General features: G+C 34.3%; 6 protein-coding genes, 2 long non-coding RNA genes and 1 pseudogene across 12 annotated transcripts; 3 read left to right on the top strand and 6 right to left on the bottom strand.

The window, feature by feature from the left end:
• Window positions 1-13029: 13029 nt before the first annotated feature.
• Window positions 13030-22231, top strand: LOC114316121 (transcription factor GTE10). The gene is made up of 10 exons (XM_028262780.2): window positions 13030-15203; window positions 15315-15363; window positions 15482-15628; window positions 19407-19480; window positions 19639-19708; window positions 20184-20264; window positions 20344-20459; window positions 20570-20636; window positions 21273-21403; window positions 21707-22231. The coding sequence occupies exons 1-10, from the start codon at window positions 13986-13988 to the stop codon at window positions 21983-21985; spliced, it is 2232 nt and encodes a 743-aa protein (XP_028118581.2). The 5' UTR covers window positions 13030-13985; the 3' UTR covers window positions 21986-22231.
• Window positions 22232-24119: 1888 nt separating this feature from the next.
• LOC114316110 (3-oxoacyl-[acyl-carrier-protein] reductase 4) lies at window positions 24120-36589 on the top strand. The gene is made up of 11 exons (XM_028262772.2): window positions 24120-24558; window positions 30908-31050; window positions 32307-32360; window positions 34114-34194; window positions 34296-34341; window positions 34420-34514; window positions 34666-34698; window positions 34993-35127; window positions 35315-35408; window positions 35907-35989; window positions 36101-36589. Exons 1-11 carry the CDS (start codon window positions 24360-24362, stop codon window positions 36131-36133), a joined length of 996 nt encoding a protein of 331 aa, XP_028118573.1. The 5' UTR covers window positions 24120-24359; the 3' UTR covers window positions 36134-36589.
• A 1010-nt stretch (window positions 36590-37599) lies between these two features.
• Window positions 37600-51235, bottom strand: PDE312 (Nucleic acid-binding, OB-fold-like protein). The gene is made up of 12 exons (XM_028262759.2): window positions 50339-51235; window positions 49659-49718; window positions 49529-49558; window positions 48275-48348; window positions 47025-47106; window positions 44456-44529; window positions 44235-44301; window positions 43529-43621; window positions 40901-41077; window positions 40771-40821; window positions 39044-39195; window positions 37600-38227 (listed from the first exon to the last, which is right to left on the bottom strand). The coding sequence occupies exons 1-12, from the start codon at window positions 51065-51067 to the stop codon at window positions 37807-37809; spliced, it is 2010 nt and encodes a 669-aa protein (XP_028118560.2). The 5' UTR covers window positions 51068-51235; the 3' UTR covers window positions 37600-37806.
• LOC145789532 (uncharacterized) lies at window positions 39260-39588 on the top strand. Its single transcript, XR_014327556.1, has 2 exons — window positions 39260-39396; window positions 39510-39588. It is a non-coding gene; the product is annotated as an uncharacterized LOC145789532 (long non-coding RNA).
• A 2945-nt stretch (window positions 51236-54180) lies between the features above and the next one.
• On the bottom strand, window positions 54181-61050 carry LOC114316210 (lysine histidine transporter 1). Its single transcript, XM_082866287.1, has 7 exons — window positions 60904-61050; window positions 59440-59826; window positions 56968-57361; window positions 56113-56218; window positions 55401-55492; window positions 55232-55300; window positions 54181-54449 (listed from the first exon to the last, which is right to left on the bottom strand). The coding sequence occupies exons 1-7, from the start codon at window positions 60954-60956 to the stop codon at window positions 54351-54353; spliced, it is 1200 nt and encodes a 399-aa protein (XP_082722413.1). The 5' UTR covers window positions 60957-61050; the 3' UTR covers window positions 54181-54350.
• A 1916-nt stretch (window positions 61051-62966) lies between these two features.
• Window positions 62967-86686, bottom strand: LOC114316064 (uncharacterized). 5 transcript variants are annotated; one of them, XM_028262720.2, is made up of 9 exons: window positions 85930-86686; window positions 68275-68412; window positions 67885-67983; window positions 67694-67795; window positions 67455-67571; window positions 65269-65409; window positions 64801-65154; window positions 63391-63487; window positions 62967-63313 (listed from the first exon to the last, which is right to left on the bottom strand). In XM_028262720.2, the coding sequence occupies exons 1-9, from the start codon at window positions 86434-86436 to the stop codon at window positions 63144-63146; spliced, it is 1725 nt and encodes a 574-aa protein (XP_028118521.2). In that variant the 5' UTR covers window positions 86437-86686; the 3' UTR covers window positions 62967-63143. The 5 variants fall into 5 exon arrangements, with proteins under 5 accessions (XP_028118521.2, XP_028118535.2, XP_028118529.2 ...); XM_028262734.2 differs by lacking the exon at window positions 68275-68412 and having other exon boundaries at window positions 85930-86566; XM_028262728.2 differs by lacking the exon at window positions 67694-67795 and having other exon boundaries at window positions 85930-86566.
• A 24580-nt stretch (window positions 86687-111266) lies between these two features.
• LOC114316055 (trihelix transcription factor GT-4) lies at window positions 111267-119501 on the bottom strand. The gene is made up of 5 exons (XM_028262715.2): window positions 118793-119501; window positions 117201-117239; window positions 114388-114501; window positions 111945-112169; window positions 111267-111655 (listed from the first exon to the last, which is right to left on the bottom strand). Exons 1-5 carry the CDS (start codon window positions 119295-119297, stop codon window positions 111438-111440), a joined length of 1101 nt encoding a protein of 366 aa, XP_028118516.2. The 5' UTR covers window positions 119298-119501; the 3' UTR covers window positions 111267-111437.
• Window positions 119502-130489: 10988 nt separating this feature from the next.
• Window positions 130490-133133, bottom strand: LOC114316040 (uncharacterized). The gene is made up of 3 exons (XR_003648044.2): window positions 132935-133133; window positions 131294-131362; window positions 130490-130755 (listed from the first exon to the last, which is right to left on the bottom strand). It is a non-coding gene; the product is annotated as an uncharacterized LOC114316040 (long non-coding RNA).
• Window positions 133134-142665: 9532 nt separating this feature from the next.
• Window positions 142666-144179, bottom strand: part of LOC145824070 (uncharacterized) — a 4102-nt pseudogene continuing 2588 nt past the window's right edge.

The raw sequence follows: 144179 nt of genomic DNA on the forward strand, positions 1-144179 counted from the left end.
TTGAGTGCTATTATTGCCATGAGAAAGGGCACATAAAGCGAGAATGCCGAAAGCTCAAGAATTAGGAGAAAAGGCATGACAAAAGTGTGGATAAGAAATAAGAAGACACAACAGCAGTTACTACTGATGATCTCATGGTCGTTTGTGAAGATGATTGTATCAATTTTGTGGGCCAAGAGAGCAATTGGGTGATTGATTCCGGTGCTTCTTTTCATGTGACTTCTCAAGTTGATTTCTTCATTACCTACACCAAAGGAGATTATGGTTCTGTTCGAATGGGTAATGAAGGTTTGTCCAAGATTATCTGCATGGGTGATGTTTGCTTGGAAATAAATTTGGGCTGCAAGTTGTTGCTTAAAGATGTGAGGCATGTTCCCGACATTCGCCTCAATTTGATCTCTACTGGGAAGCTAGATGATGAAGACTTCAACAACAAATTTAGTGATGGAATATGGAAGCTCACAAAAGGTTCTTTAGTGGTGGTTAAGTGCAAGAAGACTCATACACTTTATTCAATACAAGGAAAAATTTGTAAAGGTGTTGTCAATGCACTTGAAGATGATACTTCTACTGAATTGTGGCATAAGCGACTTGGGCACATGAGTGAAAAGGGCTACAAGTTTTGTTCAAGAAAGAGCTTCTACCCGGTTTGAAAGGTACACATCTTAAAACTTGTGTTCATTGTTTGGCGGGTAAACAACATAGAGTTTCTTTTCAGAAAAATGTTACTTCTAGAAAAGAAAATGTTTTGGAGTTGATTCATTCAGATGTTTGTGGTCCTTTGAAAGTTAGAACACATAGTGGTGCACTTTATTTTGTTACTTTCATTGATGATTATTCAAAGAAAGTTTGAGCTTTTCTATTAAAAACTAAAGATCAAGTTCTAGAAGTATTTAAGCATTTTCAGGCCATGGTTGAAAGAGAAACATGGCAGAAATTGAAGTGCATCCGATCAGATAATGGTGGTGAATACATTGGGCCATTTGATGAGTGTTGTCGCAGCCAAGGTATTCGACACCAAAAGACAGTTAAGAAGACTCCTCAACAAAATGGCGTTGCCGAAAGGATGAACCGCACCATTGTGGAAAGAACAAGGTGTTTGCTTTCACAAGCTAAATTGCCAAGATCCTTTTGGGGTGAGGCAATGAAAACAGCGGTTGACGTGATCAATTTGTCTCATTCCTATCCTTTGAATGGTGATGTTCCAGAAAGAGTTTGGACCGATAAAGATGTATCTTATGAGCACTTGAGAGTATTTAGTTGCCGAGCTTTTGTTCACATTCCAAAGGATGAGAGCTCCAAGCTTGATAGTAAGTCAAGACAATGTATTTTTCTTAGCTATGGACATGATGAATTTGGGTATAGATTGTGGAATCCGGTCGACAAGAAAGTCATTCGAAGCCGTGATGTTGTATTTCTTGAAGACCAAACAATTGAAGACTTTGGCAAAGGTGATCAACCGGAGCCAAAAACTAGTGATCTCATTGACATAGATCCATCTCCTTCATCTTCTGTTGATGACGAAAACGAGATGTGCAGCCACCTATTAAAGACGTGGAGGATGATGCTAATCCTAATGAAGTTGTGCCAGAAATTGAGGAAGAGCATCCAACTCAAGAACTGCCACCACAACTTGAGTTGAGAAAATCTACAAGGGACCGACAACCTTCAAGAAAGTATCCTCCCAATGAATTTGTGTTGATTTCCGATCAAGGGGAGCCGAGAGCTACCAAGAAGCAATTAAGCATGCAAAGAAAGGTGATTGGAAAAAGGCCATGGACGAGGAGATGAATTCCTTGCTTGAAAACCAGACTTATGATTTAGTGAAGTTGCCTAAAGGGAGGAAAATTCTGAAAAATAAGTGAGTTTTCAAATTGAAGAATGATGGCAAGAATTTGAGGTACAATGCACGCCTTATTGTAAAAGGCTTTGGGCAAAAGAAAGACATTGACTTTGACGAGATTTTCTCACCGGTTGTAAAGATGTCTTCTATTCGGGTTGTACTTGGCATGGCTGCAAGTATGAACCTTGAAGTTGAGCAACTTGATGTGAAGACCGCATTTCTTCATGGTGACCTTGAAGAAGAAATTTACATAGAGTAACCAGAAGGTTTTGTGGAAAAAGGGAAAGAGAAATTTGTTTACAAATTGAAGAAAAGTTTGTATGGTCTTAAGCAAGCCCCGTGGCAATGGTACAAAAAATTTGACTCTTTCATGATGAATAATGGTTTTTCTAAAACCACTTCGGGCCAATGTGTGTTTGTGAAAAAATTTCGGATGGCAAATTTATTATTCTTTTGCTTTATGTTGATGACATGTTAATTGTGGGTCAAGATTTTACCATGATAAACAGGTTGAAATTGGAGTTGAGCAAGTCTTTTGCTATGAAAGATTTGGGACCGACAAAGCAAATACTTGGTATGAAAATTGTTCGTGATCGCAAAGAGGGATTGATTTGGTTGTCTCAAGAAAGCTACATTGAGAAGGTTCTTGAGAGATTCAACATGGATAAAGCAAAGCCAGTTGGTTGTCCACTTGCGGGTCACTTCAAGTTTAGTTCGAATCAATGTCCTACAAGTGAGAAAGATAAGGAAGAGATGCTGAAAGTTCCTTATGCTTCAGCAGTTGGTTCTTTAATGTACGCCATGGTTTGTACAAGGCCGGATATTGCTCACGCCGTTGGTGTAGTGAGTCGATTTCTCTCTAATCCGGGTAAAGAACATTGGGTAGCGGTAAAATGGATTTTAAGATATCTTCGAGGGACTTCGAAGGTGTGTTTGTGTTTTGGAGATGGTAAGCCGATGCTTGATGGGTTCACAGATTCTGACATGGCTGGTGATGTTGATTCTAGGAAATCTACTTCGGGGTATTTGATGACTTTTGCAGGAGGAGTCGTGGCATGGCAATCTAAATTACAAAAATGTGTTGCTCTCTCAACTACCAAAGCTGAATTTATTGCCATTACGGAAGCTTGTAAAGAAGAGTTATGGTTGAAGAAATTTTTGCAAGAGTTGGGTTTGAAGCAAGAAAAGTATGTGCTTTACTGTGATAGTCAAAGTGCTATTCACTTGAGTAAAAATTTTACTTTTCATTCGAGATCGAAACACATTGATTGGAGATACCATTAGATTAGTGATGTGTTAGAGTCGAAATTGTTACAACTCGAAAAGGTTCACACAAATGATAATATTTTAGATATGTTGACTAAGACTTTGTCGAGAGACAAACATTTAAAGTGTCGAACTTTGGCAGGTATGGTTGATGTCTCCACCAAAGTCGATAGGGGGAGAATTGTTGGGGTATATCTCCTTATTGGAGTTTGAGACCCAATTAGTTTATTAAAAGAGTTTAATTTGGTTTGGTATTAGTTATAATATATTTTTATATATTATATCTAATTTGTGGAGACCCAATTCAGTTTGGCAACAACTAGGATTTTAGTAAAACAAAGCCAAGATTTAACAATATATAAATATTGTTTATGTGTGCTGTAGATAGCAGCAGCAGTGGCTTGAATACATATTGTTTTCACCAAAAAGCAAAGCACTAGTAGCTACATGATTTGTTTCAGCCTCGGTAACCGTGTGGGTTGATTTGCTTAGTTCATTAGGAGCTTTGGAATTTTTCAGTGCATCTTCGGCTAGGTGCTTTGGTGATGTTGATTTGGGTTATTATTTGGGGACTTCTTCAACTCTGATTCTAAAGATTTTTGTTCATCTATTTGGTGAGGTCTTTCCTCTTGTTTATTTGTGATTATTTGGAATTCACCTAAGGGTGGTTTTGTGAGACCATTGGTATCTCGTTTGTAATCGTTTGAATACTTTTTGGTTGATAGTGGAATCGGATTTCGATCCCGTGGACGTACCTCACATTGAAGGAACCACGTAAAAATTCTTGTGTTGCTTTTGATTTAATTTTTCCACATTAGTTTTTATTCTTATTAATTGATTTACTTGTGGGGAATCACATATTTTCCCTAACAGAAAGCAATTAAAGTTTATCTTGTGTTTAATATTCTTTTTTGGATGAATATGTTGCTTTGAGTTCCCATTAAGAAAACAAACCAGTTGGAAACATTGTTAATTATAAAGGTTAAAAAATACAAAATAACTATAAATGATAGACAAAAAATATATATATAATATTTTGATTCAGATCCAAAAATATACATGATCCCCTAGCCAGAAAATTCAAATCATATTAAATAAAACCTCCAACGAAGCTCAATAATTAAATCATGAATTTACCTTTATAACTATAACTCATGCCTCAATTTGGAAGAGTTCACACTGGTAAATAAAAAAATTACAAACTTCAATCAATGTGAATTTTTCCAAAGAAAATGAGCATCAAAACTAACATCCTAAAAACCTATATATAAAGGACATAGAAAGAATTTCAAAACAACAAATACGAAGGTCAAAAGAGCTTAACAATTCAATAAATCCTAGTTCTGCTACATCAATGGAAAGAGTGTCTCAACTCCATACGATATAATATTAACACCTAAGCTCAATCCCGTTCAGTCAATCAATTTTATTTATTTTATTTACTTTTAACAAAAAAATAAAAAAATTAAAACAAAGAAGACCATGAATTACTCTACTCAAGAAAATAACATAACATCCACACAAAGATAAAGAATTACATGCCTAGAATCAAACCATGACAAAATTGGACTTTCAGCATGTTTAACTAATAAAGATAAAAACACATTAGCATGTTTTGTATACCAAAAGAGAAATAGTTGTATAACCTAATCAACATAATCCACAAATCTAAAAGTAAATATTTGAAATCCAATACACAAACTGAAGGAAAAAAGAAAAAGAAAAAAAAGAAATCTCCCTTAAATTAGCAAAAACTTTAGTCTTCCCTGGGGATTGGTTAGTGCCCTGTTGATTTCTTATAATTTATTTTTTCAAACTCTTGCCAGACCTTTTAATTCCACAAAAAAAAAAAAAATAGGAGTATGATGCTTCATCGATCATGACTCACATCAACTTATAACTTCTGCGTATATCACTTGCATAAGATAATGAAATTTTACAATGTTTTCTTGCCTACATAATACTGCTATTGAGGGAAATTATCTCTAGCAATCTCAATTTGGAGTTCAGCCTCCATGTCATGTACTTCTCAAAGCAGTTTTTAGTTTTTCTACACAGAAACAATTTACAAAGTATATGGAGCTCAACTGTTCATAAACTTCAGGGGTGTGAAAAATTAGGGCTTTCTGCTATATGAGAACAATAGTTAGATTAAGTAAAATCATGCGAATGCAGTTAAAAATCTTGATCAAATTGAAGCATGTATATATATAAATGTGTTTACCCTTCACAATGTTGCATGAGACTAAGGTGGTTGCTGTGCGATGGGTGAGATGGGGAGTGGGGCTGCTACAGTTGTTGCGATTAAGATGTCGACAAAGGATCGCTAAGGAGGGAGGAGTAGAGATGGTTGTGAGGAGTGCGGGTGTCTACGAAAAGGAAGAGGCAAATCTGCTACTGTGGTCGTGGTGGAGAAATCTGTGTACATCAGCATGTTTTGTAGACCAAAAGAGAAATATTTGTATAACCTAATCAGCATAATCCACAAATGTAAAAGTAAATATTTGTAATCCACTACACAAATTGAAGGAAAAAAGAAAAAGAAGAAAAGAAATCTCTCTAGGAAAAAAGAAAAATAAAAAAAAAGAAATCTCTCTAAGAAAAAGAAAGCCCTAATTTAAGTGTAGAAGATAAGGCGAAAATGGCCAAATAATGTTTCATAGTAGCAGAAGCAAAACAATTCCAAACCAAAAATTAGTATATGAACACAGTTTACAAACCAAACCAATATGAAGGACTCATATAATTTTGATGCTCATATAATTTCCTAAAATGAGAATAAAATTCCAAACCAATACGAAGGACTCACAGATGTCAATGAAATGCCACTGCAAAAATAACAGATGTCAATGGACATCCACCTAAACTACAAAACCATGGAGAATTGGACAAAAATTCCAAACTAATATGATATGCCACCACCGTAAACTACAAAACCATGGAGAATGTAAACAACAAATCCAAACAACTCCTTCAATTTCTCAAAAAAAAAAGGGAAAAACACAACAGTGACCAAGAGGGAGCCGAAGGATATTCAACCTAAAACATAACCAGACAAAGAACTGATTGAAGACAGAGAAAGGGAAAATTGGAAACCACAACCAGAAAATTGGAAACCAGTTCATATATATAGACTGATTCAAAAATTGGCCCTAAAACTGAAGCCTCAAAGAACTGAAGAACTGAAGAAATAAAATACTCTCATATTGGGAGGGTGGGGGTCGAGGGAGGGTGGACAGTCACGGAGCTTGATGTTGATCAATGGCGAGATCACCGTTTCTGTTGCAGAGAAAGGGAAAATTGGAAACCACAACCAGAAAATTAGAAACCGGTTCATAGATATGGACTGATTCAAAAATTCACCCTAAAACTGAAGCCTCAAAGAACTGAAGAAACAAAATACCTCTGATGTTGGGAGGGTGGGAGTCGATGGAGGGTGGGTGTCGATGCTGATGTTGGGAGGGTGGGAGCCGAGGGAAGGTAGACAGTCGCGGAGCTTGATATTGATCAATGGCGAGGGTATTTCTTCCCTGTTGAGACCACCGTCGCTGTTGGAAGATTATCTTCAGTTTCTCTGGTCTGCTACCTCTGGATTTCGAACGTGAGAGAGAGATCCACCATAGAGGGAGTCGAGGAGAGAACGTGGGAGTTAAAGACAAGGTGTTTGGGCAGACGTGGGAGAGAAAGAGAGAGTGAGAGCAGAGAGTGTTTGGGCAGGGATAAAAATGATCTCAAGCGTTAGATAGTATATAGGAATCATCTCAGTCATTGATACAAAATGTATCTCTGATACATTTTATACATTTTCAAAAACCTTTCTCCCTTATTATATAGATATTACCATTTTTCTTACAAATTAATAAATCATACAATTTTTAGATATGCCACATTACCCCAACCTAGCAAAGGGTGCAAATGAGTAGAAATCTATGTAGTAGCAAAGGGTGGAAATATATGCTTATGAACCTAAAGTGGACAAATAGATAGAAAAGCAAACAAAAAGTATATATTTCATAAATTCAACCGCTAAAGTCAAAAAGCCAACAAATAATTTCATAAAAAATAATTCATCCACCGGGTGGTCAACCACTAAAACGTCTCCAAGATATAACTAAGCTAACCTTTTTTTCATAAAAGATAGATATGATAAAGAAATATTTCAATGTACAAAAGAAAATATCTAACCTTAAAGAAATATTATGAGAATTGAATTATTAACCTTAAAAGATCTAAGAATTGACTTTCCAAGATTGTTTCATTTTTTGGGGGAAAAAAATAAGGGGAAAAGATAAAAAAAAAAAAAAAAATTGGTTTGCTTAATTTACTTTTTTCTTCTATAAATTGGTTTTGCTTCCTCAATTTAAGAAAAGTTATGATACACTGCTTTAGGCATTGATAAATTGCAAATAATGTCGTGCTCATTATGATCTTGTGCGAGAAACTAAACACCAACAATTTAATTCTTTTAAACTGTGTTTGGATCATGAACTTGAATATAGATTTAAAAAACAAAATAAAAATGAAAAAGAAGAAAAAATTTAAATTATATTTCATTCATATTTTACTCACTTTTTTTCTTTTATCTTTCCAAATCTCTAGCTAAAACCCTTAATAGATTACATTTTCTTAAACAAAGCCAAGAAAATCTTGAGTAGGGATGAGGTTGCTAATTAAAATTTTATTCAAGTCTAAGCATATGAAAAAAAAAAAACAAACAAACAAACAAAACAAAACAAAAAAAAAAAAAAAAGAAAAAGAAAAAAAGGAGAAGTTGATCATACTGCAAGGTTTTATTATGAGTTGAAAAATGATGACAGGTTATCTAACAAAAACGCAAGAGCGATAATTCTTAAATTTTCTAAATTTATTTAGCTGGGTTTATAATGGGCAATAAATTATAAATAACACCTCATTACACAGGTTATCTACTCAGTGCTCTATCTAATCATCCCTTCAAGAAGATGGCAAATATATTTGCTCCTGTTTCCATTGGCCTTCTGGCCAAAGCAAAGGAGAAGAATGTTGTTATGTTCATACAATTTTAAATAATGCTTTGCCATGTTCATACAATTTTATAGGTGAAAAGAAGTAAAGATTTTCATTACTCTATAAGTTCACCAACTAAACAAACCCATGCGTAACATGATTTGTAAGGGAGAAGAGACAAGAGAGAGAGAGAGAGAGAGAGGGAGAGAGAGAGAGAGAGAGAAATCTAAGAAACATATAACTGCATGCAAAGGAAGACAAAGATGAAGCAATTGAAACCAAATAAATCCCCAAAGATATCTTATGTTTACCATAGGAAAACGTCTTAACCATAAACAACAATATATAAAGCCAATCCCCAAAGATATATCTTATATTTACCAAAGGTTTTAACGGCACTTCCAAACACAATCAGACTCAAATCAAAATTGAGTGAATTTCAGTAACGAAGCTAATTAATTCTAGAACTTGACACATTTCAATCAAGCTAATTGAGATACAACTCACATTATCTAAGACCCGGAACACATCTTATAGAAAATGTAAGACCTAGAACACATCTAAGACATGAGATAAACAATAGAAACCAATACGGTGGATACAAACCAAACTGCATAAAAAAAAAAATTGTAGTGAAACTATCCGATTTCTTGCACTGATAAATAAAATAAAATAAAAGATTTCCTAGGTTTCTTACAAAACAGGATAGAATTTTTTTCAAACCCATAGAAACACAAACACAAACACATATGAAGGCCATTACTGGCCAAAAATAGCCCTTTATTGGCAAAAAACTGTCTGATTTCATGATTAATCTCGAAAAACTGTTTGACCCAAAAAAAGGTCCGATTTATTGATTAATCCATTTGTTGAGATGAGAGAAAATAACAAAGAAAATCAATCAATTTATAAATGATTAAACAACAAAGAAAATTTCCATAAATGATTTAAAAAACATGAAGACATTGAGAGTGGGGAGTTTCAGGTGGGGTTGGGAAGGGGTTTGGGGTGGGGTTGGGAAGATGGAGGGACTGAGACCTTGAGGGGAAGAGAGAAGTGTTACCTGGAGGTGAGCAATATTGTTGCTACCGACGACAACCACCGAAGCAACGAAGAGCTAGTGAAGCAACGAAGAACCACCGAAGCATTGATGATGAATGGGTTTGAATACAACCACAGTAGCAATGGAAGAGAGAGAAACAGTGATGATGAAATTTTGGGAGGTGAAGGGAGAGTAACATTGAGATGGGTATGAAATGTTTTCAACTTTCAAGCTTATATCCAACGGTGAATATAAAAAGACACTAAATCTGAAATTAATCTCAGCCTTTAAATCTATTGCCACCTAACTCACATGTCTAATCAGGATTGAAAAGCAGAGTTGTCTTATCAATTTTCATCTCTCTAACCCATTTTCGTCAAATCTATAAATTATGACCCACTTCAATTGAAAATATCAAATTTAATAAATAATAATTTGAATCCGAATACATAAAGATATCCAGTTAAACTAATCTAGAACAACGAATCTGTCAACAACCAATCAGAGAACAATGAAAATATGAAGACTTTTGCTAATGAGATTAATTAAAGCTTGAACAGTATATAACACCACAAATTCAAACCAAAGTATGAATTTAAGAAACCAAACAGTATGATACCACAATATGAATTTAAAAATCAATTAATTTAAAAAATTAACTCATGAATTCTATAATTCTGTTAAGGGCCTATTTGTTGAAATAGAAAAATGAAATGTGCTTTATATTTAATTGAGACAAAATGTTTTAAATATATATATATATATATATATATATAATATAGTTGATTTCTTGCTCCCCTACCTCACCCACCCCAATTTGATTTAATAAACCCAAATAATGATAATTGTAAGAAAAAAAAAAGAAGAAAAAAAACAGACTTACATCAATTTCTTACACAACGAACTAAAGAAATAATCACAGAATAACAATGATCAAATCAAAGCCCAGGTTTCCATACTTACCACATCTCTACCTTGTTTCGATAAAAAGGTCTTAAGGAAGTCCACAATGCTTCAGACACAATGTTTCAATCATAAACGGTAAACATCAATAAAGCAATTAAATTGGACAAACCTATTGTCAATATTATTGAAACAAAAGATTATTGAAACAAAAGATTATTGAAACATGCTGGAAATTAAAGATTATTGAAGCAAAAGATATCCAAAAATTAGAGTAAAGATTATTGAAAAATTATTGAAATACTCAATAAAAATCAAAGCCCAGGTTTCCATTTTCCCCATTGTTTGCTCACCTAAATAGTATTTCTATCAGATTCTTCCTTTGTGAAATAAAAGAGTAATTAATGATTGGTTGGTTGTGTAATTAATGACATTTAATAGCATGTTATTTGTAGAAGTTATTTGTAAATCAAATTCGAATGTTACCAATGTTACCAATTTTACAAACTAATAAATCTTACCAATATTTTATGAATGGGTGTTTTATGCAATAAATAAAACTCAAAATCTGAAATAGTACCTTTAATAACGTAATAAGGCCTATTAATAATAAAATGATTAATAATCCCATGAATTAGTGAAGGATTCGTTATCCAATCAAATTCATGACGTAACCATTTATTATGTATTCATTGAATTTTGTTTTATTTTATTTTCTTTTATATTTGAAATTATGATCCCAAACCCCTCTCAATATTCGCCAATTTCGTTAGATTAGATCCGGTTAATAAAATTTGCAATCAAACATAGGATTGTGAGTCCATGAACTAATAATCCCAATCCTATCCTATAATACTACTAATCAAACATGCCCTCAGTGTCATATCAATAAGTAAACAAAATAGATTACTTTATCAACCTATTAAGTTAAATTTGTTGCCAAATAGGAAAATTAGCTAAAAAGCCAAAAACTAACACAAAAAATAAATCCATTTTCTCTATTTTATATAAGTTTTTTCGTAAATAATTAAAAAGCCACAAAAATAAAACAAAATAAACAATTTCCAAGCAAACCTTTGGAAGACAGAAAAGAAACAATATCATCAAAATAAATTTTTTTAAGTGTCAGTGTTTTTTATTTTTTCTCCAAAATTCAAAATGAGGGTTTTAGAGGAAACCAATGTCTTCCATATTCACTAATCCAAACAGATGATATGAACTAAGAGAAACACTTTTCTTTTGTTTCTGACTTTTCATGTAAGATTCTATGTAAGTTTTTTTGGCCTAATTGAAAAAAAACCATGGAGCCATCCCTATACATCCATAAAATACACACAAATACACACGCACACACACACACACATATATATATATATATATATGTATATATAAATGCATAAAATACACACAAATCCATAATTTCCCTGCATATATATATAATACACACAAATGCATATAGATAAACATTTAGAATGCCTTCAGTCCCCATTGTATAGATAAACATTATTGAATCAAAGCCCACACAAATGCATATATATATATATATATATATCAGTCCCCATTGCATAGATAAACATTATTGAATCAAAGCCCAGGTTCCATTTGAAAAATCAGTACCCATTGCTCACCTGAAAAATCAAAGCCCAGATTCTTTAATAGATATCAGTCTCATCTCCAATTAAAAAATACCCTTGCGCAGTGGCTCCATTTGTCAATATTGAAGCGGGTTTAGGGCTACCACTGTTGATGACGATTGGGATGGCGGAAGAGGGAGGGAGGGAGAGAGGGAGTAATAGGGGTTTGGGGTTCGGTCGCCGGCAAGGGTTGGGCTCCGACAGGGAAGCACCGGAATGGGCTCCGATAGAGAGAGAGAGAAAGAGACGTGTGTTCAAATTTTGAAATCAGAAAGAGATGACAGGGGTGTGGGTGAGGGAGAGAATGAGAGGGTGATTACAGCCTTTGGATTGAATTTTGAATTTTCAGCCTTTGGATTGAATCAATCTAACGGTCTATATTTTGATAAAGGGACAAAAGTCCAAATAAGAGTGAGACATTTTCAACCATTGGATTGAATCAATTTAATGGTGCATATTTTGACACATAGATGAAAGTGCCATCAAGATTCAAAAACCTTTCTTCCTTATTATATAGTTGTATATATGTTTCGTGTAGAGACAGACAGAGAGACAGCGATAGAGGAACAAGTGGATTTTTTTTTGATGATGTTGCGATGATGTTTGATGTTCATAATGTTGATGATTAATGTTTGATGAATAATGTTGAAGATGTAGTTGATATTGATGTTGATGATGTTTGATGATCAATGTTGATGATGTTTGATGTTCACAATGTTTGATGAATAATGTTGATGATGTTTGATGTTCACGATGTTGGTGATATAGTAAGCTTGATGATGGTGATGATGTTTTGATGATGATTGATGATGATGATGATGGTGTAGTTGATATTGATGTTGTTGATGTTTGATGGTGTAGTTGATGTTTGGTGATGTTGATGATGTTCACAATGTTTGATGATGTAGTTGATGTTTTGATGATGCTTGATAATGTTGATGATGTTTGATGATGTTGCTGATGTTGTTGATGTAGTTAATATTGTTGATGTTTAGAAAGGAGGGAAATCATAAAAAGGCCTATAGTAAGTTTTTTGGATATTTTTGTCATTACAACATTAGTAAAAACCTACATTTGCTCTCCATCAAAAAAATATTACGTGTTAAATAAATGGGTATATACATAATTAACATTAAAATAAGACTAATTAGTTCACAAAACAGAACTAAATGATTTAACAAATTAAAATTTAAAATTTATTAGTATTTTGCTCCTAATTTAACCAAAAAATAAAAAAAAAAACCCACATCCCAAACCACGCATTAAAATTAAACTAGAGATCTCTAACAAACGTTTTAAAAAATTTTAAGTTAAAATAATTATTATATAAATAAATAAATGACCAAGGGCCGGACGAGGATCGTCACTCGTTACCATAGATCCAGATCTGATCCGAGGGCGAAAAACTAAATGGATACTACCCGTTGGATTGCGCCAGACTTAAAATCCGACGGGTGAGATCTCTGAAGGAGCGGCGGGCTAGGAAGCAAAGTCGCTTTAAGTAGGGGAGCAAACACGAGAAGCGATCGCAACTCGCTACTTCTCTCTCTCTTTCTCAATCGGAGGAGATTACGAAGAAGGGTTTGTTTCTAGGGTTTCAAACGCCCCCGCCAATCCCCAACGGCTCTGTTGTTCAGAGATCCAGGTTTTGAAATTGGACTCTCTTTGTCAAGTATCTCTAGGGTTTCCCCACTCTCAACCCATTCAATCTCTCTTTTCTTTTCGCTTTGATTTCTCTTTTTAGCTTTGTTTTTCTTGGGTCACTCAATCTTTCGATCTAGGGTTTTGTTTTAATCGATTCAATTCGTTATTTTTGCTTCTAGTTTAGTTTCATTGAACTCGTTTCTTTATTGTTTCGATCTGAGTCGTGGTCGAAGGGGTGTTGAGTTTTTGAGCCAGAAAGCGAACATTTTAGGGTTTTGATTGTCTTTGTATATGGTTGAGGCTGTGATCCGATGTCATTAAATTTTGGTAGCTTGGATTGAATCAGGGAATGATTCGAGGTTAGGTTATAGTTACCCCATTTTTTTTTAATGAATTTGTGTCAATTGTAAAAATTAAAAAAAAAAAAAATTCTATAATTTGACCTTAGTTTGAAGATTTTCTTTTTGGAAGAGAAGGAAAACCATATTGCTTATTGATGGGATAATGTTTCACGACCTATAAATTGAAGAATTGGGTATTCTAGTAACTATGAAATTTGTCTGATTCCACACTAAATCCACCAACCGGAATTGAAGGAAACATTTTTGAAGATAGGCATCTGACTATAAATAAGAATTAAAATGTGCAGAAATTGGGGGTTGATCTTATGGCACCAACTGTTCCCATAGAGAACATTGGCCAGCAGGAATCAAAAAATTGGTTGCGGATAAGTTGTGCTGTAATTATGGGGAAAACTAGGAAGTTTTCCAAGGGACATTCCTCTGGTTTTGTTCCCGATAATGTACATCGCGTAGATACTGTTGTTGACACAGAGATGACTGTTTCAGAGAATTCATGTGCCCCTAGACGGAAATGTATTAGTCTGAATGTGGATTCTTATGATCGAAATGATATTCCCTTACAAGTTCTATCACTGTCAAAGATGTCAGTGTCTGAGAGGAAGGCTTTAGAACTGAGGTTGAAAAGTGAACTTGAACAAGTTAGGCTTCTTCAGAAGAAAATTGCTTCTCTGAATTTAAATGGTGTAGCTTTGTCGCCCCATGTATCCACCTCACAGGGAAAGAAACAGGCTCCTCCTGATCGAAATGGGCCACGGACAAAACGAGGGCATAATGAGTCGGTGAAGCAGGCTGTGCCACCAAGTACTTCAAATGCTATGTTGATGAAACAGTGCGAGACCTTACTGAATCGGTTGATGTCACATCAGTATGGGTGGGTTTTCAACACTCCTGTTGATGTAGTTAAGTTGAATATTCCAGATTACTTCAATGTTATAAAGCACCCCATGGACTTGGGGACAGTGAAAAGTAAGTTATTACCAGGTGAGTATTCGAGTCTACTGGGATTTGCTGCAGATGTGAGGCTCACTTTCTCAAATGCCATGACCTACAACCCACCTGGAAATCATGTCCATTTCATGGCTGAGACACTCAGTAAATATTTTGAAGTGAGATGGAAATCGATTGAGAAGAAGGTTCCTGTTACCATTGATGCACCGGTACTTTCAACATCAAGTGTTTGTATAGAAACTGTAACTCCTAAACCAATGCCTCCCTCTAAAAAGAAGAAAATCACACCAGTAGACAATAAGGTCAAACAAGAATCTGTGAAGCGTGTCATTACCAATGAAGAGAAGCATAAACTTAGCACAGAATTGGAGGCTCTATTAGCAGAATTGCCTGAAAGCATTATTGACTTCCTAAAAAGGCAAAGTTATAATGCAAGTCAAATTGATGAAGATGAGATTGAGATTGATATTGATGCTCTAAGTGATGATACTTTGTTAACATTGCGGAAGCTTGTAGATGACTATTTGCTGGATAAACAGAAAAAGCAGGGAAGAGCTGAACCTTGTGAAATGGAGGTCTCTCTCTCTCTCTCTCTCTCATGTGTGAGTGTTGTTGAGCGTGTTAACATCTTCCTTGTAAAATAAGTGGAACTCAGACTGTGTTGCTTTCCCCCCCTTTTGCTGCAGCTTCTTAATCACTCAGGTTTCAGCAATTCATCAGGGCAACCATGCAAAGGTAATTTTCTATCCCACTTGCTGCTACTTAGGCCAATTGTTGAACTGATGAACATATTTGTCACCTAAGGCTTGAGTTTAAAATTGTTTATTTAAAACCTTTTCTCATTTATTTTCAGGCAATGATCCTGTTGACGAGGATGTTGACATTGGTGGGAATGATCCTCCTATCACAAGCTACCCTCCAGTAGAGATTGAAAAAGATACAGCCCTTAGAAACAGTAAATGCGGTAGTTCAAGTAGTGAATCGGGTTCTTCTTCCAGTGGTTCGTGTTACTATGAATTTTCTATACATTTCCTTAACCTTTGGAGCATGTGAAATGCCAATGTTTATCGTAGTTAATTTATATTTTCATCTTTTATCACCAAACAGGAGAAAAGTGAAAATTGTCTGGAGTCTTTTGGTGGAACATAGGGTTTGATGCCAAACAAACTTGAGAGTTGAATTCTACCACCTTGTCAAACTTGGAATATTTCTTCCTTTACGTTTTCATTTATTTAATTTTTATTTTGTACTGTGTCGAACGTGATATCTTGACCTATGTAAATTTTTTGCTGCTACAACATAGGAACCTTAGAAAACTTCTTTGAATCTCAATACTTCGTCTTTTACTTATCCTAAAAAAAGCTCAATATTCTTCAATGCTTTACCATATTAGTATCATATACTATGATATACACTCAAAAAGTAAATTCAAAGAAACTCTTGCAAAAGATATCTAATAGTTCTTTCAGTCTCTGAAATATTTGAATTTTGCTTTTAGTATAAAATTTTGTGTCTTTGAAAATTGTGGTTGTGGATTTAAAAGTATTAGGCTTGCGTTTGGAAGTGAAGAAAACCAAATTGAGCTTGGAACTATTTGATTTATTTGATAAAATATCTTCGATAACACCGTAAATAGTTATAGGAAAATGTCATAAGTTGAATTTCCTGAAAATAAAAAAGAATAATTCAATGACAGTGACACATATTATAAATATTATATCTTTCTTAAGATGTAGTTTGGATGATATTCATATATACCTGATGCTTTTTTTAGAGGCACCCATATAGTTCAAGTATAACAATCAGTGTTGTTATACATGAATTGCAAGCATTTAGATATGTGTCATGTAGTGTATCGTTTGGAACATGATTTGTACGATACAGAGTCGTATCATAAGATTTCACACTGTATCGTGGATTCGCGATACATATTGTTTTGCACGATAAAATACTGCAATATATCTGACCTCAAAGTTTCTACTAATTGTTCCTCTTCGGTTGAACTTCAGCCCCAAAGTCGTAAATAGCCACTGCATAGTTACTAATCCAAAGATGCAAACTAGTTGTCTCTTGAACAGGAAAAAAAAAACAAATATTACCAGCACAATTGAAGAGAAAATAAAATAGAATAAGAGTCGGCCGCACTGCCGTTCTCGTTTCCTTTCGCCAGAGCTTCCCCAATCAAAATGCCAGTGTGGATGCAAAATTCCATCTTCCCTAATCGAATAGAGAGATTAAGAGTTTTAAAATATTTTAGGCCTGTTCTGTTTGAAAACAAGCATATAGTATTGTATCGTATGTGCGCCTAGTGCATGTTTATCATGACAACATTTGATGTTGAAACAAGTTTTGGAGTGGATGGAAGTTGATTCCGTTTCGGATTGCATAATCAAATAATCTTGTTTTAAAGTTAGTGAATTATACTTTGTAGGGAATTCTAATGTACATCGGCTGAAATTAAAATTGGAAAAGGTTGATTGGTAATTCTGTGAATGTTTGAACTTTGAGGCCCCTAAAGAATTGTATTTAACTCAATTCTGAAGTTTGTTATTGTTAAACTAATCAATCAGCCTTTAGGGGGGCTACTAGGCAGTGTCGGATGCACAAAGGGACTAGGAGGGGCATGTGCCCCTTCTCAAATTTTATAAGACTACACTAGTACCCACATATTTGTAAAGTGTTTTTTTAACCTCTGAAATATTATAATTATGCCCACCCTAAATCATTTAAGATCCCTGAAAAATTATATTTTTTGAAGGCCCTGCTTATTTTTCTATCAATAAAATAAGAACTCTGAATATAAAAATGACTCTCTCTTCCCTTTGTTCTCTCTCTTTTTTTTTTTCTTTGCAAAATTAATTTCTCTTCTGGCACTTCTTGTTTAATTTTTCTTAAAGGTCCTCCTTATTTTCTTATTAGGAAAATTACATTTGTGGTCACTGTAATTTGCCTATTGTGTGAATTTGATCCTATAGTTCTAATTGCATCAATGTTGCACTGTAAATTTTTACATTATGTCAATTTAAACCAATTGGTATCGCCCACTAATAAATTGAACGAAAATTAAGGAAAAAATGGTCCATTCACTCTCTTCAAAGTGATTGAGGAGTTGACATACTATTTTACCCTTGATTTTAGTCTAATTTTTAAAGGGGTGTTGTCGAGTTTATTAAATTGAGACAATGTGAAAAATTTTAAAGTTAAATTGATACACTTAAGAGTAGTGCTACAATGACTATCTATAAAAAACAAAGAGTAATGCTACGATGACTATCTCCTTATTATGACATTTCATCAACCATCCAATGTGGCACATATACATTAGTTAGATATTAATGACATTCATGTGGGGTCTGTTATTATGTGTGTGCGCCGCATCAGATGGACTCCACATGAATGTCATTAATATCCAACTAATGTGCGTATACCACATCAGATGGTAGATGAAATGTGGTAAAAGAAGATGGTAGATGAAATGTGGTAAAAGAAGATGGTCAAATAGTGACCAAAATGACACGAGACAAACTATACACCATGGGTGTCATTTGAACTTTCATATTTTTTGCATAGTATTTTTCTTTTTCAATGAATATTTATGTTTTGTGCTTAATATTAAATAAAAAAGGTCACATTATATTATTGTTGCCGATTACGGGAAATTTGTTTTGAGTTTGTGATTAGTAAGTGCCCCTCTTAAAGTAATTTCCTGTCTCTGCCACTGCTACTAGGCAATCATGGTGGCAAAATTCTTTACCTTTATGTGCAATACCATAGGAGAATTGATTAGTTAGAAGTTTGGCATTTTTTGTTTAGGTTGAAGAATGTCAACATGATGTCAGTTGTAAAACTCCCTGTGGAAGCTGGGTAACTATTACAATGTCATTTAGACATCTAGGTAGGACAAGTGTGGGGGATATTCTTCTAGCAGTAGTGAGCCCAACTTAATATGATGCAGTGATGGAAAGGGCTATATAGGGTTAATTTTAATTGGTTTTAAAAGCCTGAAAGGATTGTAAAATATGGGGATCTTAAGGTTTTAAAATGGGTAACAAAAGAATAAGGATTTGAAAATGAAAACAAAATATTTTATTACTGTTTTGGGCACTATGAACAGTACCTGTGAATATCTAGCTTCTAGTTTTATGTTTCTTTAGGCAATAGGGTTGATGAATTGAAATGAAGATAGCTTAGGCATGTGGAATAATGTTTAATGGTACAGAAAAATAGCAAAATAGGTATGGTTTTGCAGCTTAAAGGCTTAAACGTAGAAATTTACGAATAAAGAGAAGAGAAGAGAAAAAAGTTGTTGGTATCTATGTTTAGAATTGAATGACACAATTCTTCATAAAACTTCAAGAGCTTCACAAAATTTTCTGAAACATATTCTCTATTGAAGAATCTTTGAGGATTTGATTGAAGAGGTGGATTCTTTACGGATAATGTCTGTTACCCGCTGTATCTTTTTGGGTTTAGTCTCCAAACCCTTCGGAGGAATTCCTCTCTCTCTCTCTCTCTCTCTCTCTCTCTTTTTCTTATTTATTTATTTATTTTCTTAATCTCTAGAGATATGAGAGCAGTGTGTGATTTGTAGCGCAAGTATTTGATTGTCTTTGTTTTTGTTTTTGCTTTTCTTTTCTTAGAGGACTTTTATGCTCTCCTGTTTCTCTTGTACTATCATTTAATTCAGTACTATCATGGTTGTTTACCCTATGTTTAGTCAGCGATTGTGTTAGTAAGATTACTATAATTTTTTAATCTTTCTTGGAACTCTATTCCAGATTCAGACTCAGGTAGTTCTTCTGGCAATGAATCAGACGGTGCTAGAGCTTCAGTTCCTGCAATTAGTACAAAGGTACATGTTGATAGGATTGAATCTGGATGGAAAATTCAATGCCTATTTGTTAGGTGTTGTGTTGCAGGCTAAAAATTAGTCACTTTTTGTTCTCTTCCTCTTTATGTGTGGCAATGTTGCAAAGTAATTACGTCATCTCCATTTTATCCCTTTGGTAGGATAACTTAGGATCTGGAGCAAATATAGAGCAGAAAAGCAATGATCTCAGTGATCCTGACATTGGAAATTGTGAGTACCTTTAATATGTGATTCTTGTACTCATGTACCATTGTTTTCAAATAGTGAATTGAATTGTGAATCAGTTTACTAAAATAGTGAATGAATCCAATCAAATATTGAATTCTAAGACCTAAAAGAAATATTGAATTCTAAGATTCACTTTATTGAACATAATATGTAATTTTATATATGTATATACATATAAAAATACACATATAGTGTTTAAAATGAAATAAATATTATTATAACTAAACTGTATATATGTATATACAAATTCAATACAAATAGAATTGAATCGCTTGAATTGTAGTGAATCATAATTGAATATTTAAGATCCAACTACATGAATCTAACTATTTTGCTTGAAACTTGTATTGAATTGTGAATTGTAAGATTCTAACAACCATGATTTGGAAAATATATGATAGTTTTTTGTTTCTTCAACCCTGTGTTTTCTGAGGGTCTGCTACTCCGTGTTTCACAGATTCCTTAAATGGGTTGAACCAAGTTAAGCAGAATTCCCAGCCAAAAGAGGTTGCCATTGAGACCGAAGGCTGCCAAGAGGGTAAGCAATGGTATTTTGAAGAAATCCTGTGCTGTTAGTTTTGCAGCATCATCTTAACCATCATGCTGTAACATTTTAGGGGAGAGTGCTCCACCTGGGAGGCAAGTCTCCCCCGACAAGCTCTACCGTGCAGCTTTGTTGATAGGTCGTTTTGCAGACACCATTCTTAAAGCTCAAGAAAAGACGCTTGATAAGGTTGGTTAAAATTTTGGTGTACTTTGTGTTACATAGCCAGTTTACTGAGTTCATGTGGACAATATTTGTGATGTGGTCATTGATGTATGTAAGTGATGTGTTGAGTCCAGGGTGAAAAGCAGGATCCTGAGAAGCTGCGTCTTGAGAGAGAGGAGCTTGAAAGGCGTAGAAAAGAAGGTAGGAATCTGCAGTTTAAAACTTAAAAAAATTACAGTTTACCCTGTTCAACTATGGGCCATTTTCACTTTACCCTCTTTAATTAAAAATTGCTACATCTTATTCCCTAATCTTCTGATTTGTTTCAATCTCAACCTTCTGTTAACATTTTGTTATGAAAAAGAGGATAGAAACGTGCATGTGAGCAGTGCTTACCAATTTCACGATTAAAATGCTTATTGAAAAGCCAGTTTATATACATATAAGTGAGAAATATGTACTATGTATTTTTCTTTCTAATCATAAAATTGACATTTGCATATATTTTCTCTCACATATTTCTTCATAGGATAGGAGATTATAAATACATGCTTCAAAAATATGTAAATAAATTAGTTCTTGAATGAGTATTTTGGTCAATTTGGCATGTATGCCATTTTTTCATTCTCTTTTCATACCAGAATGTTGAGATTAAAACAATCTTTACAACAATTTTTAGTTGAGAGGGGGTAAAGTGAAAATGGCCCATAGTTGATGGGGGTAAACCGTAATTCGCCTATTAATAATGCAAATTTATGTCCATGAAGTTGAAGGATTTCATACTTGTAATTGTTAGTCTCCTTTACATAATGCTTTTGTGCCTTTCTGTTGCTGTAGAAAAAGCTCGATTAGAAGCAGAGGCGAAGGCTGCCGAAGAAGCTCAAATGAAAGCGGAAGCAGAAGCTGCCGCTGAAGCCAAAAGGAAAAGAGAACTCGAGAGAGAAGCAGCACGCCAGGCTCTGCAAAAGGTAAACTAAACTAATTGTATAAGAGTTATTTACACCTAGACCTCTTTAACTATTAGTAAATATCACTTTACATCCTTAGCTATGAACCAGTTCATTTCGACCATGTCAACTATAAAAATGCATCAATTCCACATCCCTCCACAATTGGGGGCATTTGTAAGGTTTTTATAGTTGAGGGTGAAAATGTAGTGGTAAAGTGATTTTTTTACTAATAGTTGAGCTGGTCTTGGTGTAATGCAAGAGCTATAAAGCTAATTGGAAATTTCAACCTTTCTTGTAGCTGAAAATTTGTGCTATCTGCAGATGGAAAAGACTGTTGAAATTAACGAGAACTGTCAGTTTATGGAGGATCTGGAAATGCTTAGGACTGCTGCCGCTACAGAACATTTACCGAGCTTCGAAGATGATGCAAGCCCAGATAAAACCCTAAATGTTCTTGATAGATTCAAATTCCGGGGAAATAGTAATCCCTTGGAGCAACTTGGTCTGTACATGAAGGTGGACGATGAGGACGAAGAAGAAGGTGAGCCCCACAATGTTCTGGATGAAGTAAATGATGCAGAGGAAGGAGAGATTGATTGATTGGTTTTTGCTCATGAATTCAGATTGTTGAACTCAAATGCTTGGCATGCCCATGGCTCTAGCATGTTCTCCCTCCCTGTATTTGTCAGGGAGACGAGTTTTCTTTGGAAGCTTCTATTTACCAATGAAAAATCTCATCACACCTTTTATGCGTTTTTAATACTTGTACTTTATGGAAAAAAAGGTATTGTACATACGAGTGTAAAGAGATATTAATGTCGTGTAATTGGAAGCTCCCGTTTCTTCTTTCTCGAGTCTAACAAACTTTTGAACTTGAAAAGACCAAAAAGGACATTATGTTGGAAGCTTGTGCCTGTGTTTCGGACTGGGTATGGGGTTTTGTTTTGGAGAACAAAAGTGAACCTAGGGTTAATAGGAGTTATTATCGAAGAATATTTGATCATATAGACTTGTTGATTGATGTTTTGGTGTGGAGAACATAGGGTTGCTTGTGGATATTTTCGTGGTGCCGAGAATTGTATTGATTGGGATTTTGTTTTGCTTTGTTTTTTCCTTTTCCTCTGGGTGTGGAGGGACAAAAAAATATTTTGCAACCTGTCATTTGATCATAGATGCAGTTGGAAACTACATTTGATGATCTGAAAGCGATACGTGTCTGCAAAGTCTCGGGTAGATCATTGTGGAAAATTACACTAATTGTTCCCTTTGGTACTGTTTATGGAAGTGGTTTTGTGTTCTTTTACATCTATAATTAATTAAGAAAAGTAACTAAAACAAGTCCAAAAAAAATTAAGGGTGTGTTTGGTTTGTATTTTGAGATAAATTTTTTAAATTTTTTTGAAGGAGAGAGTTAAGAAATTCTTTTGGTTTGTTTGGTTGTATATTTTGAAAAGAGTTTTGGAGTTTTGGTGTTTTGGATGATTTGATATTTTGGTCAAGTTTGGCATGATTGAAAAAAGACAAAAAGTCAAAAAGTCACTATCTTATTTAAGTCACGTCATTTTATTTAAGTCACATCACCTCTCTAACACATCACTTCAAACCCAAACCCAACTCATATTTCATAAACTCATATTTCATAAAAAATCAAAAAATGCACTTATTTAGTCTTTTCAAACTAGGCCTTTGTTATAGTTGATTAAATGTGTGTGAGAAAAAAAATGATTGAGAAGGAGAGAGAAGAGAGAAAAAGTGATTGATTAATGTATAGGAGAGAGAGTGATTTTGAATTTTTTTTTTTATTTGGTTTTGTTTGAAATTTTGTTTCAAAAATTATATACAAACCAAACAAATTCTAATTATTTAAAAGTTAAGAGGAGAACATATGTTTTTGAATTATATATTTAAATTAAGGATTGAATAATCCCCAGTTTAGAAGTACCTCTCCAATCCAGATTTGGATCGGAGAGAATTCAGTCCCTTTAAATTATTGATTTTAGAATACAATGAAATAGGGATCGTGCGGGTTGTATGTTATGTGCCACTTGATTGATTGGGATTCGAGTTGAGATAATTTCATCTGCATTTGATCACGCATGATTTTGAAATTAATTGAGTGGGTTGGTGGGTGAATGTGGATTAGGTTCACAGATTGAACAAATTATAATTTTATAATAAAAAAAACATAGGTTGTGTTTAGAGAAACTCTCCAAATACATTTTCACTCATTATTTTGAGTGTGTTGTTTGTTTATAGTTTTTAAAAATTAATTTCACATTCACTTTTGAAAACTCTTTCCAAAGCGAAAAAATTTGGATTAATCGGTCGTTCTCTCGGACGTCCGGCCGGTTGTCCGGAACAGTGCTATTTTTTTTTACAATTGTCACCTATTATTTTTTATATTTTATATAAAAAAATTCGAAGTTTTTAAATTTTTTTTATGAGCTTTAAATAAAATTTTGAGTTGTGTGTTTCGTTATGAGTGGTAAGTTTTTGTATCAAATATCATATGTCACATCAAAAAATTTCCACTCAATTCAAAACTCATTCACCAAATAAATTTTTTACACCCAAATCATAATTTCAAAACTCACAAATTCAAAATACAAACTTATTCTCAAATTATAGGGAACTCTATCAAATATTACTTTAAATTTTTTAATGAACAAATCTTATTTTATAAAAAAAAATCTTAATTTTTAGTTCAACAATTATTTTATATCTGTTTTTGAATGCTACAACTATTGCATGTGAATGGTGTAAATTAAAATAAAATAATTTCATTTGTAATGCAATTATTTTATGTCCCCCTCAACAGATTTGATTGATGCCAAACACCTGCGTTATTTAGGTTTCATCGCCACACTCACTTGCCTTCGATTAATCAAATTTTCTCTCTCTGGCGACGTTTCTTCGTTCTCTCTCTTCCTGCTCCATATCCCTCACTATTCGGAGGTTCCCCAACGCTTCTTCAATGGCTGCTGCTGCTGCTATATCCTTCAACTCCGTCGGAGTTCCGGACAAAGTCGCTCCTTCCGGCTGCCCAATTACTCGCCAAATCTCTCATTTTCGCTCTCCTTCTCTGCTCTCTTCCGGCCTTCGATCTTCTCCCTTCAATCCATGCCCTGCCTTGCAATGCCGGTGGTCTTCTTCCTCTGCTTCTTCTTCTTCAGGTATCACAAAACACTTTTAGTCTTAGCTTAATGTTTGTTTGTGTTCCTTGTTTGTTGAATCTGAATTGTGTGAACCTAGTTCTATAAATGTTATCGATTGGGGGAATCGATTAATGTTCGATGATCTGTTGTATGTTTTGGTGATGATCTTCTTCTTATCAAAATTTAATTGTATGTATTTCTATGGTTACAAATTTGTGGTACCAATAACATTTAATGTTGGCGTCCATGTGAGGTGATTTTTGAAGTTTGATTATGTAATATTTATGGAAATTGAGCTGAAAACTAACAATGTGTATGTGAAGTACAATTGTGGAGAACTTGGGTGTAGGTCAAGTGATTTTTAGGGAAGATTAGGGTTCTTGCTTATGGGAAAGTGTTGTCGAATGACCAGTTGTGCCAAAGCATTTCCGATGGAGAAAAAATTGTGTGTTAGCTTTTTATGGTAAATTACAAATATATCTCCTGAGGTTTGTCTAAAATACAATTTTCCTTGGTTTGAGAAATTATAAATATCCTCGTCAGTGTTTGACTTTTATTGTCAGTATTAAAGATTAATTTACTTGATTACCCCCCAATACCGAAAGAAAATGACTCTACTACCTTCATCTTCTTCATCCTTACTCTCTTATTCTTTTTCCTTGCTTTTTTCTTCATTTTTTTTCTTTTTTTTTTTCATTCTTCCTCACTGAAACCAACACAGTGGTCACCACTCCCCCCTCTCCCACCCTTCCACAGTGACTAGGAATGGCGATGGGGCGGAGCGGGGTGGGGCGGGGCCGGGGACTACACTTCCCTTTCCCGATCCCCGAAAGTGATAAATTCCTCGTCCCCAGCAGGGAGCCCGTCCCCCCACCCCCCCGCCCCCGACCCCGATCGGGGATCGGTATCCCCGACCTCGAAAAATCTCCAAATTACAATAGCATACCATTTTTTTTTTGATTCAAAGGAAAGATTAATAGTGATCTGTAAATAGCTTCAAATTCAAATTCAAATTCAAAAATAACATATCTTCAAATTCACAATGATTTGTAAATAGCATATCTTCAAATTAAAAAAAAAAACATATCTGTCAATATATCCTATTCAAGTTCCACCCAAAAGATATTCAAATAGCATATTCAAGCTCCACTCAATAGCATATCTGTCAACATATTTTCAAAGAGCATGTCCACATATTTTCAAATAGCATATCTGTAAACATATTTACAACATATTCAAATAGCATATTTGTCAATAGGGATGGCAATCTGTCAATAGCATATCTGTCAACATATTTTCAATATATTCAAATAGCATATTCCATCCAGCAGCTCACACAAAGAAAAATTAAGCAAGTTGCAAAGAGAATAATTAGTCCCAAGCACAGCTCGCAAGGGATAGGCTATCCAAAAAAAAAAAAAAATTAAAAAAAAAAAATCCATTACAATATAAAAAACCAAATCCATTGTGAAAAAAAAAAAGCAACATTGTTTCTCCAGTACTCTGATACAACCACACCACAACTTTCATCATCTCCTTCAACTTGAATTTCTATTAAATAACAAAAGGAAAAAAATAAATAATCAATACTAATAATAAGATGTAAAAAATGTTAACAATTAAAACAAAAAAGATGACAACTAACACAAAAATAGCACACGACTCATCCGAGTCGATCTCATCATCATCATATTTAGTCACATAGCCCATTGATTCCAATGTTGAATTTCCTAAAAAATAAAGAATATAAATTCAGTATTGAAATTATTCCATGGTAATATAAAAGTGAAATAATAATATGAGTATCTTTCATCTCTGCACTCCACAACCAACTTTGTGCACACATTAATGCTTCTAATGTGTTTGGATGAAGTCTACTACGATGTGGACTCACCAACCTTCCACTAGTATTAAATGCTGACTTAGAAGTAACAGTGGATATAGGAACAGCTAAAATATCCCTAGCTATTGCCTGTAAGGTCGGATACTTTGGTCCATTGGCTTTCCACCATTTTAAAACATCAAAACTTGAAGTTCTTGGCAAAACATCATCTTCTAGATAGTGGTCCAACTCTAATCTTATATTCTTTATTTTTTTACTTCTCTTTCTATTAATAAACAAATCATACTCTGAAAGGGTCTCTGTAACAATTTCTGGATGAATAAAAGAGTCTCCAACAACATCGGTCTCCATACCAACTTGGTGCTAATACTCTTGCAACAAATCATAACAAATCTGACGAACCCTATCAACTTCATCTTCAGCTTTAACTCCATAAGGTTTTTCAAAATAAAACTCCAATACACTCATCTTATACTTAGGATCAAGTACAACAGCAACTCCAATAACACCATGTATCACTAATCAATATTTATCAAATTTTTCCATCATTTTTGATGTCATTGTTCTAATCACTTCAATTTCACAAGAGAGTCATTGAGACAGTGTCATCCTAATCTCACATAAAACTGGGAAACAAACATTGGCTGTGGGATACTTAGTACCAAAAAATAACTCTGTGATAGAAAAAATATCTTAAACCTCCCACTAATTTCTCTAGCAAACTCCCATTCTTCCTCACTTGGCACGGTCTTATATTGGGGCTTTCTATTTTTTAACCGAGAAAAGACATCCTTATACAATAAGGCATTCTGAAGCATTAAGTAGGTTGAATTCCACCTAGTTGCACAATCAAGTTCTAATTTCTTAGTATGTGGATTATGCAATTGATTGACTGTTTTTTCAAATTTTTCTTGTCTTTTTGGTGTTGCTGTCCAATAAGCTACACTCCCCAGAATTTTCTCCACACCCACTCGTATGACCTCTAGTCCATCTTTCACAATCAAATTCAAAATATGCATACAACAACGCATATGAAATAAAGTACCATCCAACAAAAGTGATGTATTACTCAACTTATCCATCAATATGGTAATCATGGCATCATTTGTGGAGCAATTATCAACAGTAATAGTAGAGATTTCTCTATCAATATTCCAGTCCATCATACACTCAAGCAAAGTATCGCAAAGAACTTCTTTTGTGTGTGGACATGGAACATAAATAAACCTAAAATATAATATTCATGAACAAGTATTAATAACATGCAAATTGAACTGAATAAGATAGAACTTTTAAATGATTTGCAAATTTACAAATATATTCCTCAAAATGCGACTTTGCAATGTCCATGAATCATCAATAAAGTATGCGATGACAGCCATGAATCATTTCTTTTGATTGCTAGCAGTCTACATATCAGTTGTGATTGCTACCCTACTTTTATTATGTTCCACCAAACTCAATGTCTTCACCCTCTCATAATTATAAATTTTTAAAATCACTCTTTGTATTTCGAGAAAGTACTTTAAACAATGGTTGAAGTGCTGCTGAATATCGTTTAAAACCAACATGATCTACGATAAAGAGGGGATATTCATGAAGTATTATGGCATGTGACAACTCTTTCCTAACAAAATCTTGATAAAAAATATAAGAATTTATTTTTGGACTCTCTTTATTAAAGTTGTTAGTTAAAACTTTTTGTCTCATATCCATTACTTTTTTCCTAGTACAACTCTTATAGTGATCATGCAAATGCTTAGTTCCATTTTTTGAATCAGCACCAAGATGCTTATTACAATAATTACATATTGTCTTTCACACCCCCGTTGACTTGTTGTTTCTTAAAGTGTTCCTACACAACACTAGGTTTTCTTTTAGTTCCTCCACAAATATTAGACTCGTCTTCTAAATCAATAACATTTTGATTAGAGAGGGGAGACGGTGAGTTGGTAACTGGCAATGATTGTTCTGAGGCCTCGCTCTCAACTGGTACTTGAGAGTTAACATCTGACATTTTTTACCTTTATAAAAATAAAATGAAATACATAAACAAAGGCAACATTGTGTAATTCTAGAATTATGTAGTAGTACTAAAATGATAAGTAAACAGATGCAGCATTGTCATTGTGTAATTCTAGAATTATTAATCCTAAGCCTAATAATCTCTCATGTAATCTAGTCCAATGAAACAAACACAACTTGAAAGCTAGTAGTACTAAAATGATAAGTAACAACATTAGAACAAAACAATGCGGGTAGGAATCCAACCATAGTACAGTCAGTGATGAAGAATAGAGTAGGCAGAACCATGGGATTGAAATAGTTGCTCCAAAAAATAGTGAAATAGAAAAGCAAGAAAAACATAAAATGGAGTTCTTCCTTCTGCATTCATGATGTTTTTGTGTAGAAATTAAATGAGTTTCAATTATCTAACTGGTTGTTGTAAGAGCATCTTTCCAACAAAAACAAAGCTTGAAAAAGCTTTGGAAGAAGCATCTGCTGAACAACAAGGTGAAGGACAGTCCAATCATTTGATTTGTTGATATAATAGAACTATTTGGTATAATTTCAAGTTGAGAAGTAAACTGCGGATGTTATTTGAGGAGGTCAATCAATGAAATGGAACTGTTGTTTGGTTGGTGCAATTCATGAGTAGATTAAAAAAAAAAAAAAAAGAAGACAATTTAGAACTTCATCTTATGTTTTTCACATTTACATGGTTGTGTTAATTTTGTGTTTGGAAATAAATTTGTTAGCAGATTGAAACATTTGGAGTTAGCTTGGTAAGTTGTTATTGAAGTCAGTCAATTTTTTTGGCTAGACTCTCTCACCCTCCCTTTCTCTTAGCTAGACTCTCTCACCCTCCCTTTCTTCTTCCCCTTCTCTTAACTAATTTTTCCTACCTGTTTCTCTTAGCTAATTGGGTATAATTTCAAGCAGCAATCAGCATAACACAACAATTTATATCTTTAAATCCACTAGAAATAAGACTCATATTCAACACACATCCATGCCCTAGATTATCAACACACATTTTGGTACTCAGTTTATTTGTATCCATGACAAAACTAAAAAACACAAAAAACAAAAACAGAGGTCAGTAACAGAACATATATATATACACTCAGATACTCTGATCTGATACATACTCTGAGGTCCAATACTTTGATACAAACATATATATATATACATGTATACACTCAGATATATATATATACACTCAGTATCCATGAAAAAAAAAAAAAAGACAAAGGTCGAAATCGAGAACAGTAATACATACACTCAGATACTCCAATACATACTCTAAGGTCCAATACTCTGATACATACATACATATTTATACACATATATACACTCAAATCTGAAATCCCTAGATCAAGTTTAATGCAAGAGACAGATAAAGAGATACCCTTTGAAGATCGGTGGTGAGGGAGGAGCGGCGGTGAGGGAGGGAGAGAGAGAGAGAGAGAGAGAGGGTGAGCTTGTTTGTGTTTATGTTGTGATTGATTCAACCAAGCCCTAAACACATACACACACATACATATATAAACAAGGGCATACTTGTAATTTTATATCGGGGCTAAACCGGGCGGGGATCGGGGCCAGGGCTTAGAAATGTATCACCGTCCCCGGCCTGAATGTCATCGGGAATTGACTTTTGAATACCATCCCCAGCCCGTCGAGGATATTTTTCGGGGAAAACCCACTCAATTCGAAGTCAGGGGGGTCGGGTTTAAATTGCCATCCCTAACAGTGACAACCATCACCTCCATCGACTCTCCAAATCACTCCCTTACTCTGCCACGGCTGCCACATTTCTTCCCCCCTACTTCACCCCTTTATTGTAGCTATCTCATCACCTCCCCTCCATTTTTTTTTTTTTTGGTTCTTTTTTGTTTTCTTTGGGTGTAGAGAAAAGAGTATTGATGATTAAATAGGTATTTTAATAAATAAAATTACTGACATTAGCAAAACCAGGTAGTTGACCTAGCATTTGATTAATAAAAAGGGGTATTTGTCATGTGATTTGAAACCTCAAAGGACAAAATGTATTTTTCAAAACTTGAGGGGAAGTTTGTATTTTAGACAAACCTCAAGAGGTGTATTTATAGTTTACCCAACTTTTAATAAAAGTTGAGGCCCCATTTTATATGTTAAGATTTGTTAGTTTAGTGAGTATGTGGGTGTTGCAATGGAGATGTTAATGTGTGTTATGGAAAAGCATGCTCACTTTAATGTATTTTATAAGAATAAAACTTAAAAAAAAAAACGGTTCAAGTATCTCCCACATTCGTACTATATATGGTTACAAATTTGTGGTCCTAACGACATTTAATGTAGTTAGTCGATGAGCATTAGTTCGGCATCTATCTGTGGTGATTTTTGAAGTTTGTTTATATAGGTAATATTTATGGAAATTGAGCAGAAAATCAACAAACAATGTGTATGTAAAGTAGAAGTGTGGATTCTATGTAGAAATGCGTGTGTGCATGATTTGATTGAGAAAAATGGCATGTATAGGTTTTAGAGCGCAGGCTTTGGCGGTTGAACAAGCAGGTGTCGACATTGCTCAGAATGTTGAAGCTCCAGTTGTTATTGTCACTGGGGCTTCTAGAGGTATCGGCAAGGCAATTGCATTAACTTTGGGGAAAGCTGGTTGTAAGGTCAGTGTTGCTTGCTTTTTTCTGAAATAATTTTAAAACATCAATGACAAATATATAGCCATCTATGGTCTGCCAGGGCTTTGAACAGGAAACAAAAGATGATGCTGATATAGTTTATTTTCCATTAGTTCAACGGGCACTATAAAATGGATACTGAATTTAACATTTTGCTGTTTAGTGATTTTCCATTTGGTTTGTAGGTGTGTATACACTATCAGCAATTACTTTGGTAGTTATAACTTGAGGGAAAAAATTTGAAACATAAATGTACATTTTAGACAGTATTCAAAAGGACATTTTGAACGACTTAGAGAAATATTTGGCCATACCAGTTTTAGAATTGTTCATGTTGGAGCAGCACACTCTTTCATTTGAAAAATTGTGTGAATACTTAATCAATTAGCAATTAAATTCCTCTTGCCGGATAGATGCATTTTATTCTCATTGTATGTTTTTATTTTTTATTTTTTTTTATTTTAAAAAAAAAAGTCATTGGTTCAGTTGGTTAAATCCCTTAGATCACTGTTGCAGTTTTTGTGCAGGAAAGAAATATGGATCTTTTTAGTTGTACATTGTACGCACTACATAAGTATGCTTTGTTTTGTGCAACCAACGATTTCTTCTCCTTTCTTATCATTAACCTTTTTATGACCAACATATATATCCTGGCATGTATAAATATGATTGGGTTGCATGTTGGCTAGCAGCATCTGCTGGTAGGAAAAAAGTGAAGTGATGATGCTGACCGTCGGAATTCTTAATTGAGGAACTAATATGCTGGCCAATTTAGGGAAACACTGCTAACTCTACTTTCATTCCCATTTTGCATATAATGTTCAGGACCTTGTGTTTTCAATAATAACATTTCTATGAGTCTTGCAAGCAAAATAAGACCAATCACAAGAAAGCTCTTGTACTGCAGCAATATCATTTGATGTTTAGTTTGGCTTTAGAATATTATTGTAATGAGAGCCATTTTATTGCTTGTCCATTAACATTTTTCTTTTAGAGCCATCCATAATCGCCTCCACCTACTATCGTGAATGAGGCATTCTGATCTTGTATTGTTTGCGAGTCATGAGGGATGAGCGAACCTTTTCAAATTATGCAGTTAACATAATCTTGCATTATTTGAAACTCTTACTTGTAGTTCAAGTATGTTTCCATTGTATTATGTTCATTTTGGAAATGTTAACTTTCTCATTAGCTTTTTCAAATTAATCCTTATAATTGTGGACTCCAATGTGCTTTTACAGGTCCTGGTGAACTATGCGAGGTCATCAAAAGAGGCCGAAGAGGTCTCCAAAGAGGTTTGTCTTATTCTTTTAAATCATCTTACAAAGCATTTGATAGGATGTGATGGTGCAATACAAAAAATTCTGCTTTCAGGTTCGTTTCTATTATTGATGGTTAATCTGCTCATTGTTTGTTGGTATCATTTCCTATTTTCCCCCATCAAACTAGTTAATGACGTTTGGCTATAATCACTATATTTATGCAACTTCTCTTTGACATTCTAAAAATCCATGTCTTGAATCACAAACCCAACTAAATTTTTACTATAGAGAAATTATGCAGAATGCCAAATTAAGGAATCTAATATGTATTTTCACAAGCAATAAGACAATGGTATTATGCTATGAAGCATGGGTACTCCAAAAATGTTGTCGTACTCGTACCGGATACTTATTGAGTATTGGTACTCGTACCGATAGGGCTACATGCGTACCGGGTACTCGAAATACATACCGGGTACTTTTTATGCATTCTTTGACAGTTGGTTACTCTATGGGTACGAGATGGGTACATCGGAGGTACACCAAACTATGGAACATTGGTGGAGATATGTTTAATTTATTAGAGAGTTTTGATTTACTTGAAATTGCAAATCCTTTAATTGATGTGCTAGAGAGGAAAGATATATTATTCAATGATGAAGTTGGTGGAAGTGAAAATTGAAATTTTAAGTTTTCAAATTTTACTTAGCTTGCTTTTGGAATGGAACTTTGTTTTGTAATTTCTTCTATTTAATGGCATTAAATTAGCCTATGGAATTTGTTTTGGTATTGGTATTGTTAAACTATGATTTTTCTTTTGATTTTGTACTTTTTCCTTTTAGTTTTGGTATTGAACTTTGATTGTAGATTGAATTTGAAACTATAAATTATTAAAAAAAATAAAAATTTATTGACGTACCTCAGCCGTATCTGTATCCTATTTCAATTTTTTTTTAGGTCTTGCGGTATCGGCATACCCGTAATGTACCCGTATCAATATCAGTACTTGCACCCGTGCTTCATAGCTATTATGTTTGTTTAAATAACTAGATCTAACCATTCTATAGAACTCCCCAAACGATATTTTATCCGTCCATTTTACTGAAGTTACATTTTTTACTTTAGGCTTTTCAGATAGTGAGATAAAATCTCACTAGTCTTTCTAAAGATCAAAAACTTTTATGTTTGCATTATGGAATTCCTTGTGCTCTGCTACTTCTTCATATTTGTGAGATGTTTTCTGAAGAAAAAATTAGTGTATAAACCTATAGAAATCTGTACTTGGTGCCATCACATATACTGCCTGGTGGTTTATGTAGTACACACTGGATGGATACATATTTATAGTGCGTACGTACTAGAAACAAATCAATTAGGATTGATCAAGGATAAGATAACAGATAACTTGCAAAAGAAAGTATTGGTATTAGCTTATTTACAGGGCCTAGTGCTCCAGCTGCAAAAAGCAAACACATCACATTGCTTGATTATATTAGACTTACATGTCTGTGCCTGCGCTTGTGATTTTTAGTCAAAATATGCCTATTTGAAATTGATAAAGAATCTCAATTACTGAAACTAATTTATTTTCCTCTTCGTAATAAAACGTGCTTAAATTTATTTTGTTAGTCATGCCATGAGACTTTGTGTTTTAGGTTTTTCTATTTGTATGTTTATCTATGATCATGTCATGTCATATATCAATATATCATATTCTTTATGCAAATAATATTTGAGATTATGTTGAGGACAACAGAGTTGTAAGCAATTACAGTTCATGCTGTAGATTGAGGCATGTGGTGGCCAAGCTCTTACTTTTGGAGGTGATGTTTCAAAAGAAGATGATGCAGAATCAATGATTAAAACAGTGAGCAAACTATTCTGAGGGTGTTAAAAATTTACTGTTGAGTTTTCTTACAGTAGATGCTTGCGTTGTGACAAGTTTTTATCTGGTTCTTATGCATGCAGGCAGTTGATCGATGGGGAACAGTTGATGTATTGATAAATAATGCAGGTTAGCAACAGTTAACATGCAATTTTTCATGGGACTATTCTGTATTTCCATTCACATACTGCTTTACAATGGTCTTAGGTATTACAAGAGATGGGCTGTTGATGAGAATGAAAAAATCCCAGTGGCAGGATGTTATTGATTTGAATCTTACAGGAGTATTTCTCTGCACACAGGTCTTTGTGCAGTCAGTGATGTGATTATTTTTTATTTTTTTATTTTTTTTGGTAACCTGGAGGCCGAAGCCAACAGTGATGTGATTATCTGTAGTATGTATTCAAATCTCTTCCATTCAGTTCATACCTAAGACTATTATTCTGGTTGCAGGCTGCAGCAAAAGTTATGATGAAAAAGAAAAAGGTAATCTTCACATATGCCTTATCTTATCTCCCACAAGCTGTGGTCGATTGATTAGTGAAAGAGCAGGGTTGTACGTGGTTCACTCTGCCTATAAGTCATACATGCTTTTGATCAACTCTTGCATTATGATTTATCTTTTTGAGTTTAGTTTAGAAATTGAATGAAAGAAACGTTACTCCAGATTGTTAAATACTTCAAAGTGGAACTTTTTCACTCTAATATTCTATGCATAGGATTTACTTTAATCTTAATAATTCCTTGCTTCTATAGCTTCAGTCTGATCTCAATTTTCAGGGAAGAATTATCAATATAGCATCTGTCGTAGGTTTGGTTGGCAATGCTGGCCAAGCCAATTATAGTGCTGCAAAAGCAGGAGTGATTGGCTTTACCAAGAGCGTTGCAAAGGAATATGCAAGCAGGAATCTAAATGTAAGTGCCGCGAACCAATGTCTGTTCATCGTAGTAGTAAGACAATATCAGATATATTCATAATGCTTATTACATTTAGGTTGTGTTTGGGTCTTGGATTTGGGGAGAGATTTATGGAGGGAAAAAAAGGGAACGGATTCAATAATTTGATGCAATACAATAAAACTAAATCTTTCTTTTTCCATAGGTTAATGCTGTGGCTCCAGGGTTTATTGCATCGGATATGACCTCTAAGCTTGGAGAGGACATCGAAAAGAAAATTTTGGGGACCATTCCCTTGGGTGAGAATGCAAATAAATTTGCTTTGTTTTTTGGAATAAATGTTGTCCTTTATTATGAATGAAATTGCATTATAAGTCCTTACCCTTGGTTCAGCCTGTTGGATGAGTTTAATGGAATTAGTTCTTAATGTAGATATCAGGACTTGTGAAACTAACTTTTCGTTGTGAGCATGCCCTCCAATGCCCATGTTGAATGCATTTGCTTAACTTCACTGGTTCAGATTTCTAATTAGTTGGCAATTTCTGTGTGGGATTCAGTTCAGAAGTATAATTTTTTCATGAAAAAGGAAGTTGAACTTCTCCATCCTTCACAAGTTTTCTTTGTAGTAGCAGGGATTTTGGCTGATAGACAAAACAGAGCTATTAGAGAATGATCAAACTTTGATACTTCATGCGTCATTGTATTTATTTAGATCTGTGTTACATGAACTCTTCTACATGCATGAAGTACCTGTGTTGGACATTCGGCTAAATCCTTACTGTCAATTGTGAAAACAGGACGGTACGGTCAACCAGAAGAAGTTGCCGGGCTAGTTGAATTCTTGGCTCTTAATCCTGCTGCTAGTTACATTACCGGACAGGTAATGCTAATTTAATATGATATTCTTATTTTTTGTCGGAATATAGTTACGGTTTTTTTCCGTACTGTTTGGAGGACAGAGGTTATCAGAGATAGAATTGCATTATTGCAGGTTTTCACCATTGACGGAGGGATGGTAATGTAAGAGGCTTTTCGAAGCCCCCACCCACTTGACCTCTGCAGCTTTGGGACTGCATTACATAGAAGTTCAATATGAGGTTTTACAACAACAGTAGCATTTCCAGATCTTGAGATGCGGAGTTTATGTCGTTGCGAGGTAGTTCAGAAATACGGGGATTTGACAGTTTTTTCAGTTTCTTGAGATAGCCATGTTGTAGGTTTTGAACAGAAGACTGAGTTTTTCATTTTTTTTAGGTTCATTATCTGAATTTCATGAAATGGAGTTTCTAGTTTGTTCATGTTTTTAAACAAGCATGTTATTTAGCTCTCAATGTTCTTCAGTTGTATGGTAATGTTGCTACAGACTTTGTATTAGGGAGGAAAATGATTCAGCTTGTTTCGGAAATCAATTTTTAAAAAATTCTATTTTTTTATTTTTTGTATTTTAATATTTTCAATGAAATTTTTAAATTTTTAGGTATACTAGGGGTTGTTTGGGATGTCTTAAATAAGTGTATTTTTTGTCTTTTTAGACTAAAAAATTGAGAAAGAAAATATGGATGTTTGGGTTAACTTTTTGACTTTTTATGAAAAAATGTGTAATAAAAAATTGTAAAAATTGATTTGTAAGAAAAAATTGCAGCCATAATTGTTGACTTTTAATGAATAATGATAATTTTTTAACTTTTTGAGTAACTTTTTAACTTTTTGACTTTATGCTAAACTTGGTATTAATATAAATACGCTTAAAAAGTATAATATTTGTTAAAAAAATATTAAAAAAATACACTAAATACCAAAAAATATAAAAATATATAAAAATTCAGTATATTTTTTCATCTTTTTGTGTATTTATTAATTTTTTAAAATAATTTTTCATAAATATTTTACTATTTAAATACATTTAAATAAGATACATCTAAAAAAATAAAATAAAAATACTTCAAATTTAAAAAATATTCACTAAAATAAAATAAAATAAAATAAAATAAACATGAAAAACAAAAAATAAAAAACCACATTTTCAAAAAACTGAATTCAAAATACTAAAACTAGACACTATTTGGCAATGGATTTTTGACTAAAAAAAATACAAAAGGCAAAATTGACTACATAAGTCAATAAAACAACATGTCACATTCAAACAATAATCATTATACTTTTTCTTCTATAGAAATCAAAAATAAAAACCAAACAAGACTTAAAAAGTTAAGCTACAATAGTCAAAAAGTCAGACTATTTTAATTCTTTCCAAACGAAGACTGATTAGGCTTAAATCTCAATCCATTACGCTAAGCCTGCATGTCCCTTCAATCCATCCAAAAAAAGCCCGCAACATTCAACCTGGCCTGACCCAATGCTGACCCGTAGTTCAAAGTTACTGGGAAAAAAGAAAAGACTAATAACATAATTAACTGTAATTGACTGGAATAGCTAGTCATGAGATGCCATTGATAGCAGAAACCACACACTTTGAAACACAAAACGATATGCCAAAAACATAAATAAAGGTCCTTTTTTTTCCCTCCCTTATTTCTGTTTATGATGCACTACTATTACATTACAACATGACAATGGATGATACAAGTTACCCCCAACAAAAATGTGCTTGCCCCGCCGTAGCTTGTTCTCTACGCTCCTCTCACTATGTACAAATTACAAAAAAATCACACTTACAATCCACCAATTTCTCCTCAACTAATTCTCAAACATACCCTCATCGGACATTCTAGAAGATTCAGTCCCATTAACAAGAGGTGGATTTGGAAAACTCACGTTAGGGTCTCCTAGAATGCTATAATCAAAGTCGTCGTCGTCGTCGTCGTCGTATTCTCTTTCATATTCTTCATCATCAAACTCTTTTTGCACCGTTCCTCTCTGCATCTGTTGCTTCATCGCATCTTCGTAAGACATTTCATACCAAACGGTGCCTTTGCCGACAATGGACTTGTTGTGGGCATCAGTCATCCGCTCTTGCCGACTCTTTTCTGAATTCTTGGGTTCTCCCCAGTAGTCATACCGGTATAAAGGGTCTGCAGGGTCGTATTGGTCTTTTCCAAAATAACTGGCATCTACAAACCTTCCGGGCTCTTCCAATGGAAGGCCAAGCGCTTGACGGCTGTGTGAGAATCATATGGTCAATCAAGAAGTGAAGTAAAAAATTATGCAAAATAATCTTACAATCTATCTATCTAGTCATTGTTGTAATATAATGCAAATCAAGCAAAAAAACAACCATAAAGATCTATAATTGATGCATTTTTAGTCTAAAACCATAAAGATCCAAAATTGATGCATTTTTAGTCTAAATGCATTTGATCTAGATAGCAATACAGAGTTCCAAAATACCAGAAGCCCAAACTACATATTACTATTAGGATGGGTGCGATAATGGTGAAAATAGCACTAGTATGATGTAAAGGCAATCCGACATAAAACATTGCAATCAAGTACCCTTGACGGTAAAATTAATTTCAAGTTGCAATATCAGATTTGGCATTTCTATCACAGGAATAAAAGGTAAGAAATGTTCACTGATATTGAACCGGAAATCAAATGTTAAGGATCTGGGTTTACAGTTCAGTGGTTCAATCAGTTTTAACTGTTAAAAAATTATATATTTTATTCATCAAAAATCTAGATGACTACATGCATTGAATATGTACTGGAAAATCAAAACAAATAAAGAGAGAACAATGGTTAGGTGGCATGAAGGCTAACATTAATCATTCGAATTTGGGCCTTGTTACGTTCATTTCTTCACTTTTTACAACGGGAAAGCAAACAATGCACTCGAGTTCAATCATAATACGATCTAAATAAGTGAATTAAACTAAAGGACCCTCCGATTCTGATAACCATGCTGATTACTTGACAGGTAATCATATGAAGTATGTAAAAATGAAAGGAAAGACAATAAGACAAATGAGATTACCAGCTAATATCTCTGATGAGAGCCTCTCTTTCCTCGAATGATCGGCGCCAGTGGATGAAGTCATATTCATCCATTTCAATATTTCGTCTCATCTTGGTAATTTTATATTCCCCTCCTCTTTCTTTTGCTTCCTTTCTCAGTTTATTATGGAGCTGTATTGAAAGATAACAGTATTCAGCTGCATAGCATGTAGATATAGTCACCAAGCGCAACAGAACTTGAAAAAAAGGGCTTTAGACAGGTACAAATTGCATTTGCATATAAACTTGTATTCAAAATCAGGGCAGACAAACTTATCATGATACAAATTCATATTAATTGATAGAATGTATGCGTGGATGCAGGAATGAAGTGTGAATTTGTGCAAGAAGAAGGTGCAAGTGAAGAAGAAGAAATAGACAAGGAAAAAAAGAAGACAAAAGGGTTGATATACATGTAGGCAGGACCCAAAAGAGTCCAACCTAAGATATTAACGTTGTGTTTAGATCATAGATTTTGATAGAGATTTGAAAATGAAAAGAGAAATGAAGAAAAAATTTAGCTTATATTTCATTCACATTTTACCCACTTTTTTCCTTTTCCTTTCCAAATCTATACTCAAACCCATGATCCAAACATAGGCTAAGAGGACAGAAGCTGTAAAAGTTCCATCTGATCCCTTTCAGATCTATCAATGTCTTACAAGAACCGTATGAAATTACAATAATACTACAGTCCCAGAAGGGAAAGGGGGGATGTTTTGGGGGTAATACTACAGTCCCAGAAGGGAAAGGGGGGGTGTTTTGTGGGGTGGGGGGAGAATTTGAAATCAATGGATAAGATTCACTTAAAATGGGGCCCCACAGCAACTACTTTAAATGTAAACCATTGACATAAAATTCATGGTAACTTTCTGGTTCTGTAGAATTTCCTATGAAATTAAGCAGAACCTGACCCACTTGCAAAATTAAACACGATACAGATATACAATAACCTAACAAGCATGGATACACATATGGACATGGGACATGACGATTTACAAAAATCTCTTCCAACACAGAAGTGCGGATACAGCAAAAAAATTTATTTGATATATATGACTATTAAATCCACAAACAAGTAAAAATAAAGAAAAACTAACGCATGAAAACACCACTAAATCCATATTTTAAACTTCATTAAATATAGAAATACAATTTATTTTACTTTATGAATTATAAATCATTAAATCAGGGTTGTTTTTCTTCATCAATATCATCAGAATGACAATTCAACAATTTCAGCAATCAAACTATTAATTCAGAATTGAAGGGACAGAATGCCACTCATTTGTATTATTTAAAGAGTAGACCTACAACAAAAAAAAAAGAGTAAGAGAGAGAAAACTGCATAGTATTGATTAACACTGACAACATGTTTACATAGAGGTGTGTCTATGAATGTATGAGACTTTTTACAAATCATGGCAAGATTACGGTGTCTCAGGGTGTGTCCAGAGGCATGTGCATCTGTAAAGTGTCCCCAAAATGTCTGGTGGAGAAAAAGTAACTACAAAATGGACACGCTACGTGACGTGTCTGAAATGTACGCTGGTGTGTCCGACACCAACATGACTATTAAGTTGAAATGTCCGTGCTTCATAGATGATAACAGAGTCCTAAATTCATGTATAATAATCCACTCTTTAAGAAAAATATTTGTCATAAGAGTGAAACATCTAATAACCACAATTCAATGGATTAATTAACCTGACGCTCAGCAAGTGCAGCTTCCAAGTTGAGTTCTTTGACGCTTGTTTTCTGCAAAAAGTAGGAACACCTATGTCACGAAAATGCATTAACAAACAGATTGATGCTGTGTCATAAGGAAGATGCTTACCAGAATCATTTTTGGTACTAAAGTTTTCTTATAATAAGCTTTGGTATATTCAACACTGTTTTCCTCATCAAAATCATCATCATCAGTTAACTCTGTCAATTTTTTATCCTTATATTTATCAGGATTAGTCTCCATATCATCCAGAATCATTTGTTCAGCAACATGGATCTGCCAAATCTGCACAGCAAAACATAATTCAAAAAACAAATGAAATATAGTTCACAGAATTGCCAGATTGAATTAGATTCTCAGTCAACCATTGAATAAAGCATTCAAACAAAAGATGAATGGATATTCAGCTTCCATTATCCATTCTTTTATATGTAACAATCTCACAAAGACAATTGTCAGCATCCAACATGGATCCCAAAAGATCTCAAGGCTCAGCTCAGTATACCAATATTAGAACGTCTTCCACAAAAATATTTGACCTCCCCAATAAAAAAGGGAAATTCATATATATGAATTGGCCTTTTTGATATGAAGAGGTGTTACCAAAAATCATGTCAGTTTTTGATATACTGGGCCTCGTTTGGGAACAGGCTAATTTAGTAACTTTTTGGCTATTTGGCTAAAATATGAGCTAAAAAAAACTAGTATGTTTGGGATGACTTTTTGACTTTTTACGAAAAAATGTGCAAAAAGTAGAGAGAAAAGAGAATTTTTGACTTTTTGGTATGGGTTGTTGGCTTTTTGACTTTTTTAGTAACTTTTTAGCTTTTTGACTAAACGGGCTGGTTCCCAAACGAGGCAAGTACCCAAATAAGTTTATCAGTGTAATGGCGGAAAACAAATGTACTTGTTTGGAATATAGTATTGCATAACATGGTCAAGTGGTATCATAGAGAGTTGCCAATGAAGATGCATAACTGATTAATGTTGTTCTAGGTTAATTCACATAATGTTATAAATATCCAAAGAATACATATGAGATTCTTCAAGGACGTCCTTTTGCCAAGTACATTTGCGAATGTATTAAAGGTGGCTTCTTAAATTCTGGTTAGGATTTCGCTGATTGGCTTGATAACATTAGATTAAATAGGTACTTGCCTAGAAACAATACTGAAGAAGGAAGCTGAGAAATTTTGAAAAAATATTGAGAATCCTCAATTTCATGCTTGGGCTGTCAAGCATGAACAAAATCATGTCTTAGAGCAGCAATTCCACTCCACTCCACTCCAAGCATCTTACTGTAGGTCACAAATTGTGCTAAATGTTTTAAGCTGTTGGGAAATGGATCCAACAATGTATATTAAGCTATTCAGCATCCTCCCTCATGTGCAACCCCATCTGTCTTACATGTGGAGATGCAAATAGACATATATAGAAAGAAGCATAATGCAAACGGGAAAGAAAGAATCCAAATAGAGACCAAATGCAAAGGGAGAGACTTGAACCCAAGACCTCTCACAAACTAAGCTCTAATACCATCTCAGATCACTAATTGTCCTAAAAGCTTAAATTGTTAAGAAATGGGTTCAACAATATATATCAAGCTATCCAGCACTTGCATCATGGGACCAACACTAGAAATGGCCATTTTATAGCTTACATTAACAATGGCGTTTTCCGAGTCCTATTTTACATAATGAAAGAATAAAAAAATAAAAATAAAAAAGATGAAGAAAACAAAATTCTCATGAATATTTTGGGGGTATACAAAAAATGTAATCGTAATCCGTCATTCTTGGCAGCTAATGAAATTTGGTATAGTATCAGTAGAGCTAAGATGTACTAAAAAAGCAAATTATCAATCAGCTGCTTGGGCTGGAAAAAGGCTTATTTTTACATACCAAACCAAACCAACCCTTAAATCCCAACAAATGGAGTCGGCTGCATGAATCCTTTTTCTCCATTCATTAGTCAAATTAAAAAGATTCATATCTCTATTTACTACACTAGTCCACATCGATCTAGGTCTACCCCTTCTCCTAACACAACCATCTACAGTCACTGTATCGCATCTCTTCACTACTATCTTTGTTGGTCTCCGTTGTGCTTATTATTACACATCCAACAAAAATCTAATACCTTCGTTGTGCATCACGTCCATTAGGATAGTTCATGCAATCAGCTAGAAGCTTCCCCTTAATTATTTTCTGGTTCTCAGTCACCAAGAAAAAGATTGGGAATTTACATGCTAAGCTTCAGTTTTTACATGTGTGACAGTGTGTGTATTTTATTTGTGCTTGTTTGTACATTCAAAAGTTGCAAGGTCTTCGAATTCAACAGCAGTACCAATATAAAATTCATCAAACCTTGGAAAATAGAATGAAAGCGTACTTAGGGGAAAAAATTGCTAAGAAATAATGGTAGCAAACTAGTGTAAAACATGCTATGCAAGGCATCTTTTTTTTCCCTAATATTTTTCATATTTGCACTAGAAAAGATTTTCTATGATGACAAAAAGGACATCAGATCTTGGCATGTTGGTAGTGTTTTGCACATATAGACGTGAAATTCAATCACAAATTATTCTCGACCTTGTAGAACATTGCATCTGCGCATGAGAGCTTATGAATTTATGGTATATCACAAATGACGTATCTCCATGATTGGAATACTTAATTTGAAATGCTTGTAAGAAATGCCAACCACATTAGAAAAAATTCATAATTGAAGGAATACCTTATCAACATATGGGTGATTTGACAACAAAGGTTCCTCTTCCACTTTGATTCCTGGATCTTTTATGGGAATAGGAGGTCTTCTACAGTCACGCTGCAAATAAAACACACGGCAGGCAAAATCACAAAATTGGTCAATATCTTAAAATTAATAAAGCACGCTTTTGAATGCTAGAACCTTCTCCTTCAAGCATATAAAGAATTAAAAATCTGGGAGGACTAGCCAACAGATGGATCCGACCACAGATTAGTCGATTTATGCAAAGTTTAACAATCAGCAGTCAATAACAAATAATTATATCAAAGATTGGTGGTCAAACGCCAATTGTAGTGCTAGATCATTGGCCCATCAAAATGCTTACATGACAATGGCATCATCTACCATTAATATACTAAATTTGATGGCAATAATCCTACACTTCTCACATTTTCATACCATTTTATTTGCCAACACTATATTGGTGTAATAGGTCCCACCACTAATGTATATCTCCAATGTAGTGCTGACAACTAGATTAACACATGAGATGGTAAGATAAGATACGATGGTAGAAGTAGATGGTCATTGTAGCATTGCTCATTTGCTGAAGCTTATAAAAACACATTCAGTCAAGACATTACAGTTTAACATGGGCTAATGCAAGCATTTCTGGAGGATATGGATAAAGTAATAGGCGTGGCACTTTCTGAAACAGAATGGCACTTACACGTATTTCATCTGGATTAGTATCCTCATCACGATGAAATATTGGTGGGAAGTCGAATCTGTTAAAGCTGTAAGCATGGGAACAAATAAAATAAAAAAAAGGAAAAAAAAAAAGGAGTGAGCAATGATAACTTATATCTTCCAGCTAAGCAGAACCTGACCTTAGAATGTAACAAAATAGACATCAAGGGTGAATAATATTCAAAAGTACAAATTACATACATCAGGTGATCTATATTAGGATCAACAAAACGCATCTCAATAGGAAACCGGAACCGGTAGGGGTCACGTTTTGCCTGCATGGTAGATGATATTAACAGAACAATTAAAACTGAGAGTAAATGTAAAAACTGTACACTGAAAAAATAATATAAAGATCTTGCCATTGGGAAAAAAAAGCTAAGTTTAAGTTAAGCTCTAAACTGTTGGGACTGTTTTATGTATTTCCAGTGCATGTAAATCCTAGAGTTCGTTCCAAAACTCCTCTCAGCAAAAACAATAAACACTTCATGGAATTTCGTATGAGTATTCAAACAAATATTAAGGGCTGGAAAGCACGGACACTGATACGAGGTACGGATACGATACGATACGATGCGATATGGACACGGCGATACAGCAAAATCTAAAAAAGTAGGATACGGGTACGGCTAGGATACGTTTGTAAAAAATAAAAAATAAATAATTATTAGCAATGGGTTACACATAAGCTCAAGAATGTTGAGAAACCACAGTAACTTTATGATGCAAAATACTAATCTATAAGAATTAGCTATTAATTTAAGGCAGTAGCTAGTTTAGTTTTTAAATTTTCAATAGGTCTTGTAAATATTTCATTTCAATATCAAGTCTAATATGTTGATATTTGTGAGTTATAGCGATTAGAGGCGATCGGTCGTTGACCTCTGGGAAGATGGTAGGCACTTCAATGAGGAGTAGAAGACCAAGGCAAGCTTAGAGAGGGAAGAGGTGGCAGTGAGAGACCTTGAACACTTAATGTATGTTATGTGATTCTTGTACTCTTGCTGTGTGTCTGTGGCTGCACTTATGATGCCGTTATATAGACTCCAGGAGTATTGGAGCCCAAGCAACCTCAAGGCAGGTGACAAGTTCTCCTCAACTCGACAGGAGGGTGATATCAGCCCTACTAGCTGTGTCCTATGATTCAGGTCCTTGGGGAGGTTGTATCATAGGAACTGCAGGGGTAGGTGTGATATCTTGAGGCGTATCATATGTGCATAAGATGTAAGTGTAAGGTCAACGGCTCTTTCTCTAAGCCAGGTCAAAAGGGGAGCTATCACCGCAGGGAGATAGCTACACGACCTTGACGATCCTGAGGTCTTAGCCTCCAATCCACAATCCTCCAATGATCCCAAGCGGGAGTGCCTAGGTCCTGCTCCCAACCTAGGCAGCCAAGAGGGTGAATGCATGGGTGAGCCAAGGGCTCACCTCAGTAGCCAAGTAAACATAGGTGAGCCAAACATATGTGAGCCAAGAGTCCGGCTATGTTGTTATGGAGCTGGGTGAGTGGGTAGACAATACATTTCTTGAGTTATGAAGGGCCATGAAGAGCTCTAAGTGAGCCAGCTCCATGCGGCCTTGTTTCATTCTTGGTGGTGTGCATGCCCCCGCTTAGGCTAGGCATTCAATCTCGACTCATCGTGGTGCCTCAGGGGTCTGCCACGTGAATGCGTAATGGTGATGACATACTCATCGTGGTGTCTCAGGGTCTGCCACATGGATGTGTAGTGGTGCTGACGTGATGCCCGTTGGGCTCGCCACGTGCCAAGTATAGTATAGATACCCACAATATTATAATATCAAAACAATCCACAACTTAATCCTATATTTTTTCCTTTTGTATTAGTCAAAAATATTCTATGCAAGTTTATTTGCTTATTTATTTATTGCTATTTAATTTTATTATTGTTATATTATCTTATTAATCCTTACTTCTATGTTGTTATAGGGGACATGTATGGTACAATAAAGATATGTCAGTTTGATGAATTCTATTAGCTTACTATGTTATTTTTATAAAAAAAACTAAGCAAAGTATTGTAAAAATATTCTATTTATCCTCGCAATTATATTATATTATGATGTTATGTAAGAAATGATACAATTCTAATTTCGTAAAAGGAGTAATATGTGACTTGGAGCATTCGATACTTCAAAACTAAGTATCTGATCCTTCAAAATTAATGAAAAATTAATTAAGAAGTATCCGATACTTTTAATAAGTATCTGATACGTATCCGTAAGTATCTAAAGAGTATCTGTATTCGATACAGATACGATATGGATACGTCTTCCTATTTAAAGTATCCATGCTTCATAGATTAAGGGTATTGATGCCATACATGTACGTTGGTGCAACAAAACATGAAATTTAATGTCTGACCTTTGATTAGTGAAGTGCCATATTTATTATTTGGAATCACTTTACTCCTGTACTTCAAAGCCTCCATTGGATGAGGAGAGACATAAAAGTATTATGAAATACTCAGATGTCAACATGATTTTGCTATCTAGGTCTTTTTTCATTGACAATTTTAATGTAAATCAAGTTACACAGCCTTAGTAAGTTCCATAAATATAATATCATGACCAAAAATTGATTTGTAGACCTTATTTATGCATGACCAATTCCCACCTCCTAGCAGTGCATAAATGACGTTTTAAAACGGTAAACTTTAAAATGTCAAAGATGGTATCTATAAGGCCATAAAATAAAAATAAATAAATAAAGAAAAAAAAGGACCTATCAACCATATGTGGCATTACTCACCAGAATTTCAACAATGACGTGCATACCAACTTTTATGTGATGGCGGATCCAGTACCAGTCATTACGTTTTATAGGGACCCACCTGAAATGCATTTGGATGCATGAACTTAGCAGGAAAACAAAATTAAAATGACATTTGCAGTTCTATTTCCTGTACTAATTTATAGTTTAGGCTAAAACTAAAAATGGTTGAATTAGCATAATCTAATTCAAGTCAGTTCCGCCCTCTTTGTTTTTAAAAAAGATACTTGTTAGTTAATCTTATCTTAAGATGACAATATATAACAAGTTTCAAACAAGATGTAACAATCAATGGACGGGTTCCAACTAACTTATCACAATAGAGAGAGAGAGAGAGAGAGAGAGAGATATTATAAGGTATCCATATTAGCTTGTGTCAACCAACTCCCACTTGAGTCTCCATTGACAAGACTATTGGGGTCATATGTCTAAGGTAAGGCATTAGTTCTGTTACTTGGGTTAGGCACAAACAAGTAAAACCAGTTTCACTTCTCTCTCTCTCTCTCTCTCTCGCAAATCACAGTCATTTGCTCAGTCATGAATCATGATCATTCATTCTAGGGGTTGTATTTGTCTATTTAATCGTACCATAATTATTTGTAAAGGAAGAAGTTATTGGTTCAAATAAAATATTCTACATGTGCGATAAACGAATACCCACTAGATTAAAAGTTAAGTTTTATAGAACGGCTATTAGACCAGCTATGTTGTATGGGACAGAGTGTTGGGCAACCAAGAAACAACATGTAGATAAGATGAGTGTGGCTGAGATGAGGATGCTAAGGTGGATGTGTGGTAAGACTAACAAGACAGGATTAGGAATGAGTGTATTCGGGAATGGGTAGGAGTAGCACTGATAGAAGATAAGTTGAGAGAGAATCGTTTGAGCTGGTTTGGTCATATTCAACGAAGACCAACAGAGGCAGTAGTGAAGAGATGCGATGCTGTAACGGTAGATGGAAGTATTAGGAGACGGGGTAGGCCTAGATTAACGTTGACTAGCATTATAAATAGAAATATGAATCTACTTAACTTGACTAATGAAATGGCCTTTGATAGGGCCGCGTGGAGAAGAAGGATTCATGTAGCTGACCCTATTTGATGAGATTTAAGGCTTGGTTTGGTTTGGTTTGGTTTGATTTATGCTCTTATAATATTGATTCAGTTCAGCCTTTTACAATTTGAGTTCAGTAATACTACAATGGATCAGCAACTTGAATGATAGTTACCCATCATAGACACCTCCAATGTCAACAAATGCTCCTTGATAAAGGTGCAAAGTAGTCACCTTACCTGCACAAATCTGCAAAGACATTTCCATGACATTACTTTGCATATCATCAGATTTCAGTTAAGGCTGGCAAATTCTTGAGCAATTCGGAACACAAAGTGTAATCTTGTATATTTTCTAATATTATCTTTAGCATATATGTGAAAATATGTTATATGTAGCAGTCCATATAACTGGGACAATGCTTAGTTGAGTTTATGCATGCAAGGATATTGGTTTGACAAACAACATGGGCACAATGTAGGCTTGTTCAATAGCTACATTTTTTATTTTTTATTTTTCTTTACAGAAAAGCCATTCTTCACATTGGTTTGGTTCCCATAAATAAGGATGTTGAAAAGGGTAGACTAGGTATGGAACTCACACTCATCCTGCATTCTCACATTAGTCAGCCAAGCTTTTATTTTATGTTTTGGATAGCCTCATTATAATCCACAATGTTCCCTCTAAGATGTGAGAGAGGACTGTGGATACAACCATCAAAGTTGTGGCTCTTTTTTTGAACAAAAAGTTGTGGCTTTTTTTTGAACAAAAAGTTGTGGCTTTTTTTTGAACAAAAAGTTGTGGCTTTAGCCCTCTGTATTTGTTATGACTATTAGTATGTGGCAGGATCAATTTACATACTTTATATTCTTGTGAGAACCTCATTTTACAAAATTAACCATTTGATTACATACCCATCTGATAGCTCTCATGCTTACAAAAAATTTAAGCTAATAAGTGATTGGTTGCAAATGTATCCAAAAACACTAAGATTTCCTAGTATACTATCAAATTTAGAGTGCTGTACTAATAAGGCCGTTCTTGATCTCTGATCAAGTAGGAATTGGAAAACATAATGTGAACAAGCCTCACAATCCAATGATAAAAACAAAGAGGTATCTAGGGGTCTAAGAATAAAAAGTTGTACACTAGGTATAAGTTGATCCTAATGGTAGACGCAAGATGATGTAATAGTCAAATCACTGTTACAATCATGGTCCATTCAAGAGAGGCTGACTGACTAAAAGTGGTAATGAACATGGGATGCCATGCCTCATGTTGTGCAGATGCATACTTTTTTCAAATGTATGTTTATCCCTCCATGGGAGTGGTATACGTGGATGTATCACTAACATGATAAGTACAACTTTAGAAATAAGCTTGAAATTGAAATCTCAATGCAGGAATGGGGGAGAGTTGAAGAACTTACTTGTCCTGGATAGTAAAATGGGAGCTCATACTGCAGAAAACAAAAAAGATCAGTAAGATCATATTTCCAAGAGCTGGCTCAACTTTTTATGGATTCAAACTAAAGAAATAAAAAACCATTTCGATCCTACCATTCCCTCTTTGTAGTCCTTGCCTCTTTTCCTCCTACCAGGATAGTAATCCTGGTCATACTGAAATGAAATAAAAGGATTTTATGTTAGTCAATAGGGAGGAAATTAAGTGTGCATATGCTATCCTAGCAATAAGTCATTCCAGTGTAGCATCCACTAAAAATATGATTGACAGCCCAACATAATTCCACTAGAATCCAATTCATGGCCAACTTTAGACTACACGAGAACTTCAGTGATTCAACCATTCAAAAAAAAAAAATATTCCCATTCAATTGTTTTGCAGAATTCATGGCATTCTTAACGCAATGCCTTATATTAACCAAATAATTTGAAACTTACCAATTCATGGCCAACTTTAGACTACACAAAACCTTCAGTGATTGATTATTCAAAAAATTATTCCCGTTCAATTGGTATGCAGAATTCATGGCATAGTTAACAAAATGTTTCATATTGTCAAAATAATTTGAAAATTTTCCCAATTTTCAAAATCTAAGCTGAATTCCACTCCAATTATAGTTCAATTTAAACTGTTTGGGCTTTTTGCCACTTCAATAAAGTTATGTTATAGTCAGTGTTTATCCCCAAATAGATGCAGCCAACAACTGCACAAACAAATATTATGTAAATGGTAAAAGACATAAATGCATACATATAAGTGAGAGATCAAAGAAAACCTTATAAGACTCCTCTTCCAATCTATCCTTATTCGCCGCGACCCACTCATTATACTGCTTCAAAAACACCTTATACCTATCCAAACACAAACCCTCCGTATCCGTCTTTGCCTCCTTCTCCACCTCCTCCAAATCAACCCTAACCGCCATCAACCGATGCGCTTCCCGAATAAACTCCAATTCCCCCCTATCCACCTCCCACCCCCTTGGCGGCCAATCCCTCGGAGGCACGTGGCGGACCACCAGCGGCCCAGCCCACGTCGTGTCCAATGGCTCCGGAATGTCACCCTTAATTTCAAACTGCTTGGCATAGTAATCGTCCTCAGTCAAACCCATTTCCTCCATTTTCTTCTTCCTGTACTTAGGGCTGAGCATCTTGAAAGCTTCGATGGCTTCGGGGGTTTGAAGAGGGACTTCTTCGCCTTCGTTGAGGGAATGTCTGGCGAAAAGGGCTTCTGGGGAGAGGATTTCTTCCCAGGGAGCCCAGCCTCGCTCGACCCAGTTGCGGCGGCGAGCTTCGTCCTCGGATTCCTTCTCTTTGGGGCCGAAGGACTCGAGGAAGGTCTCGTCGACGGGGAACTCGTCGGAGCTGAGGGAGGATTTGACGGCTAGGGTTTTGCAGGGAAGGTGGTGGGTTTTGGGGGGAGGGTTGTGGGGTTTGGTGTAGGGTTTTGGGAGGGTTTTGGGGGGAAGGAAGGTGAAGAGATGAGGGGTTTGGAGGGTTTGCATTTTTTTTTTGGTGTGTTTGTGAAGAGTGAGAGTGAGAGAGAGTGGGTGATTTTTTTACGTTATGAGTAAAGAGAGTGCGTTTCTGAAATTTGGATAAGTAGTTAGTTTGATTAGTTACATGGTGGCTTTTTGAGGTTGTATTGTATGGTATCATATGGTTGTTATCTTCATACATCTTTTATTTTTTCTTTTTTCTTTTTTTAAGAACTACATATTGGTGGGAGTTAAAAAAATATTACAAATACATGGAGAGTAAAAATGAAAGGTTGTGGAGGTATATGTTGGTAATTTTTTTTTTCAATTCCCACCTACTTGTAATTCTTCCTTTTTTTTTTATTGTGTTTTTTTTTTTTTAAGTTTAAATTTAAATTTGAAAGATTTTGAAGGATTTAACCTAAATCATTTATTTTGTAAGGTCTTCTGTATACATCATTTATAAAAATAAATTTGGTTAATTTGATAATCATAATATTTTTATTTTATCATAGTTGTTTCTGAAAAAATTGATATTCTATTTAAAAAAAAATACCAATTCTCCATTTTTTGAACACATAACAAAATTAAAATGTTACGATTGGCCGATCAACTTAATTTTTTTTAATAAATAATATAAAAAGGTCATATAAAGAAACGGTCCAAATTATTTGAAATGGGACTCCTAATGGATTTTACAAGCTCTTTAAGTTTTTTTAAATTCATACTTTTGAGAGAAACTCAAATATTTTTTTATAATAGGTGCTTGTGAAATAAGAAAAAAGGTTAGGGTTTTGTTTTTTTTTTTTGTTTTTTAAAAGCAAAAATGCAATTCATTAAGACCCAGTAAAGCTTACATTAGAAGCTACAAAAGAACTAAGAGCAACAGGGGGATAGAAATTTCACAAAATTGGAAAAGACTTAGGTCTCGTTTGGGAATATATTATTTTATTAATTTTTTTTAATTTTTTTGGTTAAAATATAAGGTAAATTTTTTTTTTGTATATTTGTGATAACTTTTTTATTTTTTACTAGAAAACATACAAAAAGTAGAGAGAAAACAAATCTTTAACCTTTTATATAATTTGTTGATTTTTTATATTTTTTTAATGACTTTTAACTTTTAATTTGAAAAGTATTATTTTCAAACGAGGCCTTAGAGGTTAGGAAAAAAAGATTAGTTTGATTAGTTGTGTTGTAAAACGAACTTGAGTAGTCAAGCGCAGGTTGCTCTTGGTTTCTTAAAAATGTATTTGAGAGTGGTTTTTTTTTTTTTTTCAAAATTTTTTTTTTTGGTCTATAAATAGAAGAGTTATTATAAATATAAAAATATTTATATCATTAAATAAACTATTAGTCAATAATAGTTAAAAGATTAACAAAGTCTAACGACCAATAAACCAATAGTCTTAGCTCAACACAATCATCACTAATTACATAAGTCTCATAGTGCCACTGTGGGAATTTTCCTAAAAAGTCACGTTTTTTTATCATTTTCCAAAAACGTAACAAAATTGGTTTGAGAAGGGCCAAAAACGCAAGTGTGAAATTACAAATTACGGCTTATGACAAAAAAAATAAATTTCTTATGTTGAGTAAGGGTATTTTGGTGATTTTAATTTGATTTGACATTATAAATAAATATTAAACTAAAAAGTAAAAAGTCAGCTTTTTACCAATTTCTCAAATCACTTTCCAAAAAGCTAAAAAGCTTGGTAAAAAATCAAAAATCAACTTTTTACCAACTTCTCAAAACACCAATAGGAAAGAAATAAACCATCACAGAGAGTATTAAACTTACATACCACAAAGGACTTTTCTTAAGTGTGCAACTTACGCCTTACGTTTACGCCTTTCTGTTTACTGTCCTGTTTTATGTTTATACCTTCCATTTACATATTTTATGTTGGTTGCATATGGTGTGCAACCAAAATTGCACACCATAACAGGACCCTACCACAAAAAATGTTATACAAACCGCTAAGCTAAAAGTCTGACAAGTTAGGTAAATAATTTAAGCCAGAAAGCATTTTGAAATTCATTTATTTGAGTTTGGTTTAATAGTCATATGTATATATATATTATAAGAAACCAAGGCTCCATTTGGCTTGATTCAATAGTCATAAAAAAAAACTTTGGCTTGATTCAATTTTTTCAAATTAGTTCTAAAAAACAGAGAAGACAATTTTAAATATATTTTCAAACTCATTAAATTTTTTAAAATAAATTTAAATAATTTATTACTTGACTCGTTTATTGTCTTAATTTTTATAGTGTCATTAAACTATTAGTAATTAAAATAAGGTAAATAACAACTCAGTGTATTTTTGTAAAAAAAAAAAAATCAAATTAACGATAAATTCTACAAATTTTAATAATTAAAATTATAGAATTTTTCATGAATCAATAATTATTTTTGAAAGAAAAAAGTGTTTTGTAATTCTCCCATCAAAATATTGGTTTCATTTTTCTTTCGTTGATAATTTTTTAGTGGGTTATAGTTGATTTAGATTATAATAAAAATCGGAGCTTAATTGGGCCACAAAAACAAACTCATAAATTCTACAAAAAAGAATTCAAGATTAAAATTTACACATACGTGTGATATGTAGTACTAAAACTATAGTTTTTGAAATGGACCTATGAGAATAATATGTAGGAACGTAAATAAATTATTATTATTATTATTTTGTAAATTTATTAATTTGTAATATGTTATTACTCTTCCAAAAAACAATGGCACCAATTGTGTTACACAAAAGAATATACATAAAAACACATAATAATACTTAATTGTAGCAAAACATATTACAATAATCTAATCCTCACGTAACTTCTTGAACACAGAAATCAATCATAAAAATAAATATATAACGCATAAGATTATATGTCTCATATAGTAAAATTATGTTCAGTTTTTGTGTTCCTACCATTAGCCTAATTTATTTATAAGAAGCGTGCACATGCTAAAAAAAAAGGAGGAGAAATTAATATTTACAAAAATGTGACAAACATTATAAATATTAATAATTAAAATCATAAATTTTTTTTTACTAATATATAATAATTTTTAGAAACCCCTCTTGAATGGTAATTTTCCCTTAAAAAAAAAAAAAAAAACAGCCATCAAAGCCTCCCCAAATCAAATTGTTTTCGATGTTTTCACAACCTTGTCAAAAACAAAGCTACAAATATGCATGCCCTAATATTTAGGAAGAAGGTCCATTTACAAAAGTGATGAACCTAGCACATAATGCTTTGCTAAGGTAAGGGCAATTTTGTTCTTTCACATTAGGGAAATAATATCTGATCAAGAGTAGTATTGGAAGTCTTTGGCTTCCAATATGATTTGCCTCAATGCACCAATAGGGGCTAAAACCGTCAACAAGACTCCAAGTATGATGCATATCTGAAATTGTATGATAAGGATATATATATAGGTTAGTTTGCAGTTTAACAACAAAAACTAGAGAGAGAGGGGGAAAAACACACAAGTAAATTACACTTTTTGTTTTTGTACTTTGATACAAAGTTTACTTTAATTTTTATTATTTAATTTGAACCTTGTTAACCCTAAATTTTACATTCAATTTCAAGTTGATCGTTCTATCTAATTATTGTCAAAAAATTTAACGTGTAATGTTTGTGGCTAACACGTGTTAGAAAATAATGATTTTATTGTTCAATTTTGGATGGAAGAACAAAATTATAATTGAACTTAAAGTCTACAATTAATAATGATCAAATTAAAATAGTAAGTACTAGATAAAATTTGAGTCAAATTATAAACATAAAAGGTGGGTTGCTTTCTCACAATCTACATGGGAAAACAGTCATGACACATAGATTTGACAAATGTTTAGAAGTAAAAACAAAATTTCTCAATTATTTTTTGTTCTGTTTTTAGTAAAAAGAAATTTAAACCTATGCCATTTTTTAAAGTCCATTTAGACCAAAAAATAATTTTTTTTAAATGGATTAAAATTGAAAATGGTTCATTAAAGACAAATATATTTTTTTTTTAAAAACCAACAAATTTTGATTTTTTTTTTTTTTTTTTGTGTGTGTGTGTCTTTATTGGATTTTGTTCATATTTGGTCTTTTTAAATTTAAGGCCTTCTAGTCAAATAAGACCTTACAAAAAATACTCAATTTTTTTTTTAAAAAAAAAATGCTAAAAAAGTAACATACCCAATTAGTGAACCAAGATAAGCTAAACCTTTTGGGTTTGCAGATGGCAAGCCATATGATACAAGGCAGCTGCAAAATAAAAAAAATGGATATTAGCATTTGGATCAATATTAATAGGCTTTTACAAAAGAATTGAAAAATAAAAAATAAAAATATACTTTTGACTTACATAGTAGCTAGTTGGAGCAAATGCAAATCCTCCAAAGAAACCAAGAAGCCCTCCAAAGAAAGGGAATGTCATTCCAACGAACATTGTAATGGCTTCATTTAGAAAAATAGAAAATGGTTTTCAAAATCAAATTAATGAATTAGTAATGGAACTTCTTATGGTGGAATGAGAAATTGAAAAATAATAACAATTATGCTTTGAATACAAAATCAAACACATAATACACATGTATAGATAAGATTTTTAAAATTTGTCAATGGGATCCAATCATGAAAATCTACTTGACCAAAACTATAAGGGTCCCATTCTTTCTTGTGTAAAAAAACATAGCAAAAGTTGTATATAAAACATTCTCACCTTTTGGTAAATATTAATTGATAGTTTGCTCCAAAAAAATTATTCATATATATATATATTCTATTGCTTCTCAGTTTTGTGTTTCTAGACTTGTTCAAACAATAGATATGTATAAGGGATTATTTGGAACAATCTAAATAAATATATTTTTTTGATTTTTTACGAAAAGATACACAGAAAAATAGAGAAGTGATGTGACCCAAAATGCATGTATTGGGTCAAACTTATTAATCAAGTCATACAAATAGTCAACAAATAATAAGCATAATATGAATTGAATTCACAGCACGAGAGAAAAGTTCCCAAATGATAGAACTTAAACATAGTAATCAAGTAAAGATGGAAGAATGCTTACCTACATAAGTGGTTCGAGTGACAATTCGAAGAAATCTAGTTGGCTTGAAGTTCATTTTCATTACCAAACAAGCTTCTATCATGTCAAACACTGGTTGTGCAAATACCTATAAATTCTTGCAAAAATTACCATAAAAATGAAGAAAACAAAAATGAAAAATCTCTTAAACTACCAATTACATAATTTTTTATAAAAAAATACACAGAATACAGTATTATTCGCACTACATTCATCCTAGCATTACATTCTATTAAAAAAAAAAATTGTGCTATAGTAAGACCTATCAACATATCGGATTCAAACTTGATTCAGAAAAATTCAATATGATTCAATTAGCTTCTCATCCGAATACGAATATCTGATAATGGCTTATTAGAACCCATATCTATCTTATCTAGTTGTCTGATCCATAAACCCAACTTGGTCCCTATTTGTTTATTTATTTGTGACATACTGACACCTTTTTTTACATTGTTGGACAGTACTAATATCCAGACTTTTTAGTACATCATAATAAATTAAAAATGTAAAATACATTAGACTTTTGTTACACTACACATAATATTAATTTTCAGATCAAATATATAACTGGATCAAATAGGATCGGATTTGTCCTTCCATTCAAAATCAAATCAAATGGATTCAGCTGTAATCAGTTAATCAGATTGGATTTTATTCAACATATTCAAATATTTCAAATCAGGTTAGGGTTAACCCAATCTATTAACACACCTAATTCAGAAAAGTGTAAAGAATGTAGTGTTGCTCGCACTGCATTCATTCTAGCACACTACATGTAAAAAAAAAAATTGTATTCATAACATTACTTGGGATAAGAAAGGCTCTACTACATACCTGATAGCTTCCAATGACATGAACCACCACAAACAAGTTAGCCAAAGCAACAAGCCAGGCAGGTTTCTCCAATGAAAGGAGGATATTATCTTCCACACTATTTCCAAAAACCCAATAACCGATGAGCGAAACTGGGAAGTAACACAAGGCCACTACAGTATAAGCGAAAAGCACCCCTCTCCACATGGGTTTTTTGGACGGCTTTCCGGGTTCGGATGGGATTGTTGCTTGGATTTCTAAAACCACATTGTGGCCAGCAAAGGCAAATGCTACATCACCCAATGCACTCAAGAATTGGAATATAGTTCCTTTGGTGGTTGAAGCCCTTGGGGTGTATTGGACTCCTGGTTGAACCCCCTTGTGGATAGAGGCTACCCAAGCTATGGTAGAGTAACTGTACAACAAAGTCACAAGCACAACTAAATTAGCTTGGAGGAAAATGCTATTCTTTCAGAATTTTTATAAGAATTATTTACCAAAATGATGTGTAAGAAGCATTTTGATAGGATTTTGTTTTAAAGTAACAGGCTTACAACTCTGCCATATCATTCTGTATATATTTTATGATAAAAAATTAGAAATGAAAAACATTAAGTGATATAAGATTGAATAAAATGTTTATATAAGAAAATTTATTAAGAATCTTGAAAATGAGAGTATATATATATACATATATAAAGGCCGATAAAAAAAAATATATATATACATATATAAAGAATTAGTAGAATACTTTCATGATCAATTAAAATAGTAATGCTATAGAATATTTTAGAATCTTATTAGAACGATTATATATTATTGTTAAAAAAATTATATAAAAAAAAAAAAGAAAAAGATTTGTGAGTAAGAGTAAATAGTATAAATTACGGAAAATGAGTTTCTAAAAGTTTTCACTACACTTTCACAAGAATTCAAACAAATTTCATTTTTATCAGAAAAAAAAAAACTCTTAAAACATTTCTTTTGGTTTCTTTAAGAATTTCCTTTATAATTTCTGTTAGATAATGTTTCAATGGGACTACATAATTAAATGTGGTGTTATCATTTATAAGAAGCTTACAATTTAAGTGATTCGATTTAGTTAATAGGCTTAAGGGTATATGTGTTATGGACCTAATGTGTAAATACTAGTTGTATAATTTCTATTTCTATGAGGGGCAGAAATAGAAATTAAAATATATTGGTTAAAGTTGGTTTTCATTCCTTTTGAATGAAACAACCAATTACAACATTTAAAAGGTTATGGTCCCTATTTCTCAGGTGGAAAATAAGAACACTGCCATTTTTTTTTTCTAAATCCTCTCAAGGAGAAACATAAGGCACCAAAGGGGAAAAGATTAGAAGGCAATAACATAATCAATAACAAAGAGTTCATTGATAATCACGCTTCCGTTTAACCGTTCATCAATGGATTCAGGTATGTCATTTTGTCTTGATTTCTTGATAATACACATGGTAAATGATCCAAAGTGTAAGGTTTATGTTCTGAAATTTATGTTGACAATCTATGCCTCTTTAACACAATTCTCTATCTCTCTCTCTGTACCAGCACTCGAACCCTTAACCTTTTGTACCTTTTGTCTAGATGACATACTCTATACCGCAAGGCTAAAGGAAGTGCCCCAAGGGGTACCCAAGTGTTTTAGAGATTGTCAACATAAATTTCAGAACATAAACCTTACACTTTAGATTATTTACCATGTGTATTATCAAGAAATCAAGATAAAATGACATACCTGAATCCATTGATGAACGGTTAAACGGAAGCGTGATTATCAATGAACTCTTTGTTATTGATTATGTTATTGCCTTCTAATCCTTTCCCCTTTGGTGCCTTATGTTTCTCCTTGAGAGGATTTAGAAAAAAAAAATGGCAGTGTTCTTATTTTCCACTTGGGAAGGAATAAGGACCATAACCTTTTAAAGGTTGTAATTGGTTTTCAAAACTGAAAGGTTGTGGAAGTTCAAAAGGAATGAAAACCAACTTTAACCAATATGTTTTAATTTCTATTTCTGCCCCTCATAGAAATAGAAATAGAAATTATACAACTAGTATCTACACATTAGGTCCATAACACATATACCCTTAAGCCTATTAACTAAATTGATTCACTTAAATTGTAGGTTTCTTATAAATGATAACACCACATTTAATTATGTGGTCCCATTGAGACATTATCTAACAATTTCATAAAAGTTCTATCTCCATTCTAAATTCCAAGGAGAGTTTTTCCTCTCTTTTTTACAAATAGAGAAATTGTGAACAACAATTTTCTAGAAATTTTTCACAGCATTTTCCAATAGATTCTAACAAATTTCTTTATATCATGTTTAGAGTTTCAACAAAGTATCGAAACGAAAAACGTTTCTTTCAGTTTCTTTAAGAGTTTCCTTCATAATTTCATAACAGTTCTATCTCCATTGTAAAGCAAGTTTTCAAGGAGCGATATTTTTCTCTCAAAAAGGGTTTACCTCAAGGACATGATTGCTGCAGCCAGAGAGATGACCGTGACGGAGTTAAAATTGGGAAGATGAGAGAGAAAGAAGTGAACCGAGGCGAAGATCATGATGAAGTAAGTGGTTTTGATTGATTTGCAGCTACTAGGGCACACTGTATCATGGAACTTTTTGAGTGACTTGCCTCCGGTGATCATGTAAACTATGTTCACCCCAACTTCTACAATTAACTGTTGAGGAACCACAATCCAAATTCCAAGCTTTTTGCCAAAAGCATGTTGACCTAATTCATGGTATCTATCGAATCTCTTCCCCGGTACGATTTCATGCATTTCTACCATTTGCCAGAGAGTGTAGAGAGTGATGACCCATGACAGAACCAGCACAGTAACACCTGGACCCCTAAGCAATACAAGAAAGCTCATGTCACTAAAATTAGGCCTGTTTTAATTGTGTTTTTTATCTTTAATTTTTTTTTTTTTTTTTTAAATGTTGAAAAACAGGCTTGTTTCGTTATGTTCTTGTTCTTTGGTTTTTGTTTGGCATGTTTTTGGAACAAAAAATAAAATAAAATGTTTGAAAATAACTTTCTGAAATTTTTAAGCAGTTGGTTGTTTTTAGAAAAAAAATTCAGTATTCATCGTATTCTTGTTTTTATTTGTTTTCGGTTTCCATTTTGCTATGTTTTTGGGAAAATAAAATAGGAGAGAGAGAGAGGTTTGGAAACATATTATTTGTGTCTTTCAAAAAATTTGAAACATTTTTTTTTTTTTAATAAAAGTGGGTGGTTTTCATAGTTATTTTCAGAAAATTTTCCTGTTTTGGAAAAAGGTCTTGTGTTTTTCAAAAAAATGAAAACAGAGAACGGAAACACAACCAAAAATTATTTTTTGAGGGAAAAATCTGAGAACAACTCACTTTTGTTTTTAAAAAAAAATACATTTTTTAAATTTTGAAAATATTTTTGCACAAAAATGAAAAACAATATGAAAACAATGAGTGTTTCTAAATTTTCATTATTTTTTTTTCTATAACATAAAAAAATAAATACAAAGAAAATGAAAACAGAATCAAACAAACTCAAATAAATTGCCAAAAATCACAAATATTGCATCATAATCATTAGAGTTATAGGCATAAATATAATAATTAGCTTTCTTGTTTGTATATACGCATATACTATCAGCAGTGATTTGGATCCCCTCAAACTTCAACCCCTATTACCCCATACACACGTGGCGGGTGGTAATTGGAGAAGAAAAAAAAGAAAAAAAAAAGTGACCAATCAAAAAAGAAAGGGGTTCAAAGGGGGTGGGAGAGAAAGGGGTCCCAATCTTTATTCATCGAGTAAAATAATTTTAAAATTTCTCCATTATCAATCCATCGAAAATGCTAATTAATAATCATGCAAAAAAATCAAATATAAAATTACAAATGCATCGTGATCGCACCTACCGCTAATATAACAAACATACATACCATCCAAGTTCAGACATGGCATAAGGAAGACCAAGAACACCAGCACCAACCATGGCAGTGACATTGTGAAAAGCAGAGTACCACCATTTCCCATTCCTTGAAGCTGTCACTGGCAGCCACTCATTCAACTCTTTCACCTTCGCTGCTGCTGCTGCTGCTGCTGATGATGATGATCTCTCTTCCTTCTTTGATTCACCATTTGCCATTTTTTGTTTTTCTTGTTTTCGTTTTTTCTTTTGTTGTCAAAAACCCAAGTTCAGCACAAACCAGAAATGAAATGAGAGAGAGAGAGAGAGAGAGAATATTGATAAGCACCAGATAATGTGGGGGGAGTAATCTACTAAGCTAGAGTTTGTTTCCTTTAATAACTGAAATATAGAGAGATAAATAAGCATACAAGTACTTTGCTTGACTCATGCAACCGAGCCCTCTCTCAAGTTTGTTAGGATTTCAACAATCTTTGCTTGTATTTGCTTTGCTTCTTAATGATAATAATCTTCGTTTTTATGGACATATCTGATCTAAACCATTCATCTTGTAAAATTTTCTGAACAAATCATCAATTAACATCAATTAAAAAAAGTTAACCAAATGGTATATAAATAAACAATTTGAATTATCAAAATAGAATTGTAATAAAGCCCACAAAACCAAATAACACGCTTCCGTCCAATTCGTTATTTGAAAAACAATAAGAAAAAAATCAAGAAACATAAATATCGGTTGAAAAACCAAACCACCTTATTTGATTTTGATTGATTTGTTGAGAATTGAATTTTTCATTTTTCGTATTTTTTGTTATTAGTGAATTTTTTAAGCGCAGTGATTGAGGGCCCGACGTTTCGGGGCTCAAATGCCCCGAAATTCCGTTTAAGGTAAAAAAAAAAAAAAAAAAAAAAAAGAAAAAAGAAAGAAAAAAGAAAACAGTTTCCAAAATTAGAAATTAGGGGCATTAGGGGCAAATTTTTTAGGGCCACCAATCATTTTTGATTTTTTAAATACTTTAAGTAAATTTTTTACTTTCTAAATACACATAACTTAGATGCACCTAAAAAATAAATGTTTGTGCAAAAATATTTGAAAAACCAAAATAAATACACAAAAATATAAAAATATACTAAATTTTATATTTTTTTGTATCTGATGAAGTTTTTTTAAAAAAATTCATAAATATTGTACTTTTTAAATATATCTAGATTAAGTGAATCCATAAAAATATTTTTTTTAAAAAATCTTGAAATATTAAAAATTTTAACTTAAAAAAAAAAAACTAGGTTTTTTTAAAAAATGACTCAATTTTCTAAAACCAAACAAAGTGAATACAACTTATTTTTACATGAAATGGGTCTCCTCATATTTGGTTCTAAACCTATATGAGAAGGTTATGTCTTGTTCTTTCCGTCCAAGTAGAAAAATTGAAAATCAAATATCTTTCAAACATCAATATAAATATGATGGATCACATTATCTAAATTAATTACACTTACTAATATAGATATGATAAATCACACTACCTAAATCAGTCACATTAATTTTTTTTTTAAACAAAAAACCCTCTAAAAAGATACTATAAAATAATCTCATATCGAATGATGGATTCTACATGCATATTTTATTTTTTAATTTATTGGTACATAAATGTCCACATCTATGATGCAAATTGTTCAATATATAGAGATTGTCAAATACTTTATCCCTATAAAAAATCATATAAATTAAATATCGATATTCACTTAATAAAATCACATTTATATCAACGGTAAATATGATTTTTAAAAGGAATTATAGACACAAATATATCCAATCAAGTATTTTTTATGATGACAAAATACTCTACGAGCCTTATATAGTGACGGTACAAAATCATCGATGCGGAAGGCCAAACAACATCCTTCAGTTAAAAAACGCAACTGGAGAAGATCCTGCTAAAAAAAAAAAAAACTTAACTAAAGTCCTAATGCCACTATACTACAACCACCTCTGCCTGCACTGCCACCTTAGGAAAAAAAATGTTATTGAAGGCTGTGGCATTGTGAAAACAAAAATATTAGAAGGACCCAACATTTGATGACTGAACGAGAAGCAGAAAAAGATGATTTTAGCCTAATATGTACTGTCAGATTAGAGTCAATCACCACATAAAATGTTCATAATTTACACACAAAATCAACTGTAGTTCAAAATACAACTATAAATAATTTCATTTTTTTTCAGGGTTTGAGGAAAGGGTTATAAAATTTTCAAAAGAAGGCATTGCTGCTACAAAGCAGCAGACCACCAGAATTGATTCTGTTCTGCTCTTTCCATCTCTCAAACAAATGATCTTCCTCTCTTTGAAGTTTAAGGTACCTGTCCATGTCAAATTGTGACCTCTGGTGACTTGCTACTTCTTTGAGTATGCTTCCTGTTGCTGTAATAATAATAGATAAATAAATAACGGAGCCAATAAATATAATTTTAATATTAAAGTGTCATCACTTCCAGTACCTTCTCCGGTATTCGAAGAAGGACCATCAAGTCCAGGGCTCCAACTCCCCCGACTGCTAGCGGAATTACCGCTTGGATGTTGTGCTGAAATCGCTTCCTGTACAAATTACAATTTATGAGTTCATAAAGAAATTAGAAGAGAAAAAGTAAAGAGAGAAAATAAGACATCATGGTTTACAAACCAAACCAAGTCTTAAAGTCTCATTAAATAGGACATTCATAGTTCACAATGCACTTACAATACAACTACTATGCTTTTGAAAAAAATGGTAGTGGACAAGTTTGTGCTTAGAAAGGGTTTGTACAGACCAAATACTTACTAAACAATCAGTGAATTAATTAATTAAATTTTCCAATTCAGTATTCACCAACCAAGGCCCACCACACAATATCACAACGATGAAGTACATGACCTGAAAATGACGATATACATGGAAAACAAACCACAGGCCACCTGGCGGTGCAATAATCAACTAGATTTAGAGTAATATATAAGATGGTTTAACTAAGCATATAACCCTTGACAGAATGAAATGAGAAAAAATTATGCGTGTAGCCATCCACTTGATTGGGACACAAAGCTTGGTTTTGTTTGGTTTACCAAGTGTACTATAGCAGGGTTCCCTGCTCCAAGGTTGCTCATTGAGTGTGCCTCCGGTAACAAACCTCTTGATAGATTGGGCAACTCTCACAAACATCCATATCACTTATCTTTGTAGTTTCTATATTTGGTAAAATCCCTTGTATTACTTCATGTTGATGACGTAAATTATGTCATCATCTTTTTGCTTGTTATGTTTGTAATACATATGTTTTGAGGCCATCAAGAGGTCGTCACAAGTCAACCCAGTTATTAGGGTGGTTGAACAATGTAACCATGAACCTATCTCTTCATATGTTGATGGCCAATTCGGGTTGAACACATAACAAGAAACATTTTATTACACAAAGCAATAGCCTCGGCATTAAGTAAACACAAACGTAAATGATTGTAACCATATCATGTTTGCTTGTATATTTTTCATCAAAACAATTTTGTCACAAAATAAACCAAAAATGCCACATAATCAAAATGACTGATAACAGAGTCTCAATTGGAAAGCCACCTGTACTGAAGTGTTTCACGTGTAAGATGGCAGCTACTAAAGATGGTAGGGATGCCTTTATTCCTTTAAAACTTCTATTATATCAAATTTTAACATATAAAATCTCATTATAAATTCGTCAACCCTTAATTTAAACCAACCAGCTGATGTAATTCTATACATGTTATCATACGCACAAACATAATGAATTTCTTATAAGCCATTATGCAGTCAGTGCTTGTAACTAACTCAAGGAATGATATATGCAAATAACTTTGTATAAAAGAATAATTAGTACACACCCATGTCATTGTTCGAAGATTACCTGATCTGCATCCCACGATATACTTTGTGGTGTCACAGGAAGTTCTCTCTTATTCTTGGATGGAAGAGCAGAACCATCATTACATGTCTCCCATTGCAACCAAGGCAGAATAACACCATCCATTATTTCAACAGGAGGATAATTAGATCTTGTCTGTGTTCGAAATGTTTCTGTTTCTCCGGAATGCAACACTGCATCTCTAGTTTTTGTCACTCGTAAAGTGGAACTTGCATCACTCCTTTCTCCATCATAAGAAGAAAGATCAGTATCTTCAACATTTGAAATGAAGTCCTCGAAATATTTCTCTGCCTCTTCGGTCAATCGTTTAGACACCCTATTTTTGTCATTACTCCTCTGAAAATTTGTGGAAACATTTAAGTAAATGGTCTAGTAAATTATATGTAACCATATCAACTAATCAACATAATCATACTGCATTTCAGCACAGCTGGAGATTGAGAACCAAACCTTTCTAGCTCGTGATGGTTTTTCTGCATTGGCAGAGCTCTTTGGATCAGGAAGCAATTCCCTCACAATCTTAGACAGCTCCCTACCATGTTGCTCCTCCAACGCTATCTCAGCTAACAGGTCTTGTTTACGCTTCTCCGACTGGAAATTTTTTAGTAAACTCCACGTTTACTAGTTGAAGTTCTCATAAAAAACAGTGCTTAAAAAAAATCTTAGAAAGAACAGCATTATAACAAAACACATGACACATCTTTCAAAGTTGCTCATTAGTTGATAGTTTCTATATTCTGGGAACTCATATGTACCTTTGATAAAGAACAACCCTAATTCACCTTAGTTGCACAAGATGATGTTTAAGTGGTGCTTTAAATTCCATTTTAACGAGTGTGTTTTCCCTTCTTTTTATGAAAGGCAACACTAACAATTATGTCATTTTTAAGGTCATATCATTGAAAAGCAAATCTCCAGAAATGGTATTAGTTTGGATGCAAACAATTTTTGCCTGCTTGAGCTGAAAGATATTCTTTTATTAACTGACCGATTTTCAGTTAAACATACCCCAGAAAAAAAAGTTCATGTCCACATTTAGCAAGAAAATAAAATTTCTCATAAATTGTCATGCTAAAAAGATACATGCAAATGAAGTAATAAGGGTTAATTACACTTTACCGCCTAGTGATTTAACTCAAAAACACATTACCCCCTTATAATTTAGAAATATATATATATATAACCTCCTAGTGGTATGGAGTGAACTGTAAAGTCCAACTTCGTCAATAAGGCCTCGTTTGGCAAGAGGCTATTTTAGCCAATTAGCCAAAAAGTTACTAAATTAGCCAAAAAACCAACAACCCATACCAAAAAGTCAAAGATTCTCTTTTCTCTCTACTTTTTGCACATTTTTTCGTAATTAGCCAAAAAGTCATCCCAAACATACAAGTTTTTTTTACCTACCTTTTTAACCAAATAGCCAAAAAGTTACTAAATTAGCCTGTTTCCAAACGAGGCCTAAATTTTGTAAGAAGTCTATAATAGCCTTATTCTTTGCTCTAATTTTCTTTTTTATGCCATCATGAACCAAGCTGCTTTCTCTCTCCATTTTTCTGCATTTTATTACATTTTTCTCTCTTTTTCTCATTCTATTTTTCTTACCTGTCTTCCTCCTCCCTTGACAACAGTCAGCAGTTGCTTGCTCCAGCAGACCACCCACCTCTTATTCCTCCAGACTGCATTACAACTACCTTCTAGCTTCCTCTTTTTTTTTAAATTATTATTTTATTTTTACGGAGGCAACCATGATTTTCTCGGCTATAATCCAAAAACCACAACTCCTCCCCACTTTCAATTCACTACTACAAAGATTAAAACACATACATAGGTATATTTATATATGCATTTCATTGTATGCACAAGGAAATCATTAGAGTAGGAATGACCTCCATCTATTATAATATGTATGAAGAATCATAAATTATTCCAAATCAATAACCTATTTCAGTGGGTCTTTTATTTGTGAGTTGCGATGAAATGTTGGTCTCATTGTGGTTGTTGTATGAAGTGAGGCAAAAAGAAAGGGAGATAAGAGGGTGGGGATAATGTGCAGTGGCAAAAAAGATAGGTGACTGCTGTTCTGTGATGGAAGAAGAAGGAAGAATAAAAGAAAAGAAAAGGAAAAAAGGGTAAAAATGTCATTTCCTAGTTTTGGACCTGACACACGCTTAATTCAGTGCGTTACACACGCACAGTTAACATAGACAGGATTTGTAACTTTTACATTTCACTCCGTAGCAAAGGGAGGTTAAGTGTATATTTCTAAACCATAGGGGAGTAATGTGTTTTTGAACAAAAATACACGGGGGTAAAGTGTAACTAACCCAAGCAACAAACACCCTCCTTTACTAGCGATGGCTAACAGGCTGCAAACAAAACTTGAAACATTTGGCAGCATGGGCTGTCAGTCTCCTAGATCACCAATCAATCCTTCAAGTTATCACAACCATTATGTCCAAAATTTTAAACACATCATTGCTATAAGCCAATGTATATTTTCTCCTTAATCTGATAGTTTCTTTAAGGTATATCAAGAACTTTGCACAACATGGTCGCAGAATATACAATAAGATTTCAAAAGCCTGACCTCAAGAGATGACACTCTTTTAATGAAGATTATAATTGACCATACAAACCTGTTCTAATTTCGTTGTGTATTTTTTCCGGACTTTAGGAACAGCCTGAAGAACATTGGAGTCGTCTGCCTGCAAAGAACTCTCACTGGCTAAAGCAGAGGTTTTTCTCACCATGCCCTGTGTAAGTCGAAAAGAAGCCCTAACAACGTTCAGCAAATAGCATACACTAATTGTGCAAATGTTAAGAAAATATATCAATGTTTGAAAACAGGTTTACAGAATTCTAAATTGCAACAGACATGTTCAAGTTCCATCTTGATTTCATCAACTGCGTATCTAAGTTCCTTTCGCATTGCTTCAAACAACCCATTGTTCACATCGTCCCCAGTAGGGTGCTCTGCCTGAAAGGCAAAAGTAACGGAAGGGACATGTATAATGAAACAGTACCGAGAAACCTATCATTTAGTCATTGGTGTCCACAAAAACTAACCTTTTTCTGAGCATAAACTGCCCGGATTGTCTTCTCAATCATATTTTTACTAGAACGAGCATCGTTAGCTTCATCATCAGTTAGTGCAGAAGACTGGCTCTGAAAGGTCCAGAAGCATTATGTTAAAATTAGTTCAGTTCTAAAAATGCATCAAATTTGGGCACTAATTCTTCCTGTTGGTTTACGCAGGTGAGTAGGACCAGTTGTAAAACACATATAATGTAGATGGATAAAGCATGAAGGCCTTGACTCGATCAACAAATTATCTCCTTCAGTCAAATTTTGTTTAAATTTGCAACAAAATCCTTCCTCAACTAAGACATTACAAACAGAATTCATAAGCAAATAAAAGGTCAATTCCTTTAACAACACAAGATGAAGAACTCTTACAGAGTAGTCATCATGCAACTTTGATAGATCTTTTTGGCTGAGGGACGTTCCTAGGCATCTATGACTTGAAGCTACGGGCTTCTGTAATGAAGGCATTCCACTGCTGAAAGTCCTCATATTTGCGTGATTGCTAGAATTCTGAGAATGACTTATATCACTCAGTCATCAAAAAATAATTTGTTGTAGTTAAACAAACAAGGCAAAAAAAATTCCTAGTTTATGATAGCACAGAAAAAAGAGAAAAAATATAAATAAATAAATAAATAATAAATAATGTAAAAAATAAATTGATGTATATTATTGATTGATGTCTGATTGATATATTTGTGATAGTTACAAATTCCTATATATAGAAGAAAATGTGGTAGTAGGTGTAGGAGTGAAGTGGAGGTGGTAGGTGGAGTGTGTGGTAGTGGAGGTGAGTGGAGGTGGAGTGTGTGGTAGTGGAGGTGAGTGGAGGTGGTAGGTGATGATATATTTTAACAGCCCCCCGCAAACTCAAGGAGGATAGAAACTAACCAACTTGAGTTTGGAGAGAGGAGCAAAACAAGAAAATACATAAAAATAAAAAAAGATAGGAGACACTGTATGGTCGTGTCAGACCGTTGGTGAAGACACTGTATGGTGGTGTCATAACATTGTAGAGGACACTGTATGGTGGTGTCATGACGTTGTAGATGACACTGTATGGGGGTGTCATAACGATGTAGAAGACAGTTTATGGGGTCATGTCGGACCGTTGTAGAAGACAGTTTATGGGGTCATGTCGTACCCTTGTAGAAACTAACCGGAATCAATGTCGGGACAGTTTACAGAGTCTTGTCGGACCCTTGTAGAAACTAACCGGAATCAATGTCGGGACAGTTTACAGAGTCTTGTCAGACCCATAAAGGAGCTAACCGAAATTAATGTCGGGACAGTTTACAGAGTCTTGTCGGACCCATAAAGGAGCTAACCGGAATCAATGTCGGGACAGTTTACAGAGTCTTGTCGGACCCATAAAGGAGCTAACCGGAATCAATGTCGGGACAGTTTATAGGGTCATGTCGGACCGTTGTAAAAGACAGTTTACGGGGTCATGTCGGACCGTTGTAGCAGACAATGTTGTGACAGTTTATGGAGTCTTGCTGGACCCTTGTAAAGTCGCACCCTCAAAAGGTGTGCCCAATTTTTCAAAAGGCGTGCCATCAAAAGGCGTGCCCAATCCATAAAAAGGCGTGCCATCAAAAGGCGAGCCCAAGTCATAAAAAGATGTGCCGGACATGATGGCGAGGCACGTGAGCGCCTTGGCTTGCGCGCCCGTTTTGTCGGCTGTCGGCAAGTGGCGCGCGATGCGCGGATCGGCCCTGGCTATTTAAACCAAGGTTGAGGCAGAGGCTGTGCAAACCAGTCTGAAACCTCTGAAAAACTCTTCGTTGGCTGAGAGAGATACACTGGTAACACTCTGTAAACACTCTGTAACCAACCCATCTCTGAAACACTCAGCAACTATAACATGGCTTCTTCTTCCCGTACAGCTAACCAGAACATGGCCTCCTCTTCCCGTGGGCTGCTTACGCTCTTTCCAGAACTGAATGAGTCCACAAGAGAAATAACTGGTGCGGTGGCCAGTGAACCTCAACCAAACACCTCTGTGTTTGCTCCGTTGAACTTTCCGATGCGGTCGGTGGAGCAAAAAATGGCGGTGCAAACTGATATTGAGGCCAATCAGTATACTCTGAAGTCATGTGTGGAAACCATGACTGCGGTCACAAACTTGTCGCACCGGCTGCAGAGCAGGACAAATGAGGTGCAGCAGCTAAACGCCCAACTGGCTCTGCTCCAACGCATGTATAAGGATGCGCGAGCAGAGATAAGTGTGCTAAAGGCAGAAAACAAGGAGCTGAAGCGGAAGGCCACGGTGATGTTCCGATTTGGAGGTCCGCCATATGCTGCAGTGGAGGAGTATGGGGGTGTGAACGTGCTCGGTGGACTAGGAAGCACTGAGGCAACACCGTCAAGGGCTGCCCAGGACGGAGGCAAGAAGAAGAGACCGGCGGCTGAGTAGAGAAGAAAAATCCCACTGTGGGTGTGGTTGTTTTTTTGTTTGTTTGTTTGTTTTTTTTTTTTTTTTTTTTTTTTTTTTTTTTGTGTGTAAAATTGTGATCGGGGTGGATCCCTGAGATGAATAAAATATGGTTTGGTGTGCAAAGCTATATGGTATGAATGGAATTGGAAAAAGATTAAAAATAATGTGAAAGAAAAATAAAGAAAGAAATAATAAGAATATATGTGAAATCAAAATGAAAGATGGAGGAAATAAGCAAAGTGGATGGAGAAAATAAATAAAAAAGAATGGAGTTGGAAATCCAACGGAGGAGAGATGATGATGTTTTTTTTTTTTTTTAAATAAAAAAAGAGATATATATATATATATAATAAAAAAAAAGTGGGGAACAGTCTGAGAGCATCAATGAAGGTTTAGAATAAAAAATAAAGTTTGATTAAAAAATAAAGTGGGCGGTGGAAAATGTGATGATGGACTTGGGTGGAGAAAAAGTGTAAATAATAAGAACAAGAAAAGTGAAGTGAATGGCCTGTGGCTTATTTATTGATTTATTTTATTGGTTTGGGTGGAGGGGATCACATGGGTGAGTGGTAAAGGAAGGAAAAGAAAAAATAAAGAAATAAGAGAAGAAAAGTAAAAGGGGTTTGAAAAAAAAAACGAGAGTGAGAATCAGGAACCAAAGTGCAGCTGTATCCTTGAGTTCTCAGGAGATAGGAACCAAAGTCTGGTTGATGAATCAGGACCGCTTTATTATGGGGGCAAATCTGATTACTTTGTCTATGCCGAATATTGCTGAAAAGCAGAACTTGTTACACTCGGAAGGATTGCTGAGAGAACAATACAGATAATTTGTTCCAATCCCAGGACTCCATGCTTGGGGACATGACAGCAGCACCGACACCGAATGCAATGATAACAAAGACCATGCTTTTCAAACACCCATGGCCACGTGATAGCCTTCCCAATATTAGCTTACAGTACTTGTCTGCATCCTTGAAGAGCGATTGACGAGCAGTATCCTCTCCACCAGCCAACGCTTCCTCATTCTTGTGCCTGAAACTCTTGAGGGTTTCTCTCAGAGCATCAAGAGAAGACTGCTTCACAGAAAACTCCTTCCATTCCTCGGCAAGCTTTCTCAGAATAGAAACACTCACGTCTACTTTTTCAATATAGATCTTGTCCCACTGCTTGTAACAATCAGGGTTTTGTGTCAAGCACCAGATAAAAATGCCCGTTGCTTCCTTGGACAGCTCAGGGTTGCCTTCTCCAGCTGCTTTCAGTACAAGAATCATTATTTGCTGTGAAACTTGTTTCATGGCTTTGCTTCCAGTAGAACCAGCAAGAGCCACCTCTTTGAGAGCAGGATATACTGCCTCAAACCTTTCAGTTGCTGTTATTCGAGCAGAGGAGGCAGGGAACGTCACCCGCATCAACAAGTCAAAGGCCGAAGGTGGCAACAGACGCTCCCCTCTTTTGACAGCTCCATTTACCAAAATGGTACGAGCTTTGGGGACAGACAAAATTCTTTCCACCAACTGTAAAATCAAATCTCTGGATTGCGGATTACAATTTGATTTGCCACCAACTATAGGCAAGAGGTTGTGTGCCCACGCATACAACCCTACAGTAAGATCTCCTTGACAGGCCTGAACTATAATCCATACAATGACTGGAAGCTTATCTGGTCCTTGAAACTTAGAATTTTGATTCAATTGGATATTGGTAATGGAGGTGGAGTACGCCTGCGACGAAGCAACCGTTCTTGCCGAGGACTGCGAGGGTGAAGCGGCGGCGCGCAGAAGTCGTAGAAGATGCGGGATGGGGTTATGTCGAGTGTTTGTGTGTGTGCTTGGACAGTAGCTGGGGAGGAAGCACATGCAGAGTGATCTGGTATGTGTTGAAAAACTCCAGCAGGCAGCGAAGGCAAAGTTGCCGGCCGGTTGCCTGCCGGAAAGAATGGAGTATAGGCCTAAATCTTATTGCTCTGATACCATGTAAAAAATAAATTGATGTATATTATTGATTGATGTCTGATTGATATATTTGTGATAGTTACAAATTCCTATATATAGAAGAAAATGTGGTAGTAGGTGTAGGAGTGAAGTGGAGGTGGTAGGTGGAGTGTGTGGTAGTGGAGGTGAGTGGAGGTGGAGTGTGTGGTAGTGGAGGTGAGTGGAGGTGGTAGGTGATGATATATTTTAACAAATAAATTCATCTGTAGTTGCTTATATGAATCAAAATGTTAGAATAATCTTTCTACATCATTACAAATACCAGATGTCTATAATGCTACAAGTACGATTTGTCCCATTGACATCCAAAGGAACAAAAAATCATTTTATGGCCAAAGTGTTTCCATTTTCTTGGAAACTAACACAAAACATTAGCAGAAATTAACATTCCAATGATTGCACCAAAACATATCAAAACACTGCAAAATGTTCCTAAACAATGAGTTGATAGGAATATTAAGAGAACTTTCTATTTGACTTCTTTTGTTAAAAGAAAATATTCGGGAACAAAAAATAAAAAAATAAAATAAATCTAAGAAAGGAAAAGATAAGAGTTGAAGAGAAAATGAACATGGTTAAGCCAATTATTTTCTTTTTTTGTTATTATTGATACATTTTTTATAAATACTACTTTTAACCAATACTTCTACTAGAATCTTGCATTTTTGTTCTATCTTATGATGGTAAACCCCCTTCCCCCAATAGTTCTTTAAACTTTTCATTTTATGAGCTACTAATATTCATTGACCTTTATTGAACATTATCCTTAATCTTGTTTTTAAAAAAAATAATAAAAAATGACCTGGTTTGCCCAAGGGACCTCCCATACCTTGGATATCCTTTCACCTTTGTGTTCTATTAATATTTTTATTGTTGTTATCGATGAAGCATGAACACCTCTTCGGAGGTCACATACTGGTGTCCGACACGCCGGAGGCAGTCAAACGCGCTGGGACACTTGGGACACATTGGCCTTGTTTGGTTTGTTGCTCAGAAAAATTTTTGAAAAAAATTCTTTACAAACAAATTTTCAAAAGTAATCAAATCAAACAAATTTTTCCAAAAAAAATCTCAAAATTTTGTTTAGTTACCTACTTTTCAAAATTCACTCTCTCTCTCATACACATCAAATCAATCACTTTTTTTAAAACTCTCTCCCCAAAACAATTTTCCAAAATTATTTCTGAAAAAAGACGAACCAAACAAATTTTCATACTTTTTATCTCAAAAGCTACTCTACAAACACAAACCAAACACACTCATTGTGTCTCATTTGAGAATTCGATAATGACTTTCTTAACCTCTAGAATTGTAATTATTTATTGATTTCTCTAGTCTATATAGGTTGATTATAACTCTTATATAAATGAGAGCTTGAGTCCATTCCACCAAGCATAAGACAAAAAGGGGAAAGACCTCTTGGGTGTGCTGCACAACACTCATAACATCATGAGTGCTTATGAGCAGTGTGAGAGTGAAGTATATAGAGTTTTATGTAAGTGATGGCATGTGATGGATTAAAGTCTCTCATGTGAGTACCTACAGTGTGCAAGTAAAGGAGTGTAACCTACGCACCTTTTAACCTAATTTGAAGAAAGTAATCATAGTAAAAAGATGGGTTCAACAATAATCCATGGTAGTGCAGCTGACTATATTTTAAAGATTGGTTTTTTTAAGGCAATTGCATGTGACAGATATGTACACCACATCCCTATTGGTTTCTGGGTGTGGGTGAGAGGTGTGGTTAGATATAGTCTGGGAAGATGGCAAGCACTTCAATGGATTGAGATCACCAGAAATGGAGAGGAGGAGATCAAGGCAAGCTTGGAGAGGGAGAGGGAGAGGTCGGCAGTGATGGACCTTGAACACCAATGTAGAATGTGAGAAGGAGTGTTTAAGTGTGAGACTTAGTGTATTAGAATTACGGAGTATTGTGGTGGTGAAGTGAAGTTTCTTGCTACATATATGATACATTATATAGGCCGCAAGAGTATTGGAGCCCAAGCAACCTGTTAGACAGGTGGCTCATTCTCCCTAACTCTGCTAGAAGTGATATTAGTCCTTCTGCCATTTGTGGCTTGATGACAAGTGGAGAGCAATGCTTCATAGCAGGCGGAAAGTAACATTTCGTATATGCATCGGGTGACATGAATGTAAGGTCGTTATTGCCTCTTCTCCAAGCTTGGTCGAGATGGAGTTGTCTTAGCAAGAAGACAACCATCTCGACGATCCCATGACCTCAGCTGCCAATCCAACATCCTCTGATGATCCCGAGCAATAGTGTCTGAGCCCTGCTCCCAACCTAGGAAACCAAGTAGGTGAATAGGAGAGCCAAAGGCTCGCTTCCAAGCAACCAAGTAGGAGAATGCGCTGCGGGCCTATCTCAATGTTTAGGAGAGCCAGGGCTAATCAGTCCAAGTTCAAGTGAACCGGGAGCTGATTACTATGAAGCACGGACACGGACACGCATACGGACACGGACACGGACACGGGACACGGAATTTTTAAAAAAATGGGGACACGGACACGACTGGGGACACGGCAAATTTTTTTTTATATAAATATTTTTATTTTAATACAAGTTAATTATTTTATTTAATTATTATATTTTTAAATAAACATAATTCTATTAATTATTTTATTTTATTTTTTTTACTTTTTTTTATTTATTAATATATATAAGTATATATTATATCTTATATTTATATATTATATAAGATATAAGATATGCCTTTTTATTAATATTAAATAAATACATACATATATATATTATACCTAATATATTTTTTTACTAATATTAAATAAATAAACATATATATATATATATATTAAACCTAATAAATATATATATATTATATATGAATCAGATCAGAGAGGTGAGAGCATCAGAACAGATCGGAGACGCGAGAGACGATCTCTCTTGCGAGAGCGAGAGACGCGACGCGATTGATGCGAGAACGATCGACGCGATCGATGCGAGAACGAGAGACGCGATCGATGCGAGAACGAGAGAGAGAGAGAGCAAGAGGAAAGGCGAGAGATAGGGACGAGAGAGAGAGAGACTTACGGATGGAGGTCAACAGGCGAGGCGAGTTGAGGTCGAGGTCATGGATGGAGGTCGACAGCCGAGAGGGAGAGAGTGACTTACGGTGGTCGACTGAATGGAGGTCGACAGGCGACTCAACTGGATCGAAGACCAGGTTTTACTGTTCTTCTTTACTCTTCTCTTTTGCTCTTTATGTCCAGATTTGGACACGCGTGTCCAGATTTGGTGGACACGCGTGTCCCCGCCGTGTCTCCTCCGTGTCCCTGCAAAAAAAATAATTAAATTAAAGGGACACGCCATCCGGCGTGTCCCCGTGTCCCCGGCGTGTCCCCGTGTCAGACACTGCCACGGCATGAAATCTGGCGTGTCCATGCTTCATAGGCTGATTATATACACTATGCTTGGTTATCATTTTTCAAAAACACTTTTCAAAAAATTTTACTTTTTTATTTTCCGTGTTTTTTTGTTTTTACTGAATTTTTTTTAATATTTTAAGTAATTTTTTTAATTTTTAAACATACCTAACATATATATACCTAAAAAGTAAATTTTTTTGGAAAAAAACCTTTTAAAAGTTCACTAAATACCAAAAATACAAAAAAAATATATGAGAATTCAACACATTTTTTGTATTTTCATGTATTTATTAATTTTTAAAAATATTTTTTCATAAATTTTTTACTTTTTAGATACATCTAAGTAAGGTGCATCTAAAAAAGTAAAAAAAATATTTAAAATTTTAAAAACATTCACTAAAAACAAAAAAACACGAAAATCAAAAAACTCAGTTTTCAAAAAACTTAATTCAAAAAACTCAAACCAAACGCACTGATTGTTGTTTGGTCTTGGAGCAAGGTATGAAAGACCATGGGCCCTACGAGGCCATGGTACTGCCTGTTGTAGGGCTCTTCATATTTGGACATATTTAAGCGTGTATGTATGCTCCCGCTTAGGCTAAGCATAGAGTCTTGGTTCCGCGTGGTGCCTTGGCACACAGCGCCCGTAAGGCTCGCCATGTATCAAACATGTGATATGCCCACGTTGTGTCTTATTGGTCTGCGATGCGGGTGGAGTTTCGGAGATGTGGCACTTGCCATGTATTGGGCTTGATATAAGCACCCACACTGAGTATTGAGTAAAAATTTCAATTTCTGTATCACACTTGTTAAACCACATATATCAGCGGTTGCGGCTATTGAAAAACTAAAATTAGAATTTGTATAAAAGAAATCAAACTTATCGATGACAATCATCCACTTCCAATAAATCTTCTAGTTTAAAGTTCTCAAATCAAGGCAAAATATCATCAAATAATCATTTTCAATGGAAGCAACCAAACAATCATTAATCCATTGATATTCCATTCGGTTAAGAAATTGATTCTTTACAAATTATATGCCCTAATCCAACACAAGTTTTATATTCACCAAGAGAGCTATCTTTCAAATACCTTTATTTTATTTGAAAATGTATAGCAACACAAAAAACAGAAGTTAGAAGGTAAAATGAAGAGATTTAGGGTTAGGGTTTAGAAGAAGGAAGAAGAAGATGAGAGAAGAGAAAGAAGTTTTATATATTTGTGTATACTGTTTTCTCAACTCTCCATCCGCAATATATATATACAAACGCTAACAATGCAATATAACCATCATACCCTCAACTTACGTAGATATTAACAAATAAAACAAAAATAACTATGCTAACACTCCCTCTCAAGCTGGAGCATAGAGGTCAAGCATGCCCAGCTTGATGAATAAACGATGAAACGAAGGCCGAGCCAAAGGTTTGGTGAGAATATCACCCAATTGATCTTCAGAATAAACATAAGGAGTCACAAGTAGCTTGCGCAGTAAGAGATCACGAACAAAATGACAATCAACTTCTATATGTTTGGTCCGTTTATGAAACACAAGATTATTGGCAATGAAGATAAGCAGCCTAATTGTCACAAGACATGCTCATATAAGTGGGAATAAAAAAGCCAAAATCCCGAAGACGAGATTGAACCCAGAGCATCTCAGAAGCAGTATGAGCCATGGCACGGTATTTAGCTTCAGCGCTAGAACGAGCAACAACAATTTGTTTCTTGCTACGCCAAGTAACAAGATTTCCACCAACAAAGGTACAATAGCCCAAGGTGGAATAGCAGTCAGTCTTATTACTAGCCCAATCAGCATCACTGAAGCCAGTGACAGACAGTGAGGAAGATGGACGATAAAGCAAACCCCGCCCGGAGCACTCTTCAAGTAGTGCAAGATACAACACATAACCGCAAAATGGGACTGGCGAGAAGCATGCATAAACTGGCTGACCACACCCACGGCATACGTAATATCTGGACAAGTGACAATGAGATAGATTAACTTCCCATGTTTGATTCTTATAAAGGGCACACATTTCCCCATCCATTGCATGTTTCCAACCAGAGATGGATATAGCCTGCTGATAGGAGCTGGGAATGAAAATACTAAACAGGCTACAAACAAAAGAGTGAAGACAAGGAGAGGCGATCATAAGAAACGAAATGAGCAATAAGATGTTAAGTGCAAGTACGTTTACCTTTGCAGATTGCAATAGGAAGATTATTAGAAGGTATATCGGCAGATGGAACAGCGGGGACAGGAACCTCAGACGCAGGAAATGAACTGGTCGGGCCATAAGACACAATGCGTCGAGCTTGAGACCACTGATAAACCTGCAAAGAAGGGGTGGAGGCGAGATGAGAGGGAGATGATATAGAAATGGACGAAGGAACACAAGAAGGAAGAGTAGGGGTGAGAGGTTGGCTCCCCCTCACAACAAGAGAGAAGATCAGTGGATAACTATTGACTAGAGGAGGAGAAAAAAAAAGTGGCCTCAAAAAGGGTAACATCAACACAACTCAGGATGACAACATTAATACCCTTTTTGAGTACAAGAGTAGCCTAAGAACACACATTTGCAAGCACGAGAAGATAACTTATCTAAGCTGGGTTCAAGAACATGGACAAAGGCCATACAACCAAAAACACGAGCTGATAAGGAAAATGAGAGATATGGGATGCAACTAAGAATAAGGAGACATGTGTACAACACTTGAAAGCATGCGGTTAATAAGAAAACAAATGGTGAGAACAGCATCGCCCCAAAATTGTTTGGGAACATGCACATTAAACATCAGTGTGCAAGCAACATCTAACAAATGACAGTATTTACGCTCTGCAACACCATTTTGAGGAGATGTATGAGAACAACTAGTCTGATGAATAATACCGCAAGCATCACAAAAGGTAGTCACAATAGACTGCACATATTCTACGGCATTATCAGACCAAAATATCTTAATACGTTTCCCAAATTGAGAAAATATTTCATTGTAAAACTTAGAGATAATAGAAGGCAAATCAGATCGATGCTTCATTAAAAATAACTGAGTCATTCAAGAGTAATCATCCACAAAAATAACAAAATAAAAAAAAAACAAACAATAACAATTGGTTTTTAGAAGGAACCCAAATATCTATACGGACAAGAGCAAAAGACTCATACTCACGACTAACACTCCTACTAGGAAAAGAAACATGACTCAAACCGATCTGAGAAACATGACTCAAACCAAGAACAGATAACTTAAGCTTGACCAAAGAGGGATGACACAAGCAAAAATGCCACTGAAGAGGATATACAGTAGCGCTCAACACAATAGATGGAGGATGAGGAGGTATCGCAATGTCCAAAAAGTAGAAGTCATCTTTCTCATACCCCGAACCAATCATCCTCCTGGTCTGGTGGTCCTACAAAACACATGAAGTGGGAGAAAAGGTTACAGAACAGTGGAAAGCTTGAGTTAATTGGCTAACAGAAAGCAAATTAAATGGATATTTAGGAACATAGAGACCAGAGAATAAGGAAAGAGATAGAGTGAGGTGAAGAGGACCTTGACTACTAGCAGGTTGAGAAAATCCATCAGCAAGTATAATAGTATGATTAACAGGCCTCAGGTTATCAAAAAGAGAGGAATTACCAGAGATGGGAACTAGCACCAGAGTCTAGGAGCCAAAGCTGAGTAGACTTAGCCACATATGCAATATTACTTGAACCAGCCAGAGTAGCGATAAAGGATGAAGGTATACTAGGTTGGAGAGACTGGACAAGAGCAGTAAGCTCACTAATCTTAGTAGTGAGTGTCTCATGAGAATCAACCGGAGAAGCAATAGAACCAGTGGAAAACAAGGACTGTGAGAATGGAACATCTATAACCTGATGCACATGGTCAGGTTTGCCATACTTCCGCCAACACCAAGGTTCAATATGACCTTGGGAACCACAATGAGTACACTTGCGATCACCATGTGTGCGAGAGCCAGGGCCACTACTACCCCCACCACGAGAACCACCACCACAAGATGCACCACCACGGGAACCACCTCCATGAGAACCTTGTGAACTGTAAGAAGAGCCCCAAATGCCAAATGGGTCATGAAAACCCCCTTGAGTAGGCCCACGATCTTCACTACTAGAGACCATTGCAGAAGATGACAAAGTAGAGGACCAAGTGGTAGGTTGTGCCTGACCCAAAAAAGACCGTAACAGCCGAGAATAGGCATTAGCAGCAAAAAGGAGTCACTGGCAAGAATCTGATCCTTGAACCCCCGTAATTCAGGATCTAAACCGAAGAGTAAAGACACTATCATAAACTCTTCCCGATGTTGCTTTTGTTTGTTCACATTAATAGTGAAGGATCGATGCTGCAATAACTAATCCCAAAAGGTCTTGAGGCTACTATAATACTTGGGAAGGAATCGGCCAAATTGGCGCATAGCAAAAAATCTGCTCATACAACTCATAGACCTGAGAGACATTACTCTGATTCAAAAAAGATTCGGCAAGGAAGTCCCAAATTTCCTTCGAGGTATCACAAAATTCCACAGTAGTAGCAACTTGTGGTTCTAGATTACGCCAAATCTAACCCATAACACAAGAGTCCTCACTACACCAACCATCATAAGCTTTATCATCAGTAGCAGGTAAGAGTTCACTAAGGAAGCGGGACTTCTTCTTTCCACGTAAGAAAATTTTGACAACATGAGCCCAAGCCACATAGTTGGCACCATTCAATTTCTTTGTGGTGATAGATTTAAGCATGTCATCATCTTTACCCACAACCATAGCCTTAGCCTCAATCTCGGCCATGATGATCAATTATACAAAATTCTCAACAAACGAGCATGAATGTAGCAAATTACTTGAAGATATTCACTGCCCATAACAACCAGCACCCACAACAACCAATATAGGCAACAGATTCAGACCCAACTTTAACCAAAATAACAAAAACAAATCAAAAAGCCAAATATCCAAATTTAGATTGAAATTGAACCAAAACAAGAAACCACCAACATGAATCAACAACTTAAGACCAAATATCTTGTGCTATACAATTTTCGGCCCATATATGTTCAATCCCAATAGATAAAAGTAAGAAAACAGCCTTGTTGTACTGAAACGAACTAGAGAGACAAAAAACTCAACCCAATCAGCAATAAACCACAAATTAACAGCAAAGGGCACTAGAATAGGCCCAATCGACTCCTATAGAAGGGATTGTACCAAGAAGAACTAGCAAAAACAGTCCCCAAATCCAAATTCAAAAAAATGCACCAAAAATCATGAAAAACATTCGAAAATAGAAAACTCACATTAGGGATGATCAAAAAATTCCACAAAAATCACCATAATTCTCAGGAGACCATTTCGAGCTTAGAGGTGAAAATCCCATCCATACGGTGCTTACGTCATGCTGACGTCATCGTAGGCTGATGACGTTAGCACTTCTCAGTCACCTATCTCAGCTCAACCTCCAGAGTCTGTAGAACACTTACTAACGAAGAATGGATAGCTCTGATACCAAGTTAGAAGGTAAAATGAAGAGATTTAGGGTTAGGGTTTAGAAGAAGGATGAAGAAGATGAGAGAAGAGATAGAAGTTTTATATATTTGTGTATATTGTTTTCTCAACTCTACATCCGCAATACATATATATATAAATCCTAACAATGCAATATGGCCATTATACCCTCAACTTAAGTAGATATTAACAGAAGAACAATAGAACAAAAATAACTATCCTAACAACAAACATAGAACCAACACAAAATATATAGATGGATGAGATTTTACGAGATTGGTTGGTAGTTTTCTAAAAAGTCTTGCCCAACCATGTATTTTCTATATTTGGTTTGTGTGTTCTTAGATTCTTTTGTTTTTTTTCCTGCTTTTTAATCTTGGTACAAGGCAAGGGTACTAAATTCAAAATTAAAAGAAATATTGTGAGTAGGATGTGAGCTGGGCATGCAAAGATTGGAATGGGCAAATTGGTTGTTTAAGATCTACGCTGGGTGTTCAAATTGAGCAAGGGTTCTTTGCTGTATTTTTGGTGCCATGATCTTGTGATCTTGTTGTGGTTTTACCACAACATGACACATCAACAAAAAACATGCTCAAACAGCCAAGTTTAAAACTCAAGTAAAATGCCACTAGGCATTCCAAAACGACTTAGTTTTACTTCAACTTCAAATCTTGATCGTTGGATCACCACAGCAAGATCACATATTCACAATACATAAAACAAAGTTGAGGATCCTAATTCATTCAGATTATGAAGAGTGGACTGATTAACATATATCTAACAAAAATATCATGTTATTCAATTGAATGCCATACCCTAGAGTATATGTGCTGCCCCCCTGGACATTAGATAAATGTTCATCATCAGTATCACCAAAACACTTACCATTTACTGTGAACACCGAGTAGAGAAACCAACTATTAGACACATGGAGACTATATTTTAAACAAAAGAAAGATATATAGTGATACCGAATTTTGAATGCAACTCTTACACACAACAACACAAAACATGCATAATCAAGTCCATGTAAAATTAATAGCACTCAGTGCTTATGTAGAGGTACTCAAGTTAATATAACTCTGCTGCAAAATAATAATTATATCATATGCTAATTTTATAAATGTTGTTTATGTACTTACACAAAAATTGTTGTTTAAGTCCAAAGGAACTTCACTTCAAATAGTATGTCAATCAGTGAGACTCATTTGCTTACATAGAAGAATAGTAAAGAAAAGAAGTATCTCACATATTAACAATAAGTCAATTCATGATTTACATAAAAGTTTGTGTTCATGTAATTGCGTATCTAAATGTTTCACACTCATCACTTCATGCGAGTACATAAACAATGCTACAACAAATGGAAAACTTTCATGAAGTGCAATTCATCACATACTAATCCACAAATTAGTTGAGCAAAAAATCTTCCAGCTTAGACTATTTTAAACAGATCATGTAAATGTTATATCTTAGTACTCTACAGTGTCAAAATGCTATTTTTAGACAAACCCGCTCCAGGCTAGCAATGCATGTACTTTTTTTTAGCACGACTACCGTTTGATTCAATTTTCACCAAGCAATACGATTGTGGCTACCTAATTATATGTATTCACAGTGTCTTTAAACTATACTTTTAATTAAAAAAAATTGTAATGCAATAATTAATATTTTGAAACTCCAATTCATTAGTTTAATTAATTGCTCGCCACCATATGATTCAATCTTGTGAACTACAATGATTTTATAGAACGTATATGAGCACAACAAAGAGAGCAAGGTTGACAAACAAGTGTCAACATATTTGGAATATCTTCGAATATATTTTGAATTAAAATTATTTTGATGTGATGGTTTGTAAAAAAAATTCAAATAATATATTAATTTCTAGAATTTATATAAAACTAAGAAGAAAATACATGATGTGGTGGGCCCCTCAAGTTCAAATTTGTACTTGAGAGAAGCCCATTCCTAAGTCATAAAAATTCAATAGTCAAAACCTATGAAGCATGGACACTCCAAAATCGGTGCCGTGGCGGTGTCCGACATGCCGGGGACATGTAATTTAATGGTTTTTTTGTAGGGGACACGCGTGTCCATAACGGGACACGACAGGGCTCATTTTTTTTTATTTTTTTTCCTTCTTTTGTCCCTCTTATTTAGTGCTTTTGTGAAGAATATTGTTAGATGTTGAATGTTTTTCCCTTCTCGTCTTAGTTCTTGTTATCGTTTATTATGAATTTTTTTGTGAATGAATGATCTATTAATTTGTTTAAATGTAGTGATTATATTTATTGAATTAATATTACTATGTTAGTGTTTGTTAATTTTAATTTAGGATTGATGTAATATGAATCTACATAACACATAAAAATATATAATAAAAAAAATAAAAAATTCACCATGTCCCCCCGCCGTGTCCGTGTCCTTGTCCCCATTTTTTGGAAATTGTTGTGTCCCGTGTCGGTGTCCGTATCCGTATCCGTATCCGTATCCGTGTCCGTGCTTCATAGGTCAAAACTAAAATTTGACACCATGCTATCTTCTATGCCAAATTTAATACAATAGATGCTATCTTCTATGCCAATAGTGTTAAGTTACCAATTTTTCCAAAAGTCTAAACTTTTAGGAAATGGGTCCAACAATATATATCAAGCTATCTAACACCCTCCCTCACGTGCAACCCCGTTTGCACATGGAGAGACAAATAGATAACCAAATAGAAGGAGAAGCAAATCCTAATGGAGAGGCTTGAACCCAAAACCTCTCTTAACCAGAGTTCTGATACCATGTTAAGTTACCAATTTTTCTAAAAGCCTAAACTTTTAGGAAATGGACCCAACAATATATATCAAGCTAATAGATGATGGCTTTGATGCCAAATTTAATACAAATTTTTAATACCATAGATGATATCTTCTATGCCAAATTTAATACAATAGATAGCAAGAATGTATATTATGTAACGGGTACGCCACGTGGTAAAGTTGATGTGGTGTCACCTTTCCATTCATTAATTGACATTTAGTAAAAAGTGGGACTGAGGTTTGATGTAACTGAACACTTAGCACCTTGAGTTGGGAAAAAAAGTGACTTCTCGAGATCTCATTTTAATCATGTCAATTAATGAGAACGATATACCACATCATCTCGACCACGTGACGTACTTGTTACATAAAATACTTTCTCGCTATCTACTATATTAAATATACATTAAATTTTACATAAAAGATGTCATCTATTCTATTAAATTCGCATTTTCTCGCAATCAATTGTATTAAATTTGCATTAAATTTGGCATAGAAAGATAACATCTATTATATTAAATTCGCATTAATAGAAAATATTTTATGTAACGGGCATGCCACATGGTTAAGATGATGTGGTGTACCCTTCTACTCATTAATTGACATATGATTAAAATAAGACCCCGAGAAGTCACTTTTTGCTCCGTCTGAGGTGTTGAGCATTCAGTCACATCAAACCTCAGTCCCACTTTTTATTAAATGTCAATTAATGAGTGGAAGGGTAACACGACATCATCTCAACCACATGGCATACGCGCTACATAAAATGTTTTCTCAATAGATAGCATGATGCAAAAATTAGCACAGTGGATAGCACACTACTTAGCACAATGAACAAGGCCAACTTTGGCACAAAGTCGGCAACGCCACCGCTTTGGGCTCTCAAAAATTAATTACAAAAAAGGCCCTAATTTTTTTTTTTAGCTATTATACTAGCCCACCAACCCGACAAAATTTGGTGAAAATTCAAAACTAATAGATTGTTGATGTGAATTATTTCAAACTAATGGATGATTGTTTTTATCGACAAAAACCAAATGATATGGTGAACTATTTGAAATTAATGGATGGTTGTTTCTCAAATGTATGAATTGCATATAAAATACTATTAATTATACCAGTTACAATTGTTTATGAGGAAAGAAACTTTTCAAATTTAAGATTGATTAAATCTTACCTTCAGTCAACTATGTCACAAGAAAGATAGATTAGTAATTTAATCCACTGAAAAAAATTTAGATAATAAGTTTAATTATGCAAATTTAATTAACAATTTTGAGTTAAAAATACGATAGTATGGTCAAATATATAATAAAAAATACAAAATTCTTTCATCACAACTTTTTGTTTTTTGTTTTTTTCTAAAATGTAGGAGAGACCCATATCAAGAGTTCACTTTGGGCTCCGAAAATGTGACAATGATAGCACACAGGTGAAGAACAATAGATGAGAATGCTGGAGTTACTCTTAATAAGCAAGCCTAGATTGTACAAGCTAAAAAGATAAACCTCCACAGAAGGGAAGTTTAAAAAAAATGTACACTCTGTTTTGGATTTTTCAAAAATAATTTTTATGTTTTGAATATGTATTTTTAGATTTTTAGTGAATCTTCTTAATATTTCAATAAATTTTCAAAATTTTTAGGCCCCCTTAATCTAGATACACTTAAAAATACAAAATTTGTAAAAAAAAAAAAAATTACTAATACAAAAATGCAATATATTTATTGAAAGCAAAATAAAATAACAATTAAAATTTTAAAACCTGTTTTTTCCTTTTTTTAAAAATCAAACAGAGTGATAAATACTTCACAAAATAGTAATAAAAAAACCAAAGTAAAAGATCAAAAAATGTAACCTCAGAATCGCTATTCCGACCCCGAACCACCGAAACGGAACGCCTTCTTCTCGAATTAGCATCCAAACCAGTCCTCCCACCACAACCATTCTTATCAAAATTACTCTCTCTCTTCCCATCACCAACTCCCGAGCTTTGTCTCGAGACTGACCTCCCTCGCCTCTGCGACGATACAGTCGCATTGGTCGCTGGACTAATCTCAGAGCAACGCCTCGACGATCGGCCTCTCTGGCTGTCTCTCTCGTCCAGGGAGTCATTGAGAGAGAAGAATTCGATTGCGAGATCGTCGAGGCTGATTTCGGGAAACGCTGAGCCTCGAGCTGTATTGACGAATCTTCCTCTCGGAGCGTCGGCGAATTCAGGGGGGTCCGGAAGGAGCCGGGAGAAGCGACTGAGACTCCTTGAGCGGCGGTGAGGTTTGGTGGAGGAACTGGATTCGGCGGCGGCGTTTGATGGAGAGCTGATCGGCGTTCTCTTCGTGGTTGATTTGAAGGCCGATGTCGCCATCGCGGAGGGGAGAGATTAGGGTTTGAAATTGGCCATTAGAGAGAGAGAGAGAGAGAGAGAGAGAGAGAGAGGTGAGAGGGAAAGGCGAAAGAGACAACAGAGTTGAAATGAAATGAATGTTGTTGTAGGTGAAGTGAAGAAGGTTTGGCGGAGTGTTCGAAAATACATCGAGTTTTCAAAATTGAATGTGCATTGACGGATTTACGCCTGCTTCGTCTTTACAAATTGCGTGATTGCCATTTTGACTGCTACTCATATTGACCAAAATTATTTACCTTTAATTTTTATTTTATTTCATTTTTTATTTATTACTATGTTTGAAGGGTTTTTTATTGATAAATTTTATTTTGGCTTGGTTTGGAAAGTGGGTTGATTTTTTAGTTTTTTTGGCTTTTTTGGCTATTTTAGCCTAGGCTAAAAAGTTTAGTTTGTAAATGACTTTTTGATTTTTTTACTTTTTTGACTTTTTTTGTGAGAGAAGAGTGTAATGATTATAGATTGGATGTGATGTTTTATTTTTTGTGGTTAAAATAGCCTATTTTGTCTTTTGTAACTAAAATAGCCAAAAAAACCCCAACCCAACTTGCCAAACGGAGCCTTAAAGGTGTTCTATCCCAATAAATTCATAAATAAAAATTATAATCTAATTAGTCTCATATATTTAGGAGTAGTTTGGGATGATCTAAATAAGTGCACTTTTTAAATTTTCATGAAATATAGATTGGGTATGGGTTAGGTTTGAAGTGATAGGTTAGAGAGGTGATGTGACGGGTTAGAGATGTGATGTGACTTAAATAGGATAGTAACTTTTTGATTTTTTGACTTTTTTAGATCATGCCAAACAAGGCCTTATACTTTTCTTCTATAAGATCTTGTTTTTCCTAATTTATATTTTTTGTTAGACTATTATACACTTATGTCTATTGTTGATATATATTATATACAAAAATAATATACATGTTTCTCTCTATTTTTGTTGTGGTAGGGTTTCGTTTCTATAGGAGAGAAAACGACGACACAGAATTCGTGGTAGTGTTTTATTGTGGTAGAGTTTCATTCATGTAGGAGAGAAGATGACGATTCAAAGTTTGTGCTCTGTTTTTTTTTTTCTGCCATAGTTATGATTTCAGCCGGAAATCAAAAGAAGATAGGAGGATTTGAATCGAAGGAACAGAGGTAATGGCTTACAAACTTGTACAGTAGATTGATTGAAACCTACCTTCGACTAGATTGAATCAAAGGGAAAGAGGAGATGGATTTGAATCGCAGCTATTTTTGTGTCCAGCCTATGTTGTTGCATACTTATTCTTCGAAGGTGGGTTTGATTTGATTTGGATTGGATTGGTGGAATTGTGAAATTACATGGATTGTTAATGAAATAGTGATAATGATGAAGATGAAGACGTAGGTGATAATTTTTTATTTTTAGAAATATTGAGACTTTTTTGGGATTTCTAGTTCTATTGCTACCATTATTTTTGGTTTTTCTTTCAATCAGTGTGAATGTTTACATCTCATATTGTTTGGAAGTTTAAGAAATGAGTGTTGGAATTATGAAGAGTGAGGTCTCTGATACAGTAATGGGGCTTTCTTTGTAAAGAGATGAGACGTGTTTAGTTTGATTTGGATTTTGTAATAGTGGAATTGTAGGAGGTGTTAATAATAATGTAATAATAAATATGAAGACGAAAATTATGAAGAAACAGATGAAGATGTGTGTGATGGTTTTTTATTTTTTGAATTTATGATTCTGTTATTATCATTGATTTTGATTTTTTGGTATTGGATTCAATGTAGCAATGATTTTTTGAGATTGGTAATGCGTCTGACATAAAAATGATGCAAATGTTCATATTATTAATTAGTGTTAATATTCACATTAATTTGAATTGAAAATTTGTCATTGTGTTGTCAATTGGTGTTTGTTGGCTACACATTTTGTACTAAGCCAGTGACAATCCGACGCGTGGCAAAGTGAGGGTAATATGGGGAGACCAGGTAGGTCTTCGATCCTGATCATACACGTGGCAATTAATATTGGTTGTTATAAGATCTTAGTAGTAGCAGATCAACAAAGAGACGTACAGTGACGTGGCTTCAACGGTTGCTCACATTTCAAATTCGAATATAAGAGGGAAGCCTAACTGCAAGTGAAGGCGTAGTGGAACTACTTATAAGGTAGCATGATCAGCAACTACGGAGGAGCGGTTCGACGGTTTGAAGTACAATTCGATGGTTATCTTCGGAGAGTATAAATAGCAGGAAGGACTTCAGAGAATGGACGGAGAAAAATCTAAAGAATCGCTTTACATATTCCAGTGTTATTTCCTGTCCTTTATATTCCTGTATTTTTAGTTTCTGCGCTGCACTTCATTCGTAGGAGTAGTTGTCAAGTACATTGCCGCTGTAATTCTCTACGGAACTGAGATCATTGTAAGTTCTTTTTATACTAATGAAATACTCCAGTTTAGTTAATTGTTCTTATGTTCAGATTTTCTGAAGTTTAATTACTAGTAAGCCACCAGTAAAAGTCCTCTTTATTGAGGCCGAAAGAACCATAACACAATCGTCTGAAATAATTGTTTGGCAATTCTGCAAGGACTGATTGATCCTTGCTGGCACGCTCATAATTACGAAAGTAACCTTCGAAAGCCAAAAAAGCCAACATATATTTTTTGGCACGCCCAGTGGGACCTTTAAAAACAAAATGGCTAGACGTAGGAGACAAGGAGAAAATGAACGTTTGGAAGAAGGCGTGGAAGGAGAGGTGGAGACATCCAATCCAGAGGATAATGTGATAACACATCCTGTGGAAACTCCTATCCTATCAGAACCCATGGTCGAACAGACCAATACCTCAGAGCAAATACCATTTGTTCGTAATAGTGGACGAGACCAAGGAATTGGACCATCCAGTGTCCCATCTACTCAGCCAGTCAATCCGTGGGGCGGCTTGGTAGATGCCATGGGACAGCAATTAATAAACACAATGGAAAGGTGGGCAGTATCCTTTTTGGATCGAATGAACAACCACCAACCAACGAATGTAAGACACATAGAGGAGGTAAATGTCCCTCAGCAAAGATTGGCTAGAGACAAACAGCCTATGCAAGCTAATGGACATTCTAATGGTCAAACTAGTAATCAGAACCATGAAAGATTACCACCTCAGTCTTGGTACGAACCCATTTCGAGGCCTGTAGCAGGCCAGAATGCCTCAATGTTCAACAGTGAAGCCATGCAGATTGGTGGATCTGGCCCGGTACAAGAAAATGGCATAAGAATGAGTCCAAATCCCACATTCGAAACCATACCTGGTACCAGGGGGTACAATAATCCTGTATTCGAATTTATACCCGGGGGGTTGGAAGGTTTTCCTATAAGTGGAAGGGATACAATACCTGTTCCAGCACCTTTCGTGGGTCCTTTCGCAGGACAGGCTCAAAGAGGTTACCTACACCCCCAACAGCACCCTCTACCACAGGGACAGCCAGTCCCAAATGTACCACCTTATGGACCAAGAGGGCCACAAGCACAAGTGTGTCCACCAAATCCTGTGTTTGTTCCCCCAGTGGTTGTTCAGCAGGCACAAAATATGGTCCCTAGGGACCAGATCACTGAGATAGTTAGGGAGTTGTGTGGACCAATGGCTCGGGGGGTCCAAACCCCTGTGTATAGAAAACCATACCCAGAATGGGTCGATAGGGTACATGAATATCCAAGAGGTTTCAGGATACCAGATTTTGTCCTCTTTCATGGGAACGGAAACCAATCCACAGTAGAACATATTGCTAGGTTTGCCGCTCAATGTGGTGAATTTACCAACCATGACTATATAAAGTTGAGACTATTCCCAAATTCTCTGACCGGAGGAGCATTTGTATGGTATATTAACCTTCCACCTGGCTCCATCCAGACTTGGCAGCAAATGGAAGAGGCATTTCATGCCCAGTTCTTCCAATCAGAGCCAGAAGTTTCCATGGCAGACTTGGCCAGATTGAGTCAAAGGCCTGAAGAGAAGGCCACTCAGTTTATTTCCAGATTTAAGAGGGCTCGAAGTAAATGTAGAGTAATCTTGCCAGAAACTGAATTTGTAAGATTGGCCCAAAATGGCCTAGAGTTCAGGCTTCGAAAGAAGTTTGATTCAACAGAGTTTAGAGATTTAGTGGAACTGACTTATAAGTATCTAGATATGAAGCATTACTAGAAGAGGAACATGATCGAAATAATGCATCATATAGGACATACTACAAAGATCCTAATTATGAGATTGATGCGGCAGAGATTGTGGGAAAAGAGCCTATGATCTGTGAAGCATTAATCCATAAAGATACAACAATTGACCAGCAGTTTAAAAAGAAAGATCTCCACAGGAAATATTCTTTCGACTTAACCAAGGCAGATGACATTTTTGATCATTTGCTTGCGGCCAACTTCCTTAAATTACCAAAGGGTGTTAAAATTCCATCTCTTGATGAACTTAAAGGGAAAATATATTGCAAATGGCATAATTCTTGGTCTCACTCGACTAAAAACTGTGTTGTTTTTCGAGACAGGATCCAAGAACAAATTCGGAAGGGGAGTTTGAAGTTCCCAGCCAAAGCTGAAAAAGCCATCGGGATCGATAGCAATCCATTTCCAGAAATTGGAGAGGTGGCAGCCAATGTCATCATGTCAGACTTTCAGAACTTGTCTCTGAAAGAATTGGAGGAAGTCAATGTACAGATGCATGTAGCCAACCAGACAGCAACCAAGAAAGACCTTAGAAGTCCACCAGCCATGGGACGAGATTTCCCACATCAGAGGGAAGACTCTGATGAAGAAGCACTGGATGATGACTCCCTAGAGGCAGCCGTAATACAGCGAATGTGTCCCAGGTGCAGACTGAGTTATAAGTGGTTGAAAGGCCTTTCAGTCGATGGGAAGCAGTATTACAGGGATGTGCAGAGGCGTCCCAAACCAACCAATGCTTATAACAAAAGGCCGTATCCGGCTAGTGTTAGGTAGTAGCCATTAGTGGTTGAACCTGCAGTCAACAGAATATATGCTAAAGGCAAGAGGCCCTTCTATGAGTCCAGATCACCTAATTATTACAGACTGGAGAGTAGTCATTCTGAAAGAAGGCTGGAAAAGAGTTCAGGTTTTGGTATCAAAGCCAGGAATTGGCCCCTTGGGCCAGCTTCACGAAAGACAGAAAATGATCATCATCACCGAGAACCTGAATTAGGCTCAAAGCTTGGAGACAGGGCCAAACAATTGTCTCCACAACCAGCTTCGAAGGTGACCTCGAAACAAGAAAGAGGCGGTTCAACGTCTAAGTCAGTAAGTTCGTGGGTACCCGGAGTCCTAGATTGGTTTGTGATGCAAAACAAACCTAGGGAACTGCCTTCCCAAAGGAATTTTGGAAATCAAAGTAGGATGGTTAAGCTTCCTCTGGTGACCCCCAATAACTGGGTATTGCTGAAACACCCAAGAACGAGGGAACCAGATATGGTCCCCGTTATTTCCAGATCACAAAGGAGAAAAATTGAGCGTAGGTACACCCAATACCAGAGAGACCTGAAAGAAAGTGGAGAAAGTTCTTCGATGATCCATATAGGAGAAAAGAAGAAGTCAGACTATAATTCAAAGCCAGTTACACAAAACAAGGTGGACCGCAGTAGAGAACAGTTGGCCAAGGTTCATTCTGAACTAAAAGCCAGAGAGAAGGAAAGTCTAGCAGGGATGGAAAAAGCTCTGATGGAAAGTGGTAGCGAAACGGAAGAAGATAGTGGCGTTAGCCAGAAGAAAGAAATGGTGGAAGAAGAAATGTTCGAAGCCTTCATGGCTGAGCAAACATTTCTGGTTGGAAAGCCAGCTGAGGAAAATCATTCGAGGGGACCCGTTAGCAACGAAACACCAGAATGCATCATGCAGGATGTTTCTGAAGAAATTGACCAAGGTGACCAAGAGGGAAAACAGGTACAGCCAGCCATCTAGTTTGGCTCGTTTCCCCCGGTATCAGTAAACATGGTACACATACTACCACAGGAATTCCAAGCTGGAGATGAGAATCAAGAGGGGCAGGAAGCTGATCCAATTCCGGTCTCTAGTGAAGATTCACAAGCGAGTATGGTGCAAGATAATTTCGAAATGGTTACCCCGATAGAAGCTGAATATGAGAGCGAGGAAGTGGTAAGCATTAACCTCTCGTATCCATTTGAATATCCCTCGAATTCCATGACGCAGCATGTTAAGCCTTTGTACATTAAGGCCTTATTCGATGGGGTTCAGTTAAACCGAGTCTTGGTGGATAATGGAGCGGCGGTGAACTTATTACCAAAATCTTCCTTGAAGAAATTAGGGAAGAGGAATCCCAGGTTGATCCCAACCAGTACAACCATCGCTGGTTTTGCTGGAGACAAGCAGATGGCCCAGGGAATTCTACCCATCAACTTCAGTGTGGGAACCAAGGACTGCATGACGGCGTTTTTCGTCATCGATAGCAATGCGAAGTACAATGCCTTGCTTGGTAGAGATTGGATCCACACTAATAAATGCGTGTCTTCCTCTCTGCATCAAAAAATGATAATAGCTCTAGGCAATGGGAGGACGGAGGAAATTAATGCAGATCCTCAACCTTTCGTAGCCTGCGCTGATTTCGCAGAAGCCAAGTTGTATATTGACGGTGTGGCACCGCTCAGTATACTGATGGAATTCGATGGTTCAGCCGAAGAAACGGCTGATAAGGAAGTAGCACGCCTGAAGCATTTAGTCCAGGAGAGTGCTGGCGAAGAATTGGAGGTTAAAGATGACAATTATGCCTGGTTATAGGCAGCAAGATGAAGCACCAGAAGCCAGGCCTTTGGCTTTAATCAAATTTTCAATATTGGATATAAAGTCAATAGTCCAGAAAGCTCGAGAGCAGGAGAAAGAGGTCATGATGATTGGTTGCAAGCGGGAGCAGCAACAAGCCAGAGTTTTAACTCTTGATAAATACTGTGCATTGGACATAGAAACAAAGGTCCAAGAGATACAGGAAGAAGAATCCTTTTGGACAGATTTTGTCCATGAGGAGGAAAATAAAGAGGAGGAATCAAAGAGCCTGGAAGCGAAACACAGCAAGGAGATTCCTGCGGAGTCAGAGAAGATCAAAGAAGGGGTTCCAATAGGTACTCAGATACAAGACCCTTTAGAAGAAATAAATTTGGGAGAAGATTCTGTACAACAACCCATTTATATAAGTGCTTGGTTGAGTTCTCCCGATAAGGACCAGTTGTTGGTTATTCTAAGAAGATATAAAGATTGTTTTGCATGGTCATACAATGAACTACCAGGATTGGATAGGTCATTAGTGGAACATAGGCTTCCCATGAAGCCTAACTTCAAGCCATACAAACAAAAACCAAGAAGAATGGGTTCAGAGGTGATCCAGAAAGTCAAGGAAGAAATTCTTAGACTACTCAAGGCAGGCTTTATCAGAACAGCCAGGTATGTTGAGTGGCTATCTAATATCGTACCTGTAGTCAAGAAAAATGGCAAAATGAGAGTATGCATTGATTTTAGAAACTTAAATCTGGCAACTCCAAAAGATGAATATCCTATGCCTATAGTAGATTTGTTGGTAGATAGCTCAGCAGGACATCACATTTTATCAATGATGGATGGACACTCATGCTATAACCAAATCTGCATTGCGGAGGAAGATGTTCACAAGACAGCATTTAGGTGCCCTGGGAATATTGGGACCTTCGAATGGGTTAAAATGCCGTTTGGCCTGAAGAATGCTGGGGCCACATATCAGAGGGCTATGAACACTATCTTTCATGACCTTATTGGTGGGTATTTGGAATGTTATATTGATGACATTGTGGTCAAATCCCAATCCATGGAGGAACATTTGGCTCACTTAGAAGCAGCCTTTGAAAGAATGAGAAAGTTCAAATTGAAGCTTAATCCTCTTAAGTGTGCTTTTGGCGTATCATCTGGAAACTTCTTGGGCTATGTAGTACACAAGAAAGGAATACAGATCGACCAGAATAAAGCCAAAGCCATCATTGAAGCCAGACCTCCATCAAGTAAGAAAGAATTACAAAAGTTCCTTGGTCAGGTTAATTTTCTTCGAAGATTCATTTCTAACACTGCAGGGAAAACTAAAATTTTTTCTTCTTTATTAAGGTTGAAAGATGAAGAGGAATTTGTGTGGACAACGGAGCATCAAAGTGCTTTCGATGGAATCAAAGCCTACTTGGCCAACCCTCCGGTACTGATGCCACCAAATGGCGTTAAGTCTTTGAAGTTGTACATAGCCGCAGCAGAAGATTCATTGGGAGCTGTTTTGGCCCAAGACAATGAGGAAGGCAAAGAGCAAGTTGTGTATTACCTTAGTAGGTTTTTAAATTCTTGCGAATGTAAATATTCAGCTGTAGAAAAGCTTTGCTTTGCATTGTATTTTGCTGTAATGAAATTAAGGTATTACCTTTTGCCTACAACTGTCTTGGTAATTGCAACCACAGATTTGGTTAAATACATGTTATCTAGACCTATGTTGAGGGGAAGAATTGGTAAATGGGTATTAGCCTTGTCAGAATTTCACTTAGAATATGTGCCCCAAAGGGCAGTAAAAGGACAAGTTTTAGCCAATTTTTTGGCAGACCATCCATCTCAAACAGAGGGTCAAGAAATAATGGAACTCAGTATGGCTAGTGTCGAACCATGGCAAATGTGGTTCGATGGATCGAAAGCCAATGGCCTAATTGGAATTGGTATAGTAATCAAGTCACCACAAGGAATTGAAACCACACATGGTTTCAGAATAGATGGAACTGCTTGTTCTAATAATCAAGCTGAATATGAAGCTTTGATAGTAGGATTGGAAATTCTTATTGGATTACAAGTACATGCAGTTGACGTATTTGGAGATTCCCAATTGGTCGTTAACCAAGTAAAAGGGATTTTCAAGTGTCAAAGTATAAGTATGCTGCCTTATTATGTCATCGCATTACATTTGCTCTCTCAATTTGAAATAGTAAATGTAACTTATGTCTCGAGATTCTTGAATAATAGAGCTAACGATGTGGCGCAGAAAGCTTCGAATTTCAAGAGTAAAGATGGTACCCATTGGGATGTAAGCCAAACGACATACCAAAAACCTATACCTCCCTTGAGTGAGAGGAACATGGTCCTGGAAATCAACTATAATGATCTGCAGGAACAGGATTGGAGACATCCAATAATACAATACTTGGCTGGCCCATCCTCGAAAGCCAGCAGAAGAGTTAAATTGCAATCTATGCAATATATCATATACAACAATGATCTCTACAAGAGAGGGGGAGATGGTCTATTGTTAGAATGTTTAGGGCCAAAAGAAACATTAATAGCTATGGTTGAAGTTCACGAAGGTATCTATGGTGCACATCAGCCTGGTGTAAAAATGAGATGGCTGCTTCGAAGACATTCCTATTATTGGCCGACTATCCTTAAAGATTGCATAGAATATGCAAAGGGCTGCCAGGCATGTCAAAAGCATGGTACAATAAGGCATGCGCCCATAACTGATCTACATGCAGTAGTAAAGCCTTGGCCATTTAGAGGATGGGCCATGGATATGATGGGGAAAATACACCCTCCCTCTTCGAAGCATCATTGTTTTATTTTGGTGGCTACTGATTATTTCACCAAATGGGTCGAAGCCAAACCATATAAAGCTGTAGATCAGACGGAGGTTATTGGGTTCATTAAAGATTTGATTCATAGATTTGGCATCCCACAAACGATAACGATCGATAATGGGACTATTTTTGATGGGAAAATGGTGAAGTCCTTTGTGGCTAAGTTCGGGATTAGCCTTGTGAATTCCACTCCATACTACGCACAAGCCAATGGTCAAGCTGAGTCATCCAACAAATCCTTAAAAAAGGGAATACAAAAAGTTGTGGAAGATAATCCGAGAGATTGGCATAACTTATTGTTAGATGTATTGTGGGCTTATAGAACTTCCCCAAGGTCAAGTACAGGAGTCACTTCTTATGCCTTAGTTTATGGGCATGACGTAGTGTTACCAGTGGAGATTAATGTTAAATCCTTAAGGGTAAGATGTCAAGACCAGTTGGATCCTGAGCAGTACTATCAAAGTATGTGCTTGGAATTAGAAGATATAGATGAAGCTAGAATTTTGACATTAAATAGTATTCTCTTTCAGAAGAAGAAAGCAGCCAAAAATTATAACAAGAAAGTCAAACACATTGGCTTTGATGAAGGTGATTTGGTGTGGAAAACAATACTCCCAATAGGGATTAGAAGCCATAAATTTGGCAAATGGTCACCTAACTGGGAAGGACCATATCAAATTCATAGAGTTTTGCCTTTTGGGACATACCATTTGAAAGATCTGAGTGGTTATGTGCATCCCAAAAAGATTAATGGCAGATATTTAAAACCTTATTTTCCAACTATTTGGGAAACACAGGGAACAAAATAAACAGAGAGCACAAGAACATAAACAAGGAAATACTTTATAAAGAGTCGAGTACATTGTGCCACAAGTTGGCCCAAAAATCATTACAATGTTTTAGCTGTTTTTGTACAACAGATTTCCTATTTGTAAATGATGCAAACAGTTGAATAGCTGCAGTCATATCTTTCTTTTGATCAGCCAGTTCTTGATTGGTGATTTGCAGTTTGAGGTCAGTTCGGAGCAAGGCTTGATTCACTGCAGAAAGCTCCTCTTCGAGTTGAGCCTTCCTCTCCAGCAATTGAGTTCGGAAATGAGAGGCAGAGGAGTGTTGTTCCTTAAGCGTTGATACTTCAGTATGCACTTGAGAAACAAAACTTTGATCTCTGACCAATTTCTCATCTGCGGCCTTGGCAGCATGACAGATGCTGACGTAAAAATCAATGGTAGCTGCTGCCTGGGATAGGTGGTTAGAGACATCCATACCAGACTGCTCAGCAAGTTTGCAGCATTGAAGAAACCCGTTTTTTATTATAGGCCTTTGTAGAGCCTCGAAGGGAATCCTCGAAAAAGAAAGTAGCAGGTCTAGACCGGTGTCCAAGTCTATCGAAGGCACAGAAGGTTGGCTGCTAGAGGAAGGAGAACTCTCAAAGATTTCCAGCAAAGAATCAATTAAAACTAATGGCTCAGTCTCCTCATCGAAAGTTGGAGAAGTAAAAGTGATGTCAAAAAGACTAGCTAATCTTGCTTCAAAAATATCAATCTCATCAGTAGACATGAGGGGAGCAGAAAGAGTTGCCTTGGGAGACACAGAAGATTGCATAGCAACAGGAGAAATGGGTGGAGTATCTTTGATGGTCTCCATGGTCCTGGTCACCAATGAATCAAGAGAAGGAGGGCTGGAGCTAGGTAAAGATGGTGAGTCACGGATTGGAGAGCTGTCAACACTCATCAAAGACAAGGTAGCACTTGGAGCCTCCTTGGAAGGGGAGAGAGGAGCAAGACTCAGTAAAGAAGTAGATTGAGGAAAGTCAAGAGTCAAGTAAGAAAGATAGGGAGCCAAACCAAGAGGAAAAGGTACAGGAATGCTTGGCCTCAGGAAAAGGGTAGAAAATTTAAAGCCCAAAAATGGAAGTATGGTCTGAGTAGTCCCTGTATCCTGCGTCTGATTTGCCTCGAATGAAACTGAGAGAGGTTCTATCGGGAAGATGAGCTCAGAAGTTACTGCTGCATGAGGAAGAAATGTAAGGCAATGTCAAATCTTGATACCAAGGGCTAACAGAGGGAAAAATCGCAAAAAACATAAAATTACCTGCTCCAGAAGTATCGGCGATAATGGGGGAACTGTGAAAGGTGTAAGCTCTGGCAGTCTGTTGTCTTCTTACAGTTTCCCTTTGTAGTGTGTCAGCAGCAGCAGGTGCATCTCTCATAAATTGTTGATGCCGCCTCTTCTTAGCTCTTTCAAAGACAATCATGGCTTTAGGGTGTTCTTGCTCTATTGTCTTGATGACTGCTTTTTCGGTGGTATCTTCGACTGAGATAGGAACAGGAGCAGACACCTTTTTTCTCTTCTCTATGGCCTTGGCGATTGTCTCAGAATCAGAGTCTTCGACCATATCAGAAGGAGAAACAGTCATTTTTCTTTTCCTTTTTCTCTGTATTGGTAGGGTCTGTTTTTTCTCAATTTCTTTCTCAACTTTTCCCTCAAGTTCTTCAAGCTGCGATCTAGATTCCAGAGAAATGAATTCATCTTCTGACTCTCTGGCAGTTACCGAGTCGGATGAAAAGACGATCGCCTTCTTCTTTCTTTTTAAAAGTAACTCTTCCTCTTCATCTGATCCTTCCTTTTCTTCCCCTTGAACATTGGATGTTCCTTTCTCAAGTTCAAAAAGACTCCTTTTCTTTTGTGATGGGCCACATCCACAAAAGAAGAATTAAAGATAAGACAAAATGCATTATGAAAGACGAAAGGAGAAGAGACAAGAGTATACCTTTCTTCGAGGCAGCCCGAGTGACTCTGGGAGGCATTGAAGCAGCAGGAGCAGCATGTGCCAATTCTGAAACAGTGGAAGAAGTAACCTCCCCGGTTCCTTTGGGCTTGGTCACATCTAACACTGTTAGTAGGCTTAAAGGTGGAATGGCCAGATAAATCTCCATGTTAGTTACCCACCAGTTTTGGTACCTCTTCAACACGGTACCTTGGGGAATGAAAGGAGTGTATTCAAAGTTGGCCAAGTCATCTACAAATTTCAAAGTTGCTTCTTCTAGCCTGGTTTTCCGGACCTTCAAGTCCCTTCTGGTGAGGCTGAGATTTGTGTTGCTACAAAGGGGTATTGGGACTCCTTGTGAAAGGCCAAATTGTCTAGCAAACTGGGCTGGACAGTAAGGTTCAGCAATACATTTATATGCCTTCGGGTTTAAAGTCCCGATAAATAGCTCTCTGGGAATTAGAATGGAAGCCCATATATCCTTGTGAGCAAGCAAAGTACAAGACTGGTCACTCAGAAAATTCCTCAACCAAGATGGACCAATGGAAGGTTCGAAGGGACAAAAGCGGTAAGCAGGAAGGGAGGCTGGAAGCTGATGAAAGAAAGAGAAGTAAAAAGCAAAGGTAGAAGGGTAAAGTGAAGCATTGGCTATCTTTATGCCATGAGTAAGAGGGTTTGGCTCGGAAAATTTAAGGCATTTGGATTGTAATTCAGTAAAATAGGCGAAAAGCCAAAACTGAAGGATCCAGAATGGTCCCCCTTGATTAGCATCGAAGGGTTTCTCACAAAAAAGGGAGCAGACTCTATATACATGCCCTAGAACATGTGGGGCTAAGGCCACCTTTTTCTGTAAAACAAAGGCTTTGGCAAGAGGGGCAAATTCAGGCATAATTCTCTGAGAAGAAGTGCAAAAAAGGAATTTGCAAAGCCAATACAATAAGAATGAAAAAAATTCCCTATCAGTCACAGGGCCCTGTCTTTTATTCTCAGCCCTAGCAAAATCACTATAAGATGAGTTAAGGGAGGGGAGAGAGAAGGGGACCGCTAAATCAGGATAATCTGGTTCAAAAGGGGTGCCAATAGGAGATAGTCCCAGTAAATGGCAAATATCAAGAACAGTAGGGGCCATCATCCCACATCTAAATTGGAAAAAGTTAAAAACTGGATTCCAAAAACATTTAGCAGCGGGAACAAGGAAAGGGTCTTCTGAAATAGTTACCCTAGACAGTCTGAGAGCATCGAGAAGGCAGAGTTCTTGAAGGTCCAGGGTCCTAGCAGGAATAACCCGATCATACCACTCTTGCCACTCTGGTCTCACCGTGGGCCAGCATCGGTGGGGGCGATTCATCCTCCAGTTCCTACAGTCAAGACCACCTTCATAGAGAAGACATTGGTTTTCCAATCGAGGGTACAGGGCTGGAAGCTCAGTGAGGACTTCCTTGAATATGGGGCCGAGCACATAGTCTGACTGCACATGGCGACGAGGGACAAAGATGCGTCCATCAATAGCGCTCTTCTCCACAGCCTTGTACTTTTCGCATTCCGCGTCAATAATTCTCTTCAGGGCCACAGATGGGCTCATACGCTCTACGACTGATACCGAAGGAGAAGCCATTGACGGTATGTTTTTCTTCGGGAAAGGAAGTAAAGAAAAGCCGACGATTGATAATCAAAGGGGTTGTGCGATTAGAAGAGCAGGTGATTTCAGAACACGAAACAAAAGGGTTTTTAAAGCTCTCGTATTTGAAAATATATCACATGAGCTGTTAAGTATTAAAAGTACGAGTACAAAAGCTTCCTTCAACATTGATGCTTTTGGAGGGAAAAAACAAAGCCCGGTTGTTAAGGCTAGCTTCGAAGTAAGATATTTTGCTTCGAAGCCGAGTCAAACGGCTTCGAAAACAGAGAAGCCAGCTTCGAAATGGGTTGCCCTACCCAAGAAATAAAAATACTCGAGTATTTATTTTGAAAAGGGGCTACAAACCTGTTTCTTGAAGGTAATGTCCTTCGAAGCAAAACTTGAGTGTCTTTAAGGATGAGATTTGGTGTTCGAAACATCAAAAGCAATAATGACAATGACTAGGTGTTGTCTATGGTTAAAACAGGTTTTGAATATAAGATTGTTAAATTCGAAGCACTGTTTCCAATTGAAAATCAGCCAAAACTCAAATTCCACAAATTGGAAAGGTTACAATTGGCTCATTTAGTGTTTTATTTAAAACAATTAAGTCCAAATTTAAAGGATGAAATTGTTCGAAGTTCGAAGCTCTGAGTTGACTTTTAAAACACAAGTAAAAAATAAATAAATAAATAAATACAAGTGAAGACAGAGTCAAACGGAGACAAATTTTGTTTATATTAAGATCAGAGTGATTACATCAGCTGACCCTATCTCGGTATGAACTCGAGCTCATAAAAATAAGGAATGGAATAAATAACAAGATCATGAAATTTGGTCCAACAATGATCAATGAACTTTTGTTCTTTCCTTATTCTATCTTCTAAATTTTCTACCATCGGCTGCATAAGTTGATGTGCTCTCACTTCGTAGTAGAGCTCTTCAGCCTTTATTTTGAAGGCCACTTCTCTTAACCCTTGTTCCAATTCATCAATATCTAAATCATCCCAATAGGCAGAGTCTTTATTCTTGAAATCATTGAATTCTTCCATAAGGTTCTCTGCTTCGTATTGAGTATGAATTCGAAGGGACGAAAGCTGGTCTAACGATTGTGTAGTAGCCATAGAATTGCGATACCAGTGAAGGAGTAATAGAAGTTGGTCTAGAAACATGTGAAGTTCTGCCTGAGCAAGGGGATTAAGGACATTACCCCTAGTCAGAATATCACAAGCCCATTGAAGGTTTGTGAGAGGGACTTCATCCTCGAGTACATTGAAAGGCAAGTGAGAAAAGGCTGCAAGCAGGAGTAGAGCCTGTTTCCGCTCAGCTGAGGTAGGAGGAGGTGAAGGTTTATAAGGAGGAAAGACTTTCTCCATGGATAGAGCAATCTTTAGTTTCTCTGTCCAGGAAAGAATTGGTGGGGGAGAAGGTGTGCATATTTCAACTTCGGGGGATGAAGAAGAAGATGTGGACGCTTCTGTTTCCGGGGATGATACGGGGGCAGAAGGAACAAAGGCATTAATATAATCAAGCCAGTCAGAAGAACAGAACTTCACCTTCTGGGCTAAGAATGATGGGTTATACCCTTGGGCTTCTTCTGGACGTGGGGCAGTGTGCACTATCTTTGTAGGCATGGAAGATGTATACCATGCTACAAGAAGATTCTCCTCCAGACTACGCCGATGGTCAATGGGCACATAAGGATAAACAACTGAACTTCGAGCATAGGAGGGAAACTCTAAAGGGTCAGTGAACTCAACAAAATGGTGGTTGATTCGCTCCCTTAAATCAGGAGTCTCAGGTGCTGACCAGTTTGTCCAGTCAGAACTTCCAGAAGAGCCAGAAGAGGAAGCAGCTGCAGCTTTATCCCATACAGAAATTTGCGAAGAAGAGTTGCTCAAATCCATATTTGTAATTTTACGAATCAGAGGTTTGAGTGCAGATTGTTCGAACTGTAAAGGTAGGTCAGAAGGGAAAATTCTTATGTCTTTGATTTTAGCCTTCTGAATCAAAGGATTAAGAGCAATGTGTTCGTAATCCAAAGGTCGGTAATTTGCAAAGGCGTCCATGACCTGAATATAGAAAGGTGGGTAAAGGTGGCTAATAAATGCATGCTTTCGACGAGGAATGGCATCGACATATGACTCTTCGTATGCTTCATCATTGGAAGAAGGAATTAATTTGGCCATGAAATGTATCAGTCTGCTCGAATAATAAGACAGTGAAAATACTTAAGGATCAAGACGAAGAGTATTAATACAGATGGTGTGTGACAGTTGCATTTCTGGGAAGATGCAAAACCCATGCACGTTCTAAGACGTGGGAAAAGGGACTCTGATCCACTAATATCACCAAGTCTTGGGTATATTAGTGTGGGGGGTAATGTTGGCTACACATTTTGTACTAAGCCAGTGACAATCCGACGCGTGGCAAAGTGAGGGTAATATGGGGAGACCAGGTAGGTCTTCGATCCTGATCATACACGTGGCAATTAATATTGGTTGTTATAAGATCTGAGTAGTAGCAGATCAACAAAGAGACGTACAGTGACGTGGCTTCAACGGTTGCTCACATTTCAAATTCGAATATAAGGGGGAAGCCTAATTGTAAGTGAAGGCGTAGTGGAACTACTTATAAGGTAGCATGATCAGCAACTACGAAGGAGCGGTTCGACGGTTTGAAGTACAATTCGATGGTTATCTTCAGAGAGTATAAATAGCAGGAAGGACTTCAGAGAATGGACGGAGAAAAATCTAAAGAATCACTTTACATATTCCAGTGTTATTTCCTGTCCTTTATATTCCTGTATTTTTAGTTTCTGCGCTGCACTTCATTCGTAGGAGTAGTTGTCAAGTACATTGCCGCTGTAATTCTCTACGGAACTGAGATCATTGTAAGTTCTTTTTATACTAATGAAATACTCCAGTTTAGTTAATTGTTCTTATGTTCAGATTTTCTGAAGTTTAATTACTAGTAAGCCACCAGTAAAAGTCCTCTTTATTGAGGCCGAAAGAACCATAACACAATCGTCTGAAATAATTGTTTGGCAATTCTGTAAGGACTGATTGATCCTTGCTGGCACGCTCATAATTACGAAAGTAACCTTCGAAAGCCAAAAAAGCCAACAGTGTTAATATTATTCACACACCAATATAATATTGAATGATGAATATGTTTTCACTGTGTTTATTACTATTGTGACAATATGATGTTAAGGTTTACATCAATATTGCATCAACTTACACAACCACAAACCTCAACTTTCATTTTGAACACAAATATGATGTGAATATTCATACTAAAACATATGAATGTGAAGGTTTACGTGAATTCTGTAATATAAATAAAGATACTATGGTTTCAAAGTGTTAATTACTAATATGGAATGGTGATATTAAAGTGTATATAAAAATTGTTTTGCCCACAAATCACATTAAGCCAATGATTATGTGTACACAATTGAAAAGCATTTGACAACAATGTAAATGTTCACATTGATTTTTTAATCTTTAAAAATATGATTACATCAACATTACATTAACCACAAACCATCATTTTTTGTGTGTACACAAACATGAAGTGTACGTTTATGCACAATTAGATTATTGATGTGAATGTTAATATCACGAATAAAACATCAAATGAATTAATTCAGTCACATTAAGCCAATGGTTATGTGTACATAATTATATAATAATATAAACCAATATGAATATTAACATTGACTTTCTAATAGTAAATATTATGACAATATACCATTGTATCTTATTAAACACTATCAAAATAACTAATTATGGTTCTTTTGCTCAATGTATTCTAATATTTACAAAATCACAAAGGATGTGAATTTCATATTCATATTTTTCTTGCCGACATAAAATGTGTCTTTGGATGCCTTGTACATCTCTAGCACGCATATGATAATATCATTGAACTTCATGCATTTGTCGAGGTCAACTTTACTGATCCTCAACACATTAAACAACTGCCAAAATGGCGTTTCCTTCAAACAATTCAACTGAGGATCCAAGAACTTGGTGCTTATCATCAGTTTCACTAACCCAATGATGTTAGATTGGTAGTTGACCTTTTTCATGTTCACTTTTCGGGGGAGTTAGCTATTTATTCAAGTTTGTCTTTAACGTGAAACTTTCTCTTTTTATTTTGCCATGAAATCTATGAGCAACCATCTGTTTGTTCAATTAGAAACATATTTACTATTAATGGTCAAATGATAACAAGTACAAACTATATGTGTTGTGAATAGTAAAATAATGTGACTATGGTTACATTGAGCAAAAGCAAGATGTGAATATTCACGCTAACACAATACAATATAGGATAAAACAATAAAAGTCAAATACATAGTGTGAACATTTACATTAATCATATATCATGTCATTAGTTAATATGTTTGAAAAATGAACAAAATTTTAGGAGTTCAAATCATTTGATCATAATCAACAACACCAACAAGGACAACAATAAAAAAAGATGAGGAAAATAACAGATGAAATATGGAATAATAACATATTACAACTATTAAACTAACACGATGTATACATGATGTTAATGTTCACATCATTATATTATATATTTGATTGTAAATGTTCACAGTCAAATATATAATGTGAATATTCACATGGATCGTATTTCATGTCACTTTTTTTTTTTATTTTTTATGAAAAATAATCAAAAATTACAAATTCAAATTATTTAGTCACCATTAACAATCAACAACATCAATAAGGCCAACATTCACAAAAGGGGGAAAAATAACTACAATATTACAAAATAATATCACATTACAACCAATCAACAAGAATGATGGCCACATGATGTAAATGTTCACATAAGTTCATTACAATCAAATGTAAAAGAGAAAGATCACAGTCAAATATATAATGTGAATATTCACATGGACCGTATTTCATGTCACTTTTTTTTTTTTATGAAAAATAATAAAAAATTAAGGATTCAAATTATTTGATCACCATCAACAATCAACAACATCAATAAAGCCAACATTCACAAAAGGGGAAAAAATAACTACAATATTACAAAATAATAGCACATTACAACCACTCAACAAGAATGATGGCCACATGATGTAAATGTTCACATAAGTTTATTACAATTAAATGTAATAGGGAAACACAACAACGATAATATCAAATAAGTGTTTTGGAATTCACATTGAACCAAAAAGACGGGGAAGGATAGTGTGAATATTCAGATGGACCGTATTTTATGCCACTTTCAGCATCAATAAGGCCAACATTAACAAAAGGGGAAAAAAATAACTACAATATTACGAAACAATAGCACATTACAAGCAATCAACAAGAATGATGGCCACATGATGTAAATGTTCAAATTAGTTCATTATAATCAAACATAAAGAGGAAACACAACAACGATAATATCAAATAGTTGTTTTGGAATTCACATTGAACCAAAAAAAGGGGAGAAGAGTAGTGTGAATATTTACATGGACCGTATTCCATGCCACCATTAACAATCAAGAACACCAACAAGGCCAACATTCATAAAAAGGGAAAAAATAACTATAATATTACAAAATAATATCATATTACAACCAATTGACAAGAATGATTACCACGTGATATAAATGTTCACATCAGTTCATTATAATCAAACGTAAAAAGAAGAACACAACAACGACATTTGTCAAATAGCTATTTTGGAATTTAGATTGAACCAAAAAGAAGGGAGAATAATGGGTGCTTACATTTGTTCCTGTCACGACCCAAACTCGTCCCATGGGTTTAGCACCGTAACCGGCCAGTAATCCGAGATTACCGAAGTCCTGTTTAATAGTAAGACAGTAATACAGAGTACAGGGGCATGGCGGAAGCCAAAACAGTAAATAAACAATATCCAATGAGCTGTGACAGTCTGTATGCAAAAAGATTTTTCATACGTATATACATGAACAATACAGAATAGTATGTGCAACATTTACAGTCGATCAGAACAGGGACCTAATCCCTGTTAAACAGTACAGTACAGTGCTATCAGTCTAAACAGTTATTACAAAACAGATACAGAGACAGACGGGGGAAATTAAAACACCCCTAAGCCATAGCTTGACAGGCTCGGAACCTCGCAGTGAGGCACAGTGGTTGGCTTGACAAAAAGGGAGTCTAACCCACGCTCCTAGCTCCGGTCTGGTGCCTATACACCTACATATATATATATAAACAGTGAGTTAAAACCCAGTGAATAACGTAATGGGTAAAGAGGTTAAGAATGAATGTCCTTACAGTATTGAAAACAATCATTTCAATCAGTATATCAGTTATTAAGTCATTACAGTCATATGTGGTACATCCATTAGCATAGCAGTACAGTAAACAGTAGGTCTTAAGAGACCGAACAGTCAATGATGGCCATCATATCAGTAAACAGTAGTGGTTCCAACGTGGGAACTGATAGAGATCTCTGTAACAGTAGCAGTAATAGTAACAGTAACAGTAGTTGCTAAGGATGCCACAATACAGTTCACAATTAGGACATCATTCATTCAGTAACAGTATCATTTCAGAAAATAGTACTGTTCAATTGTTCAGAAGGTAATCATATTTGAACATATCTTTACACAGTTGTTACTCACAGAGTTTTGGGCTACAGAGCTAGAGCGCGTCCTCAGATGCCAACCCTACACAGTTTACAGGATGAACACACACTAAGTTCACATACGGGAAACAAAGACTTAGTCCCTACGTAGACTCGGTGTGGTTCTACATCTATATCCTCATTAAGATGCCTTAAACTAGGCCTAAGAATGCCTAGGATGAAATGAGGATGCAAAGATGCACTTAAAAGCATTTTCAGAAAACAGGGGTCCTGCTCGAGCGTAGGTTACTCAGCTCGAGCGGACATACAGACAAAAGTTTCCGCTCGAGCGTAGACTTATCTGCTCGAGCGTACTGCAAAACAGTCAAAAGTGCTGGATAGGTGAAATTCACGCTCGATTGGGCGCTCGACACTTGCTCGAGCGTAAGACACAAGGTCCCGCTCGAGCGTAAATTACCCCGCTCGAGCTGACTTAAAAACAGAACAAAATGCTGGGAGCACGATTTCCACGCTCGAGCGCCAGTCACCCCGCTCGAGTGTGAGTTCAAAATCTGGAATTTCCATATTTGAACTTCCAAGCTCAAGTCAACCTTAGATGCATCAAAACCATACTTTTTGGGCCAATTTTTCAGAAAACATTCCAAAACTCAAAGTTTAACATGATTCAAAGCTCAAATGTAAAATCAAAGCCCCAGAGGAAGATCAATTAAGCCCAAATTGAAACTAAATTTCATGAATATGAAGAACATGCAAACATGTATGAATTTAACCAATTCAAAGCTTCCAACACTTGCTCCAATGAGCCAATTCTTACAAAATCAAGATGAAATCATGGTCTATTCTCAAAACATGGACATGCATGTGAGGAATTATGAACTACAACCTCATAACTTCAATATATATACATGCATGCAACAGTTAAGCTTCAACACAACAATTTGAGCCATAAATTGGCTCTAGTCTTCAACTTTGCTCTAAACCATGCAAGAATCAATTTAAACTCAAGAATGAGAAGATGAATTTCTACCTTAAGTCTTGAATTATAGGCAAGTAAACTTAATTTTGCAACTCACTCCTTAATTCCCTTAATCTTCAAGCCAAATTGAGATGAAATAAAGCTATCTCTCTATACTCTCTCTATAGTCAGCAACAACAATGAAATTGGCAGAGGAAATGTTTTGTTTGAAGGTAATAAGGCTCAAATATAGTCTTAGGTAGTGGCCCACTAGTGGTTGCAAAAAGGTAATTAGCCTAATTCATGACATTACACAATTTAATCTAATTTAATCATACCAAATCAATGTTCAATTCAATACACCATAAAATCACATTAATTCTACTGATCTTAAGATACTAATCAATTTCAGATTCGACCGCCGATAAGGCCTTCAATTAGCAGTTTAAACACAAAGACATAAACAGATAATTTGACAGGCAAACAGATAGAATTGCAATTTAACTAATATACTCAATCAATTCGGCTTCAGTTTTCAGTCAATCAGTCAATTAACATATTTAGCCTCAGTTTTATAGTAATCAATGGCTTATCAGTAAAGAGTGGTGAGAGTTATTACAGTTCCTCATTTTGGTCGATTATACACATCAATCGATGTGAACTTTTGCACAACGGTGTCTTTAAATCGTTGGCAATGAACAAACGACGGTTAGATGATGGGATGTTGGTGAGATCGAATCGATGTAAACTTCCGCAGCAGTGAATCGTTACTTTGGCTTATGTTTCCAGTCGTCAACAATGACTCGGCAATAGTGGAATGATAGTAGGCTGGTGGACGACACAATGTGAAACCTAAGATTTGGAAGAGATGACTAACCCTAGGGTTTAAGAGAGATGACAATGAGGGTTTTGGGAAGAAGAGATTTTTTGTGTGGAATATGGAATGATGAAAATGGAGTGTTTTCATAGGGTTTGATTTCAAGAATAGAAATACGTATGTAAGGACTTGGGACTATTTAGTCTTATTACATCGAATAAGATTTAATGAAATATTCAAAAAAATTTTGAGTTAAATGGAATAAAACTCTTAAAAAAGAGATTTACTAAAAAAAACTTCCATGTTTAAAATGTCCTTGTTCTTTTATTTTTTTCGTCTCTTATTCACACTGTTTTGACAGTACTTTCTCTCACCAAATATCACCTTCGCCTGCCAACGATCATCTCTAGTAACAGTTTTTCGTGACATTTTTTTTTTAACAAAAGTAAACATCGATCATCATCACATTACTACTATCACCGCAAACAATACTCAGGCCTCGTTTGAGAACTGACTAATTTAGTAACTTTTTGACTAATTGGCTAAAAAGGTAGGTAAAAAAAACTTATATGTTTAGGATGACTTTTTGACTAATTACAAAAAGCTGTGCAAAAAGTAGAGAGAAGCCGTAATTGTTGACTTTTTGGTATGACTAATTGACTAATTGGCTAATTTAGTAACTTTTTGACTAAAACAGAGCCTTCCCAAACGAGGCCTCAATCGTTCATTCTCATACACTCACTCACGCACTATTATTTACTTTTTTTACTTATTCACTCATAGAAATGCAATCACACATAGACAAATACACGAGAAAAAAATAACAAACACTAATCTAATAAATTAATCAAAAACACATTCAATGATAAATTCGTTACTAATAAAATCAATCATAATTTAACAGGGATAAATTTATCACTAATCAATTTGTAAAAAAATTACAAACGATTTTTTTTTTTCACTCACTTTTACTTATAAGAATCCATCATCATTCCTCACATACACAGAAGAGAAAGAAGATGTGAGAGAGAGAAAGGGGCTGATAAATTTATCATTGAAAAAAAGTTGAATTCGAATCGAATTTGCAGCATATCTAATTAGAGAGAGTGTGTGTGCAAGAGAGAGAAAAATGGGCGAGATCTGAAAAATCACCACTGTTTAGAGTCAATTTCATCACTTAAAACAAACTAGATCGGTGTAGATCAGCGATGGTAAAAGTGGATCGATGATGGTATAAGTGTAGATCTGCGACGGGAAGTGTCGATTTGCAATAGTGGAATGTATATCTATGATGATGGAGGTGGAAATACGATGGTGGTGGTGGATTTAAGATGGTTGCGGTGGTGCATACATCAACAATGATAATAGTTGATGAACAATAGTGGCAACCGAACGACGACAATAGTGGTGGACGGCGACGATAGTGTTGGCGGTAGATCACAACGATGGCGGTAGCGATAGACGGCTACGATGGCAGTGGCCAGTGATTGTATGAAGTTTTTGGAAAATGGTACAGAGAGAGAGAGACGATACAAAAAGGAAGAGAGAGAGAACAAAATATTATTAGAACAACACAAAACACTCAAGGGTAAAAAATAAGAGGAAAAAAAAAAAAAGCATATAGGACAGGATCTAAAAAAAGCTTAAAATATTAAAAAAATCTATTAAAAACATTAAAATACGAAAAATAAAAAAATAAAATTTTTTGAAAATTGTTTTATGAAAACAAAACCAAACAAGCTGATTCTAAAACAATTTTCAAAACTTATAACTAAATTTTTTATTTTTAAATCACGATTCAAAAATTCAAAATTCAAAATACAACTTCACACTCAGATTATTATTCTAAAACTGAACCAAATAGACTCTACCAATCATTTACTAATATGATTTATCAATATATTTGAGCCCCTAATAGATGCATGTAAAGTCTTGTTTAAATTTTGAATTTATGGAGGCTAAAAAAAAGATGAAGAAAATCTACAAAAATCTAAGATTCAAACATTGTTGTTTTTCTTCTTTTTCTTTTTTCTTTTGTCATACAAAAATTCAAAATCCAAATACAATCTAAACAAACTTGCATAAATCATTAAAACTCCATAAATTTGGAAAGACCATTTTAGATAACGTAAAATTGAAGTGAACCAAAGAGAAAAAGGAGGAAAATCAGTTATACATTGGATCTAAACACGCTAATATGCATGTAGCCTCCATATAAATCAATTCAGAATCAAAATGTTAAATGTATGTACGAAGGGACAAACAAATGAAAACATTTCCTCTTTCCCATGAAACATTATACCCATAATCTCCCAACATAAATGAATGATCGAAAAAATAAAATTTTAACCAGCAAGACATAATGAGATGCAATTTTCTTGGTGACGGTAAATAAAAGAAAGAAAAAAAAAAGTTCCTTTCCAAAACTTCTAATGCTTATTTACATGAAAATTACGCAAAAAACACAAAAAAGTATAGATTGCGTTCCACCAATTTTCACATATAAAAAGAGATTTTAGGAGAAAACTAAAAGGTATAGGTAGTATTTACATCATATTCATGCCTAAAAAGGAAAGCTCATTAAAATGTCAATTTTTCAGAACTCTCCGCTGGCCATGGTACACTTCCCCAGCACGAAGCTCATTCATCGAATCAACATTTTTACGGCTTCTTAATTCCTTTAGACCAATCCAACCACAGTTGTTGAGATAACTGTTGAAAACATCTTCATTGAAAAATGCTTTCTCTATCACACGACAATGCAGGTGATTGGGATCCTCAAAAAGGCATATCCTTATGCGGAGGCCTGAAAAAATAAATTCTTTTAAATATTGGGCATTGGATTTTTTAGTGCCTTTTTTGTTTTTTGCCTTAAAAAATAAATAAATAAATAAAAAAAAATCACTTGTCTAGGAATTGCTATTTTTTCTTTTTTTTTTAAATAGAAAAGTTGATCTTTTTGGTTTTTCTAGCTCTTCCAGAACACGCTTAGACAAAAAACCATTTTTCTTAACTGATCACAAACAGGGCCTTAGTGCAAAAGAAAGGTTTTCGCTGTGTAATTAGAGAAGGTGATATTGATCTATCGAGTTTACCATCGTCAAGGTGAAGAGTGTAATTCCTCAACGGCATGTTCCTATCAAGAGCTCGTATTATCCCAGCTTCATCCTCCAACCAGAAGGAGCGTTTAGTTCTCAGGCGGAAGGCAGACTTAATTGCCTCCTTAATTGCATCAGCGGAACCATCAATGCCAATCCTTTTAACAGATTCCTCGTATTTGACAGATATAACCCTTCCACCAGATCCAGAAACGTCTTCATCTGCAAGGAAAGAAAAAGAAGAATAATATGATCAACATTTCAAGACAGGAAAAGCTTTCATCAAGAAATAATTTTGAAATAATTTCAATCAAAGATCCAAAAGCTCTTGCCCGTGATACTTGAACTAGCAACAGAACTCATCGACCAGCTACACAACTCATCAAGGCAAGTTGATTTTGTTAAACACGAAGATGGTAGAATACTTCCTCAAACATGAAATTTATAGGGCAAGTACAAGACATGAGTCAATCGCTGCATTTGCCAAACAATATATCAGAAAGAGGCGACTCATCACGATGAAAGTCCACGTGCTGAGACTTATATACGTGTACATTCATCAAATTGCTTCAATTGCACCCGGTGTGTATTGCCTGAAATTGAAGGAGATGAACTACAGCTGGAGTGTTCATGCGCTTGGCTCAAACTAATACATGAAATTGCAAAATGGATTAAAAAAAGAAGAAGAAGAAGAAGAAGAAAAAAAGGAGAAAAAGAAGAAAAGAAGAGAGAGAGAGAGAGAGAGAGAAGAGGGGGAAAAAGGTTTTTTCAAAAATCACCAATTAGTTCTTTGTAAAAAATTATGCAAGTATTGGTCTTCCAAACTAATAATAGGTGCCAAATTCAACAATATCCAAAAAACCAAAATAAATTTTAACCATGGATACACACTGGTTAGCATCAAACACAGAAGTGACTGAAATGGAAAAAAGAAAGATAAATTTCATTGAATGTTGCAAGAAACATGAATTACACCAAAGTTTCTTTTGGGGCCTTCCAAATATGCTTGTGAAAACCAAAATGCAATATAAAAATGGAAACACATTATTGTCAATATTATGGGAAAGACTACCACGTGCATGCCAAAATAGTGCATATGATATGCACCTTACAAAACATATATATAACTTTAATCATAAAAAAAACAGAAATTTGGTGCATGTGCATGTGCACCCCGAAATAGTGCATATGATATGCACCTTATAACAATATATATATATAACTTTTATCATAAGAAGAACAGAAATTTGGAACTTATTTATCATGGTTTAAGGGTTAAAAACTTATAAGAGACGTGAATTACTTTACTTCTAAGCAACGCATAGGTCTTTTAAGTTTTTAACCTTTAAACCATGATAAATAAGTTCCAAAGTAATGCTTATTTCGGTATTTCCTACGACATATGCATGTAAAAACCAAAATACATCATATTTGTCTATTAAGGACGGACACCTAACACGTGTTGGACACAAACAAGCACCAAGCACGTGTTGGACGCGCGAGGGACACACTGAAGACCATTTTTTTCAAAAAAAAAAAATTATACTAAAATAGCATACCTAAGGTTGATAAATTAAATAAAATTAAATATTTGACACAAAATAAATATTAAATATTTTAAAATATGAAATAATAAATAAATAAAATTATATGTTTTGTACATGTCTCCAACGTGTCGTGTCTTATATTTTTTGAAAATTTGAGTGTCCGTGTTGTGTCACGTGTCCGTGCCCGTGTCCATGCTTCTTGAATATTCATAAACACACACTAGTGCCAGTGTTAAACCTGGAAATAAGAAGGGAAAAAAATGGCAAAGGTGGGTTGAAATTTGAAGTTTAAGAACCATAAATGACTCACACGAAAATGGCTGAAATGGAAAACAAGGCAAAGTTCAAATCTCAATGAATTAGTTTCCTTGTAATGATTATAACATGTTAAATATGTTTGTAAAACCTAAAAATGCTAGACATCCTCAGATGCACACTTATGTTAGTGTCAAGCACAAAAATGACTGAAACGGAAAGGGAGGAAAACTTTCAACCGCATTTATTCTTCTATTATATAAAGTGTACACCCCATCTGGTGTGAACATTGTCATATCTGCTGAACAGTTTTTTCTTCATTCATCAAACCGCCCAAAATTGCTAAACAGTTGTCCTCATGCATCGAACCCTCCAAAAATTTTAACATAAAATTGCAAAGCAATGTTTGCCCCCACCACTAGTTGTATTGTAATTTGAAGGTCAGAAAAACATGATTTACTCTCAAGTAAACCTGACGGGCAGCCGAATATGTTTGCTCATAACTTTCTTTAGTGACACAGCTCAGCAATAAAACGCATATAACTTTAGTATCATAAGTATGTAAATTAGCAAATAAAGGTTTAATGACATTTTAGAACTATGAAGTAATCACCCTCGTATTTAGATGTAAAACTTACCACGTCTAGGGGTTCCTCTCCAATTCCAAGAGGGAAATTCATTGGGAACAATTCCTTCAGGTTCATGGATATCAAGGGGGTCTGCATCATGATATGTCCTTTCCAAACTATTATCTGAAAACCGGCCAAAATGTTTCACCAACTAACAACAACAGCAACAATATTCCAACAACAGCAACAATATTCAATAGGTTAATAAAACAAGACAATTCCAACCAAGTAACTTTGCGCAATAGCAAGAAATAGAAATGGCATGATTGCAAGAATTGTAACTCCAACAACAGAAACTGAATAACTAATGAAAATCAGGTTGCGAACAATAATTACAAAATGCTGGGGCAATTACTGCAAATCGAGATAGCGATGTTCATTACTCTTAAAGGCAATTACCATCCTCTAGTTAAATTGATACTGTTGACTTCTTTAAGAATCAAAATACAGGGTCATAAGTCAGGTTTTTACATCACAATGGCAACTTCTTACATTTGATTTTATATCAATCTAACATTGAACTAATTATGCTAGATTGTGCTAGCTATTTTGCTACAAGAACATATAAAAAAACTAGTAAAATTTTTAGTGACACCTTGTTTCATAAAAGGAAGCACAAATAAGATCACTTGGTGTTAATTAAGCAAGCCACAGTGCCAAGAAATGACAAGATGGGTTTCCAAAAGGCATTGTCACCACATTTCTAAGGCAGAAAGGATGCCAGTGACTTATAGTTGCTCAAACATTTGCTAATAGCCATTTATATCCATGGTATTATGGCATGGAGACAATACAAGCCAGACCATTGTCAGTGTCATCGTGGCAAAGCACAAATTCACTCGCAATTGATAATATGGCTGTTGAGCTCAACCACCAAGTTGTTGGAGTTAAAATGCAAAATTCCATCTATCGATGACATGGCTAGCTGACACCATGATCACTCGATTTGGAATCCATTCCTTGATGGAAGGACACAACAATCTTGGTGCTCGTGTTTTTCTTGTTTGTGATTGATTTTTCTTACTATTGTGTGTGTGTGTGTGTGTGTGTGGTTTATTCCGCAACACAATATACAAATAAAATTTTTAAGTAAATGAAAGATGACGGGATTGCCGATAGAAACACAAACACCTAATATCAAAACATCATCTCCTAGGCTTCTAGAGCCATCACAATTCACAACATATTTGGGCCAACATAATTTGCTAACAATAACATGTCAATACAGCAAAAAAGTAATCCACATGCGAGATGTGTTAGAAGATGACTTTGGCTCTCCTAGTTCGTCAAGTCCTCCAAATGTATATTGTTTCCCTTGAGCAAAAGATGATATGGTACCATGTTAACTTGTCCCAGTTTTAGTTATTAAGCCGAATAGCTCTAAGGGCCTCCTAGCTAAGGTTGTGACAAAGTCTATTGTGGACAAGTATCCAAACCTTATGCTCTCTCATCCCAACCCAAACATGTACAGGTGCCAAGCATCAAGGGTTTGAGCATCAAGTCACAGCACAACTAGGCTGATATAGTGTGATTAACAGAGAATTTATTAAAATGGGAAAAAGTTCTCTATACACAAGATGCGTTTGAAGATGAGTTGGTGCCCTCAAGCAAAAGCGAAAGGGTCATCATGCCAGCTAGCTTTAACTCTGTCCATTGAACCAAATGATCCTAAGGACCTTATGCTGAGGCTGTGACACAGTTCATTATGCATGAGCACACAACTTTATGATCTCTCAACCTAACCCAAGAAGGTGCCAAGCATCAAGGGTATGTTACTTCTACTCCTAAAAATGATATGTAACAAATAATTTTCAACAAGGCAAGTGGAAATTAGCCAAAAATTACACTAAAGTTGATTAGATGACAAGGCAAGAGATTATGGGGCCATTTTGTCCCATCCCAAGTTGTCGTGTGGCACCTAGCTTGATGACATGCCATATAAGCTTAAAGTCTATGTGGTGATGTTGCACTCCAATTTAGATCACTAAACATGAATTTTAAATGTGTGGTCCACTCTATAAGAGAGGTATTTCCATCATTGTCAAATAGTATTAATCCCCAAAGACAGATGCCATGCTTTTGATCACCATTGGTAATATGTATTTATGCCATCCTGTCCAATGTCCCAGCCACATTTATTCCTTTACCACCGTCATAAAGCACTGAAGCACCCATGTTGATATGCACCATCTTCAAATGATTGTTTCTTTTTTTCCCACACAATAGCGGTTGGCATGATGGTAAACCTATAACAAGACGATTCTTTTTGGTTATTATTATTATTGTTATATGGGTTATATTTTTAGTGGGGTAATCTCGTAGGGATTATATTTTTAGACAATTCTTAGAGGGGTTATATTTTTCATTACAACTACAAGAATGCTAAATATTATCACATGTATCATAATATAGTCATTTTCCCTTTTTTTCAACTCATTTCAGTCCTCTTTGTTATCATACTTGTCTCCTCCTTCAAACTTTAGGCGAGTTTTGGAGAGAAAAATCCCTATTTCATTTTCTCTACAAAGACAATACGTGTAAAAAAAAATATCATTCAAAGGTTCGTACAAATGGCTAGTGACTCATATTTATCATAAAAATAAATAAATAAAAAGAGGCAAGAGAGACTCCTATGAATTAAATTCAACAAGTCCATTTAAACTTCAACATTTCAAACCAACATCCTATGGCACCCACCAACAATGAAATACAACATATTTGAAAACATGCCTCACTAGTATATGTGATTACGAATTATAAAAAAACAAACAAACAAATAAGTCTTCTAAGATATCAAAAGAACTCAAACCATTGTACTCTACCTTCACTGGGTCCAAACAGAAAACCGGCTTCGTCAGTACCTACAAAAAATCATTCAGTAACCTAAGTCAATAAATGATAACAATGAAAATTCCTAACAGAGATTACACTCAAAAAGGACAATGTGCATTTGCCTCCCTTGCATAATTGATAAGACAGTCTCACTTCGATCTTGACATTCAATAGGTCATTGCCTAACAACATCAGTTTCAGTTGTTGCACATGCTGTGCTTTACATGTTTACTTATTTATTTGTTAATTTTCCCATTTATGGCTGGTCAAGCCTTGTTGCTACTTTGGTATATTGCATGGAAATTAAATCCAGCCCATCACATTTTCATTACAAATTTTAATGCTCCATTTGTTTGGGTGGAAAACATTTTCTATGAATTTTTTTTTTTTCCAGAAAATGTTTTCCGAAGAAAACATTTTTCTATGTTGGGTGGTATTGGTGGTGGTGGTGGGACAAAGGTGGAGGTGGAAGTGGTGGGGTGGCGGCAGCAGTGATGGTAGCGGTGGCTGTGGTGATGGTGGTGTGGTGGTGGAGGTGAGAATAGCGGTGGTAGTGTGTTGACATTGGTAAAACTTTAGTTCGGAAAACATTTTCCGTCTTTTAAAAATGAAAAAAAATTTCTACCCAAATAAGCTTGTTTTCCGTTGACTTTTATTTTCTATTGTACCAAACGCCAGAAAATATAGAGAAAAAAAAAATTGCCCAAACAAATGGAGTGTGAGATGCAAAAGATAATGCTACATTGTTAGGACAATGCCCTAATCAAGTACTAACTAAATAAGACTAAATAAGAAAATAAATTAGAAGAGACCAATTCAATGATATACCAACACAGTCAAATTTGTTTGATCTAATATAGAAATAAATTAACTCACTCAATTTTCCTGAAAAGAAAAATCCCAACTTGTATTGTGCTTCTAAAGGGCTTGGCTTGAGAAAATTCGGTGAGAAAAAGCTTAAAGGTGCACCAAATCTAATGTAGGCCAAGTAAATTCCCCCATGATTTTAAATGTCAAGGATTTCAATGATAGCAAAGTAGTAAACAAAGATGAAAACTTAGATAGCTGAAAGTAACCAGCGCCAATAAAACAAAGATCAATTTATTATTGTCATAGTAAACTTTTTTTAAAATTATGTCAAAATTTTTAGACCCATCTCAATTAGACCTGAAAATTTTTAAACTTAAGAAAATTGTTTTAAAAAGTTTACTAAAGAAAAAATAAGCCTTTTTTTTTTTTTTCTTGTGGTCAAAGCAGCCTATCAAATTAACTTATTTTCCATCTTAGTAAACTTTTTTTAAACTGACTTAATTGATGCTAAATACTCAAATAATAATAATAATAATAATAATAATAATAATACATTTAAAAAAAAAATCATAATTTTCCACTCCACTCACAATAGAACCAACTGAAAATTGAAGCAAGAAGGCCAATTACCAAGAATGCATTAAAGCCATTGGAAACATCAATCAAAGCAAAGTACTCAACAAAGAAACACATAAAAGACTACAAAAGATTATCCAACAAGATAATCCAAATTCATGATCAATTACGGAGAGAAAAATGAGATTGCAATCACCCTTATCAAGAATTCGAACAGAAGAACCATCCCTCAACTTCTTACTGATTCCATTGCTCTTCTTCTCTCTGCAATACTCTTCAAGTTCATCAAAACACACTTGTCTCGACGACCCAATTCCTCCATTGCTATTCTTGTACTCCTTCAACAAATTCCTCCACTTATCATTACAATTCTGCGGAGTTCTCTCCCACCCATTCTCTCTCATCCCCACATAAATCTGGTCCCACAAATGCTTCTGCGATTTGGCAGTATTGAATTGACAATTCACTTCTCGCCGCAAATGAATGAGACACTGAATTTCCTCAAGAACCCAAGTCTCTGCGCGCCTTTTTGGGCCATTCTCGGGAAGAATCATTGGCAAATGATGATATGGAACAAACCCAGAACTGTTTTCTGATTCAATGGCCATTGCGTTCGCTGCTTCGTTGAAGAGACTGGTCAGTGGACTCGAATTCGAAGCCATGAACATGTCTAGTTTGTTCTGAGGCGTTCCGTCGAGCATTTTGTGTGCAGAGTGTGGGTAGAAAAAATGGCATGAAAGAAAAGAGAAAAACCCATGATTTGTTTAGGCACGCAAGCGTTCAGAGAGAAGAATTTGGGATTTGCGGGTGTGTAGCAGAGAAACTGAAAAATGGGCTGTCAAGAAATTTAGCAGCGAAGGTGTGTCGGGTGGAGTCAAGAGTGTCTCCTTGCACCCCGTCCTTGCAGGCTTTCGAGCCTATTTTTCGGCTCAATTTTGATAATCCGAATTGTTCATATTTTATAATTTATTTAGTATATCATACTTGTAAAAAATCAAGTTGATCGGATATTAGAAAGTATGTGTTCGGAAAACTGTTTATTAAATTATTTAAAAAATAATTTTTAGTTCAATTTTTCGAACACATACTTTCTGATATCCGATCAATTTGATTTTTTATAAGTATGATATACTGTATAAATCATAAAATATGACGATTCAGATTATCAAAATTAGGTCTAAAAGTAGACCCGAAGGCCTGCAAAGACGGGCGCAAGGACAGAGGCCGCAAGGAGAGGATCCTGATTCGTGTCGGGTGGGGTGGGGTAGTCTTGTCTCAAAAGAGAGAGACAGGGAGAGAGTGTGTTTTGCTGCTGTGAGGCCCACATGTGGGCTTATCCCAAACAACTTCCCTCAATACTTTCTCCATATTTTTGTATATTTTATTTTTAAAAGCAAATTATAGTGACACATTTTTGTTTGATTTAAATTTTTTCTCACATTTAAAAAATTATATTTCTTCTTGAGATTTGTAATATTACAAATTATTTCAAAGATTGCTCATGTTATGTCTTAAAATTTTTTAAATGATCATTTTGTTATTTTTTTCTATCATTTCTTCTTCCTATCATCATGACTGTTTTGGCAACAATGGTAAAAAGTCAACTTTTTTGTTTTTTAACTTTTTTAGCCAAAAAAGTCAATTTTTTTTACCTAAAACAACCCAGTTTTTTGCCAAAAAAAACATCAAAAAAGTCAAAAGTCAAAAAATTAACTTTTTACCAACTTCCTAAAACACTAACTTTCCATCAGTAAATTCTACCTCAACATATTCTTATTAAGTGATGATATATAAACATAAATTTTATATAAAATTTTCAAACACAATGATATAACTTAATGGTGATCTTTCGCCTTAAAACAAAATACCCATAAACATAGTTTATATTTACAACAATATCATTTTCATAACATTTTTATGATATTTTTTGTATAAATTTTATATATAAATATATATATATATATATATATTTTATTTCCGCTATTATATCTAGATTAAAAAAGTATAAAATTTGTACAATTTTTTTTTTTCAAAATTCATTGAATACAACAAAATAAGATAATATATTGAATTTTTGTATTCTTTATTTGTTTGTATTTAGTGAATTTTAAAAAAAAACCACAAAATATTATACTTCTTAAGTATATCCAGATTAGGTGTATCTAAAGGAAAAAAAAAAGTTGCTTAAAACATTAAAAAATATTCAGTAAAAATAAAAAAAAAAACATGAAAAATAAAAAAAATTAATTTTTTGTGTGAGTCAAACCAAAGAAGATGATTGTTATTTATCTTGAAATGACATGAACAAAATATCTGTATTATTTTATATGTATAAAGGCTAAGGGGTAAATATGTCATTTTAATCTAGAAGTGTAATTTTTTAAATATGAGGGGGGATTTGTATTAAACAGAAATCTCAAGGGTGTTAGTGTAATTTACCCTTTATTTTTTGAATTCCATTCTATGTCTACAATAATAATTTAAATCATTTATCTTTCAAATCTTACAATAAAAGTCGTATCTGCAAAAAATCAACTTTATTGAATATCGATAAATACATAAACAAATTACTTTTTTTTTTATAATAGAATTAAAGGTTTAACTTTAAACAAACAATTACCACCCATTTCAAAAAATAAGATGCAATTTATTCATATATCTAGAAATATCTGACGAAATTGATTTTTACAAAAATTTATCTAAATTGTTGGAATTAAGAGATCATCAGTTTAGATTATCAATATAGACCTATAATCAAACCAAAAAAGTAAAGTATGAAGGAGTATGGAAGAAAAGAGTATGGAAAGGAGTCATACCCATTAAAATTGGGATATTAGGTAAGATCCGAATTTATTAATCGGATCATAAAATCAAAATGAATATCTTAAAATTTTATTTTTATGTTCGTCACAGTCTAACTTTGGCTTTTAAATATATTTTTTTTCTCACTTTAATCCTTTATGTTTCAAGTTTTTTTTCAATTTGCTTCTAAAACTAACTACCGTTCAAAATTAGGTAGAAAATAAACATCAACAATCGCGTACCATAAAAATATTTTATTATATATAACTCACATATCTGACACAAATCCAAATCTCAATATAATAATTTTTTATATTATGTGACAGTTATCGTGGCATTTTTTGTCTAATTTTGAACAGAAATCAAATTTAAGAGTAAATTTTTAAAAAAAAAAACTTAAAACATGAAAAAGGCCAAACTGAGAAAAAAAAACTAAACTTTAAGAGCCAAAATAATAAAGTGACCAAACACAAAAAAGGCAAAGTGTATTTAATCCTACTTTATTGTTTGTGAACATTTTATTTTAGTAACTTTTTAAATTTTTAGCTAAAATATGAGATAACAAAAATTTAGTATGTTTGAGATTACTTTTTAGTTTTTTACTAAAAAAAAAAAGTGAAAAAAAAAGAAGAGAAAATGAAATCTTTGACTTTTTTGTATAATTATATTTACTATCACTTTTAATGATTTTTTGACTTCTAATTTAAAATTTTAATTTGTCAAACGAATGTAAAAGAAAATGAGAAATTATCCACAATAATAATGTATTTTAAATAATTTTAAAATGATAAATTTGGTATAATGTATTTTTTATGTTAACATATTTTAGAAGAGATGTTTGGAAAAAAAGTGTTTATTGTCAAATTTGTAATATAAATATACACACACACATATATATATAAGAAATAAATAATAAGAAAATCTTTTTAGTAGGATCGGGATTGTAATCACTTTAAGATCATATTGAAATTAAGATTTTAGTGTGATGTGAATCATTTAAATTATAATATTGTAAAATAAACACACTTTTAATTAAATTAAAATATCAACTATATAAAATAAATTCAACGAGTCTACATAAAATAAGTAATGTTAGTATAATTTAAATTGGATTTCGGTTTGGGTTTGGGTTTGTGTAGAATGTTATATGTAAATAGAAAATGATGTTGATGTGATTTTTTTTTTTTTATAAAAAAGTTTTTAGAATGTGTCATCTAAGAAAGGGAAAAACATTACTTTTATATAGGTTAAATTATTTATAAGTCCTATTTGAAAGGCTTATATAAAATATGGTCCTATAAAAAAATTTATAACCCAATAGGTCTTGTGATTTTCTTGTAGACAGATTTACCCTCAATCTTAATTAATTAATAACTTGATTAAAACAATACCATATATGGAAAATTTAATATTACCATAAATTGTGATCATATCTATATAGTTAGAAATTTGAAATTCAAAATAACCTAGTTAATGCCAATACCATATATGGAAAATATAATGTTACCATAAATTGTGATCATATCTATATGGTTGGAAATTTGAAATTTAAAACGTAAATGTAATAGGTAACATCCTAAACCCAATGTGACATTCTCAAACTTAACGTGACATTCTCATATGCTTAAGAAATTCAAAATAACTTGATTAATGGCAATATCATATATGGGAAATTCAATATTACCATAAATTGTGATCATATCTATATAGTTGAAAATTTGAAATTCAAAACATAAATGTAACATGTGACATTCCCCAAACCCAATGTGACATTTCCAAATCTAACGTGATATTCTCTTATGTTTCTCATCCCAAACCCAATGTAAATGTGACATGTGACATGTAACATCATAAATCCACAATGACATTCTCATATGCTTTTCATTCTAAACCCAACGTGACATTCCAATACTCCACCGATGAATTATGAATAATGTAATATCCTAAATGTAACATGTAACATCCCAAACGCAACATGGCATTCTCATACTCCACCGTTGTTCACATTTTAAATTTTCAATTAACAACTGTAACCTCCTAAATATAACATATAGGGATACTCACAGGTCGGATTTGGGCGTGATTTTATAGAAATTTGCTCCCTTCTCGTATCATATCGAGGGTGGGGTAAATCGAGGGGTGATGGAAGCTAGGCGGGAGGTGGGTTAATTTTTTAAGTTAAAAAATGAAAATATTAATAAAAATGATTGATAATATATATTATGAATAATAATTTATACTTAATGAAAATTATATTATATAAGATAGAAAATAAATGAATAAAAATTAATATTAAGTATAATATTTTAGTGTTTTAACTTTATTATAATGAAAAATAAATATATTATATATATTATAAATATATTTAATAAATATAATTGGGTCGAGATACTATTGGAACGATGTGGGGGAAGCAAAATTCGTCCCCACGCCATTTCTTAATCGAGGCGAAGGAAATCCGTGCAGGTCGGGGCAGGGGATACGGGGCAAGGCGCGACGGGATGGGGGAGGGGAGAAATGACCATCCCTATGTAACATACCAAACCAAACGTGATATATCAGAGAGAATAAAACGTACAATAATGGAGCAAAGTAGGAATATAATACTCCATTACTACAATTGATTTACACAATATAGGATCTCATGAAATACATTCCTATCTAAATAAGACTTTAGACTCTATAAGAAATTTCACAGAACTTCACACTAAACAAGTTTCCATGATAGGAGAAATAATTTTCCCTTTTATATATATATGATTATAATTATATTTATTAATATTTATAAAAAATTTCATTGATTTGTAATTACTTTTAAAACATTATAATTACGTTGTTTGATTATCTCTGTTTTTTGAAAATTAAGTTTTTTTTTATTATTGAATTTTTAAATATATATATATATATATATAAATTTTTTAAGTATGTCTAATATGGATAAACTTTAAAAGTATAATATTTGTGATTTTTTTTTAAAAAAATTCACCAATTAAAAAATATAAAAAAATCAATACATTTTTGTATCAAAAAAAAATTAAATGATTTTTGTACAAATATTATAATTTGTTAGTGTATCAAGATTAAGTAGATCTAAAATCTAAACAAAATTGATTAAAATATTTTTAAAAAATAATAAAAATATAAAATACAAATTGAAACTCAAAAAATTATTTTTAAAAATTGCAAATCAAACGGAGTGAATGATTTCCCAATTTTTATTGGCTAATGACATTATGCTTAGTGTTTTTTTTGCAAAGGCATTGGTTTCTATCCAATTCTTTATCGGATTAAAGAGGTGTTGTCCAGCCTAGTAGGTCCACTTTTGGGTTCCGTTTTGATAATTTAAATTGTTCACATTTTAAAATTTATCGAGTACATCATCATCCCTGTAAATAATCAAATCGATCGGTTAAATTTTTTGATTTATTTTTAATTTAAATCATTTACTTACTTTCATTAAGTGAAATCGATATAAAAAAATGATATTTTAGTCATCAAATTCAACAAAAAATTATATTTTAGACATTTTATGTATGTTTACATTGAGTTTAATGGTTAAAATACTATTTTTTTTTGGTTAATTTTACTTAACGAAAATAGAAAAATAATTTAAATTAAAAATAAATCAAAATATCAGTGTTTGAATTAATAAAATTAAAAACTCAACTTTTATTTTGTTATAAGGATCAAACTTTAGGATTTATTTATTTATTTATGATTTCCCCAAGTTATTTTTGGTTAAAACAACAAGATCTTTTATTTTTTATTAAAAAAATGGACATTTACACATAAGTTCTAATTTATGAATTTATATTCCATTAAGTTCTAACTAAGATCTTTTAAACCTTTAAATCTCATTAAATTTTTAATAGTAAAAATTCCCTTTCAAATAATGATTGTTTATTATTTATAATTATCTATAAAGAAATATGATGATTTGACATTTATTTTGATTTTCAAAATTTTAAAACATCAACTTTCAAATTAAAAAAATTAGAAGAAAAATATGTGAACAAAAAACTAATAAGTGTGTTTGGTTTCAACTTTCTAGATTCAATTTTCTAGAAATTGAGTTTTTTGTTTTTCATAGTTTTTTTATATTATTTTTAGTGAATATTTTAAAATTTTAAGTAATTTTTTTTTTAACTTTTTTAGATGGACCTTACTTAAAAGTAAAATATTTATGAAAAAATATTTTAAAAAATCAATAAATACACAAGAATATGAAAATTGTAATGAATTCTCCTCTTCTTTTTTTTTTTTGTATTTTTGGTATTTAGTGAATTTTCTAAAAAAAAATTTTCCACAAATATTATATTTTTTAAGTGTATTTATTTTAGGTGTATCTAAATTTTTTTAAAAAGTGCTTAGAATATTAAAAAAATTAAGTGAAAAAAAAACACAAAAAAAAAAAATCAATTTTCTAAAAAGTGAATCCTGAAAATATGAACCAAACAAGATGAATGTTTTTTCTTTGAAAAAAATGAATTATTTTTTTGTGCAAAACTGAAAATTTTGTGTCTATAAAAAAGTATGATGATGGAATATTGATGTGTAAAATTTAAAAAAAATTTAAAAAATGAAAAAATTGATAATGTTTTCAATTTTAAAACTAGAAAAAACTGTTGATATTCTCGGTTTTATTGAATAGTTGAATCAAACCAATAAGTAGAAGGGTAAAAATGTTTAATCTCATACTTTGTTTTTTTCATTATTTAGTGAAACAATTATCTAAAATATTACTATGCAAAATTAATAATGTTCTTAATTTTAAAAATTAAGAAAAACTCATAATATTATCAGTTTTACTAAATAGACCTTATTAGTTCAAAAAATCTTAAATTGGACTTGAATTACCATAGCATTTATAAATATGACTTTTAAATAATTAACCCTTAAAAAAATAATTAAGTGATGTTTTGATTTTTGATTTTAATTTTTTTAGAAATTAGAAACAAAAAACTTGTTTGGCAACCATCTTGGGCCATCTTCCACCGTTCACCCCCTTCGACAACTTATCAAATATATATATTTTATTTATTTTTCATAATATTTTTATATAGCAAATAATTAAAAAAAATTATTTGCTGATAATAAGAAAAATAGGGAATTTTTTTTTTAAAGTCTCTGATATTAAGATTTTATAGCATAAAGGACATCAAATATTTTCATGATGTCTAAGGTCCCTCAACATCGATCCAGAGAAATTTCAGTCATAGAGAAATTCTCTCTAGAGAAAATTAAAATTCTCTCCAGAGAAAATCTTTGGGTTCAAACCAGAGAAAATTGAAATTTCTCTGAGTACCAAAGAAATCCAAAGAAAATTGTAGAGAGAAAATTTGTGTGGCTATCTAGGAAATTTTTCTGACTTCATAAATTTCTCTGGCTTTATTTACAAAGAATTTCTTTGACTTTGTGTAATATGTATGTCAACAATACAATCTTTACTAACAAACCCACAAATTTCTCTGGTCCAAAACTAGAGAAATTTTCTCCAAACCAGACAGATCAGAGAAATTCTCTAGATTAAAACCAGAGAAATTTTCTCAATTTGCAGCAGAGTTGTATTTTTATGAACAAACCTTGGTGATTGTACATTGATCCAGGAAATTTCTCTGACTTCACAAATATCTCTGGTTCTATTCATAAAGAATTTCTCTGACTTTGTGTAATATATAAGCCAACAATACAATCTTTACTAACAAACCCATAAATTTCTCCGGTCCAAAACCAGAGAAATTCTCTCCAAACCAGACTGATCAGAGAAATTCTCTGGGTTGAAACCAGAGAAATTCACTCTATTTGCAACAGAGTTGTTTTTTATGAACAGACCTTGGTGATTGTACATTGATCCAGGAAATTTCTCTGACTTCACAAATTTCTCTGGCTCTATTCATAAAGAATTTCTCTGACTTTGTGTAATATATAAGCCAACAATACAATCTTTACTAATAAACCCATAAATTTCTCCGGTCCAAAACCAGAGAAATTCTCTCCAAACCAGACTGATCAGAGAAATTCTTTGGATTGAAACCAGAGAAATTCACTCTATTTTCAGCAGAGTTGTTTTTTTACATTGATCTAGGAAATTTCTCTGACTTCACAAATTTCTCTGGCTCTATTCACAAAGAATTTCTCTGACTTTGTGTAATACGTAAGCTAACAATACAATTTTTACTAACATACCCATAAATTTCTTTACTTACCATGAACATTAATCCAAGCAATATACATATATCTAAAGAATTCTCTGGACTTTTTAGAGAATTTCTCTCCAGAGAAATTCTGGGAAGGCTAGAGAAATGCTTTGGATTCCAGTCTAGAGATTTTCTCTGAATTTTCTCTGGATTTCAAGTGAACCATAAAGCATAAAGTTTGTTTGGTTGCCAAGAAAAGTAGACAAAAAATAACATGTTCAATAAAAAAGCACATAAAAAGTATAAAATAAAAGTGTGGAGAAATTTGTAATAATTATAATTTTCTCTGGATTGTAATAACAAGCTCTGTTTTTCAACATATATACATATATATATATATATATATATGGATCTATAAATTTCATTAAGGACCAAGTCCAGGTGTTGAAAAAGCTCTGTTTTGCTCTGCAACTGAAATCAATGGAGTTTGTTTGGGCATAATTGTTAATATTATTATTTGTTTTCTAGTTTCTGTTTTTCTTGAAAGTCGTGACACAGGATTCTCACCATCGACCAACCCAACCTTTCTCTCTCTCTAGTCTTTCGCTCCAGTGAAGGGATCATCAAACTTAAATTCTCTCGAAAGAGTTAGCGTTACGAAGACCGGAATTTTCAATTCCAAACGCAGTAGCAGCGAAAAACTGAGAGATTGGTTCGGTGGAGATGTAGAGAATAGCAAAAAGAGAGGATGAGAGAGAGATTTCTTAATATCAAATTTCTCTGTAATAGATGGGTGTGGGTTAAGGGACCTTAGACATCAAAAAATAATATTGTGGATCTCTTTTATTACCAAAAATGAGAGAGAGACCTTAGACTAATTTTCCCTAAGAAAACAAGAGGCGAACAATGTTAACTATCGAAAGCCAACTTTTGGGCTAATAAAAAATTCACTTTTTAAAGAATTTTTCAATACATTAATTTTATTTTAAATTCTAAAAAACCAAACAATAGCAATAAAAATAAGAGAAAATTGGTAATAAATTCAAATTGAGGAGGGTGTAAGGGATTGGGTCCAGTGAATATTTTTTATTGGTGAAAAATCTTCGTTTTGGGAAGTAGTTTGATCAGAGGTCCTAGAAAATATTTTGTTTTCAATTTTACCTTTTGACCTTTTTTTTATCTGTTTAAATTTATATATATCTGTTCAAATTTTTTATTTATCTTTTCAAATTTATATCTATCTGTTCAAATTTTTTTGACAATTTATTCAATTTTTTCCCTTATCTATTCATTTTTTTTTCCTAAATTCTATCTATCTGTTTAATTTTTTCTCTAAATTCTATATATCTGTTCAATTTTATATCTATCTGGTTCAATTTTTTTTTTTTTTCAAATTCTATCCATCTATTCAATTTTTTCCTAAATTATATCTATCTGTTTAAAATTTGTGTCAAGTTTTTTATTTATCTGTTGCAATCATCATCATTATCATCAACATCAACATTATTTTTTTTTTCTAAATCTGTCTCATATGTATATATAATCACAAATATACATACATACACTCATACACTCACAGATATATATATATATATATACACACTCACTCACAGATATACATACATATGCTCACACACTTACAGATATGCATGAATACACTCACTCAAAGATATACACTTACACACTTATAAATATACATACATACACTCACATACCGATATATATATACATACACTTACACATTTAAGATATACATGTATATATACATATATGTGTGAGTCATATATATATGCATACACACACACACACATACGCACACAGGCGCGCACACACACACACACACACACACACAAACATATATATATATATATATATATATCCACATATACATACATACCTACATACAGAATGTATGTCTATGTGTATGTATGTATTTATCTTGTGCGACGATTGTTCAACGCCATTAACGACGGAGGAAGAGCAGAGCAGCGGTGATACTAGATCTATTCACTACGCAACTAGATCTTGTTTGGCAATGGTTAGATCTCGTCGCCAGAGATTGTGAGGATGAAGGAGGTCTCCAATTGATGATGAGGTATCTCTTTCTCTTTCTCTACGATGGAGGTCACAAACGGCGGTGACGGAGGTGAGAGGTGATCGACGTGATTGCAGATCTCTCTCTTTCTTGTCTTTCTATCGTAGACGACGATGAAAGAGAGGATAAGGAGTCGAAGAGACGGTGGCAGTTCTTATGGTGTAGTGGACGACAGAGACATGAAGCCAACGACGATGGTTCTGATGGCGGATGACTGGTGACGGATGAGAGAGAGTTTAGAGGGAGAGATGGTTGGGTTTAGAAAGAGAGAGCGAGAGGAAGAGAAAGAGAGAGAGAGTGGTGTGTGGCGTCGTATATATGATATATATATGTAGGGGCATTTTGGTCATTTTGTCTCAATTTGTCCTTATGGATGAATGAAATAGCAGTTGGACCTTTGGGTAAGGAAAATTTAAAATTAAAATTTTCCCCCGAATGCCCTACAAATAAAAAGTAGAAACACAATTGTCAAACTCCACCTCACCTTCAATCACACTTTTCATCTTTGAATTGATACAATTTCCATAATTTATATATCATCTGGTGGTGGTAGTGGTTGGGGTGAGTACTAGGGTTACGTTTAGTGGAATTAAAATTTTATGATTACAAATATAATTAAAAAGTGGATAATTAATTAATTAATTTTTTTGATGTGAATACTATTAATAACATCATGAATATATCCAAGCCTTGTTTAGTACTGTCACGACCCAAACCCGTCCCTATAGGTTTAGCATCGTAACCGGCCAGTAATCCTGGAATTACCGAAGGCCTCTGAGACAGATTAACATAATATTAGGGGCTAGCGGAAGCAAATAACAAATATACAACGTCCATTGAGCTGTGCAGACTTATATGAGACAAAAAAATTTTAAACTTTTTACATACATATATACACATCGTCCCTACGTCATAATATATATACAGATCAAACAAAAAGGACTTAGCCTCTTTTACAAAATACACAAGACTTGTTTAACCAAACAAGAAAACAGAACTAAAACTTTAAATCACATCGCAACAATCACTTGACATATTCGGAACCTCTACGGGAGGCACAATGGTTGGCTGACAAAAACAGAAATGAAGGCCGTCAACTCTGGACCTGATCACGTACCGGCTCACCTACATACATAATATAAACTGTGAGCGAAAGCTCAGTGACCAATAACAGAGTAAAGGGGTTTCAATGGATGAGTTCATACAAATTCATAAATCATAATTCAGTTTCATATCAAATTCATAATTTGTCCAGATCATATACAGACAGAAATCATAAGTCATGCGTAAGCATACGTGATACATTCATTAGCATTAACAGAACAGAACAGAACAGAACGTATACAGTTGAGGTTACGAATAACCAGTTCCATAAAGGAACCTCCGGATCCGGGCAACAGAACAGAACAGAACAGAAGCTGAGCCTCGTGATAGGGCCTCCAGTACGGGTAACAGAGTGCAGACAGAAATAAGTTCCATAAAGGAACCTCCGATATCGGGTAACAGCTAATAGATATCACATGATGCTAAGGATGTCACAAATACATATCAGAAATTGAACAAGCATTCATTGTACAGAATATATCATTTCGAAAAATAGATCTTGTTTTATCACACAGAAAATAGATACAGTTGAACATAACTTTACTAAGTTATTACTCACAGATAGCTGCAGAAGAAAATCAGACAGACTGGACATATCAGATAAACCAAGCAGACAATGGCGCGTGACCTACACAAGCACATAACATAAACACATTGAAATACCTTCCTTGATCAAACTTGACTTTTCTAGTCTTTTTCTGTCTAAATAGTCCGAAGTTCTACTACGCTGATTCTTTCTCATTCAAATAAGCCAGGTTCTCATTTTACATATTCTTTCATTACTAAGCCCTTCTCTTCCAAATAGATTGTTCTTTTACTTGGCTTCTTAAACAATTACCACTAGATCAATGATTTATTCTTCAACTAACTAATCTATGTTGATTGGTAGCTTATTAATCTTTATTGAGTCATAAATCATGTCTAGAATGCCTTGGAAAGAGATGAGAATAAAAATGTGAACTAAATGCAATTTTCCAAAATATTCTGAAAATGGATCTCCGCTCGAGCGCCACTTTGGTCGCTCGAGCGGACTGTAAAATTTGAAAAACTTTTGGGAGCTCGATTTTTACGCTCGAGTGAGACTTTCCTCGCTCGAGCGGACAACGTAAATTCTGAAATTCCAAAATTGCAATTGAAGTTCAAATTTGGTATTCAAAGCCTCAAAACATGTACTTTTGGTACACAAAAACGGAGAACCGTTGGATAATTTAGCAAACACTCTCGATTAGAAATCATTTATTCAGAATCATGCTCCACTTGTTCAAATTTAGTTTTAACTCATTTTCTCCCCATCAAACCCACAAATTTTAAAACATGAATTAGACTCCCAAAACTCTTGCAAATTCATGATGCATGTGTGATTGAAACTCAATTTCATATAAGACAAATAAATTCAAACCTAAAATAGTTATTTTCAAATTAACTTCTATGATTTTGGATCTAATTCAATTTCTACACCATTTTACTAATTCCTTTTAATGTACATGAAATTGAAGTTATATGACTCTTAGGAAAGTATTTGCATGTATGACATTAAGATCAAAACTAATTAATTTTCTATATTCAAAATTAAATCAATGTTTAATTTTCCATAAACTCATACTCTTTAATTTGAATAAAACTTTTAAATTAAAATTAAACCAATTCCTATCTTTCATAGTAAAATCAAGAACTTGTCTAACTTTAGGATTAACTCCCAAATTTCCATAAACTTAATTTTTCTAATAAAAATTTATTCCTTCTTCTCTTCAAAAACATGAAATTGTTCACCTTAAATTCCTCAAAATCCATGATGCATGTATAAAACACTTATCAAATCCAACCAATTTTCCATTATCAAGCTCAATTTATAATTTGACTTCTTAATTTATATCACAAATTAATCTCAAGCTCATAAACTTTAAAATATGAATTAAATTATAAAATCTTGAAAATTTACAATGCATGTAATGATAAACTTCAAATATGTGAAGGATGAAGAAAATCAAACTCAAATATTTAATCACAACATCAAACCCCCAATAATTAATTTCTAATTTAATTTCCATAACCATCCACATGCATGTAACCCATTTCAATTTAATTTCCATAATCTTATACTTAAGCTAATTTTTCTTCATCTTCTTGCTATTGATTCCAATTTCATCCTTAATTTCAAGTATAATGTAAAGATTCTACACATTTAACATAAATTCCATACCTTAGTTGAATCCCTTCTAATTCTCCTTGGGTTCCTTCCAAAAACTTGAGCCTTCCTTTAAATTTTCTTGGACTTTTCTTGCTTTTCTTCCTGGCCTTTCTTCCTTTAGTTAGATTTTCTTTCCTTCCTTTGTTCCCAGCAGTCTACACACACACAAACCCACACTCTCTCTCTCGGCTGTTCTTCCTCCCCCTTTTTTTTTTTCAACAATGATAGAGATCACTAATTTTTGAACTCTAAAAAGACCACTAATGACATGACACTCAATGAAAAAGGAAAAAAAAATACAACACCAAGGCTAAAACATCAAATCATTCCTGGTGGGGCCCACTGCCACATCATTAGTGATAGCACTAATTAGTGCTCTCACTCATTTTCCTTTTTTTTTTCTCCTTCAAATGTTGTTTTGAGCCTAATGACACCAAGGATCTTCTAGAGTGAAATTTCCCTAAAGTTTCCTAAAGTGTTATATTGTGTGGTTGAGATTTACTGGCAAGTCACATCAGAAAAATTGATGTGACTTGCCAGTAAATCTCAACCATACACTGTAACACTTTAGGAAACTTTAGGGAAAAATCACTCTAGAGGATCCTTGCTCGCCTAATGAAGCTATACACTTTCTTGAACTCATATATTAATATATTTATATAAATATTATCTGTTGCCTTCACCTTACACGCACACATCACAACCAGATTTCTCAGTACACCCACCTAAATTTCTCAGTGCACCCACACCTGTAATTCTAGTTTATTCCATAAGGCAATTTATGCTTGGGATTAATTTTAATTAAGCAACACTTAGTCTTAATAAATCTGGGTTAGCACATAATTAATTAATCATAACTAATTACAAATCCCACACAATTTAATTAGTTTAATTTGACTTCCATTAAGGCCCAATTAATTTTATTTAATTTTATCAATCCGAATCAGATTTTTATCAAACTCCCGAAAGGCTCCAAATTTCCTTCACTTAAGTTACATATTCAAATTGGACACCCCAAAAATAAATTTAATTCGTAATAATCCCAATTCTCAATCTTTATAATTTAATTAACTTAATTTTCTCCAATTTGGATCTAATTAACCGAATCTCAATTTTACTAAACTGAATCGAATATTTAATTAAACTCCCAAATGGGTCCGTCATTAAGATTAAATTGATTTAACTTCTCAATCTTACTTCCTTAAGCCATTTGGACTCTTAATTTCTAATTTCGAAATAACTTTTTAATAGAATCATATATGAATCAGATTCCACAATTCTTATAAATTCCAAATTAAATTATAAAACTCGGCAATTAAATTCCAAATCTCCTTAATTAATCAAGTACTAATCATTATACATGATGGGGCCGTTAGAAGTACAGTGACTACCATCAATTTTTAATTAACTTTATTTTTTATATTGGTTAACTTTATAAGATGAGCGATTCAAATAATCAAAATTAACTTAATTTTTTATATGGGTTAACTTTATAAGATGAGCGATTCAAAAAATCAAAGTATCCGAGAGTGAATCCACAATAGGCAAATTATGGATTGCATTTTCTTGTACTACAAAGTTATAATATTTTTGAATTTGATTTTTTTTTCAATGTTGTTTGGTTTAGAATTTTCAATTTTTTTTAAAAAATTTTAATACGTAATTTTTTTAGTGAATTTTTTAAATATGTTAATTGTTATTTTTTTTTTATATTTTAAATTCACTTAATCTAGTTACACTTAAATGGTAAGTTTGATTATCAGGATTAATAGTGAGGGGATTAATAATCTATGAGATTAGTATAGGATTGATTATCTCACTTGTCCATGTTTGTCTTGTAATAAATATCAAAATATATAATTCCAATTATATGTATGTTTTGCATTATTAGTTGCATGATTAAAAAATTCATCAAATTTGTTGAATAGAGTGACTATTGAAATCTAATACGAATGGGCAAATTACATTGATGATCCTTGTAGTTTGAACCTTGTGTCACTTTGGTCCCTAACCTTTCAATTGTGATACATTTGACCCTATATTTTAAATTTCGTTTCACATAAGAATAATTGAAGACATTGTTACTTCATTTAAAGGGTAAAGTTATTAATTTGATAAAATATAAACTAGTTTGACAAAAATAAATATCAAAAAATTATTTTTGAATTTTTAAAATTTATTTTTACCCACCAAAGATAAAATTATATAAAAAAGATAAATCTTTTACATTTTTATTATTTTATCAAATTAATTTTTAGTATGTGTTTTGCTGATGATCATGTAATGGGTGATTGTTTTTATTGATATTTTTGGATGATTATCATGTAATAGATGTTTGTATTTGTTAAAAGATATTTTATGGTGGTTATCATATAATGGATGGTTATTAAGTTTTAATGTGTAATCGATAATATTTATTGTGAAATGTTTTACGACTTTGCCTTTGACATAGATCATTTGTAAAGAAACTATTTTTGATTGTCTTAATTTGATACCACGCACATATTTTTGATTGTCTTTATTTGATACCATTTTTGATTGTCTTTATTTGTTTTCTAAGTGCTCGAAAGGGCTTGGCAAAGCACGTCTGTCAACAATTCACAAGGTACAGTGTCCTATTTGCATTCCCTGCTACTGTTATGATGGTTGCTTCTTCTGCCATTGGTTGTATGTGACCATATATGTATAATTTAAATATTATATACAGGTATTATGTGAATGAATAAACATGGCTCTGATACTATCTAAGTGCTCGAAAGGGCTAGGCAAAGCACGTCTGTCAACGATTTACAAGGTACAGTGTCCTATTTGCATTCCCTGCTACTGAACTACCCTAAACGTGACTTACATGACGTCCCACATCTCCTAATTGCAATCTACCCTTATTTGGCACAAACCCAGGAATATAAATGCACATAATACAAGTATATAATAAACAAATTATGGCATATATGGTATCATGTTTTACTGTTGGGTGGAGGCCTAACAGTAGCCTCCTACACACAAATATGATCCTGTATTTGCTGTTGAATTCTACCTATTGTGTAGCCCAAGGTTGTAAATACTAATCGTGAAGAAATGTTAAATAATTATTACGACTTATATTATAAAATTCTAGAACATTTAATAAGTTAACAAGTAAATTTACGGAAGGCATACATTAAAGAGAGATACTTAGAATCACAATCTTCAAAATAGCTTAATTCTTCAACACTTAATCTATAAATTGGAGAAATGTTAACAATATGAAAGAGGGAGAGCTTACACCAATTTTTTTTTTTTTTTAAAACTTAAACACACACTCTAAAAACTTTGCCTCAACAAGGGTGAGGTCCTTCCCTTTTATAATACATGAAACAAAAAAGATAAGAAAAGAAGATGACAGGTGGCGTGTCCTTGTGGAGTGGAGTCGATCGTCCTTATCCTCATGACTTAGCATCCTATCTACTTTGTCTGGTGATGGACAGCTGTCTAGATAATGATGTGGTATATTTGGATAGCAGACAGAGCATCTACTTTTGTAAAAGTTGTTGTACTGGTTTTGTCATTTTATGCCGATGATTGTGCTAGTGAGGGACAAAACCCATCATGTTTTGCCTTTACCTTTTTAATCTTTTTCTTTGTCGATTTTGTCGGCAATCATACTGGTGAGTGAATCCCCAAAATCACCAAAGTTGGGTTCATCATCTCCTCGTACTTGTGATTCGCCAGCTAATATAACAAATTCATTTTCATCCTGGTCAGGATCCTCATGGTCTTGACTACTGGTAACAGATTTCATGGAGGTATCATCCCCGGAAATAGTTTGGAGAAATTGTTCCTTCATAAAATCTATACTTTTAACAATTAATTCTGTTTCTGACAAATTAGGATATTTTTGTCGTAATTTTGTTTGGATTTGTAAAAATGGATTTTGAGTAACTGGTTGGCTAGGAATAGTTTTTGGAACAACATCCCAACATGCTTGAGAATGTGCCTTGATTTTCTGGACAGTTTTTGGTAGAGTAGGGTTCATACCCTTATCCCACCATCTCACAAAGAAGACCCTTTTGAGACGTGAGATCTTATTCTGATAATCACACAGAAAGTCCCATTTCCAAATCCATGGAATACCAAAACGAATTGTGACATGGACTAAGAATTTTGTTATAGAGATATCCTTATTTACTGGTAAATAGGAATATGCAACATGCCATTCATTATAGGCTTCCCTGATTGGTACTAGTAAAACTTCTAACTGTAATCCAAATTTATCCCACCAAACAAGGAACCAAGAAGGGACATCCTTTTTAATGACATCAAGTCAAATACAGATAAACCAAGAATGATTGTTAATGGGATTCTAGTAATAAAATGTTTGAGTAAATGCATCTATAGAGTCCCAATAACTATACCGGGTTTCTTTGTTACGAATATCAAGTTGTCTGGTAGTATGCAGGTGAATGCCCCATGTTGTGATGGGCATAATATTGCGGATAGTAATTTTACTATACTGGATATGACTGGCTGTTTTGGAGGGAGCATGCAAAGTATGCTTGATCTCCGCAACAACAGTTTCAATGAGTATCTGTTCATAAACATATCTATACTGGTCAAAATGAGGACGAAATTGCTGCGTGGTAAGATACCGACGCTTGATTTCCCATGGATCGGACACCTATTGTTTATCTGCTGGTTCAATATACAGGACAGCTTCCTCAGTAATATTGTTTGTTGTATACTGTTCTTCAGGCTTTAGGAGAATATCCTTAATCGTTTGACTGGATTCACCTTTACTGTTAGAGGCTTGGAGCCTCAAAAATTCTGTTTGATAGGGATTGGATCCTAGACCACGACCTCGTCCTCCCTGGCCTCTATCGGTCATGATTTTGCTGGACCCTGTAAATATTCACGAGTGAGAAAATTTGGTAAGGAATTCTGTTCACCTTTAATATATTCAATATCAAAGTCAAATACTGATAAAATACTTTGCCATGTCGCGAATATCTATTTTGATGCAAGGTTTAAAACATCTTTTTTGAAAATCTGTTTAGTTGTAGAACAATCAACACGAATAAGAAAATTTTGATTGAGTAAATCATCCTGAAATTAAAACACATTTAACAATGGCTAAACATTTCTGTTTAATGGTTGGATAGTTTAAAGCAGGTCCTTTCCAACTACTAGATGTGAAACATAAAAGTTCTTCGGTTGATGTAGTAGGATTAAATTTTTTTAAAATGCCGCCATAGCCCTGATTAGAGGCATCAGTTTCAATAATCTTTTTCCATACTGAATTAGGATGATGAAGGCAAGGAAGTTGCTTAATTTTAGCCTTAATTTTCTGTACTTCTTGGGTATGTATCTCAGACTAAGGAAGAGGATTTTTCTGTAGTCGGGTATAAATGATAGACGCATCATGGGATAACTGATGATACTAGTCACGACTATAATTTAAACTACCAAGAAATCTCTGTAATTGAGTTTTATCTTTGATTTCATCAGAAAATTTAGATGCAAACTCTACACTGCTGTTGATGGGTATAATGTTTCCATTATAAATGTTATGACCCAAAAATCGTATTATTTTCTGAAAAAGTTTCATTTTTGGTGCCGAAATAACTAAACCATTTCTGATAATAACATATTTAAATATATTAAGATGTTTAATATGCTGATCAATAGAAGATGAGAAAAAAAGAACATCATCTATATAACAGATAACAAATTCTGTATAAGGAGTAAAAATGTCATTCATTATATGCTGAAATTCTGAAGGAGCATTTTTTAATCCAAATGACATAACATTCCATTCAAAATACCCAAAAGGTACTGTAAAAACAGTTTTATATCTATCCTGTTCAGCAATTTGTACTTGCCAATATCTTGATTTAAAATTAAATTTAGAAAAGATAACAGCATCTTGTAAACGATCTAAAAGACCTTTTTTATTCGGAATTTTATATCTAATCCATTTTAGAACATCATTAAGAGGTTTATAATTAATTACTAATCTTGGCACACCTCTCTCTATTTCTGCATTTTTATTAACATAAAATGCTGTACAACTCCAAGGTGAGTGGCTACTTCTAATTAATTTTTTTCTGGAGGAGAGAATTAATTTCTGTTTTGCAAAGTTCAAGATAGTCTTTTTTCATTTGACTAGGTCTAGCTTTGGTTGAAATGAATTTCTCATCAAAATCGAGTTCGTAGAGAAGAGAAACAAAGTGTTTTTTTCTTTCCCAAAAAGAATTTGGAATATCACTACAAATTTCTGTTTGAAATTCTTTTCCAATAAGCTTGATTTTATTTTGTAAAGAAAGTTGTTGTAATCTTTGTTCAGTTTTAAGAAAATGAATTTTTGTTTGAAGAAAATTAATTTGTTTTTCTTTAAAAATCACTAAATCACGAATATGATCTAGCTCTTTTGTATATGGTTCGGTTATAAATTCAAAAATAAGTGGTTGATTACTGATAGTCGTATGAATGCCTATAGGATCAATTTTAGTAATAGGCATTAAGAGATATAAAAATGGTGTTCCCAAAATAATGGTTGGAGACATATTTCTGATAATGACAAAAGATATAAATAAACAAATGCCCTAGTTACAGATAAGAGCTTTAGGTATTTTATACTTGATATGCATAGAATTACCACTAGCACTAGTAAGTGACTGAGTAGTTTTTTGAAAATATCTAGTTGGAATTAATCATTCCTGTATACAATTCATGTCTGCACCACTATCAACAAGGACAACTGCATTTTTGAGATTAAAATCAGGTTGAATAACAAAAGTAATACGAATATACTATTTTTGAAATGTAACCTGATTAACAAGCATTAAATATTGGTTATTTTTATTTTTTTGGTCAGAAGTTTCTGGAGCACTATCTTTACCTTTTTGGTTTGCAGTTTTAAGTTGATGTATTTCAACTTGAATAGCAAGGTTAGTATTTTGAAGATGCTTAATTTCTGTTTTTAAGACATTAATTTCTGTTTTTAAGTCTTGAAAGGTGATTGGTCTTTCAATAACAGGTGAAGATTGCATTCTATTCAAAACATCCTTCATGCTGTACGATTGAAGAGGAATCGGAGGAGGTTCAGTGCTAGCTTTCTGTTGTTGATAATTTTTTTTTTAAAATTTAAGTTTCATTTCTAGATCCTTGATTTGCTCAGCTAAATCTAACATAGATTTATGATCATTAGTTAAAACATGACTACTAGGTCCTCCAAGGTCCAAACCATTCAGTTCAACAATAGATTTCCAATAATTTATCTCAGAAATTTGATTCAGCTTTGTAGAACAAGAACAATTAGGTTCTAATGTATCTAACTCATCACTAGAGATAGATAGAGAGTAGAGCTCAGCCAGTCCATCGAACTTAGAACTAGTGTCTAATTCTTCGTCTGATAAAGTTTGTAATAACTGTTGAGTTATAAGAGGGTCCAAAGACATTTCATTAATTTTCTATTTTAATTTGGTTCAACAATGATTAGCATAATGACCGGTGACTTCGCATTTACAACATTTAACATCTTTCTTAAACGTTGCCCTTGTAGTGGTTGGTTTCCTGGTTGGAGGGAAAGACTTTTTCTGGTGAGAAGGAAGAATGTGGGATTTTTTATAATGTTTACGATACTACTTGGAAGACTTTTTTTGATAAGATTTTCTGGTTTTTGATGGATACTGGATTTTGGTGTCATAGGCAAACTGATCACAAAATTCACCTAATTCTTTTTTCCCTGTAAGATTCTGTTTTTTTAGCTGGTATTGGAGTTTAAGGTCATTACACAAAGAAAGACCTTTTTCTATGATAAGTCCTATGAGTTGGCCATAGGTATACTGGTCATAAGGGATAGCCATGCGATCATAGCGATCGCGAAGTTTTTTTTGAACTTTTTCTGCAAAAAGATTAGGAAGGCTATCAATAAATTTGGCTTTCCAATGACTACTTTTAGCATCAGGTCGTTGCATAACCTTTAATAAAAAAAACATCTTTATACTAACAAAAATGGGTTAAAGATGGGCATCTAAGGTTCTGAAGTAATTCACGGCTACGGTCATCATTAACTGTACTGCCTCTAATAAAATGGTAAATAATTGTCTGGACAAGAGTATAAACTGTATCCTCTCTTTGAGTAACAGTATTACTAATGGGATCTATTTCAGTTTTGACAGCATTTAAGACCTCCTGCTGTTGGTTAGAGGTGAGAACATTATCCCACCATCCCTTAAGGATACCTGAAAATCCATTAACAATTAATTGTACTATCTGATGATCTGAATTATTATTCTGTTTACAAATAGTGGCATACATAATAATTTGATGTATACATTCAAATATCTGATATTCAGAATAACCATCTATATTCCATTCATAAATGGTTTTTCCATTATAAGAGTTCTGACTATGAAAGAAATCTTCTTCATAAAGAATATCCTGTGGTGTAGGTTTATGATAATAATATCTACTGGCGTATGTCTATGATAATATTAGAGGCGTTTATGGAAATGTGCACCGACGAGTATGTGCAGAAGATGACTTTTGATAGTTATTTGTATAAGAAGGTTGCACTTGGGAATCCATTAGAGGACTTGAAGTTGGCTGTGAATACTATTGGGAGCTTGGTGAGAGCTAATGCTTTGAGGAGAGAGATGGAGAAGATGAGTGTATGAGAAAAAGGACAAAATTGAAGAATTTTATATATTTAATCTCTGTAATTGTTCAGTTTTTGTTTTTTGGTTTTTGGATTGTGTATGTTTAAATTTGATGAAGAGAGGTGGAAAATTTTATATGAGGTCTATCGAATTACTTATTGAATCTTATAGCCTATTACAATAATCAAACATGGCTTAGACTGCTAGACTTTTCAATATAATTGTCTCGGAACCAAATGATTTTATTTTTTTTATCCCCTTCCTTTCTCTATTCTTTCCAACCATCGCCCCTCTATCACTACCCTCCCCTTTCCTCTCTTCACTACTGCCAACCATTGCCCATCTATTACCACTATCCTCCCTTTTAACTACCGTTGGCATCGTTATCTCCCCAACCCTAACCGCCTCTATTTCCACACCTTGTGTATGGACTGCAATATGAAAATGATTTTTTTATTTGCAAATCGATTTGAATGAATTATGGACTGCAATATGAAGAGGATTTTTTATTTGCAAATCGATTTGAATGAACTATGGATTGCAATCTGAAGAGGATTTTTTGTTTACAAATTGATTTGAATCTGTTATGCAAGTCCCATTGGTAAACCTAAAAGGAGAAATTACTACACTGGTAGTTTCATAAAATTATTACAAATTTATGAAAATATTTATAATTTTAATCATTAATATTTATAAATTTTATCACTGATTTATAATTATCTTCTAAAATACTCAATGAATTGTTATTTCCCCAACTTAAAAAGGGCAATTAGTTAGTTCTTCCATGGCAAACTTCTCAAGCATCATTTTACATTGCATATAGATGTGAAGACTTGACCATTACACTAGTGAATAAGTTGGTCATGGCCAAGACTTTCAGGTTACTCTAAATTTTTTTTATAAAAAAGGTTCAAAAGTGTGTCATAATATGTTCAAATTGACATCCACAACGTCCAAATCTAAACCTTAATTTTTCCCTTTACAATAAAGTGAATTGATCAAAATCCAACCTTCCATAATGTTTCTTCAACTACTATAGTAAGCATAACCAAAGAGAGGCCATAGATGAAAGAAATAACAAAAAAGAACATTGAGGTTCAAATTTTAGAGCAACATATTAGAACAAGAAAAACAGTCAGACAAGAGAGGCCTAATCTCCTCCTCTTCTTCTTCGTTTTCCCAAGTCCCATAATAATCTACAAATGCGCGGATACTGCTAGAAGAAGAAGAAGAAGAAGAGTGAGAATTCACCGTTCCCATGAGCTTCCTCTTCTTGTAACTAGCCTTAAAACAAGCTTGCCTTAGCCTCTTTGTTTTGTCTTTAAGTTGCATATCAGGGACCTCTTCCATCAACTTTCTCTCTTGCTCCAATACATCAATAGCCTCCTTCAACCTTCCCTCAGCGCCTTTTTTTTCTCCCTTATCCATTTCCTGCACAAGCATAACCCATTTATATGTGTTCTTTACTCTTTACATATATATAGTTATATAGTACTATAATTTGAACATCGATGTGAACACAAAAGTAATAGTAATGTCATGCATTTTTTATTCTAAAATGACTATTATAGGATTTTCTCTGATTCATAATCAAATTGGAGGGATCAGATGGGGGTTGCAAGCCCACATTGTATGCATCTCATGATCTGGAAAATTATCTTGCAGAGGTGCAACAAGTAGATTATTTATGAAAAAACTAAGTTTAATTCACAATCTCGATAACTACTTAACATATTTTTCTTCAAGTATTCATGTCTACTAAATGTTGAGGATAAATAAAGAAACTCAATTATTAACACATCTAACAACTTTTCTTTTCTTTTTCTATTTATAATCTTTGCACCATATCACTCTCTTTTTGCACTTGACATAGGGCTAAAGTTGCATATGCATACACTAAGACTAAAAGAAAGAGGGGAAGGTATGTGAGCATTCTTGATTAGGCTTTGGAGGCTCATCAACTTTCTATGAGGCCACCGACGAATACCCTATTCCCTACACTTTTTCTTCAACAATATCAACCCTATATTCATTTCCTTTGCAGTTTGTGTTATTGGCATATAGAAGTACTTAGATATTGTCTTTCTTGACAATGTCTTTGAACTGTTACTCTTCTCCTCTCTGCATCTTTTATTATTAACCCTTTTTTCTTTAACAAACTCCTCTTGAGTTTCCTCATTATTGTCACACAATAGCAATGACTTGTTCTGACTTTGAGGCTCTATTTCAAACCCAACAGGACTTATTTCTTGATTCAAACAATGTAAAAGATTTATCTTTTTTATATAATTTTATCTTTGGTGGGTAAAAATAACTTTTAAAAATTCAAAAATATTTTTTTGATATTTATTTTTATCAAAGTAGTTTATATTTTATCAAATTAATAACTTTACCCTTTAAATGAAGCAACAATGTCTTCAATTATTCTTATTTGAAACGAAATTTAAAATATAGGGTCAAATGTATCACAATTGAAAGGTCAGGGACCAAAGTGACACAAGGTTCAAACTACAAGGATCATCAGCGTAATTTACCCATTCAGATTAGATTTCAATAGTCACTCTATTCAACAAAATTGATAAATTTTTAAATCATGCAACTAATAAAGCAAAACATGC

This window comes from Camellia sinensis, chromosome 4 (genome assembly GCF_055761805.1).
Source record: "Camellia sinensis isolate YWXY chromosome 4, ASM5576180v1, whole genome shotgun sequence".
Lineage (NCBI taxonomy): Eukaryota > Viridiplantae > Streptophyta > Magnoliopsida > Ericales > Theaceae > Camellia > Camellia sinensis.

Excerpts from the sequence above, each read along its gene's own strand:
- LOC114316055 (XM_028262715.2), bottom strand. The coding sequence starts at position 119,297 with ATGCTCGACGGAACGCCTCAGAACAAACTAGACATGTTCATGGCTTCG. Across the intron at positions 114,502-117,200 it reads TCTGTTTGGACCCAGTGAAG|ATAATAGTTTGGAAAGGACA; the intron begins GTAGAGTACAAT and ends GCCGGTTTTCAG. Across the intron at positions 112,170-114,387 it reads GAGAGGAACCCCTAGACGTG|ATGAAGACGTTTCTGGATCT; the intron begins GTAAGTTTTACA and ends CTTTCCTTGCAG.
- LOC114316064 (XM_028262720.2), bottom strand. The coding sequence starts at position 86,436 with ATGGCGACATCGGCCTTCAAATCAACCACGAAGAGAACGCCGATCAGC. Across the intron at positions 68,413-85,929 it reads GTCGGAATAGCGATTCTGAG|AATTCTAGCAATCACGCAAA; the intron begins GTTACATTTTTT and ends AGTCATTCTCAG. Across the intron at positions 67,984-68,274 it reads AGTTGCATGATGACTACTCT|AGCCAGTCTTCTGCACTAAC; the intron begins GTAAGAGTTCTT and ends TGGACCTTTCAG.
- LOC114316210 (XM_082866287.1), bottom strand. The coding sequence starts at position 60,956 with ATGGTTGGTGCTGGTGTTCTTGGTCTTCCTTATGCCATGTCTGAACTT. Across the intron at positions 56,219-56,967 it reads ATGTCATTGGAAGCTATCAG|GTATTTGCACAACCAGTGTT; the intron begins GTATGTAGTAGA and ends AAGAATTTATAG. Across the intron at positions 54,450-55,231 it reads TATCTTGGTTCACTAATTGG|ATATGCATCATACTTGGAGT; the intron begins GTATGTTACTTT and ends ATACAATTTCAG.
- LOC114316110 (XM_028262772.2), top strand. The coding sequence starts at position 24,360 with ATGGCTGCTGCTGCTGCTATATCCTTCAACTCCGTCGGAGTTCCGGAC. Across the intron at positions 24,559-30,907 it reads CTCTGCTTCTTCTTCTTCAG|GTTTTAGAGCGCAGGCTTTG; the intron begins GTATCACAAAAC and ends TGGCATGTATAG. Across the intron at positions 34,515-34,665 it reads GAGTATTTCTCTGCACACAG|GCTGCAGCAAAAGTTATGAT; the intron begins GTCTTTGTGCAG and ends TTCTGGTTGCAG.
- LOC114316121 (XM_028262780.2), top strand. The coding sequence starts at position 13,986 with ATGGCACCAACTGTTCCCATAGAGAACATTGGCCAGCAGGAATCAAAA. Across the intron at positions 15,629-19,406 it reads ATCGGGTTCTTCTTCCAGTG|ATTCAGACTCAGGTAGTTCT; the intron begins GTTCGTGTTACT and ends ACTCTATTCCAG. Across the intron at positions 20,460-20,569 it reads AAGAAAAGACGCTTGATAAG|GGTGAAAAGCAGGATCCTGA; the intron begins GTTGGTTAAAAT and ends TGTTGAGTCCAG.
- PDE312 (XM_028262759.2), bottom strand. The coding sequence starts at position 51,067 with ATGCAAACCCTCCAAACCCCTCATCTCTTCACCTTCCTTCCCCCCAAA. Across the intron at positions 49,719-50,338 it reads TGGAAGAGGAGTCTTATAAG|TATGACCAGGATTACTATCC; the intron begins GTTTTCTTTGAT and ends ATTTCATTTCAG. Across the intron at positions 44,302-44,455 it reads CCTAATATAGATCACCTGAT|CTTTAACAGATTCGACTTCC; the intron begins GTATGTAATTTG and ends CCATGCTTACAG.